Source organism: Mustelus asterias, chromosome 16 (assembly GCF_964213995.1).
Source record: "Mustelus asterias chromosome 16, sMusAst1.hap1.1, whole genome shotgun sequence".
NCBI classification, from domain to species: domain Eukaryota; kingdom Metazoa; phylum Chordata; class Chondrichthyes; order Carcharhiniformes; family Triakidae; genus Mustelus; species Mustelus asterias.
The window spans coordinates 100466791-100595757 of record NC_135816.1 but is presented as its reverse complement, the minus strand read 5'-3'; the positions used below and the strand labels follow the sequence as shown (position 1 = coordinate 100595757).

The window sequence follows — 128967 nt, the reverse complement described above, 5'->3', positions numbered from 1 at the left end:
CTCCAGGTGGGGCTCAGGCCTTCTTTATATTTTAAAATATAACTCTCTTGCCTTTGTCGTCTAATATTGAAGTCTAGGATAATGTTTATTAACGTTTGATTTTGTCTCTCCCCCCACCCCCTCCTTCCCACCACCTTACAGAAAGTTGCCCCCCGCCTCGGTTTGTTATGCCTAAGTGGAAGATGACGCTGGCGCATCTTGTGAAGGAACGTGCCAATTTTCATTACACACCCTAATCCTTTGCATCATCCCCAAGGCCATGACATCCTTCCCGAGAGGACAGGGCCCAGAATTAAACTCAGTGCTCCAACTGGAGCCGAGCCAATATTTTATAAAGGTTTTATTTTTCATAAAGGTTCGGAATAGCTCACAACTTTGTACTTTATTGCTCTCTGAATAAAACCAAGGAATCCATATTTTCTTTTCATCAATTGACTCCTCAACTTGTTCTGTCATCTTCAAGGACATTTTGCCGGCTCTCTCTATCCCAGCTCCACTTTTAAAATCGTACCAGGCAGTTCATACTACCTTTCCTCACTCTACTAAGCTCAATCACTTCACATTTTGGGCGGCGCGGTAGCACAGTGGGTTAGCACTGATGCCTCACAGCGTCAGGGACCCGGGTTCGATTCCCGGCTCGGGTCACTGTCTGTGTGGAGTTTGCACCTTCTCCCCGTGTCTGCGTGGGTTTCCTCCGGGTGCTCCGGTTTCCTCCCCGTGTACGTGAGGTTGATTGGAAACAGAACAATTTAAAAAACAATATAACCAGAGGCAGGAGTTAGTGCAAGTGCATGCAATTGGTGTTCGGGGGGGGGGCTTGCAGGGTAAATACGTGGGGTTTACGGGGATAAGGTTTGGGTGGGATTGTGTTCGGTAAAGGCCCGATGGGCTGAATGGCCTCCTTCTGAACTGCAGGGATTCTATGATTTCCCTCTGTCGAATTTCCTTTGCCATGTGCCTGTCCATTACACCTGTCTGTCCGTGCCCTCCTGAACTCTGTGCCTCCCCTTCTCACTACGTTGCTGAGTTTTGTGTCAGCTACGGACTTTAACATTTCTGCCTGTGAATCCGAGCTTGTGATATATATCGAACAGAACGCCCCCACCCCCCTCCAGTACTCACACCAGGGGTTAAATTTCACTGCAGTGTAATTTTAATATAGTCACACCAGCACTATTGGGTGTGTCTCCCGAATTTGATTATATTGTTTTTAAGTTGTTCTATTTCCTGGAAGCGTGCTAAGTTCTCCCTCAGTGACCCGAACAGGCATTGGAGTGTGGCGACTAGGGGATTTTCACAGTAACTTCCTTGCAGTGTTAATGTAAACCGACTTGTGACCCTAATAAATAGACGTAAGACTTCAAAGTCCCACCAAATTTTACCTCAGTCGCTTTTACTGCAACTCCCAGGGTGAGGTCCTGCTGCCTGTACCTGGACCCTCCACCCGGGTTTATCAAGGACAGGAAGCCACAGAGACACACGGATACTATTGAGGGAAAACTGGAACAGATCACTGATTAAACTAGATCACCGATTAAACTATCAGACAGAAATAAAATACTGTGGATGCTGAGAATCTGGGATAGAAGCAGAAAATACTGGAAATATCCAGCCGGTCTGGCAGCGTCTGTGGAGAGAGGAACGGAGTTACTGGGCGGAATGTTACATGCGGCGGGAGGTCTGACCGTGTCAAACTGCACAAAAAGGGGGAGGCAACGGCCTAGTGGCATTATCGCTAGGCTATTAACCCAGAAACTCAGCTAATGTCCTGGGAACCCGGGTTCGAATCCCGCCACGGCAGATGGTGGAATTTGAATTCAATAAAAAAAATGAAGAATCTACTGATGACCATGAAATCATTGTTGGAAAAACGTTCACTGATGTCCCTTTAAGGAAGGAAATCTGCCATCCTTGGCTGGTCTGGCCTACATGTGGCTCCAGAGCCACAGCAATGTGGTTGACTCTCAACTGCCTTAGGACAGTGGGTAACTATCTTGCAACGTGAGCAGCAGTCAAGGGTTCGCAGGGAAAACCTGAGGACCAGCCCCTCACCAACCTGGATCAAGTGTTAAAATAAATTTTCGGAGGCAGGTCTGAGCCCGAGGTGCAGCAAATGCGTCTTTCCAGAGTGCGGGATTTTTGGGGACACAACATCACACTGCAGGGACTGTCTACGATGGAAGGCAGAGTCATTGCTGTCAGGGAAACTCCAGAAGCGTGTCCGAGCTCAGGTCATTTCTGGGCTTGGTAAATTATCACCGGAAGTTTCTGTCAGACCTTTCATGTCACTGTATCTGCCACTTCGAAAAGAAACTCGGTGGAAGTGGGGACTGTGGTGAACCATCGTTGGTCACCACTGTGGGGTTATTCCAATGTTACTGTTGGGTTAGGGTGTTGCCACTGTGGGATTAATATACCTGTGGTGGATGTTGTTATGGTACATCCCGGTCGGGCCCCGCCTCCTGGGGAGAGGTATAAGACCCTCTGCTCAGGCGGGACCCCTCCCGTCTGGATTGGTGTACTCGTGTTAGATAGTTCCATTGTTTGTCAATAAAAGCCTTCAATCGCTGAAGCCTTGTACCTCGTGCTTGATTGTCGCGCATCAATTTTATTGACAAACACAAAACTCTCGACAGTAAAGAGAGTATGGAGCAAATGCTGAAACCAGAGCGTCTGACGCTGGACCCACGTGCGGTCGGCGCCTCTAACACCTTCGACCACTGGCTGAAGTGTTTCGAGGACTACCTGGCAGCCTCTGCAGCAGTTACTACGGATAACGACAAACTCCAGGTCCTCCACGCGAGGGTAAGCGACACGGTCTATCTTGCGATTCGTGCGGCCACCACTTACCCGAGGGCCATCGAGCTCTTGAAGAAACGATACACCAGACCACCCAACGAGATTCACGCTCGTTACCTCCTCGCTACACGACGTCGGCAGTCGGGCGAAACCATGGAGGACTACGCCAATGAGCTCCTGCAGCTTGCTAGGGGCTGCGACTGCAAAGATGTGTCGGCTGAGCAGTATATGTACGACCTCGCCCGAGATGCGTTCGTAGCAGGGGTAGGGTCCTCGTACATCCGGTTTAAGCTATTGGAGAAAGGGAACCTCAACTTGACCCAAGCGATGGAGATGGCTGAGATGCTGGAAGCAGCGTCGAAAAGCTTGGTTCTGTACCCCGAAGACCACGTGGAGACAACGTGGCAGGAGCAATCCCTCCTCGCCCCACGGGCTCGCGCTCCCATATCGATCCGACGACGGCGGCAGCTCCAGGCGGCCAGCGATGCTATTTTTGCGGGGGAGCCAAGCATCCACGGCAACAGTGTCCAGCAAAAACGGCGATCTGCAGTCAGTGCGGTAAAAAGGGGCACTATGCTAAAGTTTGCAGGTCAAAGCCCAAGAACGGCAGTGCAGCCTGTGACCCTCCAGAGCGGAGACAATCTCCTTCGGCGTCACAGTGCCCGCGAGGCCCGACCACGTGCGAATCCAGGACGGCGCCATCGTGGCTGACGGAGGAGGAGGATGACCACCAGGAGTCGCTACGCTTGGCGCCCTCACCCACGTGCGATTCATGGGGGCAGCCATCATGGTCGACGACGACCAGGAGCGACCAGCAGGGGTCCTCAGTATCAACCTCGGCTGCATGCAGTGACGCCCGGGGGCCAACGGTGGCGTCGATCTCTCTGGACCAGACAAAGCATCACAGGCTCGACTGTTCCATGATGAACATCGAGGTAAATGGTCGTACTGTGTATTGTCTGTTTGACAGTGGGAGCACCGAGAGTTTTATTCACCCTGACACTGCAAAAAGGTGTGAACTCCGGGTTCTACCTGCCAAACAGACAATTTCTATGGCATCACGGTCCCGGTCTGTACCGATCCAAGGACGTTGTATGGTAACCCTAGAGGTGCAGGGCACAATGTACGAGCGATACAGGCTCCTTGTGTTGCCGCACCTTTGCGCGCCAATTCTCCTCGGACTAAACTTTATGGTCCACATGAAGAGTGTGATCCTACAGTACGGTGGGCCACTCCCTTCGCTGGCAGTAGGGAATCAGCCGCAGCCTCCAAATTGCCCAAAGCGCCCCGCATGCAATCTTTCCACACTGAAGATCACCACACCTTCTTTATTTAAGAATCTGGTACCAGGCTGCAAGCCCATCGCTACTAAAAGTAGGCGTTACAGCGCTGAAGACCGGATCTTTATCAGATCTGAGGTTCAGCGGCTCCTCAAAGAAGGGATCATACAGCCAAGTGCTAGTCCGTGGAGAGCGCAGGTCGTGGTGGTTAAAAGCGGGAACAAACCCCGGATGGTCATCGACTACAGTCAGACCATTAACCGTTATACGCAGCTGGATGCGTATCCTCTCCCGCGCATATCTGATATGGTCAATCAGATTGCGCAGTACCGGGTGTTCTCCACCATAGACCTTAAGTCCGCCTACCATCAACTCCCCATCCGCCCAGAGGACCGACAATACATGGCTTTTGAGGTGGATGGTCGTCTATACCAGTTCCTTAGGGTTCCATTTGGTGTCACCAATGGGGTCTCGGTCTTCCAGCGTGCTATGGACTGAATGGTGGACCAGAACGGGTTGCGGGCTACCTTCCCGTACCTGGATAACGTCACCATCTGCGGCCATGACCAGCAGGACCATGACACGAATCTCCAAAGCTTTCTGCGCACTGCATCTCGCCTGAATCTGACCTATAACAGGGAGAAGTGCGTATTCCGTACGCGCAGGTTAGCTATCCTGGGATACGTGGTGGAAAACGGGGTCATCGGCCCTGATCCAGACCGTATGCGCCCACTCACTGAACTTCCCTTGCCCGCTAGCACAAAAGCACTGAGGAGATGCCTCGGCTTCTTTTCTTATTATGCGCAGTGGGTCCCCAACTACGCGGACAAAGCCCGTCCGCTCATCAAGTCCACGACCTTCCCACTCACGCCAGAGGCCCAATTGGCCTTCAAGGCTTTGAAAAGCGACATTGCGAAAGCCACGATGCACGCGGTGGATGAATCCATCCCTTTTCAGGTGGAGAGTGATGCATCGGATTTCGTCCTGGCCGCCACACTAAACCAGGCAGGCAGGCCCGTCGCGTTTTTTTCCCGCACCCTTCAAGGCCCGAAATTCGGCATTCAGCGGTGGAGAAGGAGGCTCAGGCCATTGTGGAGGCCATCAGACACTGGCGCCATTACCTGGCGGGGAAGCGGTTCACCCTGATCACGGATCAACGATCCGTGGCGTTTATGTTCAGTAATACGCAGAGGGGCAAGATCAGGAATGATAAGATCTTGCGGTGGAGAATTGAGCTCTCCACCTATAATTACGATATTATGTATCATCCAGGGAAGCTCAATGAGCCCTCGGATGCCCTCTCGCGCGGAACATGCGCTATCATGCAGGAGGACCGCTTGAAGGCCCTCCACAATGACCTGTGCCATCCTGGAGTCACTCGACTCTACCACTTCATAAAAGCCCGCAACCTGCCCTACTCGGTGGAGGATGTCAGGTCGGTAACGAGAAGCTGTCGGATTTGCGCGGAATGCAAACCGCACTTTTATCGACTGGACCGGGCACAATTGGTCAAGGCCACTCGCCCCTTCGAGAGGCTGAGTGTGGATTTTAAGGGCCCCCTTCCCTCAACGGACCGGAATGTCTATTTTCTCAATATCATAGATGAATACTCCCGGTTCCCGTTTGTTGTCCCCTGTGCGGACACGTCGACTGCCACAGTGATTAAGGCATTCAGTGATCTTTTTACCCTGTTCGGGTACCCCTGCTACATACATAGCGACAGGGGCTCGTCGTTCATGAGTAACGACTTGAGGCAATTCCTGCTCTCATACGGGATTGTCTCTAGTAGAACCACGAGCTACAACCCTAGGGGTAACGGACAGGTGGAGAGGGAGAATGCTACAGTCTGGAAGGCTGTCCTATTGGCGCTGAAGTCCAGGGGCCTTCCAGTCTCCCGTTGGCAGGAGGTCCTTCCAAATGCGTTTCATTCTATTCGCTCCCTCCTGTGTACGGCAACCAATGCTACTCCCCACGAGAGGATGTTTTCATTCCCTCGGAAGTCGTCCTCGGGGATCTCCTTACCAGCCTGGTTGACGTACCCAGGACCCGTCCTTCTGCGGCGACATGTAAGGGCCCGCAAGTCCGACCCCTTGGTCGAACCGGTCCAACTCCTCCACGCCAACCCTCAGTATGCCTATGTGGCATATCCTGACGGGCGAGAGGACACGGTCTCGATTCGAGACCTGGCGCCCGCAGGGGACGTAGCAACTCCTGTCGCTCCTATACCCCCTGTCACGAACCCCCTTTCACTTCTTTCTTCCCCAGACGTGGCGCGGTCAGCACCGGGACCAGTGCATAACAGTTATACTCCCATGTACAGCTTGCCTGAGACTCGGAGATCGGCGCCACCACAGAAGGTACCAGGATCCCCTGCACCATCGCCTCACCAGGGTCAACCGGCCCGGGAGTCCTCGAGGGGACAGCCGGACGCTGTTTTGGAGAGAACGCCACCGCAAGCACCTGCTCCGGTGTCGCAACCGGTGTTGAGGAGATCACAGCGACGGTGCGGTCCTCCAGACCGTCTGGACTTGTGAATTTTGTATATATGTGACCTGTTTTCGCACCCCGCCGGCCTTTGTTTTTAAAGGAGGGGTGAATGTGGTGAACCATCGTTGGTTACCACTGTGGGGTTATTCCAATGTTACTGTTGGGTTAGGGGGTTGCCACTGTGGGGGTTGTTATAATGTTGTTGGGTTAGGGTGTTTACACTGTGGGATTAATATACCTGTGGTGGATGCTGTTATGGTACATCCCGGTCGGGCCCCGCCTCCTCGGGAGAGGTATAAGACCCTCTGCTCAGGCGGGACCCCTCCAGTCTGGAATGGTGTACTCGTGTTTAGATAGTTCCATTGTTTGTCAATAAAAGCCTTCAGTCGCTGAAGCCTTGTACCTCGTGCTTGATTGTCGCGCATCAGGGACAAGTACAAAAGGAGGCTTTCAAGGATGCGAAAGCACTGCTACAATCTGGCTGGTTGACTTTGATCAGGACAGAGAGGTGGTTCTGTCATGCGATCCCTCCACCTCTGGTGTTGGGATCGTACTCTCCCTGACGGGTGAGAAAAACCCATTGGTGTTGCATCACGCACGCTGACAACAGCTGAGAAAGGATCTTTGCAGTTAGACAGGGAAGGTTCAGCCTTGGTTATTGTTGTGAAACGGTTTCATCAGTATACTTATGGTCATCCATGTACACATACTGACCACAAGCCAGTGATGAGGCTTCCTGCTGCATCCAGGGGTGTTCCTCCCATGGCCTCAGCAAGAATACAGTGCGAGGTGTACACATTGTTAGCCGACTAGATAACAGGGCAGGGAAGGATAACGCAAATAGAAACATGCTGAGTCACCTCCCTGTACAGGAGTTGCCCAGCCAGCCATTATTTCCTCCAAGGGCAAACTTCTCGCTTGACAGATATCCAAATTTTCCGGATGAATGTCAACAGATAATGCCATGGCAGCCTGTTCTATGATGTGGAGATGCCGGCGTTGGACTGGGGTAAACACAGTAAGAGTTTTAACAACGCCAGGTTAAAGTCCAACAGGTTTATTTGGTAGCAAACGCCATTAGCTTTCGGAGCGCTGCTGTTCTATCCCAGGTGAAGAGATTCCTCATGCAGGAACGGAAGAAGATGATGCATTGAGACCATATGCAAAGTGGAAAGATGAACTAAGCATGATTGCATTCTTTGGGGGTTCAAGGTGGGGCATCCCCCCCCTCCCCACACCACACACCAAGTCAACCAGATGGCGCCACCAGCACCATTACGTCCGTGGGAGTGGCCTGACCGTCCGTGGGAGTGGCCTGACCGTCCGTGGGAGTGGCCTGACCGTCCGTGGGAGTGGCCTGACCGTCCGTGGGAGTGGCCTGACTGTCCGTGGGAGTGGCCTGACCGTCCGTGGGAGTGGCCTGACCGTCCGTGGGAGTGGCCTGACCGTCCGTGGGAGTGGCCTGACCGTCTGTGGGAGTGGCCTGACCGTCCGTGGGAGTGGCCTGACTGTCCATGGGAGTGGCCTGACTGTCCATGGGAGCGGCCTGACCGTCCGTGGGAGTGGTCTGGCCGTCCGTGGGGAAAACCTCATGTTGACTTTTCAGAGTCTTTTGTAGGTCATATGTTTCTAGTCATCATGGACATGCTTTGTAAGAGGTGCAACATTACAGCACCAATTACAAGCGACACCATGTTTTTGCAACTTTACCTGATAATGGTACAAGAAGACCATAAAACATATAGAGCAGAATTAGGCCACTCATCCCATCGAGTCTGCTCTGCCATTCAATCATGGCTGATATTTTTCTCATCCCCATTCTCCTGCCTTTTCCCCATAACCCCTTATCCCCTTATTAATCAAGAACCTATCTATCTCTGTCTTAGACACTCAATGACCCGGCCTCCACAGCCTTCTGTGGCAAAGAGTTCCACAGATTCACCACTCTCTGGCTGAAGAAATTCCTCCTCATCTCTGTTTTAAAGGATCGTCCCTTTAGCCTGAGGTTGTGCCCTCTGGTTCTAGTTTTTCCCACTAGTGGAAACATCCTCTCCATGTCCACTCTATCCAGGCCTCGCAGTACCCTGTAAGTTTCAATAAGATCCCCCCCTCATCTTTCTAAACTCCAATGAGTACAGACCCAGAGTCCTCAACCGTTCCTCATACGACAAGCTCTTCATTCCAGGGATCATTCTTGTGAACCTCCTCTGGACCCTTTCCAAGGCCAGCACATCCTTCCTTAGATACGGTGCCCACAACTGCTCACAATATTCCAAATGGGGTCTGACCAGAGCCTTATACAGCCTCAGAAGTACATCCCTGCTCTTGTATTCTAGCCCTCTTGACATGAATGCTAACATTGTATTTGCCTTCCGAACTGCCGACTGACGTTAACGTGTATGAGGGATTTGTTCCAGGAGTTTATACAAAGGAATGGAGCGTGCCAAGTGTGTATTGCAACCATCCAACTTGTAATAGTTTAGCAGAGCACACTGTTCAAACACTGAAAGGAGGACCAAGGAGAATGGCAGGCGGAACTCTGGGAACCAGGCTCCCATGAATCTCGCTCCGGTACCATATCACAACCGACGACAGGACCCTCACCGGCTGGATTACTGATGGACAGGAATCTCAAGTCTCATCTGGATCTGCTGCGTCCAGATGTCAAAGCAAGAATAGGATGGAGAAGGAAGAACAGAAGGAGAAACGTGACTGGGGACAGTCATTTCAAGCCAAAGGATTGTGTCATTGTGAGGAATTTGGGCAGCGACCAACGTTTTGCTGCCTGGAATTTTTCTAACCCAAGTGGTAGTGAAACTGACCAATGAATGAGTTATCAGCAGACACCACTTGTCTCCACTATGATTCGGAGACAGGACACGTTTCAGAGATCAGGTGGCAAAAGGAAACCAGGGTTTCGAGTGGACTCGACTCCGGGAGAGGAGATTCATTCACCAACACCCAAACTGCTCCTGTGCCCACAAGTCCAGTTCCACTGAAATAAGCCTCACCAGTTTCACAGAGCCAATAGCGGCACTGTGAAGGTTACAGCAGAGTCACAAAGCTCCTGAAAGGCTGACGTATCGAGGGCATCTAAGTTTCACTAAGTTTCTATCCTTCAGGGGACTGAAATTAGGGAGGGGAGAAGTGTTATGGAGTGTTATTGTAAGCTCTTCCTACTTGAATATGTCTTTGGCAGGTGAGAGCATGTGTGAGTGATGTAGTCAGTGGCATGGGATTTTATGGGTTTAGTTTTACCACGAGGGACTTGTGTAACTGGCTGCTCCAGTTCTGATTCCTTGCTGCACTGTATTTTAATATGGTTTAAGTAGATTGAGATCACAACATGTTCAACTATCTTTTTCGTAGCCAAGTTACTGCAGGCAGATTTTTCCCATCAGTATTTATTTTTTGACAGGTCTACGGCTACCCCTAACTGGCACCCTCCCCTTTCTCAGTGTGTAGCCCCGACCCCCAGCCCCGTACCCTCCCCTTTCTCAGTGTGCAGCCCCTACCCCCAGCCCCGTACCCTCCCCTTTCTCAGTGTGCAGCCCCTACCCCCAGCCCCGTACCCTCCCCTTTCTCAGTGTGTAACCCCTACCCCCAGCCCCGCACCCTCCCCTTTCTCAGTGTGTAGCCCCTACCCCCAGCCCCGCACCCTCCCCTTTCTCAGTGTGTAGCCCCTACCCCCAGCCCCGCACCCTCCCCTTTCTCAGTGTGTAACCCCTACCCCCAGCCCCGTACCCTCCCCTTTCTCAGTGTGTAGCCCCTACCCCCAGCCCCGCACCCTCCCCTTTCTCAGTGTGTAACCCCTACCCCCAGCCCCGTACCCTCCCCTTTCTCAGTGTGTAGCCCCTACCCCCAGCCCCGCACCCTCCCCTTTCTCAGTGTGTAACCCCTACCCCCAGCCCCGTACCCTCCCCTTTCTCAGTGTGCAGCCCCTACCCCCAGCCCCGCACCCTCCCCTTTCTCAGTGTGTAGCCCCTACCCCCAGCCCCGTACCCTCCCCTTTCTCAGTGTGCAGCCCCTACCCCCAGCCCCGTACCCTCCCCTTTCTCAGTGTGTAACCCCTACCCCCAGCCCCGTACCCTCCCCTTTCTCAGTGTGTAGCCCCTACCCCCAGCCCCGTACCCTCCCCTTTCTCAGTGTGTAACCCCTACCCCCAGCCCCGTACCCACCCCTTTCTCAGTGTGTAGCCCCTACCCCCAGCCCCGCACCCTCCCCTTTCTCAGTGTGTAACCCCTACCCCCAGCCCCGCACCCTCCCCTTTCTCAGTGTGTAGCCCCTACCCCCAGCCCCGTACCCTCCCCTTTCTCAGTGTGTAACCCCTACCCCCAGCCCCGTACCCTCCCCTTTCTCAGTGTGTAGCCCCTACCCCCAGCCCCGTACCCTCCCCTTTCTCAGTGTGTAACCCCTACCCCCAGCCCCGTACCCTCCCCTTTCTCAGTGTGTAGCCCCTACCCCCAGCCCCGCACCCTCCCCTTTCTCAGTGTGTAACCCCTACCCCCAGCCCCGCACCCTCCCCTTTCTCAGTGTGTAACCCCTACCCCCAGCCCCGCACCCTCCCCTTTCTCAGTGTGTAGCCCCTACCCCCAGCCCCGTACCCTCCCCTTTCTCAGTGTGTAACCCCACCCCCAGCCCCGTACCCACCCCTTTCTCAGTGTGTAGCCCCTACCCCCAGCCCCGTACCCTCCCCTTTCTCAGTGTGTAACCCCTACCCCCAGCCCCGTACCCTCCCCTTTCTCAGTGTGTAGCCCCTACCCCCAGCCCCGTACCCTCACCTTTCTCAGTGTGTAACCCCTACCCCCAGCCCCGTACCCTCCCCTTTCTCAGTGTGTAACCCCTACCCCCAGCCCCGCACCCTCCCCTTTCTCAGTGTGTAACCCCTACCCCCAGCCCCGTACCCTCCCCTTTCTCAGTGCCCACCCTCTCCCCCAGCCCCGTACCCTCCCCTTTCTCAGTGTGTAACCCCTACCCCCAGCCCCGCACCCTCCCCTTTCTCAGTGTGTAGCCCCTACCCCCAGCCCCGTACCCTCCCCTTTCTCAGTGTGTAACCCCTACCCCCAGCCCCGTACCCTCCCCTTTCTCAGTGTGTAACCCCTACCCCCAGCCCCGCACCCTCCCCTTTCTCAGTGTGTAACCCCTACCCCCAGCCCCGCACCCTCCCCTTTCTCAGTGCCCACCCTCTCCCCCCAGGCCGCACCCTCCCCTTTCTCAGTGCCCACCCTCTCCCCCCAGGCCGCACCCTCCCCTTTCTCAGTGCCCACCCTCTTCCTGCCAGTCTGGGCGTTTCCCAGTGCCCGTTTCAAGTTGACTGCCCATTAATTGGCCAGGTCAGCGTGATATCACGGTTATCCGCCTGCTCCCAGACCACCCGAGGCCTGAGGGGGACAAAAAATTCAGGACAATGTTTCAGACTGACAACATTTCTGGAGCGTTAATGTCAGCCTTACTTGTGACTCATAAATAAACTTTAAGAAACTTCAGAACTGCCAGACCTGCCGAGTATCTCGATCATTAAACTCGCAAAGCCGTGCTCCACATCCTGAATTCAAACATGAAGGAATACATGTCGCTATGGAGAAAGAGCAACGTTTTAACACCATCACTGCCTGCTCCCTGTACCCAGTGAATCTGAACAAGTTTAACTCACCACACCTGACAGAAGGTTTAACACTAACGTACCTGCACAAAGTTCCTAGCAGTCGGTCTCTGAATTACTTTGGCGGAGAGTGAGACTGGAGGAAGCAAACCCGTTGTCTATGTGGGCATGGCTCATCCTGATTGGTCTCTGAGAATCATCCCTGGACGTGCTGGAGATACCATCAGGTCGATGGGACTGTTTACAATCGAGATAACATTCATTTAATTGTACCTCACCCACCCCACCTCGCCCAACCACATTCACCACACTGACATTTGCATCCACACAGGTTCGCACTTCAGCACTGGAACTGGTTACTCCTGAAAGTCAACACGCCAATTTTCATTGAAAACCCCACCCAATCTTGGGACGTGTGCAGACAACGAATCCAATGTTGACGGATCGAATGAATGCAACTGTGCAAACTCTGTGAAAAATTCTAACCAATTATCCCACTCTCTCTGCACCTCCACCCACCGACCTGTAAGTGTTTGTGAAATTCCTGTTGCAAAATTCCATCTGAATCCTCTTCCACCGCCCTTTCGTGCCGTCAATTCCAGATCCTAACTCTCTGTGTAAAATACTGTTTCTCATTGCCTATCTGTTTGTCAATTGTCTCACGCCAGTCCTCCTGACCCTTCACTCATGGGAACTATTCTCTCTGCCTTTATGCCATCTAAAACACATATGATTTTGATAAACTCTGATAAATCTTCTCTGCACCTTCCCTGCTCCAGGGGGAACAATCCCAGCTTCTCCAGTCTCTCCACATTAACTCAAGTCCCTCATTCCTATTCTGGGCGATCTCATGTCCACTCTCTCTGAGTCCTGGACATCCTTCCCTGAAATGCGGGGCCCAGAATTTGACCCAAAACTCAGGGAGACACTGACCCGTGTCCAAGCAGCGCAAAGAGCTCAGTCCCCAAACACCTTTGTTAATTTTATTTCAGTTCATGCCGCCCTGAATCGAGGTGGAAGCTAAAGCTTAAAGGGTGCCTGGCCAAAGGGCATGCCACAAATGGTGAAAATATTGAATTGGCTCCTTGTGGTGAACCATCGTTGGTTCCCACTGTGGGATTGTTCTAATGTTGTTGTTGGGCGAGGGTGGGATTGATACCCCTGTGGTTGTTATTGTTGTGGCACATCCCAGTCGGGCTCCGCCTCCTGGGAGAGGTATAAGACCCCCTGCTCGGGCGGGATCTCTTCAGTCTGGGATAGTGTGTTAAAGTTCTGTTAGTTCCATTGTTAGTTAATAAAAGCCTTCTTTTACCGAAGCTTTGTGCCTCGTGTCCAATTGATGCGCATCACCCCTTAATTGCTGATTGATTGTCGGGGGGACACCGATTCTTACACGCGCCTGTCCACCGAAATAACGTGTCTTCCACCGCGACGCCACGCCCTGCCGGGTCAGGTCCGTGCTTGCCCTATCAATATAAAATTCTGGTCTTGGAGAGTCAACCATGCTGGGTCTTGGAGTGAGGGGGTTGTCATTTGAGCAGGGATTGAGACATTGTGTTCAGTATTGTCTGCACTCTGGAATGGTTCTAGGAATGGTGGTGTGTGTTCCTCGCTTCACAGAGTCCTGGAATTATTGCTACTCCCCCTCTGCTGCTGGCTGCTTTGACCCTGCACTCATTACTTTGCTGGTCTATTAAAACATCCAAATTATCATCCACAGCGAGGGCAGAATTCGCCCCAGCTCTCAGCCAGTGGGTGCAATGGTGAGGGAGGAGAGAAGATGATGGGGGCGGGTGGGGGGCCATGTTACAAATGTCTGAGGTCACATATCGACCGACTCAAGAACAGTTTCTTCCCTGCTGCCTTCAGACTTTTGAATGGACCTACCTTGCATTAAGTTGATCTTTCTCTACACCCTAGCTATGACTGTAACACTACATTCTGCGCTCTCTCCTTTCATAGAACATAGAAACATAGAAAAACTACAGCACAAACAGGCCCTTCAGCCCACAAGTTGTGCCGAACACATCCCTACCTTCTAGACCTACCTATAACCCTCCATCCTGTTAAGCTCCATGTACTCATCCAGGAGTCTCTTAAAAGACCCTATTGAGTTTGCCTCCACCACCACTGACGGCAGCCGATTCCACTCGCCCACCACCCTCTGTGTGAAAAACTTACCCCTAACATCTCCCCTGTACCTCCCCCCCAGCACCCTAAACCTGTGTCCTCTCGTAGCAGCCATTTCCACCCTGGGAAAAAGCCTCTGAGAGTCCACCCGATCTATGCCTCTCAACATCTTATACACCTCTATTAGGTCTCCTCTCATCCTTCGTCTCTCCAAGGAGAAAAGACCGAGCTCCCTCAGCCTATCCTCATAAGGCATGCCACTCAATCCAGGCAACATCCTTGTCAATCTCCTCTGCACCCTTTCAATCTTTTCCACATCCTTCCTATAGTGAGGCGACCAGAACTGAGCACAGTACTCCAAGTGGGGTCTGACGAGGGTCTTATATAGCTTCCTTCTCTATGAACGGTATGCTTTGTCTGTATAATGCGCAAGAAACGATACTTTTCACTGTGTGTTAATACATGTGACAATAATAAATCAAATCAAACATGAATTTACAGCTCGTGCCTGCCATGGCAGGTTGGAAAACCAACTGGAGACCAGCGTGAACCTCATTCATGTCCCATTAATGGGATGCATATGAAGGCCACCCCCCCTCCCATGCCAACTTCTCCGCGATGCCAACATGCCAGTGTGAAACATGTTTGGAACAACGTGGTGTGCAGATGCCAGGACTCACCTTTGCAACATCTGGAGCAACCTCCGGAGTTCAGGACGGAATCCACCCACATTCCTGGACCCTGGAACACTGCAGCAGTGGGTCGGAGGTTCGACTGCAGGTGTCTTGGAGGGAAATCCACCATCAGAATGTCCCTGGAAATCAATGGCCATTTTCAGGCGGCCCATTTCCGGTCTCAGAGTGCACCCAGAGATCCAATTTCATTTCCAACAGGTCCATCTGCTTTAGAATCATTGAGGTTTACAGCATGGAAACAGGCCCTTCGGCCCAACTTGTCCATGCGCCCTTTTTTTTTAAACCCCTAAGCTAGTCCCAATTGCCCGCATTTGGCCCATATCCCTCTATACCCATCTTACTCATGTAACTGTCGAAACGCTTTTTAAAAGACAAAATTGTACCCGCCTCTACTGCTACCTCTGGCAGCTTGTTCCAGACACTCACCACTTCTGTGTGAAAAAATTGCCCCTCTGGACCCTTTTGTAGCTCTCCCTTCTCACCTTAAACCCGCTAGTTTTAGACTCCCCTACCTTTAGGAAAAGATATTGACTATCTAGCTGATCTATGCCCCTCACTATTTTATAAACCTCTATAAGATCACCCCTTAGCCTCCTACGCTCCAGAGAAAAAAGTCCCAGTCTATCCAGCTTCTCCTTATAACTCAAACCATCAAGTCCCGGAAGCATCCTAGTAAATCTCTTCTGCACTCTTTCCAGTTTAATAATATCCTTTCTATAATAGGGTGACCAGAATTGCACACAGTATTCCAAGTGTGGCCTTACCAATGTCTTGTACAACTTCAACAAGATGTCCCAACTCCTGAATTCAATGTTCTGACCGATGAAACCAAGCATGCTGAATGCCTTCTTTGCCACTTTGTCCACCTTTCAAGTAGCTATGAACCTGTACCCCTAGATCTCTTTGTTCTGTAACTCTCCCCAACACCCTACCATTAACTGAGTAAGTCCTGCCCTGGTTCAATCTACCAAAATGCATCACCTCGCATTTGTCTAAATTAGACTCCATCTGCCATTCGTCAGCCCACTGGCCCAATTGATCAAGATCCCGTTGCAATTGGAAATAACTTTCTTCACTGTCCACTATGCCATCAATCTTGGTGTCATCTGCAAACTTACTAACTTCCTATATTCTCATCCAAATCATTGATATAAATGGCAAATAACAGTGGGCCCAGCGCTGATCCCTGAGGCACACTGCTGGTCACAGGCCTCCAGTTTGAAAAACAACTCTCTACAACCATCCTCTGGCTTCTGTCAAGAAGCCAATTTTGTATCCCTTTAGATACCTCAACCTGGATCCCGTGAGATTTAACTTTATGCAACAACCTATGATGGGTCTTGGGGTGAGGGGATTGTCCTCTGAGCAGAGAGGCATGCTCTGTATTGTCTACACTCTGAAATAATTTCTACCTTCTCTTTTTTTCTCTAGTGCTGACATGCGGAGCTGAATCGCCTCTTTCTGTAAAGTTTCTGTGGCTCAATTTTTCCAATTTTTCAAAACATGCTGCCCAATTTAATATCTCCATCAAGAGATAGATTGATGTATTTTAATTTGTCATCATAAGAACATAAGAAATAGGAGCAGGAGTCGGCCATCTAGCCCCTTGGGCCTGCCCCGCCATTCAATAAGATCATGGCTGATCTGAAGTGGATCAGTTCCACTTACCTGCCTGCTCCCCATAACCCTTAATTCCCCTATCGATCAGAAATCTATCTACCCGTGATTTAAACATATTCAACGAGGTAGCCTCCACCACTTCAGCGGGCAGAGAATTCCAGAGATTCACCACCCTCTGAGAGAAGAAGTTCCTCCTCAACTCTGTCCTAAACTGACCCCCCTTTATTTTGAGGCTGTGCCCTCTAGTTCTAGTTTCCCTTCCAAGTGGAAAGAATCTCTCCATCTCTACCCTATCCAGCCCCTTCATTATCTTACATGCCTCTATAAGATCACCCCTCAGCCTTCTAAACTCCAACGAGTACAAACCCAATCTGCTCAGTCTCTCCTCATAATCTACACCCCTCATCTCCGGTATCAACCTGGTGAACCTTCTCTGCACTCCCTCCAAGGCCAATATATCCTTTCACAAGTAAGGGGACCAAAACTGCACACAGTATTCCAGCTGCGGCCTCACCAGTGCCTTGTACAGTTGCTCTTCAATGCAGAGATTCCCTGACAGTTCGGACAGTAACAATTACTGCTATCTCTTCCTGTGTTCTTTTACCTGTTTCTGACTTATACTGGCACACAACCTGTGCTCCCATGTTTTAGACATTCAATGCTATCATTACTCATTGTTTCTCTGCATATCCCACCTTTCAAAATGGAGATAATAAAATACAACTGCAGACACAGCACAGTAAAGTTAATGTTTTTTTAGATACGGGAAATCCCCAACGCACTTATCTGCTCTCCAACATATGCCAAAGATCCCAATGCCGATATTTAGCAAAACGTGGGTGAGTTCTCCCTGCCGTCCTCAATCTGAAACTTATCTCACTAAAAGAAAACCGACTTCCCGTTACCCCGTTGAAGTGTGTGGGAGATTGCTGTGTCGGATTTGCTTGTTGTATGGCTGTAAAGTGTTTTGGATGCCGGGGCAGAGGTGTTGAGTGAGTTGTATAAAGGTGCACCTTTTTTTCCAATGGCTACTGCATGAAGTGTTCCCCTGCTTTGTCACTTTACCGGATTCCTGAACCATTTCTCTGATTACATGTCTTCCATTCCTGAGACTGGGACATGCTGATTTCAAAAGCTGAAGACCAGAGGAAGATCGGAGTAGGAGTAGGCCATTCGGCCCATCGAGCCTGCTCCACCCTTCAATACGAACACGGCCGATCATCCATTTAAACGCCTTGTTCCCCACCCAGAGATCGGTGTGGCAGCACCTGATTGGACTCTTATCGAGCAGGGTGATCAAGCCCTGATCGATTGATTGACAAGAATCAGGAGACCGCCCAAAGAAGGACACAAAACCAAGGAGGGGTAAAAGGTGCAACAGAAGGAGCTCTCTCTCTCTCTCTCTCTCTGACCCCAAATCATTAATATAAATGACAAATATCAGTGGACCCCGCACTGATCCCTGAGGCATACCGCTGGTCACAGGCCTCCAGTTTGAAAAACAACCCTCTTCAATCACCAAATGTCAAGAAGCCGATTTTGTATCCATTTACATACCTCACCCTGGAGCCTGTGAGATTTAACTTTATGCAACAACCTACCATGCGGTACCTTGTCAAAGGCTTTGCTAAAGTCCATGTAGACAACATCAACTGCACTGACCTCATCTACCTTCTTGGTGACCCCTTCAAAAAACTCAATTAAATTTGTGAGACATGATTTTCCACTCACAAAGCCATCTGACTGTCCCTAATCAGTCCTTGCATCTCTAAATGCCTGTAGATCCTGTCTCTGATGTAGACAACATGTCCCATATAGATAACATCCTGATAGATGTTGTCTACATGGATTTTAGCAAGGCCTTTGCCAAGATCCCTAATGACAGGATGATACAGAAGTTGAAGTCACATGGGATCCGCATGGAACATTTAAGGTGGATACAGAAGTGGCTTGGTCATAGAAGACAGAGCGTTGCGGTGGAAGGGTGTTTTTCTGATTGGAGATCTGTGACCAGTGCTGTTCCACAGGGATCAGTGCTGGGACCCCTGTTGTTTGTCAAATATATAAATGATTTGGAGGAGAATGCGGGTGGTCTGATTAGTAAGTTTGCTGATGACAAGAAAAGATTGGGGGAGCTGAGGATGGTGAGGATTGCCAGAGGATATAGGAGGATGTCGATGGGCTGGAGACTTGGGTGGAGAAATGGCAGATGGAATTTAATCTGGACAAATGTGAGCTGATGAATTTTGGAAGGTCTAATGCAGGAGCGAATTATACAGTAAATGACAGAACCCTCAGAAGCATTAACATACAGAGGGATCTCGGCGTACAGGTCCACTTCCCTGACAGTGGCAACACAAGTACAAAGTATGGGGCGAAGCAGAGTCGAGAGCTTCAAGCTTTTAGGTGTCCAGATCACCAACAACCTGTCCTGGTCCCCCCCATGCTGACACTATAGTTAAGAAAGCCCCACCAACGCCTCTACTTTCTCAGAGGACTAAAGAAATTTGGCATGTCCACTACAACTCTCACCAACTTTTACAGATGCACCACAGAAAGCATTCTTTCTGGTTGTATCACAGCTTGGTCTGGCTCCTGCTCTGCCCAAGACCGCAAGGAACTACAAAAGGTCATGAATGTAACCCAATCCATCACGCAAACCAGCCTCCCATCCCTTGACTCTGTCTACACTTCCCGCTGCCTCATCAAAGCAGGTAGCATAATTAAGGACCCACGCACCCCGGACATTCTCTCTTCCACCTTCTTCCGTCGGGAAAAAGATACAAAAGGCTGAGGTCACGTACCTGCTGCCATCAAACTTTTGAATGGACCTACCTCGTATTCAGTTGATCTTTCTCTGCACCCTAGCTATGACTGTAACACTACAATCTGCACTCTCTCCTTTCCTTCTCTATGAACGGTATGCTTTGTCTGTATAGCGCGCAAGAAACAATACTTTTCACTGTATGTTAATTCAGGTAACAATAATAAATCAAATCAAATCAAAAAGAAGATAAGATGGTCAAGAAGGCTAATGGCACGTTTGCCTTCATCAGTCTTTGTATCGAGTATAATAATTGGCAAGTCATGTTGCAGCTGCATCGAACTTCAGTTCGGCCGCATTTGGAATATTGCGTACAGTTCTGGTCACCACACTACCGGAAGGTGCTGGAGGCTCTGGAGAGTGTTGTGTCTGCCGCACAGTCTGTTTTAACCCTTATACGGTGGACAAGAATTGCGAGTAGACTTCTTGTTAGTCCAACAATATTTATTGAAACACACAATCAATAATCACCCACCCAACCAACAATACGTTATCTTACAGAAACTACTAAAGTTCAAGTCCAATACTAGACCTTGACTTGACTTTTGTGTGACTGGCGAGTACCCAAGCAGATATTGGCCTGTATCTGTGCTCTGCTCTTGGTCGTCCTCTGCGTAGTCTGGTCCTTTGGTCTGCTCTGGCACTCTGGCTCTGGTCTTCCTTCCTTCTCGGGTGTGGTGTCTCTCCTCGTGCTGGTTGTTGCTGGCGATGGTCACCGTTGTTGTAGCTCATTCGTGGGTTCAGAGAGAAAGAGAGAGAGAGCTCCTTCTGTTGTGTTGCACCTTTTACCCCTCCTTTGTTTCGTGTCCTTCTTTGGGCGGTCTCTGGATTCTTGTCAATCAATCGATCAGGGCTTGATCACCCTGATCGATAAGAGTCCAATCAGGTGCTGCCACACCGATCTCTGGGTTTGTACGGCCATGTCTGTCGGTGCTGGGGGCACGCAGGACACACACTTCCCTCCCAAATAAGCAGTTTAGGCGCCCCCGTGTTTGGTAAACAACCCAGCTTGACCAGAAAGTCCCCTTTGTCCTGGAGATGGCCCATATCCTGTGTATTCAGTCGTCTGAGCTGCAGCCTGTTTTAGCTCTGTCTTTTAGGCTGTAGCCTGTTGCCTCAGTGCTTGTCCAATTGTCCCAGAGTGTTTTATAAATTGCCATTTTAGGTGGCCATTTGGCCACAGTCCCTCCTGTTGATCCTGAACGCGAAGCGTGATGGATCACAAACTCAGGACCAGTATCTGTCAGGAATTCCCCAGTCACTCAACAGTAAAGCAAGGCCCAGGTATTGGCATGTACAGTAATAACACATCCCTACAACATATTTACATTCCAGAAGCTACAGACTGCAAACATTGTTAACCATGACTTACAAATAACCACGCATTCTGAAAAAAAATCATTACAATAAGCCAATTGCAAATAACCAAACATTCAAAAAAAACATTACAATAAGTATTCACGAGTCCAGGGTACATTCCGATATTAAGATTTTCAACTGTCCATCATTGCCCATTAGTACAAAGTGCAAATCCAGCGGGTTCTCTGTAAACATTGTGCTAATGAATTAGAGGGGACCGTGATTTGAGGGCGGACCCCACGTCTTGTCGTTGTGTCAAATCACAAATAGCCGGGATACGAAAAGTTCATCTTGCTTGGAGTGCCCTGCGTGCTTATCCTGCTGATGAATCCGATGAGGTAGATCCCAGGTTGCATCTTTGTCATCATCCATCATTGTTTTGAGGAGATAAATGTAATTTCTGTTGTTATCGTGTCTAATATTTGATGTATATACATATATTTAAACTGTCCATACTCCCCCCTTTTCTTTTCTGAAGCTGCATTCTATTCAGATAAATCCACTGGCAAAAGGTTCGACTCCCAAGAGGCGACATTGTGTTCAAAGCACCATGCCAACTGATGAAAGTACGACAAATTACATTTAATTTTTTAAAATCAGTTTCCAGCTTTCAAGAAATGAGTTTTAAAACAAAAGACCATCAGTTTCCTTCCAAAGAGACTTGCAATAAGTTACAGGAAAAGGCTGCTGCGTGGGGAGATTCCTCATTACTTTTCAGTGGCAAGGAAAACGACTCAAAAGTAACTCCCACAGTCCGAAAGGCGTGCTGGTTAGGTGCTAAATTCTCCCTCAGTGTAACCCGAACAGGTGCCGGAGTGTGGCGACTGGGGGATTTTCACAGTAACTTCATTGCAGCGTTAATGTGAGCCTACTTGCGACACTAATAAACTAAATTAAAGCGATGTGCCCAGGCTGAAACATGATGTGTGTGGACAGCTAAGGAAACACACAAAGCAGGAAGTAAGAAGAGGCTTTGACTGATGGGGTATGGAATTTAACGCAGACAAGTGTGAGGTATTGCACTTTGGAAGGACAAACCAAAGTAGAACGTACAGGGTAAATGGTAGGACTCTGAAGAGTGCAGTTGAACAGAGGGATCTGGGAATACAGGTACAGAATTCCCTAAAAGTGACGTCACAGGTGGATAGGGTCGTAAAGAGTGCCTTTGGTACATTGGCCTTTATGAATCGGAGTATCGAGTATAAAAGTTGGAGTGTTATGGTAAGGTTATATAAGGCATTGGTGAGGCCGAATTTGGAGTATTGTGTACAGTTTTGGTCACCTAGTTACAGGAAGGATGTAAATAAGATTGAAAGAGTGCAGAGAAGGTTCACAAGGATGTTGCCGGGACTTGAGAAGCTGAGTTACAGAGAGAGATTGAATAGGTTGGGACTTTATTCCCTGGAGCGTAGAAGATTGAGGGGAGATTTGATAGAGGTGTATAAGATTTTGATGGGTATAGATAGAGTGAATGCAAGCAGGCTTTTTCCGCTGAGGCTAGGGGAGAAAAAAACCAGAGGGCATGGGTTAAGGGTGAGAGGAGGAAAGTTTAAAGGGAATATTCGGGGGGGCTTCTTCACGCAGAGAGTGGTGGGAGTGTGGAATGAGCTGCCGGATAAAGTGGTAAATGCGGGGTCACTTTTAACATTTAAGAAAAACTTGGACGGGTTCATGGATGAGAGGGGTGTGGAGGGATATGGTCCAAGTGCGGGTCAGTGGGACTAGGCATAAAATGGTTCGGCACAGACAAGAAGGGCCAAAGGGCCTGTTTCTGAGCTGTAATTTTCTATGGTTCTATGGGTGAAAGGAAGGCCAAAAGGAGGCTCATGCAGAGCATAAAATGCTAGTATAGTTCAGATGGACTGAATAGCCTTTCTGCGCAGAGGCCTTAATGTTTCTTTGATAGGGTGTGAAACCTGTGAGTGCTGATTTTGAGACTTCTTACTGTGCTTACCCCAGTCCAACGCCGGCATCTCCACATCAGTGCTGATGTTCACAGTGTGGCTTTTGCTACCAAATAAACCTGTTGGACTTTAACCTGGTGTTGTTAAACTTCTTACGATGTTCACAGAGACATGGGTCTGCTCATACTGGGAATGTAGTTTCACATCTGCATGTGACAAGCAGTTCGGAAGGCAAATGGTACATTTGCCTCTGCTTTCAATGAGAAGCTAAGGAACACATCAGGAGAAGGAATGGAGTCTTTTGCTGATAGGGGTCAGAGGGAGAAGACTGGAAGGGGGCTCATGCAGAGAATAAAATGCTAGCACCGAGTTCTCCTGAATCATGTCGACTGATTTAAGCGGATGGGAAGGGAGGAATAGTGGGTGCAGGGAGGGAGCTTTGGGCTTTACAATGGGAGGCAGTACTGGGGTTCAGTCTCTCTGTGATAGTCCTGGTTGGGAGAACCAGTTCCTCTACAATTCCTTTGGTTTTGTACAATGAGGTGTGAGATCCCACAGGCCGGGTGAAGAATAGGCTCAGCGGAAAATCCATCTCAATAAATAGCAATGGGACGAAGTTTCGACTACACAGTGCTGGACTTTTACTCATGTCGGAGTAACTTTCTTCAATGTGGAGATGGAAAACACTACCCCAGATGTGATCTCACCAAAGCTCTGTACAACTGCAGCAAGATCTCTTCATTCCTGTACTCCAATCCCCTGGTAATAAAGAATAATGGCACCATTTGCCATCCTGGTTGCTTGCTGTACCTGGTTGCGCAGCTGAGTCTATTCTTCATCCGCTTAAATCCGTCGACATGATTCAGGAGAACTCAATGGCATTACATCTTTGGCAGGGAGATTCTGCCATAACAGCAATAACCTGTTGGGGTACTGGGGGCGTGAATGGTGCCGTTACAGGGGTAACGTCACACTTCACAGCTAAAAATAATAACTCACTTTTCACTGAGTGTAAAAGAATTGGTACACAGCAAGATCCCACTGACAAACACGATGAATAACTATGTGGGGTGGGGGGAGCGTGGAATTCCCCTTTGCTCTTCTTCCAATTGTGGCTGGGAGCTCTTTAAAATAAAAATCACCAACCAGTGGAACAGACGAATGAAACCAGCTGAACGACAGCATCTGTGGCAGTGTAGCACTCCCCGCAGTGCTTGCCAGCAAGTGTTGTCCATCCCTTGAGGTGTAATAAAGATGTATTCAGGTCGGGCTTGTTAAGGACCGTGCATTTTTTTCACAAAGGCACAGATGGGCTTTCGCGATCACTGGTGACCTCTGCGACTGGATCCTGAACTTCCTAAACCACAGACCACAACCAGTAAAGATAGGCAACAACACTTGCCTTGGGATAGCTTGATCTTGGTTTCAGATAAAGCTCGGCACAACATCGTGGGCCGAAGGGCCTGTTCTGTGCTGTACTGTTCTATGTTCTAACACCTCCTCCACGATCATCCTCAACACCGGTGCCCCACAAGGCTGTGTTCTCAGCCCCCTACTGTACTCCTTATACACCTATGACTGTGCAGACAAATTCCCCTCCAATTCGATTTTCAAGTTTGCTGACGACACCACCGTAGTGGGTCGGATCTCAAACAATGACGAGACAGAGTACAGGAATGAGATAGAGAATCTGGTGAACTGGTGCGGCAACAATAATCTCTCTCTCAATGTCAACAAAATGAAGGAGATTGTCATCAACTTCAGGAAGCGTAAAGGAGAACATGCCCCTGTCTACATCAATGGGGATGAAGTAGAAAGGGTCGAGAGCTTCAGGTTTTTAGGTGTTCAGATCACCAACAATCTGTCCCGGTTCCCCCATGCCGACCCTATAGTTAAGAAAGCCCACCAACACCTCTACTTTCTCAGAAGACTAAGGAAATTTGGCATGTTAGCTACGACTCTCACCAACTTTTACAGATGCACCAGAGAAAGCATTCTTTCTGGTTGTATCACAGCTTGGTATGGCTCCTGCTCTGCTCAAGACCGCAAGGAACTACAAAAGGTCGTGAATGTAGCCCAATCCATCACGCAAACCAGCCTCCCATCCATTGACTCTGTCTACACTTCCCGCTGCCTCGGTAAAGCAGCCAGCATAATTAAGGACCCCACGCACCCCGGACATTCTCTCTTCCACCTTCTTCCTTCAGGAAAAAGAGACAAAAGTCTGAGGTCACGTACCAACCGACTCAAGAACAGTTTCTTCCCTGCGGCTGTCAGACTTTTGAATGGACCTACCTTGCATTAAGTTGATCTTTCTCTACACCCTAGCTATGACTGTAACACTACATTCTGCACTCTCTCGTTTCCTTCTCTATGAACGGTATGTTTTGTCTGTATAGCGCGCAAGAAACAATTCACTGCATGTTAATACATGTGACAATAATAAATCAGACAGTTTCGTGATCACCATTACTGAAACTGGTTTCACATTCCCGAGTTATTATATTTCACCAGTTACGATGGTGGGATTTGAACCCATGTGTTTAGAGACCGGACCTCTGGATTACTAACTCAGTGACATGACCATGGCGCCACCATCATCCCCATGACTAATCGCTGACCACACACCTACTCCAGAGCTGTTCCTACCCTTTGTCTCCAATGTATGACATTCATCGAGTCTTTCGAAAGCAAAGATCCTGCACAACATAATAACACAAGAGGAAGGTTGTGTGGAATGAAATTATGTGTCTTGCTCCAATTTTTATTCATTAATTTTAACAATATGGAGGGTGATGGGAAGGGAATTAATTAATGGGCTTTTTCACCATCTGTCAAGAGTCACTCAATTAGATCAGAAAAAAGTTGAAGTTTATTTATTAGTGTCACAAGTTGGCTTACATTAACACTGCAATGAAGTTATTGTGAAATTCCCCTAGTCGCCACACGCCGGTGCCTGTTCGGGTACACTGAGGGAGAATGCAGCATGGCCAGTGCACCTAACCAGCACGTCTTTCGGACTGTAGGAGGAAACCGGAGCACCCGGAGGAAACCCACGCAGATATGGGGAGAATGTGCAGACTCCACACAGACAGTGACCCAAGCTGGGAATCGAACCCAGGTCCCTGGCACTGTGAGGCAGCAGTGCTAACCGCTGTGCCACCATGTCGCCCCAGTTTGCTTTTGGTTTGAGTCAGTTTACTTTCTGGTAGGCCATGTGGAGAGACCAACGGTGGAAGAGATTTATGTGTGTGTGATGGGTTGTGTGATTTGAAGGCACGGGGTCATGTGATAAAACCTTCAGGATGGCACGGTGGTTAGCTCTGCTGCCTCACAGCACCAGGGACCTGGGTTCAATTCCCAGCTTGGGTGACTGTTTCTATGGAGTTTGCACATTCTCCCCATGTCTGTGTGGGTTTCCTCCGGGTGCTCCGGTTTCCTCCCACACTCCGAAGATGTGCAGGTTAGGTGGATTGGCCATGCTAAATTGCCCCTTAGTGTCCAAAGATGTGCAGGTTAGATGGATTGGCCATGCTAAATTGCCCCTTAATGTCCAAAGATGTGCAGGTTAGGGGGATTGGCCAGCTAAATTGTCCCTTAATGTCCAAAGATGTGCAGGTTAGGGGGATTGGCCATGCTAAATTGCCCCTTAGTGTCCAAAGATGTGCAGGTTAGGTGGATTGGCCATGGTAAATTGCCCCTTAATGTCCAAAGATGTGCAGGTTAGGTGGATTGGCCATGGTAAATTGCCCCTTAGTGTCCAAAGATGTGCAGGTTAGGTGGATTGGCCATGCTAAATTGTCCCTTAGTGTCCAAAGATGCGCAGGTTAGGAGGATTGGCCATGCTAAATTGCCCCTTAGTGTCCCACGATGTGCAGGTTAGGTGGATTAGCCATGCTAAATTGCCCCTTAGTGTCCAAAGATGTGCAGGTTAGGGGGATTGGCCATGCTAAATTGCCCCTTAGTGTCCAAAGATGTGCAGGTTAGGGGGATTGGCCATGCTAAATTACCCCTTAGTGTCCCACGATGTGCAGGTTAGGTGGATTGGCCATGCTAAATTTCCCCTTAGTGTCCAAAGATGCGCAGGTTAGGAGGATTGGCCATGCTAAATTGCCCCTTAGTGTCCCACGATGTGCAGGTTAGGTGGATTAGCCATGCTAAATTGCCCCTTAGTGTCCAAAGATGTGCAGGTTAGGGGGATTGGCCATGCTAAATTGCCCCTTAGTGTCCAAAGATGTGCAGGTTAGGGGGATTGGCCATGCTAAATTACCCCTTAGTGTCCCACGATGTGCAGGTTAGGTGGATTGGCCATGCTCAATTTCCCCTTAGTGTACAAAAATGTATGGGTTAGGGGGATTAGAGGGGTTACAGGAAAAGGCCTGGGTTGGATGCTCTGTCGGTGGAGGGTCGGAGCAGACACAAAGGGCCCAATGGCCTCCTTCTGCACTCTCGGGATTTTATGAATATACCCAGTGCCCAGACAGAGCAGGCTTGACTTATAGAGCACCTTCAACATCATAAAAATGTCTTTGCAGGAATGTTTACCAGGTAGAAATTTGACCCTGAACCGTATAGGGAGACACTGAGACAGGCATATTGATCATGGGGGCCTATCCAATCTGAACAAGGCTGAGTATTTCATATTGGTGTTCCTTTTCTTTATCTTACAGGAAGTGGGAGTTGCTGGTTGGCCCAGCATTCATTGCCCGTCCCTCGCTGCCCTCCGTTTCGGAGGGATTTGAGAGTCAACCACATTGCTGTGGCTCTGGAGTCACATGTCGGTCAGACCAGGTAAGAATGGCCGATTTCCTTCCCTAAGGGACATCAGTGACCCAGATGGGTTTTTCCAACAATCAACAATGGTTTCATGGTCATCATTAGACTTTTAATTCCAGATTTTTATTGAATTCATCTGCCGTGGTGGGATTTGAACCCAGATCTTGTCCTGGGCCTCTGGATTACTAGTCCAGTGACACTGTGCCACTGCTACCACTAACTTGATGAAGGATGAGGATGCAGACCAAGCCTTGGTCGAAGAGGAGTTGGTAGAATTAATGAACAGGGTGAAATTGGAAACTCAGGATGTACTGGAAAGGCTGGTTACGGTTAGAGTGGATAAGTTTCCTGGTCCAGATGGCTTGTATTGCAAATCACTAAGAGAAATGGGGCTGGAGCTACGGGGTGATGCCAGAATGTTGAAGAGTTCAAATGCGACGCTCTTGCTCAAGAAAGGGAATAAGAACATTCCTGGTAACCAAAGGTCAGTCAGGTTGGCACCAATGGTGGAGGTCTGGAAAATAAATAAGAATTAAAATCCTGTAAATTCATTCAAAAATCCTACCACATAAAAGTCTGACTCACTGGATGGGAGGTTCAGAGTAAGCTTGGACAAAAAAATTGGCAAAAAGCAGTGAGTTATGGCAAACAGTTGTGGACAGTGATGGGAACACTGCTTTAATTGCTATCTAAATAACTTGGATATTACAATCAAGAGCATTCATGTCGAGAGGGCTAGTATACAAGAGCAGGGATGGACTTCTGAGGCTGTAGAAGGCTCTGGTCAGACCCCATTTGGAGTATTGTCAGCAGTTTTGGGCCCCGTACCTAAGGAAGGATGTGCTGGCCTTGGAAAGGGTCCAGAGGAGGTTCACAAGAATGATCCCTGGAATGAAGAGCTTGTCGTATGAGGAACGGTTGAGGACTCTGGGTCTGTACTCATTGGAGTTTAGAAGGATGAGGGGGGGGAATCTTATTGAAACTTACAGGGTACTGCGAGGCCTGGATAGAGTGGACGTGGAGAGGATGTTTCCGCTAGTGGGAAAAACTAGAACTAGAGGGCACAACCTCAGGCTAAAGGGACGATCCTTTAAAACAGAGATGAGGAGGAATTTCTTCAGCCAGAGAGTGGTGAATCTGTGGAACTCTTTGCCGCAGAAGGCTGTGGAGGCTGGGTCATTGAGTGTCTAAGACAGAGATAGATAGGTTCTTGATTAATAAGGGGATCAGGGGTTATGGGAAAAAGGCAGGAGAATGGAGATGAGAAAAATATCAGCCATGATTGAATGGCAGAGCAGACTCGATGGGCCGAGTGGCCTAATTCTGCTCCTATGTCTTATGGTCTTAAGGTCTAAAATATATCAAAATTTGCTGATTATATGAAGACCTTTGCAGGACATCTTGAGAGTGTAGTTAGCAAAGAATGATGTTTGTTTTTTCCATGGGATGTGGACATGGCTGGCTGGACTAGCATTCATTACCCGTGCCTAACTGCCCCTTGAGAAGGCTGTGGTGAGCTTGCCTTCCTGAACCGCTGCAGCACGTGGTGTAGGTATGATGCGCGTCAATTGAACTCGAGGCACGAAGCTTCGGTAACAGAAGGCTCTTATTGTCTAACAATGGAACTAATAGAACGTAAGTACACCATCCCAGACTGACGAGGTCCCGCCCGAGCAGGGGGTCTTATACCTCTCCCAGGAGGCGGAGCCCGACTGGGATGTGCCACAACAGTGACAACCACAGGTGTATTAATCCCACCCTAGCCCAACAACAACATTAGAACAATCCCACAGTGGGAACACCCTAGCCCAACAACAACATTAGAACAACCCCACAGTGGGAACCAACGATGGTTCACCACATTCACCCCTCCTTTGAGACAAAGGCCGGCGGGGTACGAAAACAGACTAAAATGTCAACAGATTATAAGTCCAGACGGTCTGGAGGACCGCACCGTCGTTGTGACCTCCTCAATACCGGCAGTGACACCGGAGTAGGTGCTTGCGGTGGCGTTCTCCCCAAAACAGCGTCCGGCTGTTCTCCCATGGACTCACAGGCCGGTTGACCCTGATGAAGCGGTAGTGCAGGGGATCCCGGTACATGCTGCGATGGCGCCGATCTCCGGGGCTCAGGCAAGTTGTGCATTGGGGTATAACTGTTAAGCACTGGTCCCGGTGCTGACCGCGCCACGTCCGGGGGAGAAATAAGGGATAAGGGATTCGTCACTGGGGGTATGGGAGCGACAGGAGTTGCTACGTCCCCTGCGGGCGCCAGGTCTCGGATCGAGACTGTGTCCTCTCGCCCGTCAGGATATGCCACATAGGCATACTGAGGGTTGGCGTGGAGGAGGTGGACCTGTTCGACCAAGGGGTCGGACTTGTGGGCCCTTACATGTCGCCGCAGAAGGACGGGTCCTGGGTACGTCAACCAGGCTGGTAAAGATATCCCCGAGGACGACTTCCGAGGGAATGAGAACATCCTCTCGTGGGGAGTAGCATTGGTTGCCGTACACAGGAGGGAGCGAATGGAGTGAAGCGCATTAGGGAGGACCTCCTGCCAATGGGAGACTGGAAGGCCTTTGGACTTCAGCGCCAGTAGGACAGCCTTCCAGACTGTAGCATTCTCTCTTTCCACCTGTCCATTACCCCTAGGGTTGTAACTCATGGTCCTACCAGAGGCAATCCCGTATGAGAGCAGGAATTGCCTCAAGTCATTACTCATGAACGACGAGCCCCTGTCGCTATGGATATAGCTGGGGTACCCGAACAGGGTAAAAAGATCACGGAATGCCTTGATCACCGTGGCAGTCGACGTGTCCGCGCAGGGGACAACAAACGGGAACCGGGAGTACTCGTCTATTATGTTCAGAAAGTACACGTTCCGATCTGTTGAGGGAAGGGGGCCCTTAAAATCCACACTCAGCCTCTCGAAGGGGCGAGTGGCCTTGACCAAATGTGCCCGGTCAGGTCGGTAATAGTGCGGTTTGCATTCCGCGCAAATCCGACAGCTCCTTGTCACTGACCTGACGTCCTCCACCGAGTAAGGCAGGTTGCGGGCTTTGATAAAGTGGTAGAGCCGAGTGACCCCAGGATGGCACAGGTCATTATGGAGGGCGTTCAAGCGATCCTCCTGCATAGTAGCGCATGTTCCGCGCGAGAGGGGATCTGAGGGCTCATTGAGTTTCCCTGGACGATACATGATATCGTAGTTATAGGTGGAGAGTTCAATTCTCCACCGCAAGATCTTATCATTCTTGATCTTGCCCCTCTGCGTGTTGTTGAACATGAACGCCACGGACCGCTGGTCCGTGATCAGGGTGAACCGCTTCCCCGCCAGGTAATGGCGCCAGTGTCTGACGGCCTCCACAATGGCCTGGGCCTCCTTTTCCACCACTGAATGCCGAATTTCGGGGCCTTGGAGGGTGCGGGAAAAAAACGCGACGGGCCTGCCCGCCTGGTTAAGTGTGGCGGCCAGGGCGAAATCAGATGCATCGCTTTCCACCTGAAAAGGGATGGATTCGTCTACCGCGTGCATCGTGGCTTTCGCAATGTCGTGTTTCAATGCCTTGAAGGCCAATTGGGCCTCTGGCGTGAGTGGAAAAGTCGTGGACTTAATAAGCGGACGGGCTTTGTCCGCGTAGTTGGGGACCCACTGCGCATAGAGATTGTCTGTTTGGCAGGTTGAATCTGGAGTCCACACCTCTTTACAGTGTCAGGGTGAATAAAGCTCTCAGTGCTCTCGCTGTCAAACAGACAATAAATTGCACGACCATTTACCTCTATGTCCATCATTGAACAGTCAAGCCTGTGGTGCTTAGCCTGGTTCAGGGTGATCGACGCCACCGTTGGTCCTTGAACGTCACTGCAGGCAGCTGAGGTCGATGCTGAGGACCCCTGCTGGTCGCTCCTGGTCGTCGTCGACCAAAATGGCCGCCCCCATGAATCGCACATGGTTGAGGGCGCCAAGCGTAGCGACTCCTGGTGGTCATCCTCCTCCGACTCCGTCGACCACAATGGCGTCGTCCTGGACTCGCACGTGGACGAACCCCGTGGGTACTTCGACATCGATGGTGACGATCCCCGTTCCGAAGGGTCACAGGCTGCACTGCCGTTCTTGGGCTTCGATCTGCACACCTTCGCATAGTGCCCCTTTTTACCGCATTGGTTACAGACCACCGCTTTAGCGGGACACTTTTGTCGTGGATGCTTGGCTCCTCCGCAGAAGTAGCACTGCGGGCCGCATGGGGCTGCAGCCGTCTTCGGGTCTACATGGGAGCACGCCATAACACTGCACTTCGAGCCCGTGGGGCGAGGAGGGATTTGCGACTGCTCCTGCCACGTTGTCTCCACGTGGTCCTCCGGATACAGGACCAAGCTCTTCGAAGCCGCCTCAAGCATTTCAGCCAATTCCATAGCTTGGGTCAGGTTGAGATTCCCCTTTTCTAGCAGCTTGAGACGGATGTATGAAGACCCTACCCCTGCCACAAACGCATCTCGGGCGAGGTCGTACATGTACTGCTCAGCCGACACAGCTTTGCAGTCGCAGCCCCTGGCAAGCTGCAAGAGCTCATTGGCGTAATCCTCCATGGTTTCGCCCGACTGCCGACGTCGTGTAGCGAGGAGGTAACGAGCGTGGATCTCGTTGGGAGGTCTCGAGTAGCGCTTTTTTAAAAGCTCGAGGGCCCTCGGGTAAGTGGTGGCCGCACGGATCGCGAGGTAGACAGTGTCGCTTACCCTCGCATGGAGGACCCGGAGTCTGTCATCATCTGCGGAGGCTGCCAGGTAGTCCTCAAAACACTTCAGCCAGTAGTCGAAGGTGTTAGAAGCGCCCACCGCACGTGGATCCAGCGTCAGACGTTCTGGCTTTAGGATTTGCTCCATACTCTCCTTTCCGTCGAGAGCTTAGTGTTAGACAATAAAATTGATGCGCGTCAATTGAACTCGAGGCACGAAGCTTCGGTAACAGAAGGCTTTTATTGTCTAACAATGGAACTACTAGAACGTAAGTACACCACCCCAGACTGACGAGGTCCCGCCCGAGCAGGGGGTCTTATACCTCTCCCAGGAGGTGAAGCCCGACTGGGATGTGCCACAACAGTAACAACCACAGGTGTATTAATCCCATCCTAGCCCAACAACAACATTAGAACAATCCCACAGTGGGAACACCCTAGCCCAACAACAACATTAGAACAATCCCACAGTGGGAACCAACGATGGTTCACCACAAGGTACACCTGCAGTGCTGTTAGGAAGGGAGTTCTAAGATTGTGAAGGAACGGTGATGGGTTTCCAAGTTACGATGCAGAGTGGCTTGGATGGGAACTTGAAAGTGGTGGTGTTCCCAATTATCTGCTGCCATTGTCCTTCTGGATGGTCAGGGAAGGTGCTTTCTCAGAGAGTTGCTGCAAGGCATCTTTTATAAGGTGCACACTGCGGCCATCGTGCTTTGGTGGTGAATGTTTAAGATAGTAAATGGAGTGCCAATCAAGCGGGCAGCCACCCTGGATGGTGTGGAGCTTCCTGAGTGTTAGAATAGAAGAGAATAGAATCCTACAGTGCAGAAGGAGGCCATTCAGCCCATCGAGTCTGCACCGACCACAATCCCACCCAGGCCCTATTCCCACAACCCCTCATATTTACCCTGCTAACCCTCTGACACTTGGGTTAATTTAACATGGCCAATCCACCTAACCCGCACATCTCTGGAATGTTGTTGGAGCTTCACTCATCCAGGCGAGTGGAGAAATATAAAGGCCAGTCAAGGATGACACGTTGCCTTTCCTGAAGGGCACCACATGGGATTTTATCCACCAACCCAGGAGTATCAAGATCGTCATTAACAAGATTAGTTTTGTATCCCAGAATTATTAATTACATTTACTCTTTCAGTTGAGATTTGAAGTCAATTGTGAGCTCAGTAGTGAAGCCTCTCACTTACTAGTTCAGTAACAATGCTCTTCCCTTCATTAGAAGGTCAGGTTGGAGAAGATGGGTTGCTGTCCATGGACCAAGTGAAGCTAAAGAGTTTTCTGATCCGGGTGTACGAGATTGTGGCAGCTTTAGGTACGGTAGACAAAGAAACACTGTTCATCGCTGATGGTGTCAAAACTTGGTGATACAATAAGGTGGTGGAAGTGTAAGGGATCAAAGATTTCAAACGGAAATTAGATGGCTACCTGAGGGAAATAATTGTACACGGCTATGGGGATCGGGTGGGGGATTGGGACTGCTCTGCAGAGAACCAGTACAGGTTCTACAGGCCAAATAGCCTCTTTCTGTGCTGTCAAGACACACGGTGACTGAAAGGGTGGCCAGAGAGATCAGCGTTAAGCTTTATCTTCAACAAGGGAGGAGATATGTAGAGAGACGGAGAGGAGTAGAGCAGGAATTCCAGAACTTTGGACCTCGGCAGCTGAAAGAAGGAATATGGTATACATAAAACATAGAACATAGAACAGTACAGCACAGAACAGGCCCTTCAGCCCACGATGTTGTGCCGAGCTTTATCTGAAACCAAGATCAAGCTATCCCACTCCCTATCATCCTGGTGCGCTCCATGTGCCTATCCAATAACCGCTTAAATGTTCCTAAAGTGTCTGACTCCACTATCACTGCAGGCAGTCCATTCCACACCCCAACCACTCTCTGCGTAAAGAACCTACCTGTGATATCCTTCCTGTATCTCCCACCACGAACCCTATAGTCATGCCCCCTTGTAATAGCTCCATCCACCCGAGGAAATAGTCTTTGAGTGTTGTAGTATACTTGCCTTTATTAGCCGAGGCGTAGAGTTTAAGAGCAGGGAGGTTATGCTGGAACTATACAAACCACTGGTTAGGCCACAGCTAGAATATTGTGTGCCGTCCGGGAAGGCACATTATAGGAGTAGTGTGAAAGCACTGGAAAGGGTGCAGAGGAGGTTTACCAGGATGTTGCCGGGCCTGGAGAGTTTTAGTTATGAAGAGGGATTGGATAGACTGGCGTTGTTTTCCTCGGAGCAGAGGAGACTGAGGGGGACATGACAGAGACGTATAAAATGATGAGGGACACAGATAGAGTAGACAGTAGAAGAAACCTTACCCCTTGGTGGAGGGATCAATGACGGGAGGGGGGGGTGGGGCATTGATTTAAGGGAAGGGGCAGGAGGTTTACAGGGAATGTGAGGAAAGCTTTGTCACCCAGAGGGTGGTGTGAGTCTGGAACTCACTGCCTGATAGGATAGTGGAGGCAGAGACCCTCATAACATTTAAGAAGCATTTAGAGGTGCATGTGCGATGCTAAGGCACACAAGGCTATGGAAATTAGGATCAGAATAGTTGGGTTATTTGACCGGCACTGATGCGATGGGCTGAAGGGCCTTTATGTGTGTTGTGGACCTCTATGACTCTTAAACAGGTCCACCAATGGGGGGGTGACAAAGGAGTTAGAGGCCAGAAAGAGAGGAGTGTAAAAATCTCAAAGGTTTGTAGGGCTTGAGATAGGGAGGTTTAAGGCCCCTATTTAAAAACACAAGTTTTTAAACAAAGCCACTGTCACAGCAGGGACCTGCTGTGTCGGTCTGTGAGCACAAGGGAGGAAGGGCAAATGGAACTTGGCTTCAGTCAGTGGACAAACCGGAGTATTTTGGATGAGTTTACAGAGAGATGCAGTGGGATAGGCCAACCAGAGGGATTTTGGAATAATCGGATTTGGGGACAAGGGAGTGACTGATGTAGGAGGGTGGTGAATGTGTGGAATTCACAACCACAGAAGGCCAAAATGTTGTCTGATTTCAAGAAGAAATTGGATATAGCTCTTGGGGCTAAAGGGATCGAGGGATATGAGGGGGAGGGATCAGGATATTGAATTCGATGATCAGCCATGATCAAAATGAATGTTGGAGCAGGCTGCAAGGGCCGAATGGCCTCCTCCTGCTTCTAGTTTCGATGTTTCTATGTAACAAGGAATTTAAAATCTGACCTTTTTCATTTGGTTGCCTCCATTTACTCGACATCCATTGGAACTTCCTCCTGGTCATTGGATGATACGTTCTGCTTGTCCTGGGTTTCATTCTGATGAGTGAGGAAAAGTGACCTTTCACCTGGATGGTGTTTCTCCATGTGAGCCACAATGGATTTAATGGTTGGACCAAATTCAATCACACTGTTCACCCTGGAGCCGATTTTATATTTATATCCTCCAGTGTGCATCCCCACAAGCTGACCAGAGAAATTGAACACTGGGGAACCAGAGGCACCATGGAAGAAACAACTGTTGTAGGTAATCCTGTCTGAATTTTGGATTTCTCTGAAAGTAAACTTATTGAAAAGCTGCACATAGTATCCAATGTTTCGTTGTTCAAAGGGAATGACAATGCAAGTGTCGGTGGATTTGCGAACCCCCTCAGGGTGACCTATAATGTAGACCACTCCATTCCTGGGTGGGGGGATTACAGTGGGTGGCAGAGGTGGTGGAAGTTGTGATCCCTTTAGTCTCAGCACCGCGTAGTCAAGATCTGGGCAGTACACTTTGAACCACGGCATTACTTCATACCAGTCACCGGTAGGATGGTCCTCTTTGTAGGTAAAGTTTATCTTAGTAGACTTCTCTATTATGGCCTCCCACTCATTCTCAGGCACCCCATCTCCTACAATCATCTTCACAACATGATGACAAGTTAGAATGTAGCCATCACAGAGGTGGCAGCAAGAGGCAGTACCTTCATTCCCATTATTATTCCATTTGATGAATCCAACAGCCTCACTCAATTGGATCAGCATTTCATGGACAGTAATGGGAACTCCATCACTTGTGATCTTCCCAAATTCTTCCTTGAACAAATTCCATTGCTTTCGATGGTACTTATTGCCTTTTCCCTTTCCCAGACGTTGATCAACCTGCTTTTTCAGCTCACGGAGCAGCTCATTCCCTTCTTCTGGCACATTCTCCCCTTCCTGCTTCTCCCTGGGACTGGCATTATCTGCGTTGCTTCCTGCTTTGAACCATTTTTTGCTCAGCTGAACTTCAAAGTGTTTATTGTGGAGGCAATTCACAGTGTCACTGAACTGTATACATCTCTGCCCTTCGAGCAGGTTCCACATAAACTGCTCAATTATAGGCAGGAACCTTCCATCCTTACACAGAGCTTCTCGGATAGTCTCGCCTGCAAAGGCGTAAATGCACAGGTCATGTCCTCTGCCTCTCAGAGACTGGCTCCTGATGATACATTTTGGTGTTGTCCTAAATTTGCCAGCTAATTTTCCAATGCTCCTGATATGGAAGAGAACACACTCCTTGCCTGAAGGATCGTCAGTTCGATAATGCAGCCCACTGTTACCTCGATAGAATATCACTTCAAAATGGGCTTTTTCTGGCAGACATTTGCATGGCATTCCTAAATTAACAGCACCTGTGAATTCCCTTTTCCCGATGAAATGGAATTTCTTCTCATTTTTCCCTTGTGCTTTCTTAAACTCCCCAGAAGCGATCAGAACAGAATATAAATTCTCATCCAGTTTTCCCCTTGCCACGGACTCTGTGCTATTTCTTTGGAAGTTGAATGTGAATTCTTTAACTCTGTCCTCTTCACTGTGCTCTGTAACCTTGCTTGCCGGTGTCTCTGGTGTTTTACCGGTGTCATTTGAGCCATTGCTTTCAGAGAGAGGCGCCCTTCTTTCAGTGCGAGCCTTTTTACCCAAAGCTGGGATGATGGGAGTTTGGTTTTCATCGTTCACCTGTATGGGAGAACAATCGGAAAATTCACTGGAAATACAGAAAATTCACTGGAAACACACAGGCACAGAATGAGGCCATTCAGCCCCTCGAGCCTGTTACACAGGAACAGGAGGAGGCCATTCAGCCCCCCGAGCCTGTTACACAGGAACAGGAGGAGGCCATTCAGCCCCTTCTCCAGCCTGTTACACAGGAACAGAATGAGACCATTCAGCCCCCTTGAGGCTGTTACATAGGAACAGGAGGAGGCCATTCAGCCCCTTCTCCAGTCTGTTACACAGCAACAGGAGGAGGCCCCATTCAGCCCCTTCTCCAGCCTGTTACACAGGAACAGGAGGAGGCCCCATTCAGCCCCTTCTCCAGCCTGTTACACAGGAACAGGGGGAGGCCATTCAGCTCCTTCTCCAGCCTGTTACACAGGAACAGGAGGAGGCCATTCAGCCCCTTCTCCAGCCTGTTACACAGGAACAGGAGGAGGCCATTCAGCCCCTTCTCCAGCCTCTTACACAGGAACAGGAGGAGGCCATTCAGCCCCTTGTCCAGCCTGTTACACAGGAACAGGAGGAGGCCATTCAGCCCCTTCTCCAGCCTGTTACACAGGAACAGGAGATGCCATGAGACTTCATGGGGTTAAGAATCGAAGTTGTGGACTCCCAGGGTCACTTCTCATGACTGTAGACAACTATGCTGCCAGCTCCAGCGGGTTTGCCCTGCTGGTGGGACAGGACATTCCCAGGAATGTTGATGGAGGTGTCTGGGGCATTGTCCTATAAGGTATGACTCTGTCGGGCTGTTGCCCGGATAACCTGTGGAACCGTTTTTCTAATGCTGGCACAAGCCCTGAGATGTTAGTAAGGAGGACCTTTCAGGATCGACAGGGCTGGGATTGCCATTGGGGTTCCCAATGATTCGGTCGACGCTGAGCATTCCATCTGGTTTAAATAAAGAATATCTTTGATATAAAGTTTGATACAAATGAGTATCTCACTCGGCCAACTCAGAGTCAGCCACATTGCTGTGGGTCTGGAGTCACATGTAGACCAGACCAGCTGAAGGACATGAGTGAAACCATTGGATTGTAAAGGACAATCAGATGTAACTATTGGTCACCATTACTGAGGCTCGCTTACAATTCCAGATTTATTTTTAATTTATTTTTCATTAATTGAAACCAGCTGTCATGGTGGGATTTGAATATCCGTCCCAGGGATTACTGGTCCAGTGACATTAGCACTACACCTGATGTGATGCGGATGACCAAACTGCAGGATTGTTGTGTAACAGGCTCGAAGGGGCTGAATGGCCTCCTCCTGTTCCTGTGTAACAGGCTGGAGAAGGGGCTGAATGGCCTCCTCCTGTCCCTGTGTAACAGGCTGGAGAAGGGGCTGAATGGCCTCATTCTGTTCCTGTGTAACAGGCTGGAGAAGGGGCTGAATGGCCTCCTCCTGTCCCTGTGTAACAGGCTGGAGAAGGGGCTGAATGGGGCCTCCTGCTGTTCCTGCGTAACAGGCTGGAGAAGGGGCTGAATGGCCTCCTCCTGTTCCTGTGTAACAGGCTGGAGAAGGGGCTGAATGGCCTCCTCCTGTTCCTGTGTAACAGGCTGGAGAAGGGGCTGAATGGCCTCCTCCTGTCCCTGTGTAACAGGCTGGAGAAGGGGCTGAATGGCCTCATTCTATTCCTGTGTAACAGGCTGGAGAAGGGGCTGAATGGCCTCCTCCTGTTCCTGTGTAAGAGACTGGAGAAGGGGCTGAATGGGGCCTCCTCCTGTTCCTGTGTAACAGGCTGGAGAAGGGGCTGAATGGGGCCTCCTCCTGTTCCTGTGTAACAGGCTGGAGAAGGGGCTGAATGGCCTCCTCCTGTTCCTGTGTAACAGGCTGGAGAAGGGGCTGAATGGCCTCATTCTGTTCCTGTGTAACAGGCTGGAGAAGGGGCTGAATGGCCTCCTCCTGTTCCTGTGTAACAGGCTGGAGAAGGGGCTGAATGGGACCTCCTCCTGTTCCTGTGTAACAGGCTGGAGAAGGGGCTGAATGGCCTCCTCCTATTCCTGTGTAACAGGCTGGAGAAGGGACTGAATGGGGCCTCCTCCTGTTCCTGTGTAACAGGCTGGAGAAGGGGCTGAATGGGACCTCCTCCTGTTCCTGTGTAACAGGCTGGAGAAGGGGCTGAATGGCCTCCTCCTATTCCTGTGTAACAGGCTGGAGAAGGGGCTGAATGGCCTCCTCTTGTTCCTGTGTAACAGGCTGGAGAAGGGGCTGAATGGGACCTCCTCCTGTTCCTGTGTAACAGGCTGGAGAAGGGGCTGAATGGGACCTCCTCCTGTTCCTGTGTAACAGGCTGGAGAAGGGGCTGAATGGCCTCCTCCTGTTCCTGTGTAACAGGCTGGAGAAGGGGCTGAATGGGGCCTCCTCCTGTTCCTGTGTAACAGGCTGGAGAAGGGGCTGAATGGGGCCTCCTCCTGTTCCTGTGTAACAGGCTGGAGAAGGGGCTGAATGGGGCCTCCTCCTGTTCCTGTGTAACAGGCTGGAGAAGGGGCTGAATGGGGCCTCCTCCTGTTCCTGTGTAACAGGCTGGAGAAGGGGCTGAATGGGGCCTCCTCCTGTTCCTGTGTAACAGGCTGGAGAAGGGGCTGAATGGCCTACTCCTATTCCTGTGAAACAGGCTGGAGAAGGGGCTGAATGGGGCCTCCTCCTGTTCCTGTGTAACAGGCTGGAGAAGGGGCTGAATGGGGCCTCCTCCTGTTCCTGTGTAACAGGCTGGAGAAGGGGCTGAATGGGGCCTCCTCCTGTTCCTGTGTAACAGGCTGGAGAAGGGGCTGAATGGGGCCTCCTCCTGTTCCTGTGTAACAGGCTGGAGAAGGGGCTGAATGGGGCCTCCTCCTGTTCCTGTGTAACAGGCTGGAGAAGGGGCTGAATGGGGCCTCCTCCTGTTCCTGTGTAACAGGCTGGAGAAGGGGCTGAATGGGGCCTCCTCCTGTTCCTGTGTAACAGGCTGGAGAAGGGGCTGAATGGCCTCCTCCAGTACCTCAGATTCACTGATGTCCAACAGGATGTTCTTACCCAAAAGAGAAAACGCTGGAAAATCTCAGCAGGTCTGGCAGCATCTGTAAGGAGAGAAAAACGCTGACGTTTCGAGTCCAGGTGACCCTTTGTCAAAGATTCCAGCATCCGCAGTAATTTGCTTTTGTCCTTACCTGGTGTGTAACTCACAGTTTCACAGTGGTTCGCACTGCTGCCTCACAGCTTTTGAAGTGTATTTTGTGGCTCAGTCACTCTAATTAACTATCCTGGGGTTACAGACAGTGACCCGAGGCCGGAATTGAACCCGGGTCCCTGGCGCTGTGAGGCAGCAGCGCTAACCACTGTGCCGCCACGATGGCCAATGGTGTGCCGCTTGCAAGAAACATGAGGCAGGAAGGCCAGTAATTCTCGCCCCCCCGGGTGGGACTTTCTCGTCACTTTGGCTCCGAGACCGGAAATCCCTGCCCATAAGACCATAAGACATAGGAGCGGAAGTAAGGCCATTCGGCCCATCGAGTCCACTCCACCATTCAATCATGGTTGATTTCAACTCCATTTACCCGCTCTCTCCCCATAGCCCTTAATTCCTCGAGAAATCAAGAATTTATCAATTTCTGTCTTGAAGACGCTCAACATCTCGGCCTCCACAGCCCTCTGTGGCAATGAATTCCACAGACCCACCACTCTCTGGCTGAAGAAATTTCTCCTCATCTCTGTTCTAAAGTGACTCCCTTTTATTCTAAGGCTGTGCCCCCGCGTCCTAGTCTCCCCTGTTAATGGAAACAACTTCCCTACATCCATCCTATCTAAGCCGTTCATTATCTTGTAAGTTTCTATCAGATCTCCCCTCAACCTCCTAAACTCCAATGAATATAATCCCACGATCCTCAGACGTTCATCGTATGTCAGGCCTACAATTCCTGGGATCATCCGTGTGAATCTCCGCTGGACCCGCTCCAGTGCCAGTATGTCCTTCCTGAGGTGTGGGGCCCAAAATTGCTCACAGTACTCCAAATGGGGCCTAACCAGTGCTTTATAAAGCCTCAGAAGTACATCCCTGCTTTTGTATTCCAAGCCTCTTGAGATAAATGACAACATTACATTTGCTTTCTTAATTACGGACTCAACCTGCAAGTTTACCTTTAGAGAATCCTGGACTAGGACTTCCAAGTCCCTTTGCACTTTAGCATTATGAATTTTGTCACCGTTTAGAAAATAGTCCATGCCTCTATTCTTTTTTCCAAAGTGCACGACCTCGCACTTGCCCACGTTGAATTTCATCAGCCACTTCTTGGACCACTCTCCTAAACTGTCTAAATCTTTCTGCAGCCTCCCCACCTCCTCAATACTACCTGCCCCTCCACTTATCTTTGTATCATCGGCAAACTTGGCCAGAATGCTCCCAGTCCCGTCATCTAGATCGTTAATATATAAAGAGAACAGCTGTGGCCCAACACTGAACCCTGCGGGACACCACTTGTCACCGGTTGCCATTCTGAGAAAGAACCTTTTATCTCAACTCTCTGCCTTCTGTCTGACAGCCAATCGTCAATCCATGTTAGTACCTTGCCTCGAATACCATGGGCCCTTATTTTACTCAGCAGTCTCCCGAGGTCGACACACCTTTAAATGGTCCATCACACTTTCCATCTCGCCCACAACGATTCCCGCGGTGGGCAAGACCAGAAAATCTATTCCATGATTTGCCGAATGGCCTCCTTCTGTGTTTTAATGATTCCCCCATACATCCATAATTCTGTCCAAGACCAAAATTCCATCAGGCTTTTTAATTATTTGCTGTTCAGGTTTTTGAGGCTTAAACGAGTTTTCGACACGGGTTCCATTTTCCTCTCCTGTTCCAGTTTTGGACAGCCCAACGCTTCATGTGACCATTCGCTGGTTCGAGCTTTGAACATTCACTGTGTCAGCCATCACACTTTGAGGGCTGAATTTTCCACTGTCATTTCAAAGTGTTGGATCAGGCGGGAAAAGCAGTGTGTGAATACTTGGGATAAGAAATTCTGGGGCCACGCTGTCAGGGAAGGCTATGAACGAGCACCGTGATCAAACAGAACTAAAAGTAAAAACAAAGATTTCCCCTCACCCCCCCCAGCCATAGACCAGAGTCCTGCCCCCCCGTGAACCCCATGGACGTAGGTAAGCCCACCATCTCCCCATTGACCTCCCCAGAGGAAGCTGCCATGGGAATGCCCTGAACCCTGGCCCTGGTGTGCCAGGGGACCGTGCCAAGGGTATCACCCAGGCCAGAAACTCCAAGGTGTTTCGTGAAGTTAGCCTGGACCCTAAGTTTTACAGTTGATTTTGACACGAGTGTGAGCAGAAGGTGTTCCACTCCAGGTATGATTCAAGTGAGCCACTGGGAAGCTTTTACCAAGCAAAGTTTATTGAAGAACATAGAATATAACAAGATGATTTAATATAACTTTTACCAATTACAAAACATAAACATGACTTTATAACTCTTAACAGCTAACTATCTCTGCTGTTCCAATGTAAAGCAATATCCCACAGACCATTCTGCAGAATTAGGACAAAATCAAGTATGCTCACGCGATGCCAGATTTCCAGCCTTTTTTTTAACACTTGAACAGAGATTCCACTTTCAGAGAAGGATAAATCCTCAAAACAGCATAACTTCAAAGTGGTAAACCCGGTCTCAGGCAGCTTCTAGTCTCCAGGCTTCAGAGAGGGGAAAAGAAAGACACTGCTCTCTCTTAACTCAAAAGCAGCATGTAAACTTAAATATTTTGAGAAAAACCAGCTTCCCTGGTCTCGGCTAACTTTACAAAATACCTTGGAGTTTTTGGCCTGGGTGATACTCTTGGCACTGTCCCCTGGCACCAGGGTCAGGGTTCAGTCTGAAGGGGCATGACCATTCTTGCCAATCATCCCAATGAAGCCCCACTCTGCATAATCCCAGGGGAAAACAGCAGAACAGCATTAGTTCATATTAAAACCACCATTCTAGCCATGGAAGCAATTATGCTGTTGGAACAATAATACGGGATGCTGGTGGACAGAACAGCACTGATAAAATGCCAGGGACCGTGAGAAACATCCTGCAGAGAAACATCATTAAAATACGTTTCTTAAAGGCACAGAATCATCACACCTCCCTTTTAAGAAAAAAATGAACCATCCATATTCAAAGATGGTTTCATCTTTCAAAACCTTTTAGTTTCACACTATTAATACTCTACAATAGATACGTATATATTATAAAATCAAAACATACAATCATAACAGTGGTATAGTCCATTTCAGTCCATGTCTTCCACCATCGAACAATCCTCTTCTTTTCTTTCTGCTGTTGTTTAGCTTCTTCCTTATCCCTCTCCAAAATTCATCTTCAGCCTTTAATCCTGCTTTGACTCCAAATCCAAGCTCAATTTTATTGTTGAGATGTGACTGTACTTCTGGTCATGTAATGTCCTCAGAGAGCTCGGCAGGATCAGGAGGATAAACCTTTACGTATGAATAGACAGAACCATTTAGCAAGGTCACTTTATCTACGTCCCCTTTCTTGTCGATTGGCCTTAGCTCGTCTGTCAGGCAGTACAACTCCTTTCTTTGCTCTGGATCTTCACCGTCACTTTCTGCACACTCTTTGGCAAGAACACACAGTAGATTGTCTCCCTTTGTGTCAGAACCCATTGCAACCATGGTTCTAGAGATCACTGTGAAAACCACCATAATTTACTCAAACCAGCTGTGAACAGTAGGTTTCCATGTCTGTGTAGACTGTAGACTCATTATTCATTTCGAATGATGGTCCAGTTTCAGCAAACAGTTTCATCTCATGTCGTTGTCCTTTTCTGTAATCTGCAGCAGTAAAATACTTCCACCCCTCAATCTCCATCTTGAAATCACACATGACTGTTGATTCATCGACATGTTTTCTTTGCATAGATGATGAGCTGCTTTTGACAATCTTGCAATTTATGTTCAGGTAATTTCAACAACTCAGGAACAGGTTCCAAAACAGCCAACTTGTCTTGGATCGCCACACCTTTCTTTATCCACATTATTGCCCAGTAACTGATTCTCCTCCACTGCCTTCACCAGTTTTACATTGTTTTTTTATTCATTCGTGGGACATGGGTATCGTTGGCTGGCCAGCATTTATTGCCCATCCCTAGTTGCCCTTGAGAAGGTGGTGGTGAGCTGCCTTCCTGAATTGCTACAGTCCATGTTCTGTGGGTTGACCCACAATGCCGTTAGGGAGGGAATTCCAGGATTTTGACACAGCGACTGCGAAGGAACGGCGATATATTTCCAAGTCAGGATGGTGAGTGGTTTGGGGGGGAACTTGCAGGTGGGGGTGTTCCCATTTATCTGCTGCTCTTGTCCTTCTAGATGGAAGTGGTCATGGGTTTTGAAGGTGCTGTCTCAGGATCTTTGGTGAATTGCCGCAGTGCATCTTGTAGATAGTACACACTGCTACTACTGAGAGTCGGTGCTGGAGGGATTGAATGTTTGTCGATGTATTGCCAATCAAGCGGGCTGCTTTGTGCTGGATGGTGCCAAGCTTCTTGAGTGTTGTTAGAGCTGCACCCATCCAGGCAAGTGAGGAGCATTCCATCACACTCCTGACTTGTGCCTTGTAAATGGTGGATAGACTTTGGGGAGTCAGGAAGTGAGTTACTCACTGCAGTATTCCTGGCCTCTGACTTGCTCTTAGCCACTGTTTTTATGTGGAAAGTCCAGTTGAGTTTCTGGTCGATGGTGACCCCAAGGATGTTGGGGGATTCAGTGGAGGTTACACCATTGAATGTCAAAGGGCGGTGGTTAGAGTGTCTAATTGGTGATGGTCATTGCCTGGCGTTTGTGTGGCGCGAATGTTACTGGCCACTTGTCAGCCCAAACCTGGATGATTGGTCAACATGATTTATCAACACTTTCCGCTGCAGCATCTCGGACCAAGTAAACATCAGCTTCTCCTGAACCTGTGCCAACTGAACAGGGTTAAGTCTGCACAGATATTGCTCAATTGAATCAACATTTTCTGGAACTACCTCATTCACAATTATTTTAGTACTTCCCAGATTATTCCCATACATCTCTCCATGTGATTTTAACAACTCTTTCAGATAACTCAATAACTTATTCCAATTTCTGATAACTTTCTCATTATCCATTTAACTTGAGGAATGTCAAATTCAGAATCATCTGGGTTTGGTTCTTCACTCTGCGTTGTAACCACAAACACATCCTCCTTCTGCTTTCCTTCCCTATCAGAATACTGTTTGGGCATATTCACATGGCACACTCTGTGAGTTTTCCTTCTATCTGGCGTTTTACCAAATAATTCACCTCACTCGATTTCCCTTCAATTTGATAAGGCCCACTAAACTCTGGTGTTAAAGGTTGACCTACTGCTGGTTAGGTACATTGGCCGTGCTAAATTCTCCCTCAGTGTACCTGAACAGCTGCCAGAGTGTGGCGACTAGGGGATTTTCACAGTAACTTCATTACAGTGTTAATGTAAGCCTTACTTGTGACACTAATAAATAAACTTTCAATGTAAAGGTTGATTATTGTTACGACTAGATTAGGAGGAGTGAACTGACTTTTCCTTTATCCCCACTAGCAAAACTGCGAACTTTTGATTCCTTATCTGCTTCCTGGTTCATCACATGCTGCGTCACTTTAAATATTGTTTAGCCAATCCACCTGCTCGAATCAACCAATCCCTAAAATTTGACACAGAGTCCAATAATGTCGTCTCGAAACAGTGACTCGCCAATTTTGTCTCAATCAGTGAAAGTTGTCCTCTTACCTCATGACCAAAAATCAATTCAAATGGACTGAATTTAGTTGACTCATTAGGTGCATCCCGAGTTGCAAAGAGTACAAATGGAATTCCTTTATCCCAATCCTCTGGATAATCTTGACAATAAACCTTCAACATTGTCTTTAAAATTTGATGCCAACATTCCTTCTTCAGAATATCAGGTACGCTGACGTGATGCTGAATTTACAGATTTGTAACCCTTCTGGACAGTGGTCCAGGCAGCAATTTTCAGAGAAGCATATATCCTCAGAACAGCAAAACCTCAAAGCGGTAAAACTTAGTCTAAGGCAGCTTCCAGTCTCCAACTTCAAAGATGGGAAGAGAGAGACACTGCTCTCTCTTTACTCGAAAGCAGCATCTTAGCTTGAGTATATTCTATGTAAACCCAGGTTCCCCGTCACACGACCAGACCGGCCAATAATCCCAATCAAGCCCCACTCTGCAAAATCCCAGGGGAAAACAGCATTAGTTCAGATTAAAACCAACATTCTAGCCATTAGAAACTTATTAGGCTATTGCAACACTGCAGCATGTGGTAGACAGGATAGCACTGAGGGCATAAAAAACACAGATCTTGCACAGGAACATGGCTCAAATACACTTCTTAAAGGCACAGTATCATCACAGAAGGAAGTAAACAGTAAATAGCACAACACTTAGAAATCATAGAAACCCTACAGTGCAGAAAGAGGCCATTTGGCCCATCGAGTCTGCACCGGCCACAATCCCATCCAGGCCCTACCCCCATATCCCTACATATTTTACCCGCTAATCCCGCTAATCTACACATCTCAGGACACTAAGGGACAATTTTTGCATGGCCAATCAACCTAACCCGCACATCTTTGGACTGTGGGAGGAAACCGGAGCAAACCCACGCAGACACGAGGAGAGTGTGCAAACTCCACACAGACAGTGATCCAAGCCGGGAATCGAACCCAGGTCCCTGGAGCTGTGAAGCAGCAGTGCTAACCACTGTGCTACCGTGCCCGCCCAAGGAAGCATTAGCATAGAGCGATATATATAGAATATATAGAAACCCTACAGTGCAGAAGGAGGCCATTCGGCCCATCGAGTCTGCACCGACCACAATCCCACCCAGGCCCTACCCCCACATATTTACCCGCTAATCCCTCTAACCTACGCATCCCAGGACTCTAAGGGGCAATTTTTTTTTAACCTGGCCAATCAACCTAACCCGCACATCTTTGGACTGTGGGAGGAAACCGGAGCACCCGGAGGAAACCCACGCAGACACGAGGAGAATGTGCAAACTCCACACAGACAGTGACCCGAGCCGAGAATCGAACCCGGGACCCTGGAGCTGTGAAGCAGCAGTGCTAACCACTGTGCTACCGTGCCGCCCCAAAATAATAGGGGACACAGCACAGATCCCCGAGATACACCACTGGACACTGGCTTCTAGTCACTAAAGCAGCTTCTGCCATCACCTCTGTCTCCTACAGTTGAGCCAATTTTGATCCACCCGGTCAGATTACCTTGTATCCCATGTGCATTTGCCTTAGAAACCATAGAAACCCTACAGTGCAGAAAGAGGCCATTCGGCCCATCGAGTCTGCACCGACCACAATCCCACCCGGGCCCTATCCCCGTATCCCTACATATTTACCTGCTAGTCCCTCTAACCCTCATATTTACCCACTAATCCCTCTAATCTACGCATCCCGGGACACTAAGGGGCAATTTTAGCATGGCCAATCAACCTAACCCGCACATCTTTGGACTGTGGGAGGAAACCGTAGCACCCGGAGGAAACCCAATCAGACACGGGTGAATGTGCAGACTCCGCACAGACAGTGACCCGAGCCAGGAATCGAACCCAGGTCCCTGGAGCTGTGAAGCAGCAGTGCTAACCACTGTGCCACCGTGTGTCAGTCCACAGTTCCTTAAAAGTGACAACACAAGTGAATAATGTGGTCAAGATGGTATGTGGCATGCTTGCCTTCATTGTTCGGGCATAGAGTATAAAAATTTTCAAGTCATGTTGCAGCTGTAAGGGATCTTGAGTTAGGCCACATTTGGAATATTGTGTTCGATTCTGGTCACCACACGACCAGAAGATGGTGGAGGCTGTGGAGAGGGTACAGAAAAGGTTTACCAGGATGTTGCCTGGTTTAGAGGGTATTAGCTATGAGGAGAGATTGGACAAACCTGGTTTGTTTTCACTTTAATGTCGGAGACTGAGGGGGTCACCTGAAAAAAGTTTACAAAATTATGAGAAGCATGGGTAGAATGGATAGTTGGAGCCTTTATCCCAACGTAGAAATGTCAATTACTAGGGGACACAGGTTTAAGGTAAAAGGAGGAAAGTTTAAAGGAGATGTGAGAGACAAGCTTTTTTACGCAGAGGGTGGTAAGTGCCTGGAACGCGCTGTCAGAGAAGGTGGTAGAAGCAGATACAACAGCAATGTTTAAGAGGCACTTTGACGAGGCATGAATAGGCAGCGAATAGAGGGATACGGAGAAGGAATAAGTCTTTGGTTTCGAAAGGCATCTTGTGCCAGTGCAGGCTGGTGGGCCGAGGGGCCTGTTCCTGTGCTATTCTGTTCTTTGTTCGCTTTGTAAGTTGAACCAACCGCTCCAAAACTCTTTTATATCATTTTTATCTCAACAAATATCTCAACCAGCTCCTGTTTCACTATGACGCGGCCAGAATCTTTGCCCTTGGTAAATACAGATGTAAATTATTCTTTAGTGCCTCAGGCCTTTTGCTCTGCTTCCCAGAGTAAATCCCCTTTTTGGTCCCAAATCAACTCCAATCCTCCTTTTATCAGCACTTTCCTACTAACGCATCTATAGAAGACATTTGGATTCTCTTTCATGTTGAATTAAGGTGTTCAAGAACATAAGAACATAAGAAATAGGAGCAGGAGTAGGCCATCTAGCCCCTCGAGCCTGCCCCGCCATTCAATAAGATCATGGCTGATCTGACGTGGATCAGTACCACTTACCCGCCTGATCCCCATAACCCCTAATTCCCTTACCGATCAGGAATCCATCCATCCGCGCTTTAAACATATTCAGCGAGGTAGCCTCCACCACCTCAGTGGGCAGAGAATTCCAGAGATTCACCACCCTCTGGGAGAAGAAGTTCCTCCTCAACTCTGTCTTAAACCGACCCCCCTTTATTTTGAGGCTGTGTCCTCTAGTTTTAACTTCCTTACTAAGTGGAAAGAATCTCTCCGCCTCCACCCTATCCAGCCCCCGCATTATCTTATAAGTCTCCATAAGATCCCCCCTCATCCTTCTAAACTCCAACGAGTACAAACCCAATCTCCTCAGCCTCTCCTCATAATCCAAACCCCTCATCTCCGGTATCAACCTGGTTCAAGATGATTAAAGGTGGCAATATGAGAGAAACTATTGAGGGGATTTCTAAATATGGGACAGAATCTTTCATGAGAACGAGATCATTCAGGGATGATGTCAGGAAGCAATTCTTCACACAAAGGGGAGTGAAACTCTGGAACTCGCTCCCTCAAAAAGCTTTGAGGCTGGCGGGCCACTTGAAGGGTTTGAGTTGGAGATTGATAGATTAGTGTTGGGGTGAGATGTTAAAGAGTTAAGGGAGTGTCCTTGGAGTTAGGATGCAAATCAGCCATGATATCGCTGCGTGGCAATACATACTCAAGGAGCTGAATAGGCCACTTCCTGTTCCTGTATATCAGGCTCAATGGGCTGAATGGCCTCCTAGTGTTCCTGTGTATCAGGCTCAAGGAGCTGAATAGGCCACTTCCTGTTCCTGTATATCAGGCTCAATGGGCTGAATGGCCTCCTACTGTTCCTGTGTATCAGGCTCAAGGAGCTGAATAGGCCACTTCCTGTTCCTGTGTATCAGGCTCAAGGAGCTGAATAGGCCACTTCCTGTTCCTGTATATCAGGCTCAATGCGCTGAATGGCCTCCTACTGTTTCTGTGTCACAGGTTTAATGGGCTGAATGGCCTCCACTGTTTCTGTGTAACAGGTGCGATAGGCTGAAAGACGTATTTATGTGTTCCCAGGATTCCTGTATCAAAGAATCTTAAACTGCAAAGCATTTTCCTTTGGATTATCTGGACTGCGTCAAAATGAACTTGTTTATTTTGTTTTACAGGCGACTCAGAGCATGAAGATATGTTTTTCCTGAAATTCCAGTTTCAGATTTCTTTCAAAAAAGGAAATGTCTTTTGGTTTTATGGGGGACTTTAACTTTCCAAATATTGATTGGAACCTTTGTAGGTCGAATAGTTTGGATGGGGCACTTTTTGTGCAGTGTGTGCAGGAGGGTTTCCTGACACAATATGTGGATAGGCCGACAAGGGGTGAGGCCACATTGGATTTGGTACTGGGAAATGAACCGGGCCAAGTGTTAGATTTGGTTGTGGGAGAGAACTTTGGAGATAGTGACCACAATTCGGTGTCTTTTGTTATTGCAATGGAGAGGGATAGGGCCGGACGGCAGGGCAAGGCTTACAATTGGGGGAGAGGTAATTATGATGCGATTAGGCAAGAATTAGGGGGCATAAGATGGGAACAGAAACTGTCAGGGAAAGGCACTGATGAAAAGTGGAACTTTTTCAAGGAACAAATACTGGGTGTCCTTGATAGGTATGTCCCTGTCAGGCAGGGAGGAAATGGCCGAGTGAGGGAACCGTGGTTCACAAAAGAGGTGGAATGTCTTGTGAAAAGGAAGAGGGAAGCTTATGTAGGGATGAGGAAACAAGGTTCAGATGGCTCGATTGAGGGTTACAAGTTAGCAAGGAATGAGCTGAAAAAGGGGCTGAGGAGAGCTAGGAGGGGACATGAGAAGTCCTTGGCGGGTCGGATCAAGGAAAACCCCAAGGCTTTTTACTCTTATGTGAGGAATAAAAGAATGACCAGGGTGAGGTTAGGGCCAGTCAAGGACAGTGGTGGGAACTTGTGTATGGAATCAGTAGAGAGAGGCGAGGTGATGAATGAATACTTTTCTTCAGTGTTCACCAAGGAGAGGGGCCATGTTTTTCAGGAAGAGAAGGTGTTACAGGCTAATAGGCTGGAGGAAATAGATGTTCGGAGGGAGGATGTATTGGCAGTTTTGAATAAACTGAAGGTCGATAAGTCCCCTGGGCCTGATGAAATGTACCCTAGGATTCTTTGGGAGGCGAGGGATGAGATTGCAGAGCCTTTGGCTTTGATCTTTGGGTCCTCGCTGTCCATGGGGATGGTGCCAGAGGACTGGAGAGTGGCAAATGTTGTTCCTCTGTTTAAGAAAGGGAATAGAAATGACCCTGATAATTATAGACCGGTTAGTCTGACTTCGGTGGTTGGTAAATTGATGGAAAAGGTCCTTAGGGATGGGATTTACGACCATTTAGAAAGATGCGGATTAATCCGGGATAGTCAGCACGGATTTGTGAAGGGCAAATCGTGCCTCACAAATTTGATAGAATTTTTTGAGGAGGTAACTAGGTGTGTTGATGAAGGTAGGGCGGTTGATGTCATATACATGGATTTTAGTAAGGCGTTTGATAAGGTCCCCCATGGTCGGCTTATGATGAAAGTAAGGAGGTGTGGGATAGAAGGAAAGTTGGCCGATTGGATAGGTAACTGGCTATCTGATCGAAGACAGAGGGTGGTGGTGGATGGAAAATTTTCAGACTGGAGGCAGGTTGCTAGCGGAGTGCCGCAGGGATCGGTGCTTGGTCCTCTGCTCTTTGTGATTTTTATTAATGACTTAGAGGAGGGGGCTGAAGGGTGGATCAGTAAATTTGCTGATGACACCAAGATTGGTGGAGTAGTGGATGAGGTGGAGGGCTGTTGTAGGCTGCAAAGAGACATAGATAGGATGCAAAGCTGGGCTGAAAAATGGCAAATGGAGTTTAACCCTGATAAATGTGAGGTGATTCATTTTGGTAGGACTAATTTAAATGTGGATTACAGGGTCAAAGGTAGGGTTCTGAAGACTGTGGAGGAACAGAGAGATCTTGGGGTCCATATCCACAGATCTCTAAAGGTTGCCACTCAAGTGGATAGAGCTGTGAAGAAGGCATATAGTGTGTTAGCTTTTATTAACAGGGGGTTGGAGTTTAAGAGCCGTGGGGTTATGCTGCAACTGTACAGGACCTTGGTGAGACCGCATTTGGAATATTGCGTGCAGTTCTGGTCACCTCACTATAAGAAGGATGTGGAAGCGCTGGAAAGAGTGCAGAGGAGATTTACCAGGATGCTGCCTGCTTTGGAGTGTCGGTCTTATGAGGAAAGGTTGAGGGAGCTGGGGCTGTTCTCTCTGGAGCGGAGGAGATTGAGGGGAGACTTAATAGAGGTTTATAAAATGATGAAGGGGATAGATCGAGTGAACGTTCAAAGACTATTTCCTCGGGTGGATGGAGCTATTACAAGGGGGCATAACTATAGGGTTCATGGTGGGAGATATAGGAAGGATATCAGAGGTAGGTTCTTCACGCAGAGAGTGGTTGGGGTGTGGAATGGACTGCCTGCAGTGATAGTGGAGTCAGACACTTTAGGAACATTTAAGCGGTTATTGGATAGGCACATGGAGCACACCAGGATGGTAGGGAGTGGGATAGCTTGATCTTGGTTTCAGATGAAGGTCGGCACAATATCGTGGGCCGAAGGGCCTGTTCTGTGCTGTAATGTTCTATGTTCTATGTTCTATGTTTTTGTCCCCCAGTTGCTGATATTTATTATACTTGGATACTTTAGCCAGTACAGGGTTGATTTTTTGCATTTGACGAAGTTTAATGACCACTCCTTCCTCATGCTGCCCAACAGCGGCTGTGACACCAATCCCCCATTTCTGGTCCTTCTGGTCACCAGTGCCCAGGACCTGTTGGAAGCTCGCTCGGCCATTCGGCAGACATGGGGGAGAGCGCGGACAACCCATGGCCAGAGGGTGGTGACCTACTTCCTGCTGGGGTACAGCCGAGAGCATCAGGAGCAGCTGCTGAAAGAAAGTTCACTGCACAAGGACATCATCCAGAAAAATTTCACCGACTCTTATTCCAACCTGACCACCAAGGTACTGATGGGGCTGGAGTGGGTGAACCGATTCTGTCCGTCCACCTCCTTCGTGATGAAGACCGATTCCGACATGTTTGTCAACCCGGATTATCAGACCGAGCTCTTGTTGGGAATGAATCGCAAGGACTTCTTCACTGGCTTTGTCATGAGGGGTTATGGACCCGTCAGGGACCGATCCAGTAAGTGGTATATTAGTGAACAGGAATATCCTCAGGAGAAATATCCACCATTTTGTTCCGGCACTGGGTACGTGCTTTCAACCGATGTTGCCAATGGAATCTGGAATGTTTCCAGGATCATCCCCTACTTTAAAATGGAGGATGTTTACGCCGGGCTGTGCTTGGCGAAGTTGAAGATTGATCCTGTGGAAATCCACTCAGAGCAAAAGTTCTACAACTCAATGGTTGAGTTTTCTGTTTGTGGTTTTCGGAAACTCGTCACCTCTCACGGAGTGAATCCCTCTGAGCTGCTGAGCAACTGGAAATCACTGGAGGATGCAGCAGATAAGCGTTGCCCTGGAGACGAGTGAAGGAGGGAGGCCATTTTGAAGAGGCCCCACTTCCCACAATTCCTGTGCTGTTCAGCATCGTTACAACCTTGTAAGGTCCCCTCATCGTGCTGATACTGCGCTAGTTTAATAGTCAATTTAAATTCAAATATATCTGTTACACATGTTGCTGAGAGATGTGAAAGGTTTATCTCCCCACTGAAGAAAATTGTCCACCAGCAAACATCCTCTTCTCTCTTCACATTTCCAATGGAAGCGGCCTGTATGGAGTGGCCGTGCTGTAATTACACCCTCCTCCCAGTGATGGTGCTGTTGAGCTTCAGTGTGACATCTCCCAGATTCTCAGCCTGGACCAGAACCAAATCCACATCTCTCCATCCCAAACTGTCATTGGGTGTCATTTTAAACGAATGTTATAATATTTAATAAAGACATAAAGTTCAAGGTTATAAAATGCATTTTCACATTTGTGAGGACAAAAAGCATTAATTAACAAGAATTTACAACAGCCACATGACTGGAGCTCAGTTCCCAAATGTCTTTGCCTTGGAGCTTCTCTCATCATTGGGTGATTCCACATTCTGTGTCCCAATTGGTCAGACAAGCCATGTGACCCTTACTCTGCTGTGTTTCCCTTGAAGGGACAACCACCCGCTTAAATCCTTTGCACAATCAATTAACTAATTCACTCAGTCCTAAACACTAACTGAACATTATTTACATGAGTCGGACAAATACAAATCAAAGATAAAAGCAAAATACTGCGGATGCTGGAATCTTGAAACCAAAAGAGAAAATGCTGGAAAATCTCAGCAGGTCTGGCAGCATCTGCGGGGAGAGAAAAGAGCTGACGTTTCGAATCCAGATGACCCTTTGTCAAAGCTTTGACTCAAAGTACCCGTACACTTCACCTGCACAGTTTACTAATACACAGTTTACTAATACAATTAACAAACCAATTCAAAGATTACCATCTTTTCTTTAAATCAAAACTTTATAACATACAAATAATATTTCAAAACAAATTAAAGTAAAAATGTATAAAGGTTCGCCATATTCTCTACACCACCTCTTGGAAGGTGCAGTTCTACTGGGCTCTGCAATAGTCTCTTTATACAACAGTCCTTTTCAGAAAGCAACTTGACAACTGATTACCCGTGTCAATCCATTTGAATTCAGAGGCGTCTTTCCTCCCTATCACTGGCAAACTCAATCCAGAAGCATTTTCCTAGTCACACCTTTGGTTAAATATTCATCACCCCTCAGGGAATGATAATCTATATAACATTCAATGGCTAAATTATTCTCAGAATGCCCCTTTTGTTTATTCTAAAATATTCGACACATAAAACCCCATATCCATTGTTTCTACTAGAGCGGTGTTTCTGCAGCTGGAGTAGTTTTAAGCATCACGTTTGGTTTTCTTGGCTTCACCGGCCAAGAAGCAACATTTTCCATGTTATAAAACTGGCTGTTTGGGAATTCCCATCTGTCAGATTACCATACATGGCAAGGGTCACTAAAAAGGATTAATTTTATGACCTTCCAGAGCCCCAGGGCTGGAAACTTGAGCATGTATGGCCCCAGGTACAATTTTCTTAATCTTTTCTTCACCTCATAGATCCTCAATTGTTGCATCTTTCACCATTGTTCTAAAAGATCAAAAATTATGTCCATGTTATTATACGCAGTTTTCCTAAAATTCCCCCGCCCAACACTCCCACCCTGGCTATTTGTGGCTGGGGCATGTTAGAGTCTACCTAAAGTACTTGTTTCATACTTCCATCATCTCCAGATAAAGTCAAAGGAATAGAGTGTGTAAGGAAGAAAGTTATGATCAATCGTTATATATCTTAGAGGAATTTCATAGATCTTAATGAGTTTGGCCTGAGCTGGATAATTCTATTCATATTCTGGGCACCACAATCAAGGCCATGGAGGGGATACAGAGGAGATGAACAAGAATGGATCAGAGATGAGGGACTCCAGTTAAGGCTGGAGAAGCTGGAATTGTTTCTGGGGAGATGTAATAGAGGTGTTCATGTAATTTTCACAGTAACTTCATTGCAGTGTTAATGTAAGCCCACTTGTGACAATAATAAGTAAACTTAAACTATTAGTTCAAAATTAGGTACGAGATTGTAAAAGTGACAGGTGGGGGCAAAAACAGCTGGCCCACACGGTTCAAAATCAAAAATGGTTTTGACGGAGAAAATGAGGAGAAATTGTTCCCATTGGTAGAAGGGTCAATATGTAGAGGACACGGATTGAAGGGGCGAGATTCCATTGATGGTGATAGATTCCAAGAACACTCAAAAAGCTTGACACTGTCCAGGACAAAGCAACCCACTTAATAGGCCCCATCCAGCATCAGTGCACCATCTACAAGATGCACTGCAGCAACTCACCAAGGTTCCTTCGACAGCACCTTCCAAACCTGCGGCCTCTACCACCTGGAAGGCCAAGCTTGGCAACACCACCACTTGGAAGTTCCCTTCCACGCCACTCACCACCCTGACTTGGAAATATATCACGATGTGGAAATGCTGGCGTTGGACTGGGGTAAACACAGTCAGGAGTCTCACAAACACCAGGTTAAAGTCCAACAGGTTTATTTGGTAGCAAACGCCACTCGCTTTCGGAGCGCTGCTCCTTCGTCAGATGGAGTGGAAATCTAGTTTGAGAGTTTGAGAGTAGATTTGCTGTTTGAGAGTAGATTTCCACTCCATCTGACGAAGGAGCAGCGCTCCGAAAGCTAGTGGCGTTTGCTACCAAATAAACCTGTTGGACTTTAACCTGGTGTTAGACTCCTTACTTGGAAATATATCACCATTCCTTCGCTGTCATTGGATCAAAAGCCGAATTTGGAGTATTGTGTACAGTTTTGGTCACCTAGTTACAGGAAGGATGTAAATAAGATTGAAAGAGTGCAGAGAAGGTTCACAAGGATGTTGCCGGGACTTGAGAAGCTGAGTTACAGAGAGAGATTGAATAGGTTGGGACTTTATTCCCTGGAGCGTAGAAGATTGAGGGGAGATTTGATAGAGGTGTATAAGATTTTGATGGGTATAGATAGAGTGAATGCAAGCAGGCTTTTTCCGCTGAGGCTAGGGGAGAAAAAAAACCAGAGGGCATGGGTTAAGGGTGAAAGGAGAAAAGTTTAAAGGGAATATTCGGGGGGGCTTCTTCACGCAGAGAGTGGTGGGAGTGTGGAATGAGCTGCCGGATAAAGTGGTAAATGCGGGGTCACTTTTAACATTTAAGAAAAACTTGGACGGGTTCATGGATGAGAGGGGTGTGGAGGGATATGGTCCAAGTGCAGGTCAGTGGGACTAGGCAAAAAATGGTTCGGCACAGACAAGAAGGGCCAAAAGGCCTGTTTTTGAGCTGTAATTTTCTATGGTTCTATGGTTCTAACTCCCTCTCTAACAGCGCTGTGGATGTACCTACACCTCAGAGACTGCAGAGATTCAAGAAGATAACCCAGCACCATCTTCTCAATAGCAATTATGGATGAGTAAGACTAGAATCATAGAAACCCTACAGGGCAGAAGGAGGCCATTCGGCCCATCGAGTCTGCACCGACCACAATCCCACCCAGGCCCTACCCCCACATATTTACCCACTAATCCCTCTAACCTACGCATCTTAGGACTCTAAGGGGCAATTTTTAACCTGGCCAATCAGCCTAGCCCGCACATCTTTGGACTGTGGGAGGAAACCGGAGCACCCGGAGGAAACCCACGCAGACACGAGGAGAATGTGCAAACTCCACACAGACAGTGACCCGAGCCGGGAATCGAACCCGGGACCCTGGAGCTGTGAAGCAGCAGTGCTAACCACTGCGCTACCGTGCCGCCCACTAATTCTGGCCCAGCCAGTGATGCCCGTGCCCTGTGAAAAGACAAAAATAAACATTTCAGTTGCCCCTGGGTGTGGGCGCGCGATTTGAAAATTGATTTCCTGGAGGGTGGTGCTAGATTCCGTCTCTGGAGCCAGACTATCTGCTAGAATCCAGGGTGAAGAATATGTCATAGTTAGCTGAATACAGAAATCTTTGACAGCTCTGGCAGTTCATTGACCTGAAACATTAACTCTGCCTCTCTCTCTCCGCAGAAGCTGCCAAACCTGCTGAATATTTTCAGCCTTTCCTGTTTCTGCTTTGGATTTCCAGCGCCCACAGATTTTGCTACGTGCTAAACACTCACTCCCCCCATTCCCCGTGGTAAACGTGTGCCTCTGTGGATTTTGGTTATTGTCGAACCTGGGCTGAGGTGTTCGTGCAGGACATCAGTCTGAGGGTTAGATTAAAGAGACTGACCTAAGTGAGAAAACGGGTTTGACAACTCGCTCAGGAGATCAGTACACGCTGTGTAAATGCAAATTACTGCGGATGCTGGAATCTGAAACCAAAACGGAAAACGCTGGAAAATCTCAGCAGGTCTGGCAGCATCTGTAAGGAGAGAAAAGAGTTGACCTTTCGATCAGATGCTTTGACAAAGGGTCATCTGGACTCAAAACGTCACCTCTTTTTCCTCCTTACGGATGCTGCCAGACCTGCTGAGATTTTCCAGCGTTTTCTGGTTTGGATTCATACTGAGACTTGGCAATGTCTCCGGTGAACAGGGGAACTCCAATGAAAAGACAAGAGGCAGCAGACATCCAACTAACATTGGTGTCTCTGGAAACGATTTCCAAGCCCCCTACGCACCCCTATGTTTCTCCGGTAGCAGAACCGGCTCACAATCGGCTGTCGGCACAACCTCCCAACCCCACTGATGTCTAGGAAAGGGGCGGCATGGACAAGTTGGGCCGAAGGGCCTGTTTCCATGCTGTAAACCTCTATGACTCTCTGATTTTTGCATAGCTTGCACCCCCGGCCACCGGGGAACCCACCGTGGCAGTCACCAGGGCAGGACCGGAAGATCTGGCCAATGGGAAGGGCCTCTGATTTGAACATGTAACTACAGCTGAAGTTCACCCCAAATGAGAGAGACCAACAAAGGTTCAACTTTCTGTGTTTTGATGGCAAAAATACCTGGACGGTGTTTCCCGTGGCCAGAGGGTCAGTAAGCACAAGACATGGGCAGCACGGTGGCACAGTGGTCAGCACTGCTGCCTCACAGCGCCAGGGACCCGGATTTGATTCCCAGCTTGGGTCAAAGTCTGTGTGGAGTTTGCACGTTCTCCTGCATGGGTTTCCTCCGGGTGCTCCAGTTTCCTCCCACAATCCGAAAGACAGGTTCGTTAGGTGGATTGGCCATGCTAAATTGCCCCCTGTGTCAGGAGGACTAGCGAGGGTAAATGATGGGGTTATGGGGATAGGGCCTGGGTGGGATTGAGGTCGGTGCAGACTTGATGGGTTCAATGGCCTCCTTCTGCACTGTCGCGTTCTATGATTCTGTGATTCGAGATGTGAGGTGACTGGCAAAGAAACAAGAGGCAACATTGGAAACAATGTCTGGAATTTTCTTTGCTGCCTCTGCAAGTGAGGACGGAGAATTTGGCCCTCAGCCAAGTCTCCATTCACTGCACGGGACCAGGGAATCCCGCCAGGGTGAACAGCCGGAAAATTGCAGCCAGCGTTCTGATCTGAAACTGACTGCATGCAAGAGCATTGGAAGCAGGACACCTGACTTGCAGTGGAATCATTTCCCGGGTTATGGGGATGGAGCAGGGGCGAGTGGGAGTAATTGGATAGAATCTTTCACAGAGTTGGCACAGAGCCAATGGTTCGTTACACGAGCTGCGTGTGAGGGATCAGCGCTGGTGTAAAACATGGCGGTGCTGGTGGCTTTGAATAAGGATTGGCAAGTTACGCAGGTGTGTGGCGGTGAGATCCCAGTGGGATGGGAATTGTCTTCATTGGGAACAGTCCAATATCCTGTCGCTCTGAGGCTACGTACATTACATGCTGCCCTGTCTATCTCCTGCTCTGCTTCTCAGAGCCCCAAGTGCCCTATCCAGCCACCTCTTAAATACATTCAATGTTTTGGCATCAACTACTTCCTGTGGTAATGAATTCCGCAGACTCACCGGGTGAAGAAATGTCTCCTCACCTCCGTCCTAAATGGTCTCCCCTGAATCCTCAGACTGTGGCCCCTGGTTCTGGACTCCCCCACCATCGGGAACATCCTCCCTGCATCTTTCCTGTGTGGTAAAACACTGTTATCTGTTATCGGTGGTGGTTAACCACTGTTAGTTAGTATTTATTATTACCTGTATATGTGGCACATCCCTGTCGGCTCCGCCCAAGACTCCTCCCCCTGGTCTGGGTATAAAGGCGGTGGCTCCTCCCCCGAGCCTTCAGTACAGACCAGATCTCCGACAGGGATGGCTCCAAGTTCTTGCTAATAAAAGCCTATTTGTCCTGCTCACAACTAGTCTCGGCTCGATTGATAATGCACCACCCTGACTCAACCTGTTGGAATTTTATAAGTCTCTGTGAGATTCCCCCTCATTCGTCTGAACTCCAGCAAAAACAATCCTAACCTGGTCAATCTCTCCTCATACATCAGTCCCGCCATCCCCGGAATCAGCCTGGTAAACCTTCGCTGCACTCCCTCCAGAGCAAGAACATCCTCCCTCAGAAAAGGAGACCAAAACTGCGCACAATACTCTAGGTGTGGCCTCACCAAGGCCCTGTATAATTACAACAACACATCCCTGCTCCTGTATTCAAAACCTCTCGCAATGAAGGCCAACATGCCATTTGCCTTCTTTACTGCCTGCTGCACCTGCATGCTTACCTTCAGTGACTGGTGCACAAGGACACCCAGGTCCCTCTGCACACTCCCCTCTCCCAATTTACACCATTCAGGTAGTAATCTGCCTTCTTGTTTTTGCTTCCAAAGTGAATAATCTCACCTTTATCCAAATTATACTGCATCTGCATTGATTAGCCCACTCACCCAACCTGTCCAGAACATGCTGAACGATCTCTGCATCCTCGTCACAGTTCACCCTCCCACCCAGCTTGGTATCAAGTTGGGTGGGAGGGTATTGAGATGTTACATTTTGTTCCCTCATCCAAATCATGAATATATACTGTGAATAGCTGGGGTCCCAGCACTGATCCCTGTGGCACCCCACTAGTTACTGCTGCCAATTTGAAAAGCACCCATTAATTCCTACTCTTTGTTTCCTCTCTGCCAACCAGTTTCCATTCACCTCAATATACTTCCCCCAATCCTATGCACTTTAATCTTGCCGATAATCTCTTGTGCGGGACTTTGTCAAACGCTTTCTGAAAGTCCAAATATACCACATCGACTGGTTCCCCCTTGTCAACTCGACTAGTTACATCTTCAAAGAATTCCAACAGATTTGTCAAGCATGATTTCCCTTCATAAATCCATGTTGACTCTGTCTGATCCTGCCACTGCTTTCTAAATGCTCTGCTATAAAGTCCTTGATAATGTATTCAAGAATTTTCCCCACTCCCGATGTTAAGCTTATTGGTCTATAATTCCCTGTTTTCTCCCTACTTCCCTTTTTGAATATTGGAGTGACATTCGCTACCCTCCAATCTGCAGGGACTGTTCCAGAGTCGATAGAATCCTGGAAGATGACCACCAATCCTGGAAGATTGGGATTGGGATACAGTAAAAAATATTGTTTCTTGCGTGCTATACAGACAAAGCATACCGTACATAAAGTTTAAAGTTTATTTATTAGTCATAAGTCATCTTACATTAACACTGCAATGAAGTTACTGTGAAAATCTCCTAGTCGTCACACTCCGGCGCCTGTTCGGGTACACTGAGGGAGAATTTAGCATGGCCAATGCACCTAACTAGCACATCTTTCAGACTGTGGGAGGAAACCGGAGCACCCAGAGGAAACCCACGCAGACATGGGGAGAACATGCAGACTCCGCACAGGCAGTGACCCAAGCCAGGAATCAAACCTGGGTCCCTGACGCTGTGAGGCAACAGTGCTAACCACCTTTCCCCAATGCCAACCCAGTACTATAGGGTACATAGGGGAGAAGGAAAGGAGAGGGTGCAGAATGTAATGTTAAAGTCATAACTAGGGTGCAGAGAAAGTTCAACTAAATCTAAGGTAGGTCCATTTAAAGGTCTGATGGCAGCAGGGAAGAGGCTGTTCTTGAGTCAGTTGGTACGTGGCCTCAGACTTTTGTATTTTCTCGTAATCCTTCAACAAAACAATTCAGAGAAGGTCTGCTGAGGATTTGGACGGGTCCGTAAGCAGCTAAATATTCTGTAAGGTGACCCCAAGTCAAAATTGTATGAACTTGCTTGGCATGGGCTAAGACCAGACATTGGTGGTGTAAAATATTACTCTTGCGCGAATTGCAAGATGCAAACCTTCTGTGCTGGACCTCAATTTGAAGAGATGCGATGGTTTGATGGTTGATTTCTCTCTCTACCCTGAGGAGCACTCATGTATCTCCACGAGTTCTGGTTATTGACAAACCCGGGTGGAAGGTTAAGGTGTAACATGGCTGAAGACCAACCCAGGGGTGAAGTAAAAAGAGTTGAAGTTACCTGCGAAAGGGACAATGAAGAAAGATAGAAAAGTCACAGCTCTGAGCTCAGTTCTGACATAGGGTCATCCAGACTCGAAACGTTGGCTCGATTCTCTCTCCACAGACGCTGTCAGACGTGCTGAGATTTCCAGCATTTTCTGTTTTTGTTTCAGATTCCAGCATCTGCAATAATTTGCCTTTATTTTAATGTAGGAAAGAAACAAGAGTTATAAGGAGAGGCTGGATAGATTGGGACTTTTTTCTCTGGCACGTAGAAGGCTGAGGGGTGACCTTATAGAGGTCTATAAAATAATGAGGGGCATAGATCAGCTAGATAGTCAATATCTTTTCCCAAAGGTCGGGGAGTATAAAACTAGAGGGTTTCAGGTGAGAGGGGAGAGATACAAAAGTGTCCAGAGGGGCAATTTTTTGAGTGCCGCACTGTCAGAGGGTCAGTACTGAGGGAGTGCCGCACTGTCAGAGGGGCAGTACTGAGGGAGTGCCGCAATGTCAGAGGGTCAGTACTGAGGGAGTGCTGCACTGTCAGAGGGTCAGTACTGAGGGAGTGCCGCACTGTCAGAGGGTCAGTGCTGAGGGAGTGCCGCAATGTCAGAGGGTCAGTACTGAGGGAGTGCTGCAATGTCAGAGGGTCAGTACTGAGGGAGTGCCGCACTGTCAGAGGGTCAGTACTGAGGGAGAGCCGCACTGTCAGAGGGTCAGTACTGAGGGAGTGCTGCACTGTCAGAGGGTCAGTGCTGAGGGAGTGCTGCACTGTCAGAGGGTCAGTGCTGAGGGAGTGCTGCACTGTCAGAGGGTCAGGGCTGAGGGAGTGCTGCACTGTCAGAGGGTCAGTGCTGAGGGAGTGCTGCACTGTCAGAGGGTCAGTGCTGAGGGAGTGCTGCACTGTCAGAGGGTCAGTGCTGAGGGAGTGCCGCACTGTCAGAGGATCAGTGCTGAGGGAGTGCTGCAGTGTCAGAGGGTCAGTACTGACAGTGCGGCACTCCCTCAGCACTGACCCTCTGACAGTGCGGCACTCCCTCAGCACTGACCCTCTGACAGTGCAGCACTCCCTCAATTGTTATAAAAATAACAATTCCATTTCTACAAAGTCTCATCAAAAATGAAATCCATACATTTGGGTCCACGATGAATGCAGTTTTTATATGCTCTGCTCAGCATGATGTTGCTGTATACATTTCCGTGGCACACATTTTCTGAAATCTAATATTAGGAGTCATTAGGGAGTCCAAAGAGTTTAACTGTTCCAGCTTCCCGACTGCTATCATACTTGCCATCAGTACTGAGGGAGTGCCGCACTGTCAGAGGGTCAGTGCTGAGGGAGTGCTGCACTGTCAGAGGGTCAGTGCTGAGGGAGTGCTGCACTGTCAGAGGGTCAGTGCTGAGGGAGTGCTGCACTGTCAGAGGGTCAGTGCTGAGGGAGTGCTGCACTGTTAGAGGGTCAGTGCTGAGGGAGTGCTGCACTGTCAGAGGGTCAGTACTGAGGGAGTGCTGCACTGTTAGAGGGTCAGTGCTGAGGGAGTGCTGCACTGTCAGAGGGTCAGTGCTGAGGGAGTGCTGCACTGTCAGAGGGTCAGTGCTGAGGGAGTGCTGCACTGTCAGAGGGTCAGTGCTGAGGGAGTGCTGCACTGTCAGAGGGTCAGTGCTGAGGGAGTGCCGCACTGTCAGAGGGTCAGTACTGAGGGAGTGCTGCCCTGTCAGAGGGTCAGTATTGAGGGAGTGCCGCACTGTCAGAGGGTCAGTGCTGAGGGAGTGCCGCACTGTCAGAGGGTCAGTACTGAGGGAGCGCCGCACTGTCAGAGGGTCAGTACTGAGGGAGTGCCGCACTGTCAGAGGGTCAGTACTGAGGGAGTGCCGCACTGTCAGAGGGTCAGTACTGAGGGAGTGCCGCACTGTCAGAGGGTCCGAATCACAGAATTGTTATGATGCACCATTTAACCGTGTCTGCACCCACTCTCCAAATGAGCCGTTCCCCTGTGTATTCCCTTCACCCTTTACCCCTGCATGTTGTTTCTATTCAAATAATCATCTAACGCCCTCTGGAATGCCTGGATTTAACCTGCTTCCACCGCAAGCAGCACATTCCAGATCCCAACCACTCACTGTGTGAAAACATACTCCTAAAGTCACGTTTCCTTCTTTTGTAAATCACTTCAAATCTGTGCCCTCTCGTTCCCGATCCTTTTGCGAGTGGGAACGGTTTCTCCCGGTCTACTCTGTCCAGTCCCCTCGTGATTTTGAACATCTCTATCAAATCTCCTCTCAGCCTTTGCCTCTCCAAGGAGAACAGTCCCGACCTCTCCAGTCTATCCTCAAGGCTGAAGTTTCTCAAACCTGGAACCATTCTTGTAAACCTCTTCTGCGCTCACTCCATTCACATCCTTCCCAAAACTGTACACAGTACTCCTGCTGAGGTCTAACTCATAGTTCGATCGTTCAGAGATAGTTCAGCACTATCTCTTTCTCCTATACTCTGTGTCTCTTATTAATAAAACCCAGGACACTCTCTGTTTTATCCACGTTCTCCCTGCCTAACCTTCCACCTTCAATGGTCTGTGAACATCCGCTCCTTTTAGAATTTTACGTTTTACTTTCCATTATCTCTCCATGTTCTCTCAACCAAAATGCATCCCCTGTCCAGCAACATCTCAACCATTGATCTATATCACGAAAAACAAGGATCATAAGAACATAAGAACATAAGACCTAGGAGTAGGAGTAAGCCATCTGGCCCCTGATGATCCCTGGGCACCCGTCCATTGACTCTGTCTACACTTCCCGCTACCTCGGCAAAGCAGCCAGCATAATCAATGACCCCACGCACCCCGGACATTCTCTCTTCCACCTTCTTCCATCAGGAAAAAGATACAAAAGTCTGAGGTCACGTACCAACCGACTCAAGAACAGCTTCTTCCCTGCTGCTGACAGACTTTTGAATGGACTTACCTTGCATTAAGTTGATCTTTCTCCACACCCTAGCTATGATTGTAACAATAACAAATCAAATCAAATCAAAGCAAGGTAGCACAGTGGTTAGCACTGCTGCCTCACAGAAGACAAACACGGGACACAGTGGACAGAGTACCCTTCATCGTCCAATACTTCCCCGGAGCGGAGAAGCTATGACATCTTCTCTGGAGCCTTCAACATGTCATTAATGAAGACGAATATCTCGCCAAGGCCATCCCCACACCCCCACTTCTTGCCTTCAAACAACCGCACAACCTCAAACAGACCACTGTCCGCAGCAAACTACCCAGCCCTCAGGAGTACAGTGACCACGACACCACACAACCCTGCCACAGCAACCTCTGCAAGACATGCCGGATCATCGACACGGATGCCATCATCTCACGTGAGAACACCATCCACCAGGTACACGGTACATACACTTGCAACTCGGCCAACGTTGTCTACCTGATACGCTGCAGGAAAGGATGTCCCGAGGCATGGTACATTGGGGAAACCATGCAGACACTGCGACAACGGATGAATGAACACCGCTCGACAATCACCAGGCAAGACTGTTCTCTTCCTGTTGGGGAACACTTCAGCGGTCACGGGCATTCGGCCTCTGATCTTCAGGTAAGCGTTCTCCAAGGCGGCCTTCATGACAGACGACAACGCAGAATCGCTGAGCAGAAACTGATAGCCAAGTTCCGCACACATGAGGACAGCCTCAACCGGGATCGTGGGTTCATGTCACACTATCTGTAACCCCCACGACTTGCCTGGGCTTGCAAAATATCACTAACTGTCCTGTCTGGAGACAATACACATCTCTTTAACCTGTGCTTAACCCTCTCTCCACTCACATTGTCTGTACTTTTAAGACTTGATTACCTGTAAAGACTCGCATTCCACCCATTATCTTGTAAATTGTGTTTGTGTCTGTGCATGTCCTGTTTGTGAACACGACTCCACTCACCTGATGAAGGGACAGCACTCCGAATGTCTGTGGCTTGTGCTACCAAATAAACCTGTTGGACTTGAATCTGGTGTTGTGAGACTTCTTACCGTGCCTCACAGCACCAGGGATCCGGGTTTGATTCCCAGCTTGGGTCACTCTATGTGTGGAGTTTGCATGTTCTCCCCGTGTCTGCGTGGGTTTCCTCCGGGTGCTCCTGTTTCCTCCCACAGTCTGAAAGACGTGATGGTTAGGTGCATTGACCCGAACAGGCGCCGGAGTGTGGTGACTAGGGGAATTTCACAGTAGCTTCATTGCAGTGTTAATGTCAGCCTTACTTGTGACTAATAAATTAACTTTAACTTTAAGGTTGCAAGGCAAACAGAACTCAGGAGACAACACGTGAAGCAGGGTCCACAATGGTTCATGGATCGGAAAAATTTTTTTGAAGTGATTTAACAACTTTCAATCTCTTACAAACTCCAAAAACATTATGACCCAGAATTACTGACCATAACAGCAGCAGATGCATTATCGAGAGGTCCGGGGGCAGTTTTCAGAGCTGTGAAGACAGATTTGAATAGAGGATGGCAGAGAAATCAATTAAAGGACTATGGGCAAAAATCGAGAGAGAGGGGGATTAATTCGATAAATCAGGCAACTTTCCAATTAAACCTGAAGTCAGGCAGACCCTCTGTCTCCAGTCCTGATTGTGTGTTCCAAAGAACTCTTTGCTGAGTCTATCAAGGATTCGGGCAGAAGGAGATGATCCCAGGCAGTGAAGACACTCAGGTCAAATCCTCCCTGTGCGTGGACAATGTCACTGTGCTCTGCTTGGATCTGGTTTCGGTATGCAGGTTGATAACATCTGAACTGACCTCGGATGCCAAGGTAAATCTAGGGACCTGTCCTGGACCCCCCCATGCCGACACTAAAGCCCACTAACGCCTCTACTTTCTCAGACAAAAATTTGGCATGTCAGCTACATCTCTCACCAGCTTTTACAGATGCTCCACAGAAAGCATTCTTTCTGGTTGTATCACAGCTTGGTCTGGCTCCTGCTCTGCCCAAGACCGCAAGGAACTACAAAAGGTTGTGAATGTAGCACAATCCATCACTCAAACCAGCCTCCCATCCATTGACTCTGTCTACACTTCCCGCTGCCTCGACAAAGCAGCCAGCATAATTAAGGGCCCCACACACCCCGGACATTCTCTCTTCCACCTTCTTCCGTTGGGAAAAAGATACAAAAGTCTGAGGTCACGTACCAACCGACTCAGGAGCAGCTTCTTCCCTGCTGCTGTCAGAGCTTTGAATGAACTTACCTCGCATTAAGTTGATCTTTCTCTACACCCTAGCTATGGCTGTAACACTACATTCTGCACTCTCTCCTTTCCTGCTCTATGAACAGTATGCATTGTCTGTATAGTGCACAAGAAACAATACTTTTCACTGTATGTTAATACATGTGACAATAATAAATCAGATTAGTAGAAAGCATTCTTTCTGGATGTATCGCAGCTTGGTATGGCTCCTGCCCTGACCGAGACCGCAAGGACTGCACTGATGTCCTATCTCACATGAACAATTTCCGGTTCCCTGGCCGTAACTCCTTCCTCTTGTTTCTTGCGCGCTATACAGACAAAGCATACCGTTCATAGAGAAGGAAAGGAGAGAGTGCAGAATGTAGTGTTACAGTCATAGCTAGGGTGTAGAGAAAGATCAACTTAATACAACGTAGGTCCATTCAAAAGTCTGACAGCAGCAGGGAAGAAGCTGTTCTTGAGTCGGTCGGTACATGACCTCAGACTTTTGTATCTTTTTCCCAACGGAAGAAGGTGGAAGAGAGAATGTCCGGGGTCCGTGGGGTCTTTAATTATACTGGTTGATTTGCCGAGGCAGCGGGAAGTGTAGACAGAGTCAGTGGATGGGAGGCTGGTTTGCGTGATGGATTGGGCTACATTCACGACCTTTTGTAGTTTCTTGCGGTCTTGGGTAGAGCAGGAGCCATACCAAGCTGCGATACAACCAGAAAGACTGCTTTCTATGGTGCATCTGTAAAAGTTGGTGAGAGTCGTAGGTGACAGGCCAAATTTCCTTAGTCTTCTGAGAAAGTAGAGGCGTTGGTGGGCTTTCTTACCTATAGTGTCAGCAGTGGGGGACCAGGACAGGTTGTTGATGATCTGGACACCTAAAAACTTGAAGCTCTCGACCCTTTCTACTTCATCCCCATTGATGTAGACGGGGGCATGTTCTCCTTTACGCTTCCTGAAGTCGATGACAATCTCATGAAAAACAAGAACTTGGAGAAGGAATGAGCTGTTGCGAATCAACTGGGAGTCACTTTTTAGGTGTGGAAGGTTTTTTGAATTTAGTTTCAAACCAAACCTACAGCAATCAGAGCTCGAAAGCTAGCAAGGGAACAGGTTTCTGCGAGAAGAAAAGCCATACACTATTGGGCAGCACGGTAGCACAGTGGTTAGCACTGCTGCTTCACAGCTCCAGGGACCTGGGTTCGATTCCCGGCTCGGGTCACTGTCTGTGTGGAGTTTGCACATTCTCCTCGTGTCTGCGTGGGTTTCCTCCGGGTGCTCCGGTTTCCTCCCACAGTCCAAAGATGTGTGGGTTAGGTTGATTGGTCATGCTAAAATTGCCCCTTAGTGTCCTGAGATGCGTAGGTTAGAGGGATTAGTGGGTAAAATATAGAACAGTACAGTACAGCACAGAACAGGCACTTCAGCCCACGATGTTGTGCCGAGCTTTATCTGAAACCAAGATCAAGCTATCCCACTCCCTATCATCCTGGTGTGCTCCATGTGCCTATCCAATAACCGCTTAAATGTTCCTAAAGTGTCTGACTCCACTATCACTGCAGGCAGTCCATTCCACACCCCAACCACTCTCTGCGTAAAGAACCTACCTCTGATATCCTTCCTGTATCTCCCACCATGAACCCTATAGTTATGCCCCCTTGTAATAGCTCCATCCACCCGAGGAAATAGTCTTTGAACGTTCACTCTATCTATCCCCTTCATCATTTTATAAACCTCTATTAAGTCTCCCCTCAGCCTCCTCCGCTCCAGAGAGAACAGCCCTAGCTCCCTCAACCTTTCCTCATAAGACCTACCCTCCAAACCAGGAAGCATCCTGGTAAATCTCCTCTGCACTCTTTCCAGCGCTTCCACATCCTTCTTATAGTGAGGTGACCAGAACTGCACACAATATTCCAAATGTGGTCTCACCAAGGTCCTGTACAGTTGCAGCATAACCCCATGGCTCTTAAACTCCAACCCCCTGTTAATAAAAGCTAACACACTATAGGCCTTCTTCACAGCTCTATCCACTTGAGTGGCAACCTTTAGAGATCTGTGGATATGGACCCCAAGATCTCTCTGTTCCTCCACAGTCTTCAGAACCCTACCTTTGACCCTGTAATCCACATTTAAATTAGTCCTACCAAAATGAATCACCTCACATTTATCAGGGTTAAACTCCATTTGCCATTTTTCAGCCCAGCTTTGCATCCTATCTATGTCTCTTTGCAGCCTACAACAGCCCTCCACCTCATCCACTACTCCACCAATCTTGGTGTCATCAGCAAATTTACTGATCCACCCTTCAGCCCCCTCCTCTAAGTCACTAATAAAAATCACAAAGAGCAGAGGACCAAGCACTGATCCCTGTGACACTCCGCTAGCAACCTGCCTCCAATCCGAAAATTTTCCATCCACCACCACCGTCTGTCTTCGATCAGACAGCCAGTTACCTATCCAAACGGCCAACTTTCCCTCTATCCCACACCTCCTCACTTTCATCATAAGCCGTCCATGGGGGACCTTATCAAACGCCTTACTAAAATCCATGTATATGACATCAACTGCCCTACCTCCATCAACACACTTAGTTACCTCCTCAAAAAATTCAATCAAATTTGTGAGGCACGATTTGCCCTTCACGAATCCGTGCTGACTATCCCAGATTAATCCGCATCTTTCTAAATGGTCGTAAATCCCATCCCTGAGGACCTTTTCCATCAACTTACCAACCACCGAAGTAAGACTAACCGGTCTATAATTACCAGGGTCATTTCTATTCCCTTTCTTAAACAGAGGAACAACATTTGCCATTCTCCAGTCCTCTGGCACCATCCCCGTGGACAGCGAGAACCCAAAGATCAAAGCCAAAGGCTCTGCAATCTCATCCCTTGCCTCCCAAAGAATCCTAGGATATATTTCATCAGGCCCAGGGGACTTATCGACCTTCAGTTTATTCAAAACTGCCAGGACATCCTCCTGTCGGAAGTAGGCACGGCTCCCAGTCTGAGGCTAGTCAGTTTGTATGGATTACACCCGAGCAACTGACCCAGTCCTGGAGGGGTGGACGCTCGACCGGCTTAGTTGTCACCGTTAGGTTTCCACCGGCAGCAACCCCCTCAGGAGACACCTCTGGAGACACGAGTCCACTTCTCTCCCCCTTAACCCCGTTCGAGATCAAAGACACGGATGAGTGTTCTTCTAAGTCAATTTATTCTTTCTTGCAAGAAAGGGTGCAGTCCCGTAGGAACACACACTTACAATACATGATCATACTTTATATGCATCCGCGAGTTCATCATACGCCCCTCCCCCTTCCCTTGCTTATTGGTTTCCGCGCTTCCTCATCGTGAACTGTTCAGCCCTCCAGCGCCTACTTTTCCTTTTACAGTCCGCAGTAACCATTTCTCTCGTAACTCAGCTTGTGACTACTGGTACTTTGACCACAAGCAACTGATTACATACTGGTGGTTAAGCATCTGCCCCTGCAAAGCGTTTATACAGCATATTTCACTTCTCAATTTCCCCGCTCTGAGCCTGTCGGCTCATTATTTTCAAAAATTACATCATCCTCCCCTTACAATCCCCCCTGTTTTTCCTTACGCACTGTAATTTTTGATACCTAGTGTATTTTCTAATCCCTCTAGCATTATGCCTGCCTGTTCGTCCCAGGTGCCATTGCCGGACTTGGCGTCTAGGAGACCCTGTCCTTCCTCTGACGTCAAGTGTAGGCCTACTACTTGTCCATCCAGGGTATCACGTTTAGTCAAAGTGGTCTCAATAAGTCTTTGGGTCAGGCCCCGGATACAAGGGATAACACAGCATCCTAAGGCGACCAGTACCCCCGCTACTACTATAAAGGAGATGAGGGCGGATACCACAACCCCTTTCCATTTCCCCAACCACCTTTCCAGCCACCCGGTCAGGCCTGTGTCCACTCCCGAGTTTTCAGCCAATTCATCAGCCAGGGTCATTAGTCCTTCTAGCGCTCTGGTGATCGACCCATCAGGAGCGGTGTTATTTGGAATAAAGGTACAACACTGTGTCCCTATCATGACGCAGACCCCTCCTTTCTCTGCTAAGATCATGTCCAATGCTAATCTATTCTCCCAAGCCATCCTACTGGTGGCATCCAGTTGTTCCGCTATTCCCTTCACTGCATCCCGGGTGTAATTAATAAATCGCTGCTGGTTATAGTAGATGTAGTTGATCCAATCCACGTTTTTATTGATGGTCACCCACCAGAACAGAGACTCAAACCCCGCCATTATCTGGTTCCTAGCTTTATACTCTGATGCGCTATCAATAAGGCGAAAGACTACCGATATGCCAATATAAGTGTAGGCTTTTATTCACAACGGAATCAGGAGCAGATCCCAACAAATAACCGACCTGGACTGAACAAGGGGGAGGAGACAGCCACCTTTATACTAGGTGCTGAGGGGAGGAACCAAACTGGAAGGGGATGTGTCCAGGTATGACAAACACACACAACGGTGATCCATATAGGACAAAGGCACAACTGAGGTCCACCACATACTCATCGGGAACCCCCCTAGGGACCCCTATGTTGTCTAGATAGACCTGGTCGTCAAAGGAGGTATATAGACTCCTCTCTGCTCGCCGGTCTCCCCGGGGTTCTGGGTGTTCGAATGCCAGGGTGAATGGGACAACCAATTGGACTATCGCACAGGTTCCTTTCCATCTTCGGGGTAACGTTGGCCGCAGAATTCCCCCTCCACAGTACCACCAGAGGTCAGCTCGGGGTACCTGGATCTGGGAATAATTCCCTCCCTCGGTGGCGTCGTTAACTTCCTTGATCGTACCACACCTGTCAAAAGTGCCCACCTGCCTATCCAGTTTCTCCCCAGTCCGGGAGACACAGGTGTGATGTGTTCCTAATACCCCAGAAAACACCGGGGGCTGCGATTCCCTGTTAGATCTTACAGGGAGAAACGTCAGGCCCAGGGACTGGCAGGTGGGGTCATCCCAGGCCGCCCGGTATAATTTTACCAGGCATTCCATCTGTTTTGGCTCTTTATCCCATCCCAACGGGAAGGGAACCACCTGTGGAGTCGGCCGACTGCCCGTGCATGCATAACAATTGCCCTTCTCGAGGCTTTGGACCGTATACTTGACCCATTCCATCCAGGCATTCGTTTCCCCAAAGCCCGTTTCTATTTCAATGGTTTCCCTGAGATCTTTTACTTGTATCACCCTAATCCCCTCAGAGCTTCCCGGGGCAGGGGTCGCCGTGCGCAGAACTGGGGAATTGCCAGCCGTCGCTTTCTGAACCGTGATCCTTACGCAACACAGTCTTTCCTCCCTGACCCTTACCCCGAGTACTTCATTGTCTAGACTCACGTGCCTACCCCCGTTTGCCGTCCATTCTGTCTGCTTCACGGTCAGGTATAGTGGATTACACCGGTTTAGCCCGCAATCCCTCGGGAGGATGGCCCGTGGGACTAACGCCACCCGCTCCCGAACCCCGAGAGATTTTTCTTCACCTAGCCCCTGTCCCATGAAAATCAATTCCATCTCCCTTCCCTGATACCCTTTTTGTCTTGCGAGGTTTATTGTAGTCTGATTAAGTTCCCCTACAGTTCCGCATGGCACCATCTGGCAAAGGTCAATTTCTATTACCTGCACCTGGGACGCTTCATTTATGGTGAGAGAATATATCTGGCCTGCGTGGGCCGCCTCTTCCGCGTACCACCTATCAACCGCTTCCTGATGCACCCGCGCAACCCTCACATTCCCAAAGTCCCTCCCCAAAGACATTGACCATGTCGTTAGTAATGTTAGTAGCATTTCAATACTGTGATTATAGTCCATTTCAGAATGTTGTCTGTTCAGTCTTCCGCAGTATTCTCCGCTGAGGCGTGATCGCCCAGAGTCGGCGCCCCCTCCTCCGGAGCTGGTACCGGTCCCTTGACCCTGGTGTAATGAGTCCAGCCCCTTTCAGCGGTTCGAATAGCAGTCTCAGTGGTCAACAGTACCAAGAAGGGGCCGTCCCAAACCGGTTCCAACGTTCGTTGCCTCCAATTCTTAATTAGGACCCACTGTCCCGGTTTGATAGAGTGAATCGCGAATTCAAGAGGCGGTGTCTGTGCCAGGAGTCCCTGTTGACGTAAACGAGACAGAGCAGATTCCAAGGCCTCAACATATTTGCGTACAAACACATCTCTGGACTCAAAGACAGGGAAATCCCCCCTTGGTCCATTGAAGGGGAGACCGAACATCATTTCATACGGGGAGACACCTAAATCACATCACGGTTGCGTTCGTATTTGTAGGAGAGCCAAGGGAAGACACTTAGTCCAAGGCAACCCGGTTTCAGTGGTCAGTTTCGTGAGTTGTTTTTTAAGGGTCTGATTCATCCGCTCAACCTTGCCTGAGGACTGGGGGTGCCAGGGGGTGTGAAAATCCCAGTCTACCCCAACCGCTTTTATTATGTTCTGGAGGGTGGTCGAAGTGAAGTGGCTACCTTGGTCAGAGTCAATGGCCCTGGGGAGCCCAAATCGCGGGATAACTTGTTCTAGGAGGACTTTACTAACTTGAGCCGCTGTAGCTGTGGCAGTTGGGAACGCTTCTACCCATCCTGTCAGATGGTCCACTATTACGAGGAGATACTTCAATCGGCCGAGGGGAGGGAGTTCGGTATAGTCTACCTGCATGTATTCAAAGGGTCTATAGGCGGGGCTTCTCCCTCCCGTGGTCGTGTTCTGTCTCAGACCCCTCTTATTAACCCTCCTACAGATCAGGCAATCCCTCGTAACCTGTTTGGCCACCGTGTAGATTCCGGGGTGTGCGTATCGGCGTAGAAACGTATCGCACAGGGCTTGGACCCCCCAATGCCCCCCTTGGTGGAGGTGACTTAGTATTCCTCTGGCTAGGGGACGGTTCAACAATTGTCTCCCATCAGGCAAGGTCCATTTTCCGTCCCCCCCTTTCTGCCCCCCCCAATTCTTTGAATTCAGTCTCATCTGTTTCAGTGAATACCGGCGCCTCATTTAACTCTGGGACATGGGGCACCCATACCAGACATTCAGCCACCTCCTCTTCCATCCCCGCCAATCTCGCCTGTTCATCTGCTAACTGGTTTCCCCTGATCTCTGTTCCCGTACCCTTCTGGTGACCTTTCACATGGACCACTGCGATTTCTCGTGGCTTTAACAGATCCTCCAGTATTTTTACCACTAACTCCTCATGGACCAACTCCTTTCCCCTACTATTTATCATTCCCTTCTCCTTCCAAATCTTTCCGAAGGTATGCACGATGCCAAATGCATATTTGGAGTCCGTGTACACCGTTCCTACTTGCCCTTCCAGATTCCTCAGGGCCCGATGCAGAGCATACAGTTCACATGTCTGGGCAGACCAGGAGTTAGGCAGTCTCCCTCTTTCCTCCAGCTTCCAACCTTCCTCGCTAATAATGGCATATCTATTATATCGTTTTCCGTCTATCACCCGGGAAGACCCGTCAATGTACCATCTCCTCCCCACATGAAGGGGTCTGTCCCTTAGGTCTTCCCTCACCTTACTCTGGAGCTCTATTATGTCTGAACAACGGTGCTCAAGTTTGCCCCTATTCTCCCCTTTCCATAGGAATTCTGCTGGGTTCTGACAGGAGCCAATCTCTATCCTAAGGTCGTCACGATCTAACAATACAGCCTCGTACATCAGGATCCTTGAGTCCGTCAGCCATCTTCCGGCTTTCTGACTCAGGATTGTTCTTACCTGGTGAGGTGTTGTGACGGTTAAAGGCGCCCCGAACGTTAACTTCCTACTCTCTTCGACCAATTTGGCTGTGGCAGCGACCGCTTGGACACATTCCGGCCAGCCCCGAGATACCGGATCTAGGATTTTTGACAAGAAAGCCACCGGCTTCCTATCTCCACCCCAGTCTTGGGTCAGGACCCCGAGCGCAGTGCCCTGCTTCGCGTTAACAAATAACCTGAATGCTTTGTTGAAATTCGGCAGACTCAGGACCGGGGCGGTCGCTAGCTTTTGCTTAAGGGTTTCGATCAACACTTCCCCTTCCGGGTCCCACTGGATCTTGTCCGGGGCGTCCTCGACAAGTCTTAAATATACTCTTATTTTAACTTCAAGACAAGGAAAGAGCACATGGTCCTTCCAAGGTTTAACTCCTTGCTCAACATTAAAACATTAAAGCGAACACTAACAAAACATTCACACAATCACGTTGTTAAACACACAGATACACATGGAAGCTTCCAACATTTATTCAGACTTAACATCTTAAACAGTCGCTTTTATTCTGCTGTTTGACTCATAACTGCTATTGGCCACTCGCCAATTGCTTCTTGTTCTAGCGCTAATTGCGCAGCCTTGTCTGCGGCTTGGTTCCCTTTGTATTTTAACCAGTCGGGGTTGTCCCTCTCTGGTTCCCTTTGGTGCGCTTTAATTTTTATTACTGCCGCTTCTGGGGTTTTTTTAACGTCTCAACTATATCACAAATTCCCCAAATTTTACCCCAGAAAACTACACCGTTGACTCAGTCGGACTCCTACAGATTCGATGATCTCTATTCCGGCTTCCGATCGTGGCCACCGATCGGACGTACCAGTAATACAGACCCAACCGACTACGTCATTTGTTGTGGGAAAAGTCACCACTCGGAGATCAGACTTGAGATTCAACTTGCAGTTTATTAAATCGAAGTAGTGGGACTGAAGGGGTGACCCGAGTGCCGCCCCCACCCAGCAAGCTGCATATTTAACTTCCTCGGGGCTGGATGATGGTTTACTATTCACATAGAGATTTAAGAGTTGGCAGATCCAATCCTCGTCCGACCCGTATTCCGGCCAGAATACAGATGGTGCTCGGATTGGCTCTGTTGTCCATACAAAACAACAATATTTAATCATAACTTTTCTCTCCAAATTTCTTGTCCTCGTCTCGTCATCCCAATTTTGTAGTTGCAACCCTAATGGACTATCAGGGGGTATTCCCTTATGCTTGTTCTTCCCCTTGGGGGCCCCGTCCCATCCCTGGGACGATCTGTTTCCCATGGTTAGTCTCCAGTAGTCATCTTGAGTATGACTCACCTACACCCTCAGATCAAACTGTCATAACCATGATGTCAACAAGGAAGACAATGACTCTCATCAGCCCGAAGCAGAGTCAGAGCGAAATTTCTTACCTTGATCCGTGCACGGAGTTGTCTGACTTTCGTCTATGTGTGTACCCCCTTCTATCTCCCAGTCCCTGTCACAGTCCTCCTCCCACACTCATCCGTGTGACCCCCGTCTAGGGGTTCAGAATGATCTCAATTGAGTGGTTTCAGACCTCCCTACCTGAGGACCGAAGCGGCGTCTTGTAGGTGTAAATATACACCGGACGCGTCTTATTACACCGAGTCGGTCCTCCTGCGAGAGGTCCCCGTTATAATTCAAGATCCCGGACGAGCCCCCAAATTGTCGGAAGTAGGCACGGCTCCCAGTCTGAGGCCAGTCTGTTTGTATGGATTACACCCGAGCAACTGACCCAGTCCTGGAGGGGTGGACGCTCGACCGGCTTAGTTGTCACCGTTAGGTTTCCACCGGCAGCAACCCCCTCAGGAGACAGCTCTGGAGACACGAGTCCACTTCTCTCTTCCTCAAAAACATGGCCCCTCTCCTTGGTGAACACTGAAGAAAAGTATTCATTCATCACCTCGCCTATCTCTACTGACTCCATACACAAGTTCCCACTACTGTCCTTGACCGGCCCTAACCTCACCCTGGTCATTCTTTTATACCTCACATAAGAGTAAAAAGCCTTGGGGTTTTCCTTGATCCGACCCACCAAGGACTTCTCATGTCTCCTCCCAGCTCTCCTACGCCCCTTTTTCAGCTCGTTCCTTGCTAACTTGTAACCCTCAATTGAGCCATCTGAACCTTGTTTCCTCATCCCTACATAAGCTTCTCTCTTCCTTTTCACAAGACATTCCACGTCTTTCGTGAACCATGGTTCCCTCACTCGGCCATTTCCTCCCTGCCTGACAGGGACATACCTATCAAGGACACACAGTATTTGTTCCTTGAAAAAGTTCCACTTTTCATTAGTGCCTTTCCCTGACAGTTTCTGTTCCGAACTTATGCCCCCTAATTCTTGCCTAATCGCATCATAATTACCTCTCCCCCAATATGTAGAGATAGAACATAGAACAGTACAGCACAGAACAGGCCCTTCGGCCCACGATGTTGTGCCGAGCTTTATCTGAAACCAAGATCAAGCTATCCCACTCCCTATCATCCTGGTGTGCTCCATGTGCCTATCCAATAACCGCTTAAATGTTCCTAAAGTGTCTGACTCCACTATCACTGCAGGCAGTCCATTCCACACCCCAACCACTCTCTGCGTAAAGAACCTACCTCTGATATCCTTCCTGTATCTCCCACCACGAACCCTATAGTTATGCCCCCTTGTAATAGCTCCATCCCCCCGAGGAAATAGTCTTTGAACGTTCACTCTATCTATCCCCTTCATCATTTTATAAACCTCTATTAAGTCTCCCCTCAGCCTCCTCCGCTCCAGATATGGGGGTAGGGCCTGGGTGGGATTGTGGTCGGTGCAGACCCGATGGGCCGAATGGCCTCTTTCTGCACTGTAGGGTTTCTATGATTTCTATGATATCGAGTAATTGGCAAGAAAGCAAGTCGAGAACCTAAAGGACAGTTAGTTCTGGAAAATAAACAATGAAGAGAAGTTTCCAAGAAGACTGAAGTAAAAAGGAACAAAGAGGACCTGCAAATGAAGTTTTTGGAAGCCAAAGTCAGAGCTGATAAGTGCAGACGTGGTGGAATTAGCGAGTGAAAAGCCAGTGATATCTGAAGCACGGCGAAGGTTGGTGATATCTTACTCCAGCCTGTGCAGTAAAAGGTTGAAGCAATCGTGAAGCATTTTGAGGCTGGATCCCTGAGAGACTGTGCAAAAGCTTGAAAGTTCCTGGCTATTCAGGAGAAATGAATACTGAAAGGAGAGTTGGAAAACCTGGAGGCGCACCCTTGTTGAAAACAACTGAGGGAAAAGTAGTGTTTGAAAGACGATTCTGAGGCATGTCTGTTCGAGAGTAGAGTTTAGAAACACTCGGGTGGAAGCCAGGATCCAGTTGTCTCACAGTGTCATAAGCATCTGGGAGGATTTGAAGAGAAATTCACAGATTAATTGGGTGGCATCTGCCACTTGGTTTCAGAGTCGGGTGTATCTGACAGCTAGCTTGTTGGTTACAAGGACGATATGTTTACTGAGAACATCACAGCAGAAGATATATTTTGTAGCCTGTGTTATCCTTGTTAGAATGTAACCAGTGATAACATTGGATCTGTTATAATTTGACCAATGGTAACAAGCTGTAAGGGTCAGCTGACCCAGTAAACCATATAACCAATGACAGAATGATGTGATGATCAGCTGACTCTGTATAAATTAGAACATGTGCCTGCGTGGGTTTCTTCCGCGTTCTCCAGTTTCCTCCCACAGTCCAAAGATGTGTGGGCTAGGTTGATTGGCCATGCTAAATTGACCCTAGTTTCGGGGGGATTAGCAAGGTAAATACGTGGAGTTATGGGGATAGGGTCGGATTGTTGTCGGTGCAGGCTCGATGGGCCAAATGGCCTCCTTCTGTACTGTGGGGATTCTGAGATTGTGAGGAACTTGGAATGGCGAGGCCTGACGTTTGGCGTAATGAAGTTTCTTTAGACCATAAGACATAGGAGCAGAATTAGGCCACTCGGCCCATTGAGTCTGCTGCACCATTCAATCATGGCTGATATTTTTCTCATCCCCATTCTTTTGCCTTTTCCCCATAACCCCTGATCCCCTTGTTAATCAAGAACCTATCTATCTCTGTCTCAGACACTCAATGACTCGGCCTCCACAGCCTTCTGCGGCAAAGAGTTCCACAGATTCACCACTCTCTGGCTGAAGAAATTCCTCCTCATCTCTGTTTTAAAGGATCGTCCCTTTAGCCTGAGGTTGTGCCCTCTGGTTCTAGTTTTTCCCACTAGTGGAAACATCCTCTCCACGCCCACTCTATCCAGGCCTCGCAATATCCTGTGAGTTTCAATAAGGGCCCCCCTCATCCTTCTAAACTCCAACGGGTACAGACCCAGAGTCCTCAACCGTTCCTCAGACCACAAGCTCTTCATTCCAGGATTCTTAAACGTTTTCTTTAATTTATAAATTGGAGTAAAAGTTTTGTTATATTTTTATTGTCTACACTGGAAGGGTTCATTCTGGATCAACAACTTTACATTTGTGAAGGACTCAGGAACACACATTGAAACAAGTATCAGCTGTTGCTGAAGGACCATGAAATAGGTGAAAGATGCTCTGCCAGAAACTTATTGGTCTTCCAGTACAAGGCAAGACAGATAGTCCCCAACCAACTGTGGCTGACTGGCACATTCCAAAGTAAGAAGTTTAACAACACCAGGTTAAAGTCCAACAGGTTTATTTGGTAGCAAAAGCCACACAAGCTTTCGGAGCCCAAAGCCCCTTCTTCAGGTGAGTGGGAATTCTGTTCACAAACGGGGCATATAAAGACACAAATTCAATTTACATGAATAATGGTTGGAATGCGAATACTTACAGCTAATCAAGTCTTTAAGATACAAACAATGTGAGTGGAGAGAGCATCAAGACAGGCTAAAGAGATGTGTATTGTCTCCGGACAAGACAGCCAGTGAAACTCTGCAGGTCCAGGCTACGGCAAGCTACGACATCTCCTCCGGAGCCTTCAACATGTCATTGATGAAGACGAACATCTCGCCAAGGCCATCCCCACACCCCCACTTCTTGCCTTCAAACACAATCTCAAACAGACCATTGTCCGCAGCAAACTACCCAGCCTTCAGGAGAACAGTGACCACGACACCACACAACCCTGCCACAGCAACCACTGCAAGACGTGCCGGATCATCGACACAGATGCCATCATCTCACGTGAGAACACCATCCACCAGTACACGGTACATACTCTTGCAACTTGGCCAACGTTGTCTACCTGATACGCTGCAGGAAAGGATGTCCCGAGGCATGGTACATTAGGGAGACCATGCAGACACTGCGACAACGGATGAACGAACACCGCTCGACAATCACCAGGCAAGACTGTTCTCTTCCTGGTGGGGAGCACTTCAGTGGTCACCGGCATTCGGCCTCTGATATTCGGGTAAGCGTTCTCCAAGGTGGCCTTCACGACACACGACGGCGCAGAGTCGCTGAGCAGAAACTGATAGCCAAGTTCCGCACACACGAGGACGGCCTCAACCGGGATATTGGGTTCATGTCACACTATTTGTAATCCCCACAGCCTCCCTGGACCTGCAGAGTTTCACTGGCTGTCTTGTCTGGAGACAATACACATCTTTTTAGCCTGTCTTGATGCTCTCTCCACTCACATTGTTTGTAACTTAAAGACTTGATTAGCTGTAAGTATTCGCATTCCAACCATTATTCATGTAAATTGAGTCTGTGTCTTTATATGCTCTGTTTGTGAACAGAATTCCCACTCACCTGAAGAAGGGGCTTGGGGCTCCGAAAGCTTGTGTGGCTTTTGCTACCAAATAAACCTGTTGGACTTTAACCTGGTGTTGTTAAACTTCTTACTGTGTTTACCCCAGTCCAACGCCGGCATCTCCACATCATGACATTCCAAAGCCCAGGGTTATGTGCTGGGGTCACATTGACACTGAGGGCAACTGCCTCAGAGGCACAATGGGGGAAGTTCGCTGTCTAAGACATTTCAGCCAGAGTGAACTGAGTTCTATGACTCACATTGAATATATGCAGTGAATGTTACATCCACCACAATTGTAGTGATGCACCTCGTTTGCAACATGATCTATGTCGAAAACCTAAATACCTTTTCACTATTTCTAATGACTGTTTTGAAATGTCTGTAATGTTTTATTGACTTGACAGAAGCACCTCAGAGTGTATGAAGAGAACCTGAATTTGTGTGATGAATATTTTGAAATGTTTGTGACATTTTTGCAGATATTTTAACCAATAAGGTATATTTTTGAAGAAAAATCAGAATCTTTGACAGAGCCAACAAGTGGTTTTAATCAGTCTGAAAAATTGTGAAATATTCCAATAAGTTTTGTAAGTTGCAGTGGTTTGCATTTTCTGCGTAGGTGAGACTAGTTAACGATGGTGTTAAAATATTGCTCTTCTTTACTCTATCACATACTTTTGTGTAACTCTTTATGCTTGAAGTCAGGGAGAGAAGCACAGCTTTGATAGTTTAATCATCGATCCATTCTTACATTAGAACATAAAAACCTAAGAATTAGGAGCAGGAGTTTGCCATCTGGCCCCTCGAGCCTGCTCCGCCATTCAATAAGATCATGGCTGATCTTTTTGTGGACTCAGCTCCACTTATCCGCCCACTCACCATAACCCTTAATTCCTTTACTGTTCAAAAATGTATCTATCCTTGCCTTAAAAACATTCAGTGAAGTGGCCTCAACTGCTTCACTGGGCAGGGAATTCCACAGATTCACAACCCTTTGTGTGAAGAAGTTCCTCCTCAACTCAGTCCTAAATCTGCTTCCCCTTATTTTGAGTCTATGCCTCCTTGTTCTAGTTTCACCCGCCAGTGGAAACAACTTCCCTGCTTCTATCTTATCTATTCCCTTCATAATCTTATATGTTTTGATAACATCTCCCCTCATTTTTCTGAATTCCAATGAATATAGTCCCAGTCTACTCAGTCTCTCCTCATAAGCCAACCCTCTCAATACTGAAATCAACCTCGTGAATCTCCTCTGCACCCCCTCCAGTGCCAGTATATCCTTTCTCAAGTAAGGAGACCAAAACTGTCCACAGTACTCCAGGTGTGGCCTCACCAGCACCTTATACAGCTGCAACATAATCTCGCTGTTTTTAAACTCCATCCCTCTCGCAATGAAGGACAAAATTCCATTTGCCGCCTTAATTACCTGCTGCACCTGCAAACCAGCTCCTTGAGATTCCTGCACAAGGACACCCAGATCCCTCTGCACAGCAGCATGCTGCAATTTTTTACCATTTACCAGCTAGTCCCCGTGCCTTTCGATGACTGATTAATCGGGGTGAAGAGCAGAACACCAGCCTGGGCTGTTAAAATAAAAGAGGCTGATGCAAAAGGGCACGTCACCCATGGCAACACAGAAACAGATTTTTAAGCAGGTTCGACGATCATCGGGGGTCAGTATTTTCCGTGGGACTTGGCAATGCCCCTCAGAGTCAGAGCAACTCCAGTACAACAACAAGGAAGCTCTCGTCACCCAATTAATATTGTTTCTAAATTGTTTCACAGTTCAGAGACTTGATAGAGAGGTTTAAAGCCATGAGGGTGGATGGACAGAGTGGAGAGGGAGAAACTGTTCCCACTCATAAAACGATCAAGATTTGATTTGATTTGATTTGATTTGACTTATTATTGTCACATGTATTAGTATGCAGAGAAAAGGACTGTTTCTTGCACCTCATACAGACAAAACATACCGTTCATAGAGAAGGAAACGAGAGAACGCAGAATGCAGTGTTGCAGTCATAGCTAGGGTGTAGAGAAAGATCAACTTAATGTGAGGTAGGTCCATTCAAAAGTCTGACGGCAGCAGGGAAGAAGCTGTTCTTGAGTAGGTTGGTACGTGACCTCAGACTTTTGTATCTTTTTCCCGACGGAAGAAGGTGGAAGAGAGAATGTCCGGGGTGCGTGGGGTCCTTAATTATGCTGCTGCTTTACCGAGGCAGCGGGAAGTGTAGACAGAGTCAATGGATGGGAGGCTGGTTTGCGTGATGGATTGGGCTTCATTCACGACCTTTTGCAGTTTGCAGAACGGGGAGGGCAGAGATTTTAAGAGGTTTGCGAAAGAATCTGGTGTGACGTGAGAATGAACTTTTTTGCACAGGAAGTAACTCGGCTCTGGAATGCACTGCCTGGAAGTGTGCTGGAGGCAGGTTCAATCGAGGCATTCAATAGTTAGATGACTATTTGAATCGAAACAATGTGCAGGGCAGTGGGGAAAAGGCAGGGAATTGGAGAGGCAATGCAGACATGATGAGTCTTCTGCTGCACCATTGCAATGCTGTGAAGATGTGATAAATTCTTCCCGGGGTAATGGGTATTAGACCGAAGCTCTTCTCGATATATTTCAGTAACTGGAACTTGGGTTCCAGCTCAAAAATGGAAAGTTTCCAATGGATATGAAACAGAGAAATTTATTAAAAAGTGAGGGTGGAGAAGAATAGATTTCAGAGTTGACAGATGCAGTATAATCGGTTAGTAGAATAGCCAGGTGAGGGAAACCTTTGAGAAGTGGCCCGCCCCATTCACTTATTCTCATTTCACATCAGTGATACATTTAAAGGTCTCCAAATATAATTAACCCCAGCCTCTGCCCCAACCTCCTCCCGCCAACTAATCTTCTCACCCAATCTTCCCCTAATCTTCTCACCTACTCCCATCCCACCTCCTCCTCAGTTCTCCACCCTCCCCACTCCCCCCCCCACTCACTCCCTATCTCCCTCCCACCCCCTCCCCACTCTCCCCATGTCCCTGAAACTCAGGGGAGAGGGGATGGAACAGTCTACGATCGGGAGTAGTAATCTGTAAGCCATCCTATATATAGTGTTAATGAACCATGTTTGGAACAAGTACCAGAGTCTGAGTGCAGCCTCTCCACATAAGACAGGCCATGCAGCCAACAAATGAAACACGGGAGTGGTGACACAAATCTAACAACGTGTGGGTGCCAAAAGCTGAACGCCGCAGCAAGCTGCAAATATACCCAAGAAGGAGGCACACTGGAGAACTGGGAGTGACGCCAGTGCTGGTCGAGCAGCTGCTGCCCTTTCCACAGGCGTTCAAAGACTTAGAGACCCCACAGAGAGGCCAGAGTTGGGAGTTTTGGAAAGGACATCCTCAGGTACCGAGCAGCATAGGGATTGCACCCAAAAGAGCAGAGGCACAAGATTAGTTTACTCCGCTACTCCCATAGGGCCATTTGCCAATGCTGCCTTCTTGAGACAGGGGTTGGAAGAGCCCTCCGCAAACTTCCAAACTGAAGAGCAGTGGAGACGTACTTTTGTCCAGCACAGAATCTCAGTAATCGAGTAAGTGGTTCAATACACTGCACAGGCTGAACTCCAGGAACTAAATAGACACAACATCAAAATTAGCCGGCTGGGTTACTGGGGAGGGAGAAGGACCACAGTAGGAAACAGTACCACTGCAGGGAAGTCCATTGTCAACTTGTCCGATCACACACTTCAACCAGATGAAATCGAAGTTCTCAGCCGAGGGCTTAATTTTTGCCCCACCACCAAAATAGACCCCATCAGTCTCGCAGCAGACACAGAGGAATTCATCAGGCGAATGAGGCTGCGGGAGTTCTTCCACAAACCCCAAGAGGCCAACAGCGAACACAATGAGACAGCCAATGAACCGGAACAGCCGACAGAGAGATCCGCAGTGCATCCGAAGAGGAAAGAGTCGAATTGGACTCCTCCGGAAGGCCGCTGCCCTCGACTTGACATGTATGCCCAAGCCGTCAGGAGGTGTGTCAATGCCAGATTCATCAGCCGCACTCACAAGACAGCCCCGAACATCACCCAAGCACAACGCAACGCCATCTGCGCTCTCAAGACCAACCGCAACATTGACAAAGGAGGGGCCATCGTCATACTGAACAGAATGGATTACTGCAAAGAAGTGTACCGACAACTGAACAACGAGGAACACTACAGACAGTTACTCGCAGATCCGACCAAAGAACACACCCGTCAACTCAACAGACTGATCAAGTCCTTTGATCCGGACCTTCAGAGCACCCTTCGTGCTCTCATCCCACGTACTCCCCGCGTTGGAGATCTCTACTGCTTCCCGAAGATACACAAGGCAAACACACCTGGCCGTCCCATCGTATCGGGCAATGGGACCCTGTGCGAGAACTTTTCCGGCTACATCGAGGGCATCCTGAAACCCATTGTACAAAGAACCCCCAGCTTTTGTCGCGACACTACGGACTTCCGACAGAAACTCAGCACACATGGAGCAGTTGAACCAGGAACACTCCTCGTCACAATGGATGTCTCGGCACTCTACACCAGCATCCCCCACGACGATGGCATTGCTGTAACTGCCTCAGTACTCAACGCCAGTTTCCAGATGCAATTTTACAACTCATCCGCTTCATCCTGGACCACAATGTCTTCACCTTCAACAACCAGTTCTTCATCCAGACACACGGAACAGCATGGGGACCAAATTCGCACCTCAATATGCCAACATCTTCATGCACAGGTTCGAACAAGACCTCTTCATCACACAGGACCTTCAACCGATACTATACACTAGATACATCGATGACCTTTTCTTCCTTTGGACTCATGGTGAACAATCACTGAAACAACTATATGATGACATCAACAAGTTCCATCTCACCATCAGACTCACCATGGACTACTCTCCGGAATCGGTTCCATTCTTGGACACACGCATCTCCGTCAAGGACGGTCACCTCAGCACCTCACTGTACCGCAAGCCCACGGATAACCTCACGATGCTCCACTTCTCCAGCTTCCACCCTAAACACGTTAAAGAAGCCGTCCCCAACAGACAAGCCCTCCGAATACACAGGATCTGCTCGGATGAGAAGGATCGCAACAGACATCTCCAGACGTTGAAAGATGCCCTCATAAGAACAGGATATGGCGCTCGACTCATCGATCGACAGTTCCGACGCGCCACAGCAAAAAACTGCAGTGACCTCCTCAGAAGACAAAAACAGGGCACGGTGGACAGAGTACCCTTCGTCGTCCAGTACTTCCCCGGAGCGGAGAAGCTACGGCATCTTCTCTGGAGCCTTCAACATGTCATTGATGAAGACGAACATCTCGCCAAGGCCATCCCCACACCCCCACTTCTTGCCTTCAAACAACCACACAACCTCAAACAGACCATTGTCCGCAGCAAACTACCCAGCCTTCAGGAGAACAGTGACCACGACACCACACAACCCTGCCACAGCAACCTCTGCAAGACGTGCCGGATCATCGACATGGATGCCATCATCTCACGTGAGAACGCCATCCACCAGGTACACGGTACATACTCTTGCAACTCGGCCAACGTTGTCTACCTGATACGCTGCAGGAAAGGATGTCCCGAGGCATGGTACATTGGGGAGACCATGCAGACGCTACGATAACAGACGAATGAACACCGCTCGACAATCACCAGGTAGGAGTGTTCTCTTCCTGTTGGGGAGCACTTCAGCAGTCACGGGCATTCAGCCTCTGATCTTCGGGTAAGCGTTCTCCAAGGCGGCCTTCACGACACACGACAGTGCAGAGTCGCTGAGCAGAGACTGATAGCCAAGTTCCTCACACATGCGGATGGCCTCAACCAGGATCTTGGGTTCATGTCACACTCTCTGTAACCCCCACGACTTGCCTGGGCTTGCAAAATCTCACTAACTGTCCTGGCTGGAGACAATACACATCTCTTTAACCTGTACTTAACCCTCTCTCCGCTCACATTGTCTGTACCTTTAAGACTTGGTTACCTGTAAAGACTCGCATTCCAACCATTATTTTGTAAATTGAGTCTGTGTCTTTATATGCCCTGTTTGTGAACAGAACTCCCACTTACCTGACGAAGGAGCAGCGCTCCGAAAGCTTGTGTGGCTTTTGCTACCAAATAAACCTGTTGGACTTTAACCTGGTGTTGTGAGACTTCTTACTGAAGAAGCCACATTGCGCGAAAGCCTGCCATAATGGGGAAAAGGGCAGGAATACCTGACAGCAATTGTCTTGAGGTGCTCACCCGACAATGCAAAGGAACAGCGCAAGATTGCTGCCAAGATTGCCCCGCAGAGTGTTTCTAACGCAGAGAGAAAGGAGTCTTCAAGCCATTCTCTAATTGAGGGAAAAAAAACGAGAACATTTATGAAATGCATCCATCCAAGGAAGTGAAAACAACAACAGAAACAAAATTACAGAGTTCCCGGGTTCGATTCCCAGCTCGGGTCACTATCTGTGTGGAGTTTGCACATTCTCCCCGTGTCGGTGTGGGTCTTGCTGCAATTGTTCAAGGTACTGGTAGAAGGCCTGATCGGTCCTGATAGACTAGATTATGAGAAGCATGGACAGAGTGGATAGTCAGAAGCTTTTTCCCAGGGTGGAAGAGTCAATTACTAGGGGGGCACAGGTTCAAGGTGCGAGGGGCAAGGTTCAAAGGAGATGTTCGAGGCATGTTTTTTATACAGAGGGTGGTGGGTGCCTGGAACTCGCTGCCGGGGGAGGGAGTGGAAGCAGATACGATAGTGACTTTTAAGGAGCGCCTTGACAAATACATGAATAGGATGGGAATAGAGGGATATGGTCCCTGGAAGGGGAGAGGGTTTTAGTTCAGTCGGGCAGCACGGTCGGTGCAGGCTTGGAGGGCCGAAGGGCCTGTTCCTGTGCTGTAATTTTCTTCATTCTTTGTTCTTTGATGCTGAAAATCTGAAATAAAAGCAGAAATATTGGAAATGCTCAGCAGGCCTGGCAGTATCTGTGGAGGAAGAAAGAGAGTTAATGCTTCAGATCGACAATCTTTCTTCAGAACTGCCAGATCTGCTGAGTAATTTTATTATTAAACGAGCAAAGCCGTACTCCTCATCCTGAATTCAAAAGAAATGCAAAGGTCAGACAAGGTTATCCAGGTATGTGGCATTCGAAACATGATTTTATTGAATGGTGGAGCAGGTGCGCGAGGGGCTGAATGGCCTACTCCTGCTCCTATTTTGGTGTTTGCAGGGAGCAGAAAAGGTGAAGATCATCGCAGTTTTGGGCCACATTGCCTGATAGATTGTTGATGTGTGCGCTTCCGAGTTTTGCACGTACCCCGCCGACAGAAATGATGTGTGAGTGTGCAACATCGTTAGGACGCGTACCCGATGCATTTTTGCACAATTTCAAGTGAAGAAGACTACAATTAAATAAGCACTGGTGAAAAAAAAAGCATATAATTTCTAAATAGAGGAATGAGTACATGAGGGAGAATGAATCCTCCACTGTCAACTTCCTTGGGGTCACCATCGACCAGAAACTCAACTGGGCTCGCCACATAAACGCAGTGGCTTCAAGATCAGGTCAGAGGCTGGGAATACTGCGGCGAGTAACTCACCTCCTGACTCCCCAAAGCCTGTCTGCCATCTACAAGGCACAAGCCAGGAGTGTGATGGAATACTCCCCACTTGCCTGGATGGGTGCGGCTCCAACAACACTCAAGAAGCTTGGCACCATCCAGGACAAAGCAGCCCTGTTTGATTGCTACCCCATCCACAAACAGTCATTCCCTCCACCCCCGATGCTCGGTAGCAGCCCTGTGTACTATCTACAAGATGCACTGCAGGAACTCACCAAGGTTCCTTAGCATTTTCATACCCATGACCACTACCATCTAGAAAGACAATGACAGCAGATACCTGGGACACCACTACCTGCAAGTTCCTCTCCAAGCCACTCACCATCCTGACTTGGAAATATATCGCCGGAAATATATCGCCGGAAATATATAAATGGCTACGATATAATTGGGATTACAGAGACATGGCTGCAGGGTGACCAGGGGTGGGAATTGGATGTCCCAGGGGATTCAGTATTCAGGAAGGACAGGCATAAGGGAAAAGGTGGTGGAGTGGCACTGCTGGTTAAAGAGGAAATGAACACAATAGTGAGAAAGGATATTGGCTCTGAGAACGTGGAGTCTGTATGGGAAGAGTTGAGAAATACCAAGGGGCAAAAAACATTAGTGGGTGTCAAATAGAAAGCCTCAAACTGCAGTGGTGATGTTGGGAACGGCATTAAACAGGAAATTAGAGATGCGTGTGATAAGGGAATATCGGTGATCATGGGTGATTTTAATCTGCACATAGACTGGGCAAATCAAATTAGCCGCAATGCCGTAGAGGAGGAGGTCCTGGAGTGTTTATGGGATAGTTTTCTTGACCAATATGTGGAGGAACCAACTAGGGAGCAGGCCATCTTAGACTGGGTACAGTGTAAAGAGAAGGGAATCATTGCCAATCTAGCTGTATGAGATCCCTTGGGAATCAACGACCATAACATGATAGAATTTTTTATCAAGATGCCCAGTGAAGTCGTTGATTCAGAGACTAGGGTGCTGAATCTGAACTATGAGGATTTGAGGTGTGAGTTGCCTTTATAGATTGGGGAGAGTTACTTTAAAGGGATGACAGTGGATAGGCAACGGCAAACATTCAAGGAACGCATGGGGGAACTGCAGCAACTGTTTATTCCTGTCTAGAACAAAAGCAAAATGGGTAAGAGAGCCAATCCATGGCTTACAAAGGAAATTAGAGAGAGTTTCCGATCTAAGGAAGAAGCACACAGATTGGCCAAGAAAAAATAATAGGTCTGAGGATTGGGAGTAGTTTAGAATTCATCAAAGAAGGACCAAGGGATTGATTAAGAAGTGGAAAATACAGTACGAAAGTAAGCTTGCAGGGAACATAAAGACTGACAGTAAAAGTTTCTATAGATACATGGAGAGATAGAGATTGGTGAAGATAAACGCAGGTCCCCTACAGACAGAAACAAGGGAATGTATAATAGGGGACAAAGAAATGGCTGAGTAACTGAATACATACTTTTGTTCTGTCTTCACAAAAGAGGACACAAATCAGACACCAGAAATGTTGGAGAATGCAAGGTTTAGTGAGAGGGAAGAACTGAGGGAGATCAATATTAGTAGAGAAATGGTGCTGGGAAAGTTGATGGGATTGAAGACGGATAAATCCTCAGGGCCTGAAAATCTACATCCCAGAGTACTTAAGGAAGTGACTTTAGAAAGGGAATTAAGGCTCTAGAAATAGTGGATACATTGGTGGTCATCTTCCAGGATTCTATCGACTTTGGAACAGTCCCTGCAGATTGGAGGGTAGTGAATGTCACTCCAATATTCAAAAAGGGCGGTCGAGAAAATACAGGGAATTATAGACCAATAAGCTTAACATTGGTTGTGGGAAAAATTCTCAAATACATTATCAAGGACTTTATAGCAGAGCATTTAGAAACCAGCGGCAGGATCAGACAGAGTCAGCATGGATTTATGAAGGGAAATCATGCTTGACAAATCTGCTGGAATTCTTCGAAGATGTAACTAGTAGAGTTGACAAGGGGGAGTTAGTCGATGTGGTATATTTGGATTTTCAGAAAGCGTTTGACAAAGTCCCGCACAAGAGATTATCGTGCAAGATTAAAGCGTATGGGATTGGGGGAAGTGTATTGAGATGGATAGAAAACTGGTTGGCAGAGAGGAAACAAAGAGTAGGAATTAATGGGTGCTTTTCAAATTGGCAGACAGTAACTAGTGGGGTGCCACAGGGATCAGTGCTGGGACCCCAGCTATTCACAATATATATTCATGATTTGATGAGGGAACAAAATGCAACATCTCAAAGTTTGCAGATGATACCAAGCTGGGTGGGAGGGTGAACTGTGACGAGGTTGCAGAGATCCTTCAGAGTGATCTAGACAGGTTGGGTGAGTGGGGAAATCAATGCAGATGCAGTATAATTTGGATAAAGGTGAGATTATTCACTTTGGAAGCAAAAACAAGAAGGCAGATTACTACCTGAATGGCTGTAAATTGGGAGAGGGGAGTGTGCAGAGGGACCTGGGTGTCCCAGTGCACCAGTCGCTGAAGGTAAGCATGCAGGTGCAGCAGGCGGTAAAGAAGGCAAATGGTATGTTGGCCTTCATTGTGAGAGATTTCGAGTACAGGAGCAGGGATGTGTTGTTGTAATTATACAGGACCTTGGTGAGGCCACACCTAGAGTATTGTGCGCAGTTTTGGTCTCCTTTTCTGAGGAAGGATGTTCTTGCTCTGGAGGGAGTGCAGCGAAGGTTTACCAGGCAGATTCCGGGGATGGCGGGACTGATGTATGAGGAGAGATTGACCCGGTTAGGATTGTTTTTGCTGGACTTCAGACGAATGAGGGGGGATCTCATAGAGACTTATAAAATTGTAACAGGACCAGACAGGGTAGATGCAGGGAGGATGTTCCCGATGGTGGGGGGAGTCCAGAACCAGGGGTCACAGTCTGAGGATTCGGGGTAGACCATTTAGGACGGAGGTGAGGAGACATTTCTTCACCCAGAGAGTGGTGAGCCTGTGGAATTCATTACCACAGGAAGTAGTTGATGCCAGAACATTGAATGTATTCAGGAGGTGACTGGATATAGCACTTGGGGAGAATGAGATCAGAGGTTATGGGGAGAAAGCAGGATTAGTTGGATGATCAGCCATGATCTTCATGAATGGCAGAGCAGGCTCAAAGGGCCAAATGGCCTCCTCCTGATCCTATCTTCTGTTTCTATGTTTCCCTCGCAGTCGCTGGGTCAAAATCCTGGAATTCCCTCCCTAAGGGCATTGTGGGTCAACCCACAGAACATGGACTGCAGCGATTCAAGATGGTGGCTCACCACCACCTTCTCAAGGGCAACCACGGATGGGCAATAAATGCTGGCCAGCCAACGATACCCATGTCCCACGAATGAATAAAATAAAATCCTTTATTGAGCACTGAGATTAGTCCCAGCTGGATGTCTGCGCTCTATTCTGGTCACCACATTCTGGATGAATTTCAAGGTCTCGGTGAGGGAGCAGAGGAAAGTGACCAGAATAGTTCCAGGAATGAGAGACTTCAATTAATGCGGAGAGACTGGAGAAGCTGAGATTATTCTCCTTGAAGCAGAGAAGGTTAAGGGGCTCTTTGAAATTTTGAATGTTTTCCACAGAGCAAATAAGGAAAAGGTGTTTCCCATGTCAGGAGAATGGCTAACCAAAGAATTAAAATGCAGGGCGAATTACTCAATAGCCAGAGATCACATGAGGAAGATTGTACACGGAAGGTTATCCTGATGTGAAATTCGATGCCTAGAATTGCCTGTAGTTGGAAACAGATACAAAAGGAAATGTGAGGTAGGTTTGAATAAAGGTTTGCAGGGCTCTGGGGGAAAAATAGGAGGCTAATTGGATCAAAATTAGCCTCCGATGGGCCAAACAGCCCTAATCAGGTTTATAATTTGCAAAACATTCTGGAATGTGTTCTGAGTGAAAGTTGTTTGCATCTTCTGGGTAATGATGGTGTTAACGCGGGCAATTGGGAGCAGATTAGGGGTTTTCAAAAGAAGGGTGGCATGGACAAGTTGGGCCGAAGGGCCTGTTTCCGTGCTGTAAACCTCTATGGCGCCATGACTCTATAATGATGGCTCTTGCTCCAGGGCGACATAAACTTTATTGTGCTATAATTCAGGGTGGAGAGCCATGGTTTCAATAGTTTAAACATCTCTATCAGGCCAGAACTCTACCCATCTGTCACTCCTCCCACTCCCGGGCCCATTGTCCCCACTGACCTTTGGTTATTGAGTAACCTGAGAATACCACTGTAGAAAAGCCTGAATGAAACCAGAGAGTAGCTCATGGCTTTGGCAATCGCTCTGGGAACTTGCATACTTTCAGTGCAACAACAAGGAGGTAGGAGGCACCCAATTGAGATCGGAGTACATGTTTTAAAATTAAAGCAAAATTTTCCTCGGGGCAATGGTTATTTGACAGAGTTATAATGATTCTCAGAGACCAATCAGGATGAGCCAAGCCCAAATAGAGCATAGGTTTTCTTCCTCCAGTCTCACTCTCCGCCAAAGTAATTCAGAGACCGACTGCTGGGGACTTTGTGCAGGTACGTTAGTGTTAAACCTTCTGTCGGGTGTGGTGAGTTAAACTTGTTCAGATTCGCTGGGTACGGGGAGCAGGCAGTGATGGTGTTAAAACATTGCTCTTTCTCTGTCGCAACTCGTATTCCTTCATGTTTGAATTCAGGATGTGGAGCACGGCTTTGCTAGTTTAATGATCGAGATACTCGGCAGGTCTGGCAGTTCTGAAGAAAGCTTGTCGATCTGAAACACCAATTCTGTTCCTCTCTCCACAGACGCTGCCAGACCGGCTGGATATTTCCAGTATTTTCTGCTTCCATCCCAGATTCTCAGCATCCACAGTATTTTATTTTTGTCTGATAGTTTAATCGGTGATCTAGTTTAATCAGTGATCTGTTCCAGTTTTCCCTCAATAGTATCCGTGTGTCTCTGTGGCTTCCTGTCCTTGATAAACCCGGGTGGAGGGTCCAGGTACAGGCAGCAGGACCTCACCCTGGGAGTTGCAATAAAAGTGACTGAGGTAAAATTCAGTGTGACTTGGTGATGCCTCCAGATTATCGATCATTTTAAGCACTAGAGACAGGAGAAACCCGATGAATATTGGTGTCTCTGTTTTTAGGTGATATTGCAGTGAAAATTAAACCTGGGGTAGCGATTCTCCCAAGAGTGCTGAATTGGTGGGAAAACTGTTCTCGATCCCGACTGTTTTGTCAGTTCAGCTTCTCACCTGACTCTCCGCACTCTGTGCACTGCATAGGTCCCAGTCGCGAATCTCATTAAAAACCCGGGGGGCGCGGGGCCTATTCGCGTCGGTGTCCGACAGTTCTGGAACTCTGCGCATGCGCAGTGCCCCCGATCTGTCAGTCTCCCCGTTTGCTGCCAGATCGATTGCAGGCCAGCCCGGGACCCCCCACAGTGCTGACTCTCCAGCACCCCCACCCCCCCCGCAACCCCCATGGTCCAATTGCGGCCCCCCACAACAATTCCTGGGCCAGCCCTGACCCCCTGCCTGTCCCAGAGCACCCCAATGTACAGCCCAGCCCCCCCAGCAGTGGCTGTCCCACACCCCCCCCCACTCTGACAGAGCCCCCTGCCCCCCGCTGACCACCTTCCTCCTCCCAGATCAGACCACACCCCCCCTCCCCAGCCCCCCCCCCAACCCCAATCGCTGCCCTCCCTCCAGCCCAGACCGATCCCCATGCAGAGTGGCGGCAGGACCCCCCACCCCCACTGATCGCCCATAGACCCTGTTCCCAATAGGCCCCGTCCCCTTGGCACTGCCCAAAGCCTGATGGGCAGTGCTAAGGTGCGCCCTGGACATGGGCGCTTTGCCCCTTGGGCAGTGCCAGGGGGCATAGGCTGGCACTACCAGGGCACCCATGCCCAGAGGCACAACCCCCCGCCGCCCGACCCACTGGGGGGGAGCCCCGATTGCCCCCTCCTTCATTCTGGCAGGGTCTCCTGCTAGTTCCTGGAACATGGGGAGCTACACTAAACCCCACTGGAATGAAGTACTCCTGGCGGCGTGGGAGATTCGATCAGGACCTGAAAGGTCCCGATAATTAACAAATCTATATATTTAAAATAGATTTTTAAAAGATTTAAATGGCTTACCTGCCTTCCCGCCGGTTTCCAGCGTGGTCTGGCCGGCGACTGTTCGCTGTGTTCCCCACGCAAAGCGCAAATCCCCGTTCAAGGCCGCAGACGCGCGTCTCCCGGCCGCACCCGCTGGGAAAATGGCGGGCGCAGATGGAAGAATCCATTAGACTGAGGTTCTTTCTGAGGTTCTTTCTCAAAAATATTACTGGCTTGGATCTGGATGTAAGAGAAACTAGTTCCAAAATTAAACTCATGCACAACAAATGCATGCGGGTGCAACTTTCTGTGTGTGGCGGAGGGATGGGGAGAGGTCGATGCAAGGGGCTGAGATTTTACAAATGAGATTCTTGGCTTTCTGAGCAGAGTACACAAGCAAGAGAGTTACACTCTCACGCAGACAACGTGCAAACTCCGCACAGACAGTGACCCGAGCCGGGAATCGAATCCAGGTCCCTGGCGCTGTGAGGCAGCAGTGCTAACCACTGTGCCACCGTGCCGCCCATATTTCTTGAATAGAGATTTATGATATTCAAATTCCTTCAGACCATCTCATAAAATTTTGGAAGATGATAACTAATGGATTCACTATCTCTGCAGCCATGTTTCTCTTCAGACCCGAGGCTGCAGACATCACGTCCAGTGGAATTGTCAGCCTTCACTCGCATTAGTTTTCCCGGCGCTTTTTCTCGAGTGACCGCAAATGTTTTCAGTTCCTCACTCCCTTTGCTCACTGATTTTCTACTATTATTGGGATTTTGTCTTTGACTTTGAAGATAGATACAAAATATTCTGTTCTGTTTTATCCGTTCTTTGGGAATGTCACTAGCAAGACCAGAGTTTGTTGCCCAACTCTATTCTGCATTCCGTCTGACATAGGTACACCCTCAGTGCTGTTAGGGAGGGAGTTTCAGGATTTTGGCCCAGCGACAGTGAAGGAACACTCAATATATTTCCAAGTCGGGATGGTGAGTGTCCTGAAGGGAACCTCCAGGTGCTGGTGTTCCCATGCATCTGCTGTCCTTGAGCTACTAGACATTAGAGGTCACAGGTTTAGAAGTTGCTGCCTGATGCGCGATATAACACACGAGAGGCGTGATGTACTCGGGAAATAAAGGCTTTTATTGCCAACAATAACAGAGCTACCATATACAGTACACGATCCCAGACTAAAGGGTCACCAGGCAGAGCAGTGGCCTTTATACCTCTCCCAGGAGGCGGAGCCGACTGGGGTGTACCATAACAACTATATTAACAGGTAGAACAGCCCAACCCTAACCCCAACAATAACATATATACAGACTCATAGTACTGGCCAGACCCTGGCTCAGCACTACCTGGTGGGAACCAACAATGGTTCACCACATTGCCAAAGGAGCTTTGCTGAGTTCCGTCAGTGCATCTTTTAGATGCTATATCATCTAGGTGGTGGGTGGACTGAATGTTGCAGGTAGTGGATGTGATGCCAATCAAATGGGCTGCTTTGTCCTGGGTGGTGTTGAGCTTCTTGAGTGTTGTTGGAGTTGCACCCATCCAGGCAAGTGAGGAGTATTCCATCACACTCCTGACTTGTGCCTTGTAGATGGTGGACAGGCTTTGGGAAGTCAGCAAGTGACCTATAGAATTCCCTGCCCCCTGAACTGCTTTAAGGTCAGATGATCATAAGAAATAGGAGCAGGAGTAGGCCATTCAGCCCCTCGAGCCTGCTCCGCCATTCAATAGGTCGATGGCCTATCCGACATTCGTCACGTCCACTTTCCTGACATTTCCCCATAACCCTCGATTCCCTTCTATCTATCTATCCAGGCCTTAACAAGGATAATTCCCGGGCAATTGGGATGAGCTTCGGGGGGACTAGCTTCAGGGTTTTAAAAAAAGGGGCAGCATGGACAAGTTGGGCCGAAGAGCCTGTTTCCATGCTGTAAACCTCTATGTCTATGACTCTGCCCCTACAGCTCTGTGGTAAAGAGTTCCAAAGTCTCACAGCCTTCTGAGAGAAGAAATTCTTCCTCATCTCAGTTGTAAAGTGGAGCCCCTTTATTCTGAGACTATGCCCTCTGGTCCTAGACACTCCCATGGGGGAAACATCCTCTCAGCATTTACCCTGTCAAGCCCCTCAACAATCTCTCATGTTTCAATGGGATTACCTCTCATTCTTTTAAATTCCAATAAGTCAAGTCCCAACCTGTGTCATAAGACACTCCCTCCATACCGGGGATCATCCCAGTTGCGGATAGCGATGAGCATTAGAACATAGAACAGTACAGCACAGAACAGGCCCTTCGGCCCACGATGTTGTGCCGAGCTTTATCTGAAACCAAGATCAAGCTATCCCACTCCCTATCATCCTGGTGTGCTCCATGTGCCTATCCAATAACCGCTTAAATGTTCCTAAAGTGTCTGACTCCACTATCACTGCAGGCAGTCCATTCCACACCCCATTGGGCATTGTCGGACAATACAGCAGGATATAGATAGGCTGGAAAATTGGGCGGAGAAATGGCAGATGGAATTTAATCCAGATAAATGCGAAGTGATGCATTTTGGAAGAACTAATGTAGGGAGGAGTTATACAATAAATGGCAGAGTCATCAGGAGTATAGAAACACAGAGGGACCTAGGTGTGCAAGTCCACAGATCCTTGAAGGTGGCAACACAGGTGGAGAAGGTGGTGAAGAAGGCATATGGTATGCTTGTCTTTATAGGACGGGGTATAGAGTATAAAAGCTGGAGTCTGATGATGCAGCTGTATAGAACGCTGGTTAGGCCACATTTGGAGTACTGCGTCCAGTTCTGGTCGCCGCACTATCAGAAGGACGTGGAGGCGTTAGAGAGAGTGCAGAGAAGGTTTACCAGGATGTTGCCTGGTATGGAGGGTCTGAGCTATGAGGAGAGATTGAGTAAACTGGGGTTGTTCTCCCTGGAAAGACGGAGAATGAGGGGAGATCTAATAGAGGTGTACAAGATTATGAAGGGTATAGATAGGGTGAACGGTGGGAAGCTTTTTCCCAGATCAGAAGTGATGATCACGAGAGGTCACGGGCTCAAGGTGAGAGGGGCGAAGTATAACTCAGATATTAGAGGGATGTTTTTTACACAGAGGGTGGTGGGGGCCTGGAATGCGCTGCCAAGTAGGGTGGTGGAGGCAGGCACGCTGACATCGTTTAAGACTTACCTGGATAGTCAAATGAGCAGCCTGGGAATGGAGGGATACAAACGATTGGTCTCGTTGGACCAAGGAGCGGCACAGGCTTGGAGGGCCGAAGGGCCTGTTTCCTGTGCTGAACTGTTCGTTGTTCTTTGTTCTTAACATTCTATGAACTGCCTCCAATGAAGTAATATTTTCCCTTAAAAAAGGGGACCAGAACCGCTCACTCCAGCTCTGGTCTCAGCTGTCACAGAATCCGTACAATGCAGCAGGAGGCCACCTCCTACCCCCTGCCCCTTCCCCCCTCCCCCTCACCACTCCCCCCTCCCCACTCCCCACTTCCCCTCCTTCCCCGCCCCCCCTCCCCACTCCCCCCTCCACCTCCTTCCCCGCCCCCCCTCCCCACTCCCCCTCCCCCTTCTTCCCCGCCCCCCCTCCCCACTCCCCCCTCCCCCTCCTTCCCCGCCCCCCCTCCCCACTCCCCCCTCCCCTTCCTTCCCCGCCCCCCCTCCCCACTCCCCCCTCCCCCTCCTTCCCCGCCCCCCCTCCCCACTCCCCCCTCCCCCTCCTTCCCCAGTCTCCCTCCTTCCCCTCTCCCCGCTCCTCCCCCCTTTCCCTCCCTCCCCTCCCCCTCCTCCTCCCTCCCCCTCCTTCCTCCCTCCCTCCCCCCCTCCCCCCTCCCCTCTCCCTCCCCCCTCCCTCTCCCCTCCCCCCTCTCCCCTCCCCCCTCTCCCCTCCCCCCTCCTCCCTCCCCCCTCGCCCCTCCCCCCTCCCCCCTCCCCCCTCCCCCCTCGCCCCTCCCCCCTCCCCCCTCCCCCTCCCCCTCCCCCCTCCTCCTTCCCCCTTCCACCCTCCCCCCTCCTCCCCACCCCCCCTCCTCTCCTCCCCCCCTCTCCCCCCCCCTCTCCCCCCCACCTCGCCCCCCCCCCTCTCCCCCCCCCCCTCTCCCCCCCCCCTCCCCCCCCCTCTCCCCCCCCTCTCCCCCCCCTCTCCCCCCCTCTCCCTCCCCTCCCTCCCCTCCCTCCCCTCCCTCCCCTCCTCCCACCTCCAGCCTAATCCCCATAACCCCGAGTATTTACCATGATCAATCCCCCTAACCTGCACGTCTTTGAAATGTGGGAGGAAACCGGAGCACCCGGAGGAACCCCACGTAGACACGGGGAGAAGGTGCAAACTCCACACAGTCACCCAAGCCAGGTATCGAAACCAAGTCCCTGGCGCTGTGAGGCAGGAGTGCGAACCACTGTGCCACCAGTACCTTGTACAGTTGCAGCAAGACTTCCCTACTCTTATATTCCCACTCCCTTAAAATAAGGACCAACATTCCATGAGGCTTCCTGATTCCCTGCTGCACCAGTGTGCTAGTTCTCTGCGTTTCGTGCACAGGTCCCCTCAAGCCGCTTTGTGTTGCAGCTTTCTGCAGTTTTTCTCTATTTAAATAAGACTTTGTTCTTTTGTTCTCCCTTTCAAAATGAACAACTTCACATTTTTCCTACATTCTACTCCATTCGCCAACTTTTTGCTCACTGACTGAACCTATCGATAGCTCCAGTGTTTCCAGCTATGATCCTTCGCTATTTCCAGCTTCATTCATTCAACTCTATTCATGGTTTCAGCTCTGAAGCTGTTCCTGCGATATTTCACCATTGATGATGTTAGCGGAGATTCTAACTAATTCAAATAAACCAGATTCCGTGCGGCAGATATTAAAACCATGAGAGGAACATCCAACCAACAAGTTAAGAGCTGATGTGGACTCACGTGAATGTTTTATCCTGAATTTTTTCGATCCACTTTCAGTCGAAGAGGTTGCGCAGGCCAAGTGAGCATTCCCGCAAGTATGGACGATTACAGGATAGTCTCGCATCTTGTGATGATAGAATGGTGACAGGATAGGAGGCCATTCAGCCCATTGTGTGTTTTGCAGTTCCAGGGAAATGGACTTCATGTCAATAGAGTATTTCAAAGAACAAAGAACAAAGAAAATTACAGCACAGGAACAGGCCCTTCGGCCCTCCAAGCCTGCACCGACCATGCTGCCCGACTTAACTAAAACCCCCTACCCTCCCGGGGAACCATATCCCTCTATTCTCATCCTATTCATGTATTTGTCAAGACGCCCCTTAAAAGTCACTACCGTATCCGCTTCCACTATCTCCCCCGGCAACAGGTTCCAGGCACCCATCACCCTCTGTGTAAACAACTTGCCTCGTACATCTCCTTTGAACCTTGCCCCTCGCACCTTAAACCTGTGCTCCCTAGTAATTGACTCTTCCACCCTGGGAAAAAGCTTCTGACTATCCACTCTGTCCATGCCTCACATAATCTTGTAGACTTCTATCAGGTCACCCCTCAACCTCCGTCATTCCAGTGAAAACAAACCAAGTTTCTCCAACCTCTCCTCAGAGCTAATGGTCTCCGTATTAGCTAATGCTCTCCGTACCAGGCAACATCCTGGTAAAACCTTTCTGTACCCTCTCCAAAGCCTTCACAACTTTTTGGTAGTGTGACTATATTCCAAATACAGCCCGACTAACTTTCTATAAAGCTGCAACGTGACTTGCCAATTTTTAAACTCAATGTCCCGGCCAATGAAGGCAAGCAAACTTCCTCTGCCTTTTCTCCCTACTCCTGGAAATCCTTTCCCTTCAGATAATGATCCAAGTCCCACAATTCAATCTGTCTCCACCAAGTTCTCAGGTAAATTGTTCCAAATCCAAATCACTCGCTATGGAATAATGTTTTTTTCCCCCCACGTCACCATTTCTCCTTTTGCCAGCCAAGTTACATCAATATCCTGTGATTGTTGATCTTTCCACCAATGGGAAGAGTTTCTCTCTGTCAACTCTGACCAGGCCCCTCTTCATTTTAAATGTGTCACGTTAACCTTCTTTTCTCCAAGGAGAGTATCCCCACCATCTCCAGTCTACCCATGTGACAAGTTCCGCACATTCTGATGAACCATTTCTGTGAATCTTTTCTGCAACATCTCCAATGCTGTCACATCCTTACTAAGACCAGAACCAGACTCAATACTCTAGTTGAAGTCAAACCGATGTTTTATACAGGGTTTATCAACAATTTCCTGCTTCTGTACTGTATTCTCTATTTATGAAGAGCTCGATCCTCTTTACTAACCCCACTCTCAACCTGTAACCTTCAATCATTTCTGCACATTAGCCCCAGGTCGCTCTGCACCCCTTTATTAATTTGATTTTATATTGTCTCTCCCTGCCCTCCCTGACGAGATGAAACATTTCACACGTCTCCATCTTCATCTCTAACTTGTTCACCCGTTCCATCAACCTGTTTAGTTTGATTGAAGTTTTTCACCAGCCTCCTTAGAGTTCATGATATTTCTAAATTTGTACTATCCACAGATTTCCAGACTGTTCACTCTGTTCACTAAAGTCTAGATCATTAAAATATCCCAGGGAGAGCAGGGGGCTGCCAACACCAAGCCCTGGGAAATCTCGCTCTAAAACCTCCTCCAGTAACAAACCACAACCATTCACCCTCTGCTTCCTGTCACTTGCCAATTTTTATCCATGTTGTTCCTGTCCTTTTTAATCACCGACATTGCTCACAAGGCTGTTGTATGGCACTTTACCAAATGTCTTCTGCTGCATTATCCTCATCAACTCTCACTGCCCCCTCATCGCAAATCTCAAGCGAGTTAATTAAATACAACTGGCCCTTGGAAAATCCACGCTGGCTTTTCTCATCTAACCTGCATTCAGCCGTCGGATTGTGGGTTTTGTCCTGAATGATCGCTTCCAGTAGAATGCACTGCCAAAGGAGGTGGTGGAATCAGGCGCATTAGCAACATTTAAGAGGCATCTGGAGAGGATGTTTCGAATAGTAGGAAAAACTAGAACCAGAGGGCGTAACCTCAGGCTAAAGTGACAATCCTTTAAAACAGAGATGAGGAGGAATTTCTTCAGTTAGAGAGTGGTGTATCTGTGGAACTCTTTGCTGCAGAGGCTGTGGAGGCCGGGTCATTGAGTGTCTCAGACAGAGATAGATAGGTTCTTGATTAATAAGGGGGTCAGGGTTATGGGAAAAAGGCAGGAGAATGGGGATGAGAAAAATATCAGCCATGAATGAATGGCGGAGCAGACTCGATGGGCCGAGTGGCCTAATTCTGCTCCTATGTCTTATGGGTTCATGAATAGGGAGGGAATAGAGGGAATATGGAGTGAGTAAGGGCAGGAGGTTTTTTGGCGTTTAGCGAGAGCATCATGATGGGCATGGGCTTGGGGGTGCCGAAGGGCCTGTTCTGTGCTGTACTTCTCTTTGCCCTTTGTTCCTCCTTTGGGACGGCATCTTTAATGAGAACGAGATCATTCAGGAGTGATGTCAAGAAGCAATTCTTCACACAAAGGGGAGTGAAAATGTGGAACTCGCTCCCTCAAAAAGCTGTTGAGGCTGGCGGGCCACTTGAAGGGTTTGAGTTGGAGAATGATATATATTGTAGGGTGGAATGTTAAGAGTTACGGGGCCAAGGAGTGCCCTTGGGGCGAGGATACAGATCAGCCATGAGATCCCGAAGTAACAACAGTACAGGTTCAAGAGGCTGAATGACCTCCTCCTGTCCCTGAACACCAGGCACGTTGGTGTGGGTGGCTTTGTATACATGTGTTCCCAATCAAATCAAATAATCTTAAATGATAGAACGTTTCCCTTTGGATTATCGGGACGCCATCAAAATCAACCTGTTTATTTTGTTTTACAGGCGACTCAGAGCATGAAGATATTTTTGGGTCGAAGCCGTTGTTTCAAGTTTCTTCAAAAAAGGAAATGTCTTTTGGTTTTTGTCCCCCAGTTGCTGATATTTATTATACTTGGATATTTTAGCCAGTACAGGGTTGACTTTTTGCATTTGACGAAGTTTAATGACCACTCCTTCCTCATGCTGCCCAACAGCAGCTGTGACACCAATCCCCCATTTCTGGTCCTTCTGGTCACCAGTGCCCAGGACCTGTTGGAAGCTCGCTCGGCCATTCGGCAGACATGGGGGAGAGCGCGGACAACCCATGGCCAGAGGGTGGTGACCTACTTCCTGCTGGGGTACAGCCGAGAGCATCAGGAGCAGCTGCTGAAAGAAAGTTCACTGCACAAGGACATCATCCAGAAAAATTTCACCGACTCTTATTACAACCTGACCACCAAGGTACTGATGGGGCTGGAGTGGGTGAACCGATTCTGTCCGTCCACCTCCTTCGTGATGAAGACCGATTCCGACATGTTTGTCAACCCGGAATATCTGACCGAGCTCTTGTTGGGAAAGAATCGCAAGGACTTCTTCACTGGCCTCGTCATGAGGGGTTATGAACCCAATAGGGACCGATCCAGTAAATGGTATATTAGTGAACAGGAATATCCTCAGGAGAAATATCCACCATTTTGTTCCGGCACTGGGTACGTGCTTTCAACCGATGTTGCCAATGGAATCTGCAATGTTTCCAGGATCATTCCCTACTTTAAACTGGAGGATGTTTACGTCGGGCTGTGCTTGGCGGAGTTGAAGGTTGATCCTGTGGAAATCCACTCGGAACAGAAATTCCACAATTGGAATGTACCATTTTCTATTTGTGGTTTTCGGAAACTCGTCACCTCTCACTGGATGACTCCCTCTGAGCTGCTGAGCAACTGGAAATCACTGGAGGATGCAGCAGATACGCGTTGCCCTGGAGACGAGTGAAGGAGGGAGGCCATTTTACAGAGGCCTCACACTGACCCCCGTCGAATTCCCACAATTCCTGTGCTATTCCGCATCATTACAACCTTGTAAGGTCCCCTCATCGTGCTGATACTGTTTGGAAAATACTCAATGTACTAGAATCATAGAATCCCTACTGTGCAGAAGGAGGTCATTCAGCCCATCGAGTCTGCATCCTACCCAACCTCTATCCTCGTAACCCCACATAATCCCCTGCTAATCCCCTGACACTCGGGGCAATTTAGCAATCCACCTAACCCGCACATCTTTGGACTGTGGGAGCAAACCCGAGCACCCGGAGGAAACCCATGCAGACACGGGGGAAAATTTCATTTGATTTTGATTTGATTTGATTTGATTTATTATTGTCACATGTATTAGTATACAGTGAAAAGTATTGTTTCTTGCGCTATACAGACAAAACATATCGTTCCTAGAGAAGGAAAGGAGAGAGTGCAGAATGTAGTGTTACTGTCATAGCTAGGGTGCAGAGAAAGATCAACTTCATGCAAGGTAGGTCCATTCAAATGTCTGACAGCAGCAGGGAAGAAGCTGTTCTTGAGTCGGTTGGTACGTGACCTCAGACTTTTGTCTCTTTTTCCCGACGGAAGAAGGTGGAAGAGAGAATGTCCGGGGTGCGTGGGGTCCTTAATTATGCTGGCTGCTTTGCCGAGGCAGCGGGAAGTGTAGACAGAGTCAATGGATGGGAAACTCCGCACAGACAGTGACTTGAGGCTGCTGGAACTCTGAAGTAAAAGCAGCAAATACTGGATTTACTTGGCAGCATGTGTGGAGAGAGAGACAGAATTTTAAGTCCATTGTTTTAAGTCCATTGTTAGGAAAAGAGGAAATCAATGTGATAGTGGGGAAGGATATTGGCTCTGACAATTATGATATGGAATCGTTTGGAAGGAGTTCATAAACACCAACGCCAGGGGTTGTCTATAGGCCCCCAATCAGTAGTGGAAGGGTCGAGAACTTCACGTTTTTAGGTGTCCCGATCATCAACAACCAGTCCTGGTCCCCCCATGCTGACACTATAGTTAAGAAAGCCCCACCAACGCCTCTACTTTCTCAGAAGACTCAGGAAATTTGGCATCTCAGCTATGACTCTCACCAACTTTTACAGATGCACCAGAGAAAGCATTCTTTCTGGTTGTATCACAGCTTGGTATGGCTCCTGCTCTGCCCAAGACCGCAAGAAACTACAAAAGGTCGTGAATGTAGCCCAATCCATCACGCAAACCAGCCTCCCATCCATTGACTCTGTCTACACTTCCCACTGTCTCGGCAAAGCAGCCAGCATAATTAAGGACCCCACGCACATTCTCTCTTCCACCTTCTTCCGTCAAGAAAAAGATACAAAAGTCTGAGGTCACGTACCAACCGACCCAAGAGCAGCTTCTTCCCTGTCAGACTTTTGAATGGACCTACCTCGCATTAAGTTGACCTTTCTCTACACCCTAGCTATGACTGTAACACTACACTCTGCACTCTCTCCTTTCCTTCTCTATGAACGGTATGCTTTGTCTGTATAGTGCGCAAGAAACAATACTTTTCACTGTATGTTAATACATGTGACAATAATAAATCAATCAATCAGATATAAAGGAAGCTATTAAACAAGAAATCAGAGGTTGATGAAATAAGGGTGCAACTGTAATCATGGGTGACTTTAATTTACATGAACTAAACTGACATTGATATAGTTAAAGAGGATTTCTTAGAGTGTGTATTATTTATTAGTGTCACAAGTAAGGCTTATAGTAACACTGCAATGAAGTGACTGTGAAATTCCCCGAGTTGCCACACTCCGGCGCCTGTTCGGGTCAATGCACCCAACCAGCACGTCTTTCAGACTGTGGGAGGAAACCGGAGCACCCGGAGGAAACCCACGCAGACACGGGGAGAATGTGCAAACTCCGCACAGACAGTGACCCGAGCCGGGAATCGAACCCGGGTCCCTGGCGCTGTGAGGCAGCAGTGTTAACCACTGTGCCACCGTGCCACCGCTGAACAGTGTATGTGATGGTGTTTGGGCCAATTCGTTGACGAGCTGTAGTAGCAGGCACCTTTAATTGGGAGTGTCATGTGATCCGATCGCCCAATGGGGAACAAGCATGGGGATCACAGGGCAGAGTGCGGGCTTTTGCAGCCATATCTGGAAACCTCGGATGAATCTGTATCCGGGGTCACCATTGCAGATGTCGGAGCAGCTTTCTCGAAGGTCAACCCACAGAAAGCGACTGGCCCGGATGGGGTATCCGGATGAGAACTCAGATCCTGCGCGGATCAGCTGGTGGGGGTATTCACAGAGATCTTCAACCGCTCTTTACCCAGCACTCTGAGGTCCCTATCTGCTTCAAGAAGATGACCATCATCCCGGTACCTAAGGAAAGCCAAGCAGCGTGCCTTAATGACTATCGGCCGGTGGCTCTGACATCCATCATTATGAAGTGCTTCGAAAGGTTAGTCACGACACGAATCAATTCCAGCCTCCCAGACTGCCTGGATCCACTACAGTTCACTTACCGCCGCAACAGGTCCACAGCAGGTGCCATCTCCCTGGCCCTGCACTCAACCCTGGAACACCTCGATAACAAGGACACCTATGTCAGACTCCTATTTATTGACTACAGCTCAGTCTTCAACACTATTATTCCCACAAAACTCATCTCCAAACTCCATGGCCTGGAGTTCGGCACCTCCCTCTGCGACTGCATCCTGAACTTCCCAACTCACAGACCACAATCAGTAAGGATAGGCAACAACACCTCCTCCACAATCATCCTCAACACTGGTGCCCTACAGGGCTGTGTTCTCAGCCCCCTACTATACTCCTTATACACCTCTGACTGTGCGGCCAAATTCCCCTCCAACTCGATTTTCAAGTTTGCTGATGACATCACCGTCGTGGGTCGAATCTCAAACAATGACGAGACAGAGTACAGGAATGAGATAGAGAATCTGGTGAACTGGTGCAGCAACAATAATCTCTCCCTCAATGTCAACAAAACGAAGGAGATTGTCATCGACTTCAGGAAGCGTAAAGGAGAATATGCCCCTGTCTACATAGAACATAGAACATAGAACATTACAGCACAGAACAGGCCCTTCGGCCCACGATGTTGTGCCGACCTTCATCTGAAACCAAGATCAAGCTATCCCACTCCCTACCATCCTGGTGTGTTCCATGTGCCTATCCAATAACCGCTTAAATGTTCCTAAAGTGTCTGACTCCACTATCACTGCAGGCAGTCCATTCCACACCCCACCCACTCTCTGCGTGAAGAACCTACCTCTGATATCCTTCCTATATCTCCCACCATGAACCCTATAGTTATGCCCCCTTGTAATAGCTCCATCCACCCGAGGAAATAGTCTTTGAACGTTCACTCGATCTATCCCCTTCATCATTTTATAAACCTCTATTAAGTCTCCCCTCAATCTCCTCCGCTCCAGAGAGAACAGCCCCAGCTCCCTCAACCTTTCCTCATAAGACCGACACTCCAAACCAGGCAGCATCCTGGTAAATCTCCTCTGCACTCTTTCCAGCGCTTCCACATCCTTCTTATAGTGAGGTGACCAGAACTGCACGCAATATTCCAAATGCGGTCTCACCAAGGTCCTGTACAGTTGCAGCATAACCCCACGGCTCTTAAACTCCAACCCCCTGTTAATAAAAGCTAACACACTATATACATCAACGGGGATGAAGCAGAAAGGATCGAGAGCTTCATGTTTTTAAGTGTCCAGATCACCAACAACCTGTCCTGGTCCCCCCCACGCCGACACTATAGTTAAGAAAGCCCCACCAACACCTCTACTTTCTCAGAGGACTACGGAGGTTTGGCATGTCAGCTACGACTCTCACCAACTTTTACAGATGCACCACAGAAAGCATTCTTTCTGGTTGTATCACAGCTTGGTCTGGCTCCTGCTCTGCCCAAGGCCACAAGAAACTACAAAAGGTTGTGAATGTAGCCCAATCCATCACGCAAACCAGCCTCCCATCCATTGACTCTGTCTACACTTCCCGCTGCCTCGGCAAAGCAGCCAACATAATTAAGGACCCCACGCACCCCGGACATTCTCTCTTCCACCTTCTTCCGTCAGGAAAAAGATACAAAAGTCTGAGGTCACGTACCGACCGACTCAAGAACAGCTTCTTCCCTGCTGCTGTCAGACTTTTGAATGACCTACCTTGCATTAAGTTGATCTTTCTCTACACCCTAGCTATAACTGTAACACTACATTCTGCACCCTCTCGTTTCCTTCTCTATGAACGGTATGCTTTGTCTGTCTAGCGCACAAGAAACAATACTTTTCATTGCATATGAATACATGTGACAATAATAAATCAAATCAAATTAAATCAAAAAGAACATAGAAAAGAAGAATCAACAAAGAAAAGTACAGCCCAGGAACAGACCCTTCGGCCCTCCAAACCCGTGCTGATCATGATGCCCTAACTAAACTAAAAAAATAACCTTCTGTCCTTACTCGGACCATATCCCTCTATTCCCTCCCTATTCACATACCCTTCCAGATGCCTCTTAAATGTTGCTAATGTGCTGCTTCCACCACCTCCTTGATGTGAAGATGTCGGCGTTGGACTTGGGTGGTCACAGTAAGAAGTCTACTGATGAAGGGGCAGCGCTTCAAAAGCTCGTGATACCAAATAAACCTGTTGGACTTTAACCTGGTGTTGTGAGACTTCTTACTGTGACCGCCTCCTCTGGCATGGACTCCAGGCACCCACCACTCTCTGCGTGAAAAGCTTCCCCCGCACATCTCCCTTAAACCTTCCCCCTCTCACCTTGAACCTTGTCCCCTTGTAATTGCCACTTCCACCCTGGGGAAAAGCCTCTGACTATCCACCCTCTCTCATAATTTTACAAACCTCTATCCGATCTCCCCTCAGCCACCGTCTTTCCAGTGAAAACAATCCTCGTTTATTCAACCTCTCCTATTAGGACTACTTACTGAGGGTAGAATTATAGAATAGAATCATAGAATCCCTACGGATCAGAAGGAGGCCATTCAGCCTGTCAGGTCTACACCGACCACAATCCCAACCAATCCCGAAGCCCCACGCGTTTACACTGCTAGTCTTCCTCACTGATTTTTGATTTGATTTGATTTATTATTGTCACATGTGTTAACATACAGTGAAAAGTATTGTTTCTTGCGCGCTATACGGACAAAACATACCGTTCATAGAGAATGCAGTCATAGCTAGGGTGTAGAGAAAGATCACTGAGTGGCAATTTAGCACGGCCAATCAGTCTAATCCGCACATCTTTGGACTGTGGGAGGAAACCGGAGCACCCGGAGGAAACCCACGCAGACATGGGGAGAACGTGCAGACTCCGCACAGGCAGTGACCCAAGCTGGGAATTGAACCCGGGTCCCTAGCACTGTGAGGCAGCAGGGTTAACCACCGTGCCACCGTGCTGCCCCTAAAAGATAGAGAAACATTTCAATCTGGCTTTGGTATCTATTCCAGTAAAAGGGCATGGAGCAGCGCCAAGGGGGCAGGGCCTGATGGGGGTGGGGCCTGATGGGGCAGGGCTTCTGGGACAAAGCCCCGGGAGGAGGGGGTGATCGGTGGGGGTGGAGGATCCCATTGCCATTCTGCAGTCGGGGTCGGTGGGGAAAGGAGGGTGGCCAGCGATCGGGGCTGGCCATCCAGGTGCTGGGTGGGGGGGAGGGGGGGCTGCGGGTGAGGAGGGCGGGGAGGGTGGGATTGGGGGGGGGGTGTTGATCGGGAGATCAGGACGTGTGGGAGGAGGACGAGGGGGTGGTGATGGAGACGGGCTGGAGGGGAGGGGGGCAGGGGAGGGAGGCTGGCCCAGGCATGCTTGGGGGGGCGGGCAGCGATCAGGCCAATGGGCGAGGGCGGGGGAGCTAATAGTAAACTAATGGTGTCTTATTGAAACTTACAGGATACTGCGAGGCCTGGATAGAGTGGACGTGGAGAGGATGTTTCCGCTGGTAGGAAAAACTAGAACCAGAGGGCACAACCTCAGGCTAAAGGGACGATCCTTTAAAACAGAGATGAGGAGGAATTTCTTCAGCCAGAGAGTGGTGAATCTGTGGAACTCTTTGCCACAGAAGGCTGTGGAGGCCGGGTCATTGAATGTCTTTAAGACAGAGATAGATAGGTTCTTGATTAATCAGGGGATCTGGGGAAAAGGGCAGGAGAATGGGGATGAGAAAAATGATGTGGAGATGCCGGCGTTGGACTGGGGTAAACACAGTAAGAAGTCTCACAAACACCAGGTTAAAGTCCAACCTTGGTTGGACTTTAACCTGGAGTTGTGAGACTTCTTTCGATGAGAAAAATATCAACCATGATTGAATGGCGGAGCAGACTCGATGGGCCGAGTGGCCTAATTCTGCTCCTATGACGTATGGCCTTATGGGTCGGTTATTGGGACTAGGGCCAGTTCATTACCAAAAGGGGCGAATTGTTGAGATGAGCCCAAGACAAAGGCACCTGCAATAAATATATCATAGAAATCATAGAAACCCTACAGTGCAGAAGGAGGCCATTCGGCCCATCGAGTCTGCACAGACCACAATCCCACCCAGGCCCTACCCCCACATATTTACCCACTAATCCCTCTAACCTACGCATCTCAGGACTCTAAGGGGCAATTTTTAACCTGGCCAATCAACCTAACCTGCACATCTTTGGACTGTGGGAGGAAACAGGAGCACCCGGAGGAAACCCACGCAGACACGAGGAGAATGTGCAAACTCCACACAGACAGTGACCCGAGCCGGGAATCGAACCCAGGACCCTGGAGCTGTGAAGCAGCAGTGCTAACCACTGTGCTACCGTGCCGCCCTTTTTTATTAAAATAAATATATTTTATTTCAGGCTAGCAATATATGGTACTCATCAAAATGGGGTATGAGAGTTTGAGAAGCATCGTGGGGCTAGCATGTATTCACTAATACAGACACAGCTCGCCCAACAGGGCCTCCTATTTTAGCCACCCCCGGGCAGCTACGCTTGCATGTACTCATTCCTCCATTGATATAGAATGTGTTTTTCCCCGATATTCTTGTTACACGGTCTTCTTCTCTTCTCTTGTCACTTTCAATGATCTGTGCACCTTTGCCCCCATTTCTCCATTCCTGCCTCCCCGTTAAAGGGGGAACAATTCACAGCCATACAGCCGGTTAGCCTGATGTGTAATCCGATGCCTGACAGGGCAATAGAAGAAGTTACACCAGGAAATGTGAAGAGAGATTTGAATAAAGAAAGAAATTGCAGGACTGCGGAGACAGAGGAGGAGGTTGGGATTAATGCGATAGAACCTTTCACAGAACCAACTCACACAATCATCCAATCAGAATCCCTGCAGAAAGAAGCCATTCAGTCACCAACCTGAGACAAAGGACGAGCTGATTCGCGATTCTACTTCAAATAAATTTTGGTCTTTATTTCAATGCTCGTGGTACCAAACCTCTTACAACACTTTTGTAAGTCAAATAAACAACTCTATCTTAATGTACCCAAGACCTAGATACTACCTGTGAGATTGAACTGGCCAAGCTCGCTCCGTAACAAGCCTCACAACACCAGGTTGAAGTCCAACAGGTTTATTTGGTCGCAAAAGCCAAATAAGCTCCCAAATAAACCTGTTGGACTTTAACCTGGTGTTTGTGAGACTTCTTCCTGTGTTTACCCCAGTCCAAGGCCGGCATCCCCACATCAAGCTCGCTCCATCAGGTACGAATCTGGGTCTTCGCTGGTGAATGTTGGTCTTTGCTGCTTCCTCAACGCGTCTCTGCTGCCAGTGCCAAGGCTTCGCTGAGGGTGGCCTCCAGGTGTCTCTTCTGAACTCCCTCTTCGCGCCCTTCTGGAAGGTTCTCTTGTTTCCAGCCAATGACCACAATCCCACCCAGGCCCCATAACCCCATGTATTGACCCCGCTAATCCCGCTGACACTACGGGCAGGTTGGGTAGACTGGCCATGCTGAATTGAGCCAAGTGGTTTTAAACAGGTTTCTAATTTGCTAAATGTTCTGAAATGTGAGTTGAAGATTCTTTGCATTTTCTGGGTCGACTGTGCTTGGGCAGAGACCAAGTTGAGATAAAGATGCCTCGGGCAATGTACAGAGAAGGCCTAAGGACAAGGGGGTCTGATAAGGGATCTGGGAAGCATGAGAGAGGACACCTATCTGTTCACCAGCTGATGCCGCTGCCTCATGATGCCCAGTTATTAATTTTATTGGACCTATATGCAATGTATATAAATCTGTAACTTGATTGATTGGATTGCGTCCAGCCGGGTTGAGCTGAGTAACTGTACAAGAATTAATGTTTTTCTTCTTGCAGTGGAGTCAGCGCTGGCTGGCGTAACTTAGCAAACTCTTCGCTGATTAAAATCAGGCTTCAGTGTGGAATAATTCTTCTGAGTTCATTCTCCCTCAAACTGGCAAGGTCAATTCCATTCTGCCAGACTCCAGGATGAGGGACACTGGATTGATTTGATCTGATTTATTATTGTCACATGTACTAACATTCAGTGAAAAGTATTGTTTCTTGCGCGCTATACAGACAAAGCATACTGTTCGTAGAGAAGGAAAGGAGAGAGTGCAGAATGTAGTGTTACAGTCATAGCTAGGGTGCAGAGAAAGATCAACTTAATGCGAGGTAGGTCCATTCAAAAGTCTGATGGCAGCAGGGAAGAAGCTGTTCTTGAGTCGGTTGGTACGTGACCTCAGACTTTTGTATCTTTTTCCTGAAGGAAGAAGGTGGAAGAGAGAATGTCCGGGGTGCCTGGGGTCCTTAATTATGCTGCCTGCTTTTCCGAGGCAGCAGGAAGTGTAGACAGAGTCAATGGATGGGAGGCTGGTTTGCGTGATGGATTGGGCTACATTCACGACCTTTTGTAGTTTCTTGTCGGTCTTGGGCAGAGCAGGAGCCAGACCAAGCTGTGATACAACCAGAAAGAATGCTTTCTCTGGTGCATCTGTAAAAGTTGGTGAGAGTCATAAAGAACAAAGAACAATACAGCACAGGAACAGGCCCTTCGGCCCTCCAAGCCCGCGCCGCTCCCCGGTCCAGGATTGAATCCTGAATCCAGGATCCCCGCCCAATTTTCCAGCCTATCTACATACCAAGATCCTATCCACCGAGCTGCCCCTCACAGCTACGATGCTTTGTTCATCACAACCTATTAACTTACCCCCACCCCCCCATTCCAGTCCATGTGATCCCCAGGGAGAGGCGAAAACCCAGAGTGAAAAACCCCAGGGCCAATATGGGGAAAAAAAAATCTGGGAAATTCCTCTCCGACCCCCTGAGGCGATCGAAACGAGTCCAGGAGATCACAATGGCCCCGATCGGAAAATGCTTCCCAACCCTAGTCATTTCCACTTCCACGAACACCATATGAATTCCCTGCCCCCGAGACAGGTTCCCAACTATCCGCAGTCTCACTCTGTACTGGCACCAGCAAGATGATCATAGAATGAAGCCTTGAAACGAGAAACCAGGAACAATTAGCCCACGCCGCTCCCTGGTCCAAACTAGACCACTCTTTTGTATCCCTCCATTCCCACTCCGTTCATATAGCTGTCTAGATAAGTCTTAAACGTTCCCAGTGTGTCCGCCTCCACCACCTTGCCCGGCAACACATTCCAGGCCCCCACGACCCTCTGTGTGAAATATGTCCTTCTGATATCTGTGTTAAACCTCCCCCCCTTCACCTTGAACCTATGACCCCTCGTGAACGTCACCACCGACCTGGGGAAAAGCTTCCCACCGTTCACCCTATCTATGCCTTTCATAATTTTATACACCTCTATTAAGTCTCCCCTCATCCTCCGTCTTTCCAAGGAGAACAACCCCAGTTTCCCCAATCTCTCCTCATAACCAAGCCCCTCCATACCAGGCAACATCCTGGTAAACCTCCTCTGTACTCTCTCCAAAGCCTCCACGTCCTTCTGGTAGTGTGGTGACCAGAACTGGACGCAGTATTCCAAATGCGGCCGAACCAACGTTCTATACATCTGCAACATCAGACCCCAACTTTTATACTCTATGCCCCGTCCTATAAAGGTAAGCATGCCATATGCCTTCTTCACCACCTTCTCCACCTGTGACGTCACCTTCAAAGATCTGTGGACTTGCACACCCAGGTCCCTCTGCGTCTCTACACCCTTTATGGTTCTTCCATTTATCGTGTAGCTCCTCCCTACATTATTCCCACCAAAATGCATCACTTCGCATTTATCAGGATTGAACTCCATCTGCCATTTCCTTGCCCAAATTTCCAGCCTATCTATGTCCTTCTGTAGCCTCTGACAATGTTCCTCACTATCCGCAAGTCCTGCCAGTTTTGTGTCGTCCGCAAACTTACTGATCACCCCAGTTACTCCTTCTTCCAGATCATTTATATAAATCACAAACAGCAGAGGTCCCAATACAGAGCCCTGCGGTACACCACTAGTCACAGGCCTCCAGCCGGAAAAAGACCCTTCCACTACCACCCTCTGTCTTCTATGACCAAGCCAGTTCTCCACCCATCTAGCCACCTCCCCCTTTATCCCATGGGATCCAACCTTTTTCACTAGCCTACCATGAGGGACTTTGTCAAATGCTTTACTAAAGTCCATATAGACAACATCCACGGCCCTTCCTTCGTCAACCATTTTGGTCACTTCTTCAAAAAACACCACCAGGTTCGTGAGGCATGACCTCCCTCTCACAAAACCATGTTGACTATCGTTAATGAGTTTATTCCTTTCTAAATGCGCATACATCCTATCTTTAAGAATCTTCTCCAACAACTTCCCCACCACGGACGTCAAGCTCACCGGCCTATAATTACCCGGGTTATCCTTCCTACCCTTCTTAAATAACGGGACCACATTGGCTATCCTCCAATCCTCTGGGACCTCACCTGTGTCCAGTGACGAGACAAAGATTTGCGTCAGAGGCCCAACGATTTCACCTCTCGTCTCCCTGAGCAGCCTTGGATAGATTCCATCAGGCCCTGGGGATTTGTCAGTCTTTATATTCTCTAACAAACCTAACACTTCCTCCTTTGTAATGGAGATTTTCTCCAACGGTTCAACACTCCCCTCCGAGACACTCCCAGTCAACACATCCCTCTCCTTAGTGAATACCGATGCAAAGTATTCATTTAGGATCTCCCCTACCTCTTTGGGCTCCAAGCATAAGTCCCCACTTTTGTCCCTGAGAGGTCCGATTTTTTCCCTAACAACCCTTTTGTTCCTAACGTATGAATAAAATGCCTTGGGATTCTCCTTAATCCTGTCTGCCAAGAACATTTCGTGACCCCTTTTTGCTCTTCTAATTCCCCGTTTGAGTATTTTCCTACTTTCATTATACTCCTCCAGAGCTCCCTCCGTTTTTAGCTGCTTGGACCTAACATACGCCTCTCTTTTCCTTTTGACCAGTCCCTCAATTTCCCTGGTTATCCACGGTTCTCTAATCCTACCCTTCCTATCCTTCTTTTTTACAGGCACATGCTTGTCCTGTAGCCCTAACAACCGTTCCTTAAAAGACTGCCACATACCAGATGTGGATTTACCCTCAAACAGCCTCTCCCAATCAAGAGCTGCCAATTTCTGCCTGATCCCAATAAAGTTAGCCTTCCCCCAATCCAACACCTTACCCTTGGGACACCACTCATCCTTTTCCATCACTATCCTAAAGCTAACAGAATTGTGGTCACTATTTCCCACATGTTCATAGCTGACATGTCAAATTTCCTTACTCTCCTGAGAAAGTAGAGGCATTGGTGGGCTTTCTTAACTATCGTGTCGGCATGGGGGGACCAGGACAGGTTGTTGGTGATCTGGACACCTAAAAACTTGAAGCTCTCGACCCTTTCTACTTCATCCCCGTTGATGTAGACAGGGGCATGTTCTCCTTTACGCTTCCTGAAGTCGATGACAATCTCCTTTGTTTTGTTGACATTGAGGGAGAGACTATTGTTGCCGCACCAGTTCACCAGATTCTCTGTCTCATTCCTGCACTCTGTCTCGTCATTGTTTGAGATCCGACCCACTACGGTGGTGACATCAGCAAACTTGAAAATCGTTTTGGAGGGGAATTTGGCCGCACAGTCATAGGTGTATAAGGAGTAGAGTAGGGGGCTGAGAACACAGCCTTGTGGGGCACCGGTGTTGAGGATGATAGTGGAGGAGGTGTTGTTGCCTATCCTTACTGATTGTGGTCTGTGAGTTAGGAAGTTCAGGATCCAGTCACAGAGGGAGGTGCCGAGGCCCAGGCCATGGAGTTTGGAGATGGGGTCATGGGACTAATGGTGTTGAAGGCTGAGCTGTAGTCAATAAATAAGAGTCTGACATAGGTGTCCTTGTTATCGAGGTGTTCCAGGGTTGAGTGCAGGGCCAGGGAAATGGTAGTTTAATAAAGGAAATACTCAGTATGTCTGGTCGTTGTAAAGAAAAGTTATTGGCCTGAAATATTGACATGGTTTCTCTGTCCACAGAAGCTGCCAGACCTACTGAGTATTTTCAGCATTTTCCGCTTCTGTTTTGGATTCCCAGCGTCCACGGTCTAACAGTTTAATCGTTAGAAACTCATTTCTCTCCTCCCTCCACTTTTTTGGGCAGGTCAAGTTCAACTATCTCGGGTTAGCAGTGGCCTGGGCCCTGAGATCCTGGACGTAACTTCATCCATTTCCAGTCCAGCCTCCTGAGCTCTGTCTAACCAGACCACCCCTAACCCTCACCATGGGTAAATCAAAACCAATGCATCCACCATCCCTGCTGCCAGCTCTTCTCAATTCCTAGGATGCAGGTCACCAGGTGCAGGGGATTTGTCTGCACTTTTTCCCAGGAATTTCTCAAGCACGATTCGCACTTAACCAGATTCCTTAAACTCTTTATTCTCAACAGTCCTTTGGTTTCCCCATTATATCGGGGACGAAATAGAAAGGGTCGAGAGCTTCACGTTTTTAGGTGTGCAGAACACCAACAACCTGTCCTGGTCCCCCCATGCCGACACTATAGTTAAGAAAACCCACCAACGCCTCTACTTTCTCAGAAGACTAAGGAAATTTGGCATCTCAGCTATGACTCTCACCAACTTTTACAGATGCATCATAGAAAGCATTCTTTCTGGTTGTATCACAGCTTGGTATGGGCTCCTGCTCTGCCCAAGACCACAAGGAACTACAAAAAGTCATGAATATAGCCCAATCCATCACGCAAACCAGCCTCCCATCCATTGACTCTGTCTACACTTCCCGCTGCCTCAGCAAAGCAGCCAGCATAATTAAGGACCCCACACACCCCGGACATTCTCTCTTCCACCTTCTTCCTTCGGGAAAAAGATACAAAAGTCTGAGGTCACGTACCAACCGACTCAAAAGCAGCTTCTTCCCTGCTGCTGTCAGACTTTTGAATGGGCCTACGTTGCATTAAGTTGATCTTTCTCTATACCCTAGCTATGACTGTAACACTACATTCTGCACTCTCTCGGTTCCTTCTCTATGAACGGTATGCTTTGTCTGTCTGGCGCGCAAGAAACAATACTTTTCACTGTATGTTAATACATGTGACAATAATAAATCAAATCAAAAATCTGGAATGCTCTATTTTGTCAGGTACAAAGTATTTGTTTGAAATCTCTGCTACTTCCGGATGAAATTTATTGAGGGGAAGTGTGACACATTTTGGTAAAATGAGGAAATGCCGTAGAAAAAGGAATGCGGAATTTTAACGGGAATAGAGAAATGGGGGCGAAGGTGCACAGATCATTGAAGTTGACAAGAGAAGAGAAGAATCCGTGAAACAAGAACATAGGGGAAAAGCACATTCTATATAAATAGAGGAATGAACACATGAGTAGAAAAGATTTACGAGGATGCTACCGGGACTTGATGGATTGAGTGATAAGGAGAGGCTGGATAGACTGGGACTTTTTTCTCTGGAGCGTAGGAGGCTGAGGGGTGACCTTATAGAGGTCTATAAAATAATGAGGGGCACAGACAAGGTATATAGTCAATATCTTTTCCCAAAGGTAGGGGAGTCTAAAACTAGAGGGCACAGGTTTAAGGTGAGAGGGGAGAGATACAAAAGTGTCCAGAGGGGCAGTTTTTTCACACAGAGGGTGGTGAGTGTCTGGAACAAGCTGCCAGAGGTAGTAGTAGAGGCGGGTACAATTTTGTCTTTTGAAAAGCATTTAGACAGTTACATGGGTACGATGGGTACAGAGTGATATGGGCCAAATGCGGGCAATTCATAGAAAGAATCATAGAAACCCTACAGCACAGAAAGAGGCCATTCGGCCCATCGAGTCTGCACAGACCACAATCCCACCCAGGCCCTACCCCCATATCCCGACACATTTACCCACTAATCCCTCTAACCTATGCATCTCAGGACTCTAAGGGCAATTTTAGCATGGCCAATCAACCTAACCTGCACATCTTTGGACTGTGGGAGGAAACCGGAGCACCCGGAGGAAACCCACGCAGACACGAGGAGAATGTGCAAACTCCACACAGACAGTGACCCAAGCCGGGAATCGAACCCAGGTCCCTGGAGCTGTGAAGCAGCAGTGCTAACCACTGTGCTACCGTGCCGCTAATTGGGATTAGCTTCGGGGTTTTAAAAAAAAGGGTGGCATAGACAAGTTGGGCCAAAGGGCCTGTTTCTATGCTGTAAACCTCTATGACTCTATGACGGCATTAGGGCAGCACGGTAGCACAGTGGTTAGCACTGCTGCTTCACAGCTCCAGCGACCTGGGTTCAATTCCCGGCTCGGGTCACTGTCTGTGTGGAGTTTGCACATTCTCCTCGTGTCTGCGTGGGTTTCCTCCGGCTGCTCCGGTTTCCTCCCACAGTCCAAAGATGTGCGGGTTAGGTTGATTGGCCATGCTAAAATTGCCCTTAGTGTCCTGAGATGCGTAGGTTAGAGGGATTAGTGGGTAAATATGTAGGGATATGGGGGTAGGGCCTGGGTGGGATTGTGGTCGGTGCAGACTCGATGGGCCGAATGGCCTCTTTCTGTGCTGTAGGGTTTCTATGAGGGAGAATGTTTTGCTAAATCTTTATCTGAGATTGAGGTCAGTCCCAGCTGGAGTTTTGTGCTCTATTCTGGGCAACACCCTCCGGGCAAATTTCAAGATCTCAGGTGAGGGAGCAGAGGACATTGACCAGGATAGTTCCAGGAATGTGGGACTTTAGTTCATGTGGAGTGACTGGAGAAGCTGAGATTCTTCTCCTTGCAGCAGAGAAGGTTAAAGAGCTGTTTCGTAGCGCTCAGTAAAATTATGAAACGTCTCGATAGAGCAGGTAAAGAGAAGCAGTTTCCCATGTCAGGAGGATCAGTACGAATACAGGGCAAATTGCAAAAGAACCAGAAGGAACTAGAGGAAACAACACACAGCCATCCAGCCGGTTAGCCTGATGTGTAATCTGATTCCTGAAAGGGATGTAGAAGAAGCTACACCAAGGAATGCAAAGAGAGGTTTGAATAAAGACTCACAGGTAAACAAATTGCAGAACTCTGGAGACAGAGCAGGAGAGTGAGATTAATGCGATAAAACTTTTCACAGAACCAACTCGGACAATCGTAGAATCAGAATCCTGACAGTGCAGAGGAGGCCATTCAGCCCATCCAGTCTGCACTGACCACAATCCCACCCAGGCGCTACCCCATAACCCCATGTGTTGGCCCTGCTAATCCCCCTGACACTCCGAGCAGTTTAGGTAGATTGGCCATGCTAAATTGAGCCAAGTGGTTTTAACCGGGTTTCTAATTTGCTAAATAAAAAGTTAAAAGTTTACTTATTGGTCACAAGTAAGGCTAACATTAACAGTGCAATGAAGTGACTGTGAAAGTCCCCTCGTCACCACAGCCCGTTCGGGTCAATGCACCCTAACCAGCACGTCTTTCAGACTGTGGGAGGAAACCGGAGCACCCGGAGGAAACCCACGCAGACACGAGGAGAATGTGCAAACTCCACACAGACAGTGACCCGAGCCGGGAATCGAACCCGGGTCCGTGACGCTGTGAGGCAGCAGTGCTAACCCACCATGCCACCGTGTTCTGAAATGTGTTCTGAGTTGAAGTTTTTGCATTTTCTGGGTCGGCTGAGGCCACATAATGATGGTGTTAAAATAATGTGCGTGTTTCAGGGCAACAGAAGGTTCATTGAGTTAGAATTCAGGGTGTGGAGTATGACTTTGAAAGATTGTAAATGCTCTTCTCCTCAGTCACAGATTCAACAATCTCAGGTTCACCACAAGGTCAACCAACCCAGTATTGACTGGAAATTCAACCAATAAACTAGTTTACCCAGGTGCTCTTACTCACAAGACAAAGAAAGGACAAGAGTTGATTCGCGATTAAACTTAAAATAAATTTTCGTCTTTATTTCAACGCTCGTGGTACCAAACCACTTTTTTTAAAGTCAAATAGACAATCTAGCTGGCGGGAGTATTCACAGACATCTTCAACCTCTCTTTACAACAAGCTGAGGTCCCTATCTGCTTCAAGAAGATGACCATCATCCCGGTACCTAACAAAAACCAAGCAGTGTGTCTTAATGACTATCGGCCGGTGGCTCTGACACCCATCATTATGAAGTGCTTCGAAAGGTTAGTCATGGCACAAATCAATTCCAGCCTCCCGGACTACCTGGATCCACTACAGTTTGCCTATCGCTGCTACAGGTCCATAGCAGACACCATCTCCCTGGCCCTGCACTCAACCCTGGAACACCTAGATAACAAGGACACCAATGTCAGACTCCTATTTATTGACAACAGCTCAGCCTTCAACACTATTATTCCCACAAAACCCATCTCCAAACTTTGTGGCTGGGCCTTGGCATTGGGCGGCATGGTAGCACAGTGGTTAGCATTGCTGCTTCATAGTTCCAGGGACCTGGGTTCGATTCCCGGCTTAGGTCACTGTCTGTGTGGAGTTTGCATATTCTCCTCGTGTCTGCGTGGGTTTCCTCCGGGTGCTCCGGTTTCCTCCCACAGTCCAAAGATGTGCGGGTTAGGTTGATTTGGCCATGCTAAAATTGCCCCTTAGTGTCCTGAGATGCGTAGGTTAGAGGGATTAGCGGGTAAATGTGTAGGGATATGGGGGGGCCTGGGTGGGTGCAGGCTCGATGGGCCAAATGGCCTCTTTCTGCACTGTAGGGTTTCTATGATTCTATGATCTCCCTCTGTGACTGGATCCTGAACTTCCTAACTCACAGACAACAATCAGTCAGGAAAGGCAACAACACCTCCTCCACGATCATCCTCAACACCGGTGCCCCACAAGGCTGTGTTCTCAGCCCCTACTATACTCCTTATACACCTATCACTGTGTGGCCAAATTCCCCTTCAATTCGATTTTCAAGTTTGCTGACGACACCACCGTAGTGGGTCGGATCTCAAACAATGACGAGACAGAGTACAGGAATGAGATAGAGAATCTGGTGAATTGGTGCGGCAACAATAATCTCTCCCTCAATGTCAACAAAACAAAGGAGATTGTCATCAACTTCAGGAAGCATAAAGGAGAACATGCCCCTGTCTACATCAATGGGGATGAAGTAAAAAGGGTCGAGAGCTTTAAGTTTTTAGGTGTCCAGATCAACAACAACCTGTCCTGGTCCCCCCATGCTGACACTATAGTTAAGAAAGACCACCAACGCCTCTACTTTCTCAGAAGACGAAGGAAATTTGACATGTCAGCTCGAACTCTCACCAACTTTTACAGATGCACCATAGAAAGCATTCTTTCTGGTTGTATCACAGCTCCTGCTCTGCCCAAGACCGCAAGGAAGTACAAAAGGTCGTGAATGAAACCGAGTCCATCACGCAAATCAGCCTCCCATCCATTGACTCTGTCTACACTTCCCATAGCCTCGGCAAAGCAGCCAGTATAATTAAGGACCCCATGCACCCCGGACATTCCCTCTTCTACCTTCTTCCGTTGGGAAAAAGATACAAAAGTCTGAGGTCACGTACCAACTGACTCAAGAACAGCTTCTTCCCTGCTGCTGTCAGACCTTTGAATAGACCTACCTTGCATTAAGTTGATCTTTCCCTGCACCCTAGTTATGACTGTAACACTACATTCTGCACCCTCTCGTTTCCTTCTCTACGAACAGTATGTTTTGTCTGTATAGTGCGCAAGAAACAATACTTTTCACTGTATGTTAATACATGTGACAATAATAAATCAAATCAAATCAATCTTAATTTACCCAAGACGTCGATACTACCTATGAGATTGAACTGGCCAGCTCGCTCCATCAGGTACGAATCTTGGTCTTGGGTCTTCGCTGATGAATGTTGGTCTTGAGACTTTGCTGCTTCCTCAATGCGCCTCTGCTGCCAATACCAAGTCTTCACTGAGGGTGGCCTCCAGATGTCTAATCTGAACCCCCTCTTCACAACCTTCTGGAAGGTTCTCTCGCTTCCAGCCAATGAGGTTATTGGGCGGGGGCTGCAGCACCCAATGGGTTCAGATATGGAAGATATCTATCCCATGTAACTCTTTTCCATATAAGGTAAAGGTAATTTTACCTTTTACTCTCGTTCTATGCTTCTAAAGCTTCATTCTAACTCTTTTAAACTCTCGAACAATGTTTTAATTCCTTCTCTTACAGATTAGGATCCTGGAGACATCCAACCTGACTGACCTGGACTTGCCCCGAACCAGCTGCCTCCAGCAGCCGGCGCTGCAGTCCCAGAGCCGAGGATTCCTCCACACCAGCTCCCACACACCAGGAAAACGCCCTGGAAGCCTGGGCCTACATTTGGAGGACTCCTCGAGCACAGGAAAATGCCTCGGGAGCCGGGACCTTCACTCTGCTAGTCCCCAACGACCAGACCTGCTTCCCTGAAGCGGGAGCCCTCTCCCCCCCCCCAAACCCCTCTGAGCCGGAGAGCTGCGACCTCCTGCAGGCTCCAGGGCAGTCCCTCCTCTCCCCCCTTCTACAGTCACCCCAAACTCTTAAAAATAAGCTCCCACAGCCTCACAATCACTAACGCTGTTCTTTTAAATTTACCCGCAGCTCGAGAAATTCTCCGGCCTCCAAAGAAAGGCCCCGACTCGACAGTGACCCAGTGGACCCCAAGACACAGACTCATCCGCGACCCTGACCCCAGGGACATCATCCACGTCAACCCGTCCACACATGGTCTGGATATCCACCAACCGGCGAAGCCAAAACACAGCCCGACAGTGACCCGGAACGCCCGACTGCGCAGACCCAACTACCGACACAGGAACTACCAACTACCGACACAGGAACTACCAACTACCGACACAGCAACTACCAACTACCGACACAGGAACTACCAACTACCGACACAGGAACTACCAACTACCGACACAGGAACTACCAACTACCGACACAGGAACTACCAACTACCGACACAGGACACAGACAATGTGAGTGGAGGGAGCATTAAGCAGACAAGATACCGAAAGGACTACAGATCACGAACCCACTCAGGTCAACCTATAACACAGACTACGCTGAGAGACTTTGCCGTCGCACCTCTCTCACCCTCCTCAACCACCTCATACACCAACTCTACAGCAAACACCGCATCCTGGACACATTGTCTGTATCTTTAAGACCTGGTTGGCTGTAGAGATTCGCATTCTAATCAGTATTCTGTAACTTGATTTTGTGTCTCTGTGCACTGTTTGAGAGCACATTTCCTCTCCATCTGATGAAGGAGCAGCACGCTCCAAAAGCTAATGGCATTTGCGACCAAATAAACCTGTTGGACTTTAACCTGGTGTTGTTAGACTCCTTACTGTGTTTACCCCAGTCCAACGCCGGCATCTCCACATCTGAACTTAGGTCTCCAGGGCAGAATTTTAAATCTTAATGACACGAAAGACAGAAATGTAGTTGTACCCATTGTCTCCATTGTAAACAGTCCCAGTACCTCCGTCCCCTTTCTCCACCCCCCTTCCCCCAACATCTCCAGCTGTCACAGCTTACAGCTTCTCTGCCGTTTGGCCATTCACACCCTTTATTCTCTCTGGGGACTGCTATTAGCAGTCTTTTCCCCTGGTTTCTGTGGCTACGACTCATCTTTCATTCCCTCCCCCTGCAGTATAAATATCTCCCACTTTCTACGCCTTTTAGCTTTGACAAAGGGTCATCTGGACTCGAAACATCAGCTCTTTTCTCTCCTTACAGATGCTGCCAGATTTGCTGAGATTTTCCAGTGTTTTCTCTTTTGGTTTCAGATTCCAGTATCCGCAGCGATTTGCTTTTATCCCTGTCTCGGATTACTTGAGGTCTTTTCCAGCAAATGTTGGAACAACTCTCAGCGATCAATCAGGATGAGCCATGCCCATATAGACAACGGGTTTTCTTCCTCCAGTCTCACTCTCCGCCAAAGTAATTCACAGACCGACTGCTGGGGACTTTGTACAAGTTCATAGAAACATAGAAGATAGGAGCAGGAGGAGGCCATTCGGCCCTTCGAACCTGCTCCGCCATTCATCACGATCATGGCTGATCGTCCAACTCAATAGCCTAATCCTGCTTTCTCCCCATAACCTCTGATCCCATTCGCCCCAAGTGCTATTGAATACATTCAATGCTTTGGCATCAACTACTTCCTGTCGTAGTCGGCACGGTAGCACAGTGGTTAGCACTGCTGCTTCACAGCTCCAGGGACCCGGGTTTGATTCCCGGCTTGGGTCACTGTCTGTGTGGCGTTTGCACATTCTCCCAGTGTCTGCGTGGGTTTCCTCCGGGTGCTCCGGTTTCCTCCCACAGTCCAAAGATGTGCGGGCTAGGTTGATTGGCCATTCTAAATTGCCCCTTAGTGTCCCGGGATGCATAGGTTAGAGGGATTAGTGGGTAAATATGTAGAGATATGGGGGTAGGGTCTGCGTGGGATTGTGGTTGCTGCAGACTCGATGGGCCGAATGGCCTCTTTCTGCACTGTAGGATTCTATGATTCTAATGAATTCCACAGGCTCACCACTCTTTGGGTGAAGAAACGTCTCCTCATCTCCATCCTAAATGGTCTCCCCCGAATCCTCAGACTGTGACCCCTGGTTCTGGACTCCCCCCCCACCATCGGGAACACCCTCCCTCCATCTACCCTGTCGAGACCTGTTAGAATTTTATAAGTCTCTATGAGATCCCCCCTCATTCGTCTGAACTCCAGTGAAAACAATCCTAACCGGGTCAATCTCTCCTCATACATCAATCCCGCCATCCCCGGAATCAACCTGGTAAACCTTCGCTGCACTCCCTCGAGAGCAAGAACATCCTTCCTCAGAAAAGGAGACCAAAACTGCGCACAATACTCTAGGTGTGGCCTCACCAAGGCCCTGTATAATTGCAACAACACATCCCTGCTCCTGTACTCGAAACCTCTTGCAATGAAGGCCAACATACCATTTGCCTTCTTTACTGCCTGCTGCATCTGCATGCTCACCTTCAGCGACTGGTGCACAAGGACACCCAGGTCCCTCTGCACACTCCCCTCTCCCAATTTACACCATTCAGGTAGTAATCTGCCTTCTTGTTTTTGCTTCCAAAGTGAATAACCTCACCTTTATCCAAATTATACTGCATCTGCATTGATTTACCCACTCACCCAACCTGTCCAGAACATGCTGAAGGATCTCTGCATCCTCGTCACAGTTCACCCTCCCACCCAGTTTGGTATCATCTGCAAACTTTGAGACGTTAAATTTTGTTCCCTCAACCAAATCATGAATATATATTGTGAATAGCTGGGGCCCCAGCACCAATCCCTGTGGCACCCCACTAGTTACTGTCTGCCAATTTGAAAAGCACCCATTAATTCCTACTCTTTGTTTCCTCTCTGCCAACCAGTTTTCTATCCGTTAGTGTTAAACGTTCTGTAGGGTGTGGTGAGTTAAGCTTGTTCAGATTCGCTGGGCACAGGGAGCAGGCAGTGATGGTGTTAGAACGTTGCTCTTTCTCCGCAGTGATATGTATTCCTTCATGTTTGAATTCAGGATGTGGAGCACGGTGATGCGCTATCAATAAGGCGAAAGACTACCGATATGCCAATATAAGTGTAGGGTTTTATTCACAACAGAATCAGGAGCAGATCCCAACAAATAACCAACCTGGACTGAACAAGGGGGAGGAGACAGCCACCTTTATACTTGGTGCCGAGGGGAGGAACCAAACTGGAAGGGGATGTGTCCAGGTATGACAAGCACACACAACGGTGGTCCATATAGGACAAAGGCACAACTGAGGTCCACCACATTCACCCCTTCCTTTTAAAAAAACAACACGGGGGTGAAGCGGAAACAATATTACAAGTCCAGACGAACCGGTGGCTTGATCCGCCGTCACGAACGTCGTAGTGCAGGTCGCAGAGTCGTCCGAGCAGGGTGCGATGTCGGCCCAGGCTCCGCACAGTGAGCGTCGAGAGAAGGCGCTCGGTGGTGTGAAGCGGACCGGTCCGTCGTCCCGTCCAGTTGTCGGGTACTGCGTGGCGACGGTCCGGCGACGCAAGCGAGCTGTACATAGGGGCGAGAGAAGTGAGCAGTGGCCCTGGTGGCGTATGGGGAACAGTGGGAACCGGAGCTGGGGGGTGGGGGGCTGCAACAGGCTCTGGGCGCACTACATTGGGGACAGGGACTGAGGGAGGAAGAGGCATAGCAGTCTCTGAATGGACGACACCAGGGACCGTGGGGCGGAAGGACGTGGTGACCTCAGGGGCACCCGCGGGTGCCAAGTCACGGACAGAAACCGTGTCCTCCCGCCCATCAGGGTACGCTACATAAGCGTATTGAGGATTAGCGTGGAGCAGTTGGACCTCCTCGACCAAGGGATCTGCCTTATGGGTCCGGACATGCTTCCGAAGCAGGACGGGTCCCAGGGACATCAGCCAATCCGGGAGCGAAGTACCCGAGGAGGACTTCCTGGGAAACGAAAACATCCGCTCATGAGGGGTCGTATTGGTCGCTGTGCACAAGAGTGACCTAATGGAATGTAATGCGTCCGGAAGGACGTCTTGCCAACGGCTGACTGGAAGGCCCCTAGACCGTAACTCTAATAGAACGGCCTTCCAGACGGTTGCGTTCTCCCGCTCTACTTGACCATTGCCCCTGGGGTTATAGCTAGTGGTGCGGCTGGAGGCAATGCCTTTGGCGAGTAGGTACTGCCTCAGCTCGTCACTCATGAAAGAGGACCCACGATCGCTATGGACATAGGCTGGGAAGTCGAACAGGGTGAAGAGCGTGTTCAGGGTCCGAATCACTGTAGCCGTGGTCATGTCCGAGCAGGGGAAGGCAAAAGGGAAACGTGAGTATTCGTCAATGATATTGAGGAAGTAAACATTGCGGTTGGAGGAGGGGAGGGGGCCTTTATAATCAATGCTAAGGTGCTCAAACGCGCGAGTGGCCTTTACAAGGTGAGCCCTACCTGGCCAGTAGAACTGCGGTTTGCACTCAGCGCAGACCCTGCATTGCCTGGTAATCGTCCGGACTTCCTGAAGGGAGAAGGGCAGGTTACGGGACTTGACAAAATGGAAACATCTGGTGACACCCGGATGACAGAGGTCGTTATGGAGGGACTGTAGCTGGTCTAGTTGGGCGCTGGCGCATGATCCACGGGACAGGGCGTCTGGGGGCTCATTGAGCTTCCCGGGCCGGTACATGATGTCATATCTGTAGGTGGAGAGCTCAATCCTCCACCGCAAGATCTTGTCATTCTTAATCTTGCCCTTTTGCCTGGTGTCAAACATGAAGGCAACTGACCGCTGGCCCGTAATTAAGGTGAATCGTTGGCCCGCAAGATAATGGCGCCAGTGCCGGACGGCTTCCATGATGGCCTGGGCCTCCTTCTCGACCGAGGAGTGTCAAATCTCAGGGCCTTGTAAGGTCCGGGAAAAGAAGGCCACCGGACGGCCCCTCTGGTTAAGGGTGGCGGCTAGGGCAAAGTCAGACGCATCACTTTCCACTTGGAATGGGATGGATTCGTCCACAGCATGCATCGCGGCCGTCGCGATGTCCGCTTTGATGTCATCGAAGGCCCGACAGGCCTCCTCCGCCAGGGGAAAAGAGGTCGATTTTAGAAGTGGACGGGCTTTATCCGCGAAACGGGGAACCCACTGGGCATAGTAGGAGAAGAAGCCCAGGCATCTCCTCAGTGCTTTGAGGGTAGTAGGAAGGGGAAGCTGCATAAGGGGACGCATACGGGCTGGGTCGGGACCAAGGACACCATTTTCTATCACGTACCCAAGGATGGCGAGGCAGCGTGTCCGGAAAACACACTTCGCCTCATTATATGTGAGGTTCAGGAGAGTGGCCGTACGAAGGAATTTTTGTAGGTTGGTATCATGGTCCTGCAGGTCGTGGCCGCAGATGGTGACGTTATCCAGATACGGGAAAGTGGCCCGTAGCCCGTGCTGGTCTACCATTTGATCCATGGCCCGCTGGAAGACTGAGACCCCATTGGTGACACCAAAGGGGACTTGGAGGAACTGGTAGAGGCGGCCACCCGCCTCAAAGGCAGTATATGGGCGATCCTCCGAGCAGATAGGGAGCTGGTGATAAGCAGATTCAAATCGATCGTCGAGAAAACCCTATAGTGCGCAATGCGGTTGACTATGTCCGCGATACGGGGAAGAGGGTACGCATCTAGTTGTGTATACCTGTTTATGGTCTGGCTGTAGTCAATCACCATGCGGTGTTTCTCCCCCGATTTAACTACGACCACTTGCGCCCTCCAGGGGCTGGTGCTGGCCTGGATAATCCCTTCCCGGAGCAGACGTCGTACCTCGGACCGAATGAAGGCCTGGTCATCCGCACAATAGCGCCTACTTTTGGTGGCTATAGGCCTACAATCCGGGGTGAGGTTATCAAATAACGGGGGGGGGGGTGATCTTGAGGGTCGAGAGACTGCAGGTGGTGCGCGAGGGGCGCTGCCGTGACGGCGCCTGGCAGACGGAGAGCGGGGGATAAGGGCCATCATACTGCAGGGTGACGCTTCTATGATGGGTGAGGAAATCTAACCCCAGCAGTACAGCTGCGCAGAGTCGCGGCAGCACGAGGAGCCGAAAACGCTCGTAGACTGTGCCCTGTACCGTCAGCGTCACCAAGCAGCACCCGAGGACCTCCACTGAGTGGGAATTCGAGGCCATGGAGATGGTCTGGCTCCAGGGTCGCACGGGAAGGGCATATTGACGCACTGTGCGAGGGTGTATAAAACTTTCTGTGCTCCCACAGTCGAACAGGCATGTTTTCTGCATGACCATTTACCTTGATCTCCATTATTGACTTGGAGAGTTGATGTGGCTGCGACTGGTCCAGGCAAATCGATGCCACCGTCGAATCAAAGAAGAATCCGTCTTCGTCCCGTCTGATGACGTCACGGATAAAGCTTCCTGCTCAGCGCGTCTTGATGCCAGTCTCAAAGATGGCGATTCCCGCACTTCCGGTGACCGCATTAAAGATGGTGATTCGCGCGCAGAGGCCGCCTGCATTGAAGATGGC

At 48.8% G+C, this 128967-nt stretch overlaps 4 protein-coding genes across 5 annotated transcripts in view; 2 read left to right on the top strand and 2 right to left on the bottom strand.

Moving 5' to 3' along the window:
• Positions 1–12393, bottom strand: part of LOC144505324 (beta-1,3-galactosyltransferase 5-like) — a 30514-nt gene extending 18121 nt beyond the window's left edge. Inside the window, exon 1 of the mRNA XM_078231442.1 lies at positions 12252–12393. The gene's annotated coding sequence lies outside the window, so the exon portion shown is untranslated. The remainder of the gene's footprint in view (positions 1–12251) is intronic.
• Positions 12394–27737: 15344 nt separating this feature from the next.
• Positions 27738–61102, bottom strand: LOC144505319 (serine protease FAM111B-like). Its single transcript, XM_078231436.1, has 3 exons — positions 61037–61102; positions 35438–37191; positions 27738–27990 (listed from the first exon to the last, which is right to left on the bottom strand). The coding sequence occupies exons 1-2, from the start codon at positions 61061–61063 to the stop codon at positions 35461–35463; spliced, it is 1758 nt and encodes a 585-aa protein (XP_078087562.1). The 5' UTR covers positions 61064–61102; the 3' UTR covers positions 27738–27990; positions 35438–35460.
• Positions 52682–103785, top strand: LOC144505325 (beta-1,3-galactosyltransferase 5-like). The gene is made up of 2 exons (XM_078231443.1): positions 52682–53645; positions 103543–103785. The coding sequence occupies exon 1, from the start codon at positions 52779–52781 to the stop codon at positions 53568–53570; it is 792 nt and encodes a 263-aa protein (XP_078087569.1). The 5' UTR covers positions 52682–52778; the 3' UTR covers positions 53571–53645; positions 103543–103785.
• On the top strand, positions 92750–103549 carry LOC144505322 (beta-1,3-galactosyltransferase 5-like). Of its 2 annotated transcripts, none has more exons than XM_078231438.1 (2): positions 92750–92824; positions 102483–103549. In XM_078231438.1, exons 1-2 carry the CDS (start codon positions 92750–92752, stop codon positions 103449–103451), a joined length of 1044 nt encoding a protein of 347 aa, XP_078087564.1. In that variant the 3' UTR covers positions 103452–103549. The 2 variants fall into 2 exon arrangements, with proteins under 2 accessions (XP_078087564.1, XP_078087565.1); XM_078231439.1 differs by lacking the exon at positions 92750–92824 and adding an exon at positions 92935–93029.
• Positions 103786–128967: the final 25182 nt, after the last annotated feature.

Coding starts and splice junctions, on each gene's coding strand:
- LOC144505325 (XM_078231443.1), top strand. CDS start 52,779: ATGCTGCCCAACAGCGGCTGTGACACCAATCCCCCATTTCTGGTCCTT.
- LOC144505322 (XM_078231438.1), top strand. CDS start 92,750: ATGAAACCAGAGAGTAGCTCATGGCTTTGGCAATCGCTCTGGGAACTT. Junction 92,825..102,482: donor TTCAGTGCAACAACAAGGAG/GTAGGAGGCACC, acceptor TTTGTTTTACAG/GCGACTCAGAGCATGAAGAT.
- LOC144505319 (XM_078231436.1), bottom strand. CDS start 61,063: ATGTCACTCCAATATTCAAAAAGGGAA. Junction 37,192..61,036: donor TCCAATATTCAAAAAGGGAA/GTAGGGAGAAAA, acceptor TCTCCCATACAG/GTGAACGATGAAAACCAAAC.